Source organism: Ischnura elegans, chromosome 1 (genome assembly GCF_921293095.1).
Source record: "Ischnura elegans chromosome 1, ioIscEleg1.1, whole genome shotgun sequence".
Taxonomy (NCBI): domain Eukaryota; kingdom Metazoa; phylum Arthropoda; class Insecta; order Odonata; family Coenagrionidae; genus Ischnura; species Ischnura elegans.
In genome coordinates this window covers 15,040,300-15,184,478 of record NC_060246.1, presented here as the reverse complement: position 1 = coordinate 15,184,478, position 144,179 = coordinate 15,040,300, and the positions used below count along the sequence as shown (strand labels likewise).

Sequence of the window (144,179 nt, the reverse complement as noted above, 5' to 3'; positions counted from 1 at the left end):
GTGATTATTAAGACATGTTTCCCTGAGCTCTGTGCCTCATGCATGCAATGGTAACCTCAGACGATGTATAACTCCTATCCTCTCGTGTAGAAACTAGGTCCCTGTGACGTCATGTGGAGTGGAATCGCATGGGCGCCAATCTGGCCTTTTTCAAATGAGGATAAAATTTGACCCATGCCATTCGTCTAAACCGGTATTTCAAAAACCAAATAATTTGTGTATTATGAATACACTAATGGTGGGTAACGAATCGCAATCAATGTCTTTCGTTTTCTTTGATGAAGGAAGCTACCCTATTGTGCATCCTTGCATAAATGTGGAAGAAGTGTACTTGGTATTTTGTGACGCGTCCTAGATCAATGAATTTATATCAGTATCAAGAATTTCTTTTTCTTACAGATATCCTTATAGATTGCCTCCTATTCCCTTAGGCAGCAGAGATAAGAGGTCTTTAGCATTTTCACGCCTAATTTGGGGGAAAGGAACCCTACTCATGGGTATGATAACAAGGAAGTAAGTTTTAGCCATGATGAGAAATACGAGAACAGGCCGGGTCGAAGTGCGCAAATCAGTCGAAGTAAGCTAAAATCATGCATTGGGCAAGTAAAAATAAACGGCTCTCAAGACAGTTATTTGACTTTAATGCCTACCGACTGAGAAATTGAAAAGTTTATCACGAAGTGAAAGGAGCATGGACTGCCCAACAGTGAACCAAGCACTAGAGACCCACGCCGCTAAGTATTTCGCTGCAGCCCTTAGAAGGCGAAATTTCACAATAGGGTCGATTACTCAGACAATAAACCGCAATTCATTATGAGAATTCGGTTGATGAAGTGGGGAGATTACTTACGAGGAAAAATGATCTTCTTCATTCAGCCATTCTCTGTTTAAAATGAAAAGACACGAGAAGGTACCGCTCACATATCATGAGTTGGTGATGCCATTACATCTCTGATAAATCAGAACCGATCAGAGAGGGAAAGAATTTCTAACTAGAGAACCGTCTAGTTGCTCTCTTATAATAATAGCCTAACCTTCCTAGACTAATAATTGTTGTATTTATTTTGTAAGCAGTTGTTTTTTAACTGTACGCACAGTGGCAAATGAATGGCCCTTTAGGTGTCCAATTCACACTAGATAGAATAGTAATTTTTTCGGACCCCCACTACTGCTGTTCGGCTAACCCCCGCTTAGCCTCCCCCCTTTTCCCTATTCTGGATCCGCCACTGCTGATCCGCATCTTATTATATTTCTACTGTTTTCATTCTAGTAATAAAAGTGTTATCGTCGGAACAAATAAATAAAGTTAGCGGCAATCAACTTCGCTTGTTACGCGAGATATGCTTGGGAGTATCTAGGGGCGGTGACTCGCTCCGCATTACTGTGTGACGGTATTAAATTTTCTGCCAAAGTCTCGACATCTTCGATTTTTCACCGAGAATTGCTCGATAATTGGACGGCGGGTTGTAAACGGAAAAATGTGTCAGTGTCAAGCTAAGCTGAAACATGCGTTTTATTCGTTGATGATTGAAACATAATTCTAAAAAGGTTTCTTGAATGTTCTCATGATACATGATCCTACCTAATGCCACCTCATTGCATAAATTTTTTAGCATATTTTGGATATTTTTTCCTGGGAGTCTCCCTCACGGAGGAACAAAGCAGACAGAGAAATCTACGTCGAGAAAAAGTTTACAATGCCCGTGAATCACCAAATGAATGGTCACTACGTCATTAAATAGTTCTACTTTGCTAGTGCATTGAGACAATGTGAGGTAAAAACAAAATATAAATGAAGCAAAGGCTAAAGGAAGCGAATTAACCACCAAGGATATATAAAATTAAAATGAACGAAAATTTGACTGACTTACCATATCTTAATCAGCACACCTCTCCTATGTGATCTTGTAAGGATTTCCCGCAAAATCTGATTTCACTTCACGCAATCGACAGCGACAACGGATTTGCATTGCTGTAAAGAAAGAAAAATAACAAATTAAATTTCGCCTCGACTTAGTGCTCGATTAAAACGATTACTATCCTTGGTAAACCTCCAGTCACACTATAAATATTATCACTAGAAAGAGGATAAAATATGCGAGATTATCTGGGTGAGCCATATTGATAAATTTTTCAAATAGAAATTAACGGAATAAAAGAAAGTTATTGGAGTATGCTCCTATACGGAAGTGAGGCATGGACAATGACCGCAACGGAGAAAGCAAGGATAGAGGCCTATGAAATGTGGTGCTACAGAAGAATGATGAAAATCAAATGGATCGACCGAGTTAGTAACGAGGAAGTCCTAAGAAGAGTAGGAGAGAAGAGAAGCCTCATGAAAACCTTATAGAACAACACGCGGAACAACCTTATAGACCGCATCTTGAGACATGATGGCCTGATGAAGACAATCGTCGAGGGACAAGTTGAAGGCAAGAACGGAAAAGGTAGACCTCGAACAAAATATATGGAATATAAGTAAAGAAGGATGTGAAAGAGAATATATACGTAGGTGTGAAAAGATTATCTTATAGGAGAACTGAGTGGAGAGCTGCGTCAAACCAAACCTAGGATTGTTGACCAGTGATGATGATGAAACACCTAGGCTGACAATTCGATCAAAATCTGGGAGTATATGGCTTCATTGAAGACATGAGTTCAAGACCCATATAATAATCAAAATTGAAGTTTCGGGAAATCGGAGGAACAAATAAATGCTCTTGGGCGCAGACAGTAGGACATGAGTTTTTGCATTGTTTGCTGAAGTTATTTGGAACTTACAGTGGAAAAAACAATATCTGCTGGTAAATTGCATGAGCAAAAATTTCCGTTTGAATAACGTTGGAAAACAATAAAATGACTTTTATAGGTGTCCTCAAGGGTAAAATAAAAAAAACAGCTGGATGGATTATTTAAGATCGATAGATTTTCAATAAAGTTCTACGAGACAAGACTGTTAAAATTACCTTATAATGTTAAAATACTGTCGAATGGCGGCACGAGAATCAATAATGATACTTAAGAGCTATACAGGTTCGATGTTGCAAAGGAAACAATGTACTGCCCCAAAAAATAACAGCAGCGAAAGGAATAAGTTCAACCATTCGCCAAAGCCATATACACTGAAGATCACTCGTCAAGCTTATTCAGGAGACACAAATATTCCTCACGAATATTCAAGTGCAGCGTAAGATTTTAGATGCCACTACGAGGTCTAATGGTAAATTTTGAAGTAAGTGAACTATTCAAGGGTATATAAATAAAAACATCTGTCTCCTCCGTCTCGCAATATGCATCAAGAAAAACCTGAATGCAAAATTTCCATGATCTTATCATATTCACATCTCATCTTCATCATATTCATTTTCTCTAGAATTCGATTTTTAAGAATTCACCGAGGAAATAAAACTGTTTCTTTGTACGCTAAAGTATAAAACCCCCCTTTATGTAAAAAAAATCCTTCTATTTGTGGTAAATATTAAAGATTAGCATACCAATGGCAAATTTTTGGCATGTAACATAATAAAATGTTGTATTATATGGAAAGACGTAATTTGCTTACCATTCTTTCCGCACGATCTCGTTCTGATGTAGAAGAATTCCAAGAAATATCACTCGTTAAATGGCACACAACTATTTCAAACGGACTTGATATGCTGGAAATAATTAGAAAAAGACACATATTAACATAATGCACAAGCCAAGAGTAGAAAATTGATCAAAGATGAATTATAAAATGTTACCGAGGCAACATTCGGCTGCTACGGCGAGCGAAAAGTTTTGATAAGAAATTAAATTCTTGAAAAATAATATTTAATCCTCTAATTTTATCAATCATCTTTCCTTATTCATTTTTAAGGCCATGTAAATCAACGGCCGAGATGAGAAAAATTGAAGAGGAAAAGTGAAAGGTCACGGTTGTTTGAATTCAGATGGAATTACCGAATAATAGGGATAAGTTCAAGTGGTTACAAGCATTTGTCGATTACACAAATGAGAGGCGTCTATTTCAACTCTCAAAGCGAAATATTAAGGAAGAATCCCGGAGGTTCTCTTCATTACTCAAGGCAACCTGCGGTCAAGTGGCACAGTCTTATAAAAAGTACATTATAATGGTGATAAGGCCCTGAAGTTTTTTTTCAAAATTTTCTTCGGCAAGAGCAGCAAAGAGGTGAACACTCGATCAGAATCGCTTTTAGCCAACGTTGGGATAGGAATTATCATGCTCACTTGTACTCAATTCAAGTAAAATTATTGAGAATCCGCCTATGTGACAATAGGATCACAATATTACCAAAGGGACAATTTACGATCATCCGATATGCATGCAACATTACCGAAACTAGAGCACAAGACATTGAAATCGATTAGGGACAATTCAGGGGTAACTAGTATCACCCAAGCAATCGGACCACTGAAAGAGAATAAGCGGTGACATCGGGGACGGATTGGAAATCTAAAACAAAATATCCTCACTATCGTCTTATCTTTGGCAGCAGCATTAAAATCACACATATCACTGGTGAAGATATCACAAGAACCCTACCTTCAAACCTTGAGGTACTTTGCAAAGGGTAAAACATAATTATAGGCGGAATAAAACCTAATGAAGTATAGAACTATTGAATAAATATCGGCATTACTCGTAGCAACTTTACTTAAAGGTACCTATCTTAAACACTCAAATATAAGGTAATTGCGAAGGTGTGAAATGGGAAAACGATAACATCTTCGTAAATGGCTTGTTTACTTACCTCTTAACTCGACGCCGGTCTCCAACAAAATGACGAGGATCGAAGCTGCGACACCGAACAGTGTCGTGATTGAAGGACGTCTATGACGTCACGATAAATAAGTCCGATATATTTTCGTAAAAACAATAAAAATAGAGTTTAAGATTTAAATGAATATATATGATTTCATTTAAATTAATTTTAAAATATAATATTATATATAAATTCGTTTAAAATAATTTAGTTTTCCAAAACAACTTTCTTCCGTTGTAGTTTCAGTGAATGGGCCCTTTTGACTTTCCGACGGTTTCAATGCTCTATTCGACCAACCGTCAACGGTACCATGTCATCTCTACCCCCACCCCAGCTTAACGGTCATGTTATCCGTCACCTGACTATGAGTCGTTCTCCTGCGTCATTTCAAATTACTTCCGCGCTGTTAGCGCAACAGTTGTACACCAACGGACACCACCATGAACTTCGTCAGCATCGATGTGACGTCCCAATTGATACATGGATGCAGAGACGTGACTCTTTTTCAGAGACCTGAAATTACTCGAAATTGGTTAGTTGTTAACGATTTGTTGTCATTTCTTTATTGAATCATTATATCCATCTATTCTCAGGATGTGATGCAGATGACGATAAAACTTAGCATTTACTCAAACCATTGTATTCATACGATGATTAACAGGTAAATCAATTTCCAAAAACCTTATTCATGTCGTTCTCTTTTGTGTTATTTCACAGTGACGCTGGACTAAGCGGTTTTCTGGGCATTGATCCTGGTTTTCATCGGGGCTGCTGTCACGGATTTGAGCATAAAAAAGAGAAGAAAATTTGCGGAAACCTTGTGGGAGTATGCCGGCGGAGCAGAAATTCACGGGACTAATCGAGATGACGTGAGTGAAAAAATTAATTTTCATGTTCATTCAAGTGAAATCGTAATTTATAAAGGGGTGCCAACCACTTCTACGACGGCTCATTCTCACAAACTAGACGACGAAATCCTTCAAAAACAGGTGCGACTCACTTTCCACCCCCATAACTTTTAATTTGTCTTTATTTAGGTCGACTATGTCTCACGGAATTCGCACTGCATCCATCGAAAGTGATATTTTTGGCAATATTTCACATTGTTTGGTGATTATCCTAAAATTAATCGGGGCGGGGCTAAATGGTTCAGTGGATGTGAGGACGGCGTAATAAGAGGTTAAATTTACAATAAAATGTGTGCGCAGGATTCCCTTTTGGGGAGGGCATTTCTATTTAAATAAATTCTATTTGTGGCTATTTCCCTCGCTAACTCTCGCCGTTTCCCACATTAATATTTAGGTTGGCCTCTTATTATGGTAATTGCGTGGCTCTTGTGTATAACGGAAGAAAAATATCGATATTTCAATTGTGTTAGTAAATACACATGTCCTCCACTGTTGCGGCATAGAAGTGAAAAGCGAGATTCTGACCGATTCTTCCCTTCCACGACCTTCAGTTCTCAGGACATTTATAAGGAACCGTTTGAGCCCCCACCTTCAAGCTCGTTTATTGAACATAGGTACCTTAACCGATGGCCTCTGCTTGGAAATAATGACCTTGCCTCCTACTACAAATCCCCAAACCCCTGTTTCCTTACAGCTGATTATGTTCGTTCGAAGCACGGAATAGCGTCACTTATCCTAATTGCGACGAGACCAAGTCCACATTATCAAATACTATTATGAATATAAGAATAGAACCGAAAGAGGTCGTTTGATACCTTAAGCATAAAAATATATAATATTGAAGTTCTATCTTTATGAAATTACAGCAGGTTATTGCAGCCATTTAATGTGAAATGGTTACGCAGTATGTCAATTAAATATTCCTATTTATGTTTGCATGTACTTTGTAGGCAATTTATATTATGTTCCGCGAGATAATTCACAGTATCAAGGGTCCTTTGTATTATTTCGGCATCCAGATTAATAATGCTCTACTGTAATTCATATCCCACAAATATTCCCATAAATTGGAAGTAAAGTTTAGTTACTAAATTATAACGTGAGAAATATCAATACATGTAATGCAGACTTTCAAGGTTGTAACATAAACGACAAGTTAATGTGAGTGATAGAAATCAACAGTATAAATTCTTATTTGGATGTTTACGGCTGCCAGATGCTCCTTACTAGGACTGCTCATAATATTCATCAAAATACATGAATTTATCACGTAGTGTTTGAATCAGAGATCAACTTATGATTGTGCATGTAAATTATACTCATGGATTCGGATTCTAGATGTTCGCAGTAATGACGCTCCGCTGTAATTCGAAGCTAAAGCCTTTTCCAAAAAAATTGAATCACGAGACTAATTATGGATCAGAGCAATCACATAAAAAAACCGCGCTTTAATTCAGAAATTGATTTTCGAGGACTTACCATTTCATTAATATTTTTTCATTAGGTAGATAGGTACACCTATCTCACTTCCTACCAGATGAAGTCAAGAGAAATTTTACCTCATATCAAGTAATGACTATGATAAGTAGAATTACCGAATTTTAAGTCAATGGGAACCGAATTACCCTCTTTATTCACTAATTATAATTCTAGGAAAAGTCTATTTTATTTTTTAAACGCCTTATAGACATTTTGTTGGTGTGGTGTTGATGTGGAGATGACCGCGTATAATGTGTGTTTTATAAAAAAGATTGCGGAAGATATGATTGACGGTAAGCTTAGAGTAAGGAGTGGTAGATGGCAGATGATGTCACCACTTTAGTCCAACATATCTCTAGCGTCAATACTAATGCGGTATTGCGTCACGTAAGTTGCCTACAATAAGCGGAATGGTGGATAATTGTTGTGCAAATGAGCATAACAGATTACAATGAATATATAATAATACTTGGGTATTGGAGATTGGATTTAGGTATAAGAGATTATAATGGATATATATAATAATAGTTGGGTATTGGAGATAAATGTAATAATTAAAATGTAATAAACAGAAGAAGATAATTATCGTTACTTGCCTGTTTCCTTGGATTTTAGGAAATTTACCTCTTGCCACGAGAATTAAGCCAAGTCCTAAGATCCATTATCGTTTGTAAGGCTATTTCTCTTCTGTAACTCTCGTGATAACACAATAAGCCACACATTGTAACACAGTCACCACAATATGCATCCACACAGATATCATCGAATACACTTATCACTATGCCATGCGCTGATGCAGTCAGTGAATTCCCAATTAGGATTTTTTTTATTCCACATAGACCAGTGCACTTCGTTCACAATGCGCGACGAACAATTTGCGTGTTTTAGTTTCAATCGCTTCCTTCGTGTTATTTGAAATTTGTAATAATCACTTCACAAGACGGTAAAGGGACACGACTCAGAAGTAAAATTCAGTGCACTCATCACGCGGTTATCCAACACTGAACTATATTCTGAGTGGCATGGCACCGATGCCAAACTTTATCCTCACTCAACTCTGAATTGCGTCATGTCTAAGGCATAAAGACCCGACCTTATCCATGTTGGGTTGGTATATGACCGCAGTTCACAATTTTTTTGTCCGAAAGAAATAAAGCAAATGCGACCAGTTGAGTGGGTGTGATGTGTCGTTTTCAATCACACGTGTTAAATGCTGGCGATTATTCACGAATGCTTCGTGCGGAATCAAAAGTAATTCTTCCCTTCGAGTGCATTGACAAATATAGTGTGAAGCGAGGGATAATAGACCAGCCCTCACCGCGGCATACGGTTAAGTCGACTCACAATTAGAAGCATGAGGTGATAGAAATACTTATGAATACGCACAATAGAAAAACGATCGCAAGCAGAAGCATAGTCGCCCATGAGACGTACCAAGTGGACTAGGCACAATTCTTGGAAAGTACCTCGGCCCATTTACTTTAAACGGGAAAGCTTTGGCAAATTCTAATGTAAGAGGCACGCATATCACAAAATGGAGTATTCTATACTCAGCTGCCACTCACCGCGCATTTAAACGGATTCTCAAAGGAAGAGCGATACGAATTTCTCGGGGAAGTAAAATGATATTAGGGATGTGAACAGAAATTCATATGCCACACTATATGGTCTATGAAGTTCATTTCCCTTCACGCCAGTGGCGGATACAGATGGGGGGCGCAGGGGGGCCGTCCCCCTTGCGGGGCCGCCCTCATTGCCGAACATTTTAGAACCACAATTGCAACTTTTTTCTATCGTGAGATATTGTCTTATATAAGTGCATAATGAGTTTAAATAAAAGTTTCTTCAACTTCGCAACGTGGCTTGATTAATTTTATATTGCTATAAAAGTAAAGGTAGCTCAAGATAGAGTTTTTTCTGTATCCGCTTCTGTTTCACGCTATTCCTCGCGATTGCTGATACTCTATTGCAGTGGCGTCTGGTGGTTCTATATCCAGGGTGTGCGTTAGAGAAAATATAAGTTTTTTTAAACAAATTCGCGGAGACGGAAGAAAAACAAAAATCGACAATTTGGACCGCTTCAGTAGAGAGGTAATATTTAATTGAAATAATTAGTTAGGAATAAAAAAGTAAGTAGTTTTTAATTAAATTTAATAATTTAAATAAAAAAATGTCATTATTTATTTATTTATTTATTTATTTATTTATTTAAGGAATCGCTCACATACAGCATTTCTGCCAATTTATAATGACGCAGTAACAAACATAAAATTTTAACATAAAAAAATTGAACAGAGAGCAGTGGCTTAAGATAGTAAAGAACAAAATAGATGGCACGAGGAAAGGGAGGTGGAGAGGGAGGTTTATTTACTTGCTGAGGAATGGGACATGGCGAGTTTGATAAATGAGTTTAAGGGCAGAAAAAACGAGTCAATATTGTCTGGTAATGAATTGAGCAAGGAGCAAAGGCGGTGTTGGAGGGATCGCTTAGCGAGGGATAGTCTAGGGATAGGCGTATGGAGCAAGGAATGTGTACGAGTGGGTCGGCAAGGCACTCTGAAATTAATGGATGAGAGCAAATCAGGACAATCAATGTGTGAATTTAGAATATTGTGAATAAGTTTTAAGTCTGTTTTATTCCTTTGTTGGGAGAGATCAGCCATTAATAGGGAAGATAAGAGTGAGCTGGTGGACATGTCACGTAAGTGGGGAACTCTGCGTCTTACGATTCTGGCGAAGAAGCTTGTTATACTGTCAAGAGAGGTGAGGTTAGAGGGGGCTGCGATGGACCATATGGGAGAGCAATATCCGGTGATTGGAAGGATAAATGCCGAGAAATATGATTTTAAAGCTGTGGGATCGGCTATTTCTGTGTAGCGGTAGAGGAGACCTAAAAGTGACATGGCTTTGCTCTTGATTGAATGAATGTGTTCCGAGAAGTTAAGTTTGGTGTCAGTAATGACGCCTAAATCCTTCACAGCCGAAACGCGTTGAACAGGCTCGGAATTGATTGAATATTGAAAAATAATAGGGGATTTTTTAAGAGAAATCGAAAGGGAGTTGCATTTACTGAAATTTAAATTTAGGTTCCAAGTATTGCACCATCTGACATCAAACAAATAATATTTTTATTTTTAGGTATATCAAATAGAACTATTTTTATATTAATGAAACACCCCATATCTATAGGGATTACCCTATTAATTCAAACAGTATTTATTTGTTTAATTACAAATAATATATCACAAAATGCATGATTTTCTTATATCCTATTCTTGGTATTTTTGGGAGGAATACTCGTTTTATTTATTTACATAACTAGAGTAGCCTCAAATGAAATATTTATAAAAAATAAAATATCATCGTTTATTGCTTTGCTGGTATTAAATATATTATTTTTTCTAGCATTTATATTAATTGATCCTATATTATTAAGTAATAACTCTGAAGAAAACATTATAATTTATAATAGAGGAAGCTATAATAGAACAAGATTAATAATAAGATTATTTAATTATCCAAATAATTTATTGACATTATTTATAGATAAATTTATCAGCCCACTAACAGTTTTCATCGTATTCCCAGCCGTCACTGTCCTCATCAGAAGTTGGCTCCTCCAATACAAGTAAGTTTCGTTTATCCTTTGAAACATTTCTTTTAGCATTTATACATACATAAATATTGTATATTAGAGGATCAGAAGTAAGGAGGAGCCTTCGGAAAAGATCTCCCATTTCAGTTAAGCGCGAAATTTTTCGCGTGTGATGCGCTCGGAATCTTCTGATATCTTTGAGGCGAGATTCCAAAGCTTCCTCCGAAAGTTGGCCAATTGGAAGCACTTGCAATTGGCCAACAGCTGCCTTGGCAATTGATCCTCCATGAAACAGCAATTTGTGCACCGTGGGCGGCGTGTAGTACCACGGATACAAATACACAAAAAGGGATGCAGTTTCTGAGCCGTAGTACCTACTCGCTGAAATAGACGTAATCTATCTCAAGTCCAGATGTCAGAGCTTTTAAAATTGAGGCAAACCTCCAGATGAGTTCCTCGTTAATGCCTATTTGAGAAGCAAAAAAGAGTTCTCACCAAATCCTTCTTCCAAAAAAATTCTAAATATTCATAACAATTTTGGAATTAATAAATAAAAATCTTTATAATATGAGTTTTTTATGGTAAAGATACCGGTAATGTTAGCTTAGGGTCAGAAAAAAACGTCGGGCAGTGTTTCCATCATTAGTCGTGCCTTGACCATGCTTGAACAAGGAGTCTCAAGAAGAGATTCATACATATCTCTAGGGAGCGGTATATCCTTCTCTAACCAGCTACGAAATTTTACTTCAAACCTGACACTGGTTCTCTTGCATTCTTCCCATTCCTGGATATACCTATTGAAAAAGTATTTATTCATCAGTTTCTTCAACAGTTCCTTTGTCTTCTCGTCTTTTCCCAAGTTTAACTCATCATGAAGATATTGAAGGGCTTACGTGTTGACGACAGCGAATTTCTACTTCCATTAACGTCATGCATTTCTTTGCGGATTACTTTCATGCGCTCCATTTTCTCTCATCCAAAATATCATTAATCTAAATTACGGGACAAGGAAAACGAAATTAGAGCATAATTCCCTGAATAATTCACACGATCACTGAGATATTTTACTTGGAAAACACCTTTTTATCGTTGCGAGATATCCTTCACTAGCGGTAGTTAGGCCTCAATGCTGAAATGTCAGGATATAGAAAAAATAAACCGTGGTTCTTCGCTTCCGTAGCACAAGCACTGAGATCCTCTCGCACTCAAGAATACAAAATGACTTATTTCCTCGGTAAAATCGTGAAAGAGAATATTTTTCAACCAATTGAAAAGAAGCATTTGTGGAAAACCCCGTGCGAGCTACTTCGTAGGCAACGTTTGCGCGGATGTCGAAGGGAAGCGATCCTCAACAGTGCAAGAACCCCTTCATACACCGAAGCAAGAAAGCAATTAGCGGCATTTCTACAAAAGGACAGTTATGAATCGAGTACAGAACTTCTATAACGCTAGATAAGAATCATAACGCGGTGGTTGGGTTTTCGGGTACAATAGGGATTAACGCGGTCGGCAGGGTAGTGCCCGCCGCCACGGCGCTCCGCCATACGTGTTTAAGCTGATGGGAGTTATGAAAGGCATAGGAGGCCGTGGAGAGCAAAATATGCGAGTGCATAGTGTTTAGAATTGGGTTTTCCAAGAATTAATATATAATGCTTTAAGTATAGCCGCCCGCTTCCCGAGACAAGAATCTGACTTCCCGGCGCAATAGTCAAATCCATTATATCTTATGAAGGAAATTGTAATGTGCCCTTGGAAAAACTGGAACAATAAGACTAATATGGCATGCTAAATGTATGCAGTGTATGTAAGTGTAGACAACTGTAATTTCGTCGCACTTTTAGCGAATCATCCTCGACTACAGCTAAGTCTGAACAAATGTTCGCATCTAACCACCGCGTCGGGCGGTTGGACATTCACGCACATAACTTGATAGGAGAGGCGGGGTGGCAAATTGGGGCAGGATTTTTCCATTGATAACTAAAGTTGACACTTTATTTTATAATGTGGTGCTAAACACTTCGTGAAGCAAAGTGAAAAACATAAAGTTTTTCTCTACATTATGTTAAAAATACGTGAAAAATAGGACATTTTAATTATTCGAATAAAAGTTATAAAAATTATCGCTAGAATAAAAAATTTCACTACGACGGATTCAAAAATGTTCATTTTTATTATGTAGTGATTTAAATGTAGGCATTTTAAAACATAACGCAGCAATAGCAAAAAACTTTAGTAATTTTTTTCAAAAAATGGGAAAAATATTTTGAGATCATTTTTCATTAAATTGACATACGTCTCCCGCTTTAAAAAAATGAGGTATAAATAAAATTATTTCGGTAATGTGGTCACTGATTATTCTATAATTTGTAAATATAATAGTTTTTTCCAAATTAAAAAGTAAAAAAAAAATCATTTTCGCCAGCTTTTTTCGATTTCAGCCCACTGTGCGACGTTTCGATGGACGCGTCTCACTAACAGTATGTCGAAAGTCCGAGAAAATTCATGGCATATTAATTGCCATTTCCGTGAATGCTGAGGGGCGAAAATATTTCTCTAGGGCATAAAATTAACTGCAGGGGAATGGTGTGGCCAATATTCTTCAATAAAAACCTTCGGTTTGCATAAATGTAACTTATTTCCTATTAACTTTCATCTGTTGAGGCGTTAGACCTATTTACCACTCACAATCAGTCTCCAGCTATTTTCCACGCGTTGATATGACCGGTTAGGCCCAACTTCGCATTACCTCTTTTTGGGGCGAGTCAGGGCCTGAAGACTCAACTGGATCTGAACCTCTCTGCTCGAGCAAAGTGCCCATATACCAATACATACCATTCTACCTCCTAACCTTTAAACTCCCACCTCTTGTCCTTGCTTCGGCCTGCTAGATAGCAATAGAGATATAAAATCGCCTTGGAGGAAAGTAAAGCCAATACGAATACGTTAAACAATAATAGGTTACAACCTGAGCAAGAAATCTCAAGGAGATTGTTATGCATGTCACTTGGGTATATCCTTCTCTAACCAACATCGACATTTTTTTCAGACCTGACGCTGGTTCTCTTTCATTCGTCCCATTTCTGGAAATACGTATTGAAAAAGTATTTGTTCATGACATTCTGCACTATTTCCCTCGTCTTTAACCCTTGCTCCAAGTTAAACTTATTGAGAAGATTTTGAACAGCAAATTTACGTTTTGAGGACAACGAATTTCCACTTCCATTAACAATAACGTAAAGTAATTCTTTTAGTGTTACTTTCATGTGCTCATTGTTTTCTTATCCGAAATATCAACAATCTGAATCAGCGAAGAAGAAAATCGAAATTATAATAAAATTCCCTGCATAATACAACAAGCAGAATCAGTGAGATATTTATCTTGGAAAATATAGGGACCTTTTTATCAATGCGAGATATCCAGTAGTGGTAGTTCGTCCTCAACGCTGAAATCTCACGCTCTAAGGAAAATAAACTTTGGTTCTTCGCTTCCGTAGCACAAGCACTGAGATCCTTTGGCACTCCATATTAAAAGCTGACTAATTTTCTCAGTAAATCGTGAAAGGAATGTTTTTCTATCAATTGGGAAGAAGCGTTCGTGGAAATCCCCGTGCAAGCCACCTCGTAGAAATCACCCGTATCGAAAAGAAGCGATCCTCAAAATGGCAAAAACCCTTCATATAACGAGGCAATAAAGCAATAAGCGGCATTTCTACAAATGGACAGCTATGCTTTGAGTACCAAACTTCATAATGGCTAGGTAAAAATCATAAGACTGAGGTAGGGTTTACGGGCATAATAGGGATTAACGCGGTAGGCAGGGTAGTGTCCGCCGCCCCTCTTGACCCCTTTCCAATGTTTGAGCTGATGGGAGCTATGAAAAACCTAGGAGAATGTGGTTAGCAAAATGCGGGTGCATTGCGGTAAGGTATGGGTTCCCCAAGAATAAGAAACTATTTCCTTCCAGGCGCGCGTATTCCGAGACAAGCTTCTTACTTGCCAGCGCAATCGTTGAATCCGTAATATACCTATATCTCATGAATGAAATCGTAATTTGCGCATTAAAAAAATAAAAAATAACACTCGTGTGGAATATAGAATGTATGCAAGTGTAGAAAACTGTGATTTCGTCTCATCTTTAGCGAAATACCCTCAACTATAACTAAGGCTGAACAAATTTCCGCATCTAATCACCGCGTCTGGTGGTTGGACACTCAGGCACATAACTTGATTGGAGAGGTGGGTTGGCAGGTTGGTGCAAGATTTCTCTTTTGAGAATTAAAATTGATAATTTGTTTTGTAATGCGGTGTAAAACCTTATGCGTAGCAATGAGTAAAACATGAAGTTTTCCTCTAACCTTGTTATCAATACTTGAAAAATAAAACATTTTAATTGTTTAATAAAAAATAATACAAACTATCAATAGAAAAGAAATTTTCACTATTACGCATTCTAAACATATTCATTCTTGTTATGGCATCCTTAAAAACTACTCATTTTGAAACAAAACGCAACTGTACACATATACTTCGGGCAATTTTCTCAAAAGATAGGAAAACATTTTTGAGATAATTTGATAGACGTCTCTGTTTGTTGCACGTCTTCTTTTTCTAAGGCTTCTATCCTTTTCGATGTCGTCATTTCCCTGGGGGCTTGCTCGACTCTTCCATCGCACCAACAAAAAAACGCAGAAAGAAAGAGACAATACGACCTCTAAATCAAGCAGCAAAGAAAACGAGTGACCGCCCACCCGGCGGTGTTGCTGTTGAGGGGAGGGCCTGCGCGCTGTGGAGGGGAGGCAAAGAAGTGAAGGATGACTCGCGGAAGAAGGAAAGGTGTTTAGGAAGACTCGAAACGACTGCGCGTTATCGAAAAACTGGCTGCAAGGTCTAAAAATTTCCCAAATTATAGCTTTGATTTACGCCTTTACTTGTAGTTGAAAGATTATATTTTGCTTTGGTCGGTAGAATTTTCTTTACATGATTTTAAGCGACAAGTGTTTCCTCGAGGAAACCTTGTAAAAGACCCCTCTTCGTTTCAAGACACAGATTTAACCTTTATTACTATTCTGAGTCAAGAAACTGCTATGTACCTATGACGTGCGAAGCACAAACTAGTTAATAGAAAGGGTCTGCATCACCTTCCGCGACCGTGCTAGGACGCCCCCTTAAAAACAAAAGCTTAACCTCCTATTTTAAATCAGAGGATGAAGACTTCTCATGTTCCTAAATATTTTCTTCTCTCATCAGAAGATTTTTCACGTTCTTTGGTAATTTTTTACTTTACGGTGAACCCTCGCAGAACAAGAAATAGAAGGATCTGATGGATACGTGTTATTTTATCGTGTTAACAGGCCTTACTACGATGATAACTTCCAAGTTCGATCATTTAGGAACCTAAGGCGCTGCTATTTTTCTATCGGCCGCCGTTTGCGCCTATTTTTTTTAACAAGACTATACTCTTCCTTAAATACGCTAACCTCAATGAACAGATCAAATCAATATCAAAACAAACTCCACTTAAGATGTCTATTCATGGGCGTATCCAGCGAGGGACAGTATAGGGGGGCAACCGCCCCCCCTAGAAGCAAAAATCGCAAATATCTTGAAGGAAAATAATATTTTTTCAAGCAAATAATTCAAAAAAAACTAATAAAAAGCTGTTGCAATTTCCTTAAAATGTTGATTGCATTCACCTTTTCCGTGCTTAAATATTAGAGGAGAAGGTCCAAATTCAGGCTAGGGTCTAAATACGGGCTAGTCTCTGTTGTGAAGCCGCAGGGTGTCGCACCCTGTCGGGAATGGCATGACCTAGGTCCCCTAGGTCCCACTGAACAGCAACGAAGAGTTGGCGGCCATTAGTCAACGTGCTCAGAAGCTGTGCGTAAAAAATCGTCGATTGTCGTGTTTTTCTACCATCAAACTTTTAGCAGGTACCTATGTACAATATATTTTTTACCATTAGCCAGTAAGCTTTAAATGATATTTGGCAGCAGGGTTGTGTTTACGTTGAGTTTGTGAACGGTTTCAATGCTTCGTTCATCCTTCTACGTCATACCGGTAATGGCCGCCGTGATTATTTTGTAAAATGTGGTTTGGTCTAAAAACGGGCTACCTCTCCGGAGTAGCCCATATTTGGACCAGACATCGTTTCAATTAACCTAAAAAATATGTGCCTAATTACAATGAAGCTACTATTTATTTAAGTAATTGTTATTATGCCATTTAATGAACTAAAGGAACAGCATTGCTAAAGTTTTATTGGCTTTATTCAATCATTAACTCAGCATTTATATACCTAGTTGAATGTTCTGGAAATAAATTTTTCCCCTTTCTGATGCACAAAGGTTAAGAAAAGACTTCGCTGTTTCACAAAATAAAACATATTTGCGACCGGTTTCGATACAACGTATCATCATCTGGCAATTACAAGTATCAGTACATAGAATTTATACCCTTGAAGGCGTTAGAGGGGCGGTAGAGTGGAGGTAGAGAAAGGGGGGAACTTCGGAGTACCTACTATTGGATGCAATTAGTTTGATTCTGTTTAGCTCCTTCATCCTGTTGTAATTCTACAATGGAATCAATCATAGTCTGTGAAGATTACAATGTATTGCTGATAGTTTGTGAGAGAAGTGGCGACACCACAGTGGCTCTCACAAACTATCAGCAATACATTGTAATCTTCACAGACTATGATTGATTCCATTGTAGAATTACAACAGGATGAAGGAGCTAAACACAATCAAACTAATTGCATCCAATAGTAGGTACTCCGAAGTTCCCCCCTTTCTCCACCTCCACTCTACCGCCCTTCTAACGGCTTCAAGGGTATAAATTCTATGTACTGATACTTGTAATTGCCAGATGATGATACGCTGTATCGAAACCGGTCGCAAATATGTTTTATTTTGTGAAGCAGCGAAGTCTTTTCTTAACCTTTGTGCATCATGAAGGAGTTTCACCAAGTTACGCCAACCACCATCGCATTTTTCCCCTTTCCTTTTTGTAGCATGCCAAGAAAGAAACCCAAGTATGTGCCCAAAGGTATAAGGAAGTCATGGGACAAGGATAAAATGGAACAGGCTATTGTGGCAGTGCGAGAGAAGAAGATGGGAACCCTCAAAGCTGATAAAGTATTCGGTGTACCACGAACAACTTTGCAATCCTTGAGTAAAAGAACTGACTTGACTCCCGTAAGTGCCTGTAACATTAAACTAGGTCGACCCAGTTATTTAGGGCCTGAGTTAGAAGAAGAGCTCGTTTCATACCTGCTAGTGATGGAAAAGTCATTTTTTGGTTGTACTCTGAAAGATTTAAAGCGCATTGCGTTTTCCTTGGCTGAGCGGAATGGAATTGAAAGTCCGTTCAAAAACGAGGAAGTAGGAAGGAGCTGGGTGGATCTTTTTCTTAACCGTCACAGTGATAGACTATCTCTTCGTAAACCATGCGGTACATCTTATGCTCGCGCTTTGGGATTCAATAAGGAGAATGTTGACCATTTTTTCAACTTGCTAGATGAGGCTTATGAAAAATATGGTTTCACAGGCGACCGCGTTTTCAATGTGGATGAAACCGGTCTTTCTATTGTCCAAAGCAAGAATCCCTATGTAATTTCAAGAAAAGGGAAAAAACAGATTGCTGCTCTAACATCTGCTGAAAGGGGAGCGACAATTACGATCATAAGCTGCATGAGCGCATCAGGAAATATTTTTCCCTCCCATGGTTATATTCCCCAGGACCAACATGACACAAACTCTAATGAAGAATGCCCCAATTGGAACAATAGGTCGAGCCCATCCTTCAGGATGGGTCCAAAGTAACCTTTTTGAAGAATGGATGAATCATTTCATTGACAGCGTAAAGCCAACTTCTACTTCCCCGGTTCTCCTTATTTTAGATGGCCACTACAGCCATGTTCGCAATCCGGGTGCCATTGATCTTGCCAAAGCAAATAATGTCGTAATGATCTCACTCCCTCCTCACTCGACACACAAGCTCCAACCCCTCGACAAAACGTTCATGGGGCCCCTTAAAACATATTACAGTGAAGAAGCGAGACTTTACATGAAACGTACAGGACTTCCTGTCTCCCCGTACGAAGTTATGGAGCTTTTTAAAAATGCCTATCTTCGTGTTCAGACTGGTGCCATTGCTGCTAGTGGTTTCCGAGAATCCGGCATCTTTCCTATGAACAAAAGTATTTTCACCGATGCAGATTATCTTGAGGCTCAGCAAGATGCAGAAAAATCTTGCAGTTCAGAGCCATCAGCTCTACCACAGAGGTTTACTCTCCATATTCGAGATGCAGAACAATCGAATATATCAACAGCTGTAAATACTGAAGTAGCTGTAGTTCCCTCCTCTCCTAATGCAGACAAGGAAGGAGTTCCATCCTCCTCTGATGGAAACCAGGCAGTTGCATCATCCACTCCTCATAGAGACCAGATAGCTCTCCCATCAACCTCTCACAAGAACCAAACATTCTCAACTACTTCGAAGCGTGTTTCCCCATTTGATATTGCTCCTATCAGCACTCTTAAAATGAAAAAATCAAACCGAGGTCGAAAGTCAGCTAAAGCATCACTGGTTACTGGAACACCTTACCGTGAGGAGCTACAACGGTGCTTGGACACTCCAAAGTGACGAAAATAAAGCTTGTGTTTACTGCTGATGGGGTGGGAAAAAGGAAGAAAGAGCAAAAAAGTCAAATTTCAAAGAGCAAGAAGAAAAAAAAATGTCCTCCTTCACCGAGTTCCTCCGACTCAGAGGATAAGAAACAGCCACCCCTGGATGACTCCGATTCGGAATTGGAGATACCACAACCCACCAGAACAACTCAACCAGATGATGCTTCCTGTCTGTTTTGCCAAGGATTGTTTTCCGAAGACAAAAATGGTGAAGAATGGGTACAATGTGTTACATGCCATGGGTGGGCTCACAATGAATGTGCTGGTTGCGAGAGAGATGTGTATAAATGTGATTTTTGTAAGTGAATTTACATTTTATGCTCATATTGTACTGTTTTTATGTGAATTTTACTGTCATTACTGTTTCTTATTAATATTTTCGAAAAAATTAGGGGTAGCCCATATTTAGACCTCATTTTCAAAATGCAAGTTTTTGCAATTTTTTTTAAATATAGCATTTTTTTGTGAAACTGTGATTTTTTATTTCTGAAACTTTCCAGAATTGATGGATACGAGTCAAAGCTACGCCTCAATGTTTAAATTCCCCATATGTCCAAAAATGTGCCCACTATATTAAAAAATCAAAAGCTAGCCCATATTTGGACCTTCTCCTCTACCTACAACTTGAACAAACATGGCTTGCCCCGCCCCCCCTACTTTTGATCCTAGGTGCGCCCTTATGTCTATTGAAATATCACACGTAATCCATGACGCACAGTGGGCGTAAATCGAAAAAAGCTGGCTAAACCCAATTTTTCACCATTATGTTTTGATCTAAAAGTTGCATAGTCTTGTTCTAAAATGCCTAGATACCCAAATACGTTAACTCGATTTTCTTTATTTATGTTCGTTATAAGCATATTAACCTACAAAAAGTTAAATTAATCTCCGCGGGGATATATTCATCAGAAGTTAGGGTGGTGTTTTTCTATGTAGCGGAACAATAAAACGCAAACTTGCAACTTTCCGATTTTTTCGTGATAAAGCAAATTGATACCGCGCGGTTCTCGCGCTCAGTGACCCACAATACGCGAGGTGGGCACTCGGGAACTTTTCATGATATGCGTAGCTGTCAGTTTAAGCATAGGCGGATCTGGGGAGGGGGGGGGCACGTGCGGCAGTACCTACTTATCATTTGCGGTGTCTTTATGGTGTGGACTATTTGACTTTCGGGTCTTTGCGCGGAAGCCACGTTCGGACGGCAATAAACCTAACGGTTCGCCCGCTACCAAGGCCCTTTTCCCTCGGCGGCTATCCCTGTATGTACCCAAATTTGTTCTTTAACTTTGAGCATGTAATTTTTTTTCTATTCCACAAATTAGGTTTTCTCACAATATGTCGTCTAAGCTATTGGCTTACTCATTTCTAGACGAGTGCTCTATATAAGTCTCCCTTAAGTATTACTTGTCGAAGTTGGGCAGCTATTTTCGATTTCCACCCACTGTGCGTCATGGATTAGTGTGATATTTCAATAGACACAAGGGCGCATCTAGGATCAAAACTAAGGGGGGGGGGGGCAAGCCATGGTTGTTTAAGTTGTAGGATAAGATTTAAGTATGGAAAAGGTGAATGAAATCAACATTTTATGGAAATTTTAACAGCTCTTTATTAGTTTTTAAAATTTTTTGCTTGAAAAAATATGATTTTCCTTCAAGACATTTGCGACTTTTGCTTCTAGGGGGGGTATAGATGCCTCTTCCTGCCCCTCGCTGGGTACGCCCATGAATAGACATCTTAAATGCAGTTTGATCTGATATTGATTTGATCTGTGCAGTGAGTTTAGCGTATTTAAGGAAGAGTTTATTCTTGATAAAAAAAAATAGGCACAAACGGCGGCCGATAGAAAAATAGCAGCGCCTTAGGTTCCCTAAAGTATCGAAATTGGAAGCTATTATCGTAGTAAGGCCATGGGATAAGGCCTGTTAACACCATACAATAACACGTACGAGTTAATGCCTGCTTGCATGAATGATTTTTGTCGTCCGGAATGGAGTACCTATCAGTGGCGGCTGGTAGTAATGTATCCAGGGTGTGCATTGGAACTGATACAGGATGATTAATTTATATTATGTTAATTATAATCCATGAGCATCATATTTCGTCGTAATAGAATACATACCCTGCAAGACATACCACTGGTACATTTTATCTTTAAAACTGCATGAACATAAATAATATAAGCAATTATTCTAACCACAGCTTTACATGTGACGGTAGGTGAAAGTTATTCTCCTTTCCTTCTTCCGACCGAACCTCTCTATCACCTTGTCATTGAAACCTTCGATACCATCCTGGAACTTTTTTTCAATTGACAAAATTACCAAAGCAGTGAGCCTGTCCTCATCCATCTGGCTACGTAAGAATGTTTTAACAAATCCTTTCTGCTTCACTAGTTGTCATCGTAATTGTCGCAAGAATTTTCTGTAGATAATTTGTTTCAATCAATGTGCTTTGAATGTTATTCTCAATGATGAATACTAATAGGGCAACGACACTGGAGACTTTCCGGAAGTCCTCGTGCATGTAAATTATTTCAAGCTCAGTTTTCAAGCTCAATTTTGAATTAACCCATTGGTTTCAAAGTTAGGAGAGATTTGAGTTGTCTAAAACAAATCCGCCAATTTTCGTGGTATAAACAATTTGTTTTCTAAAAAATGTTAATAGTAGATCTGGCTTTCATGTATCAAAATTCCAAGTTATTGGAACGAAAACTACGAGAATACCAAGCGCTCAAAGCTGGGCAACTTGATTTTACGCGCAGAAAACGGGTATTTTTTTTAGAAAAAATGAAGTACAGTTAATACTATAGTGCGAAAATTTTGTTAAGGCAAATGGGCCAACGCAGAAATAAATTCTCTTTGATATGCTTTTTGTTGCATTGAAATTAATTGCCTCGTTTGGACGATAGAGCTCCTCAAACTCAGGTGTCTTGCTTTTTTTTTACAGACAGCAGGATTCTAGGCGCAGGTAGTGTAGGCGGCAGCTACACTCTGCCGTTTCGAGTCTGCTCCCAGCTCCCATTTGAACAGCACATTCCCCCGCTTACCTCTTCCCACCCGAGCACCAGCGATCGGCTATTCGAGCGATCGCATAGACGGAATTTGCGCCCGGTCATGGCCAACTTTAATACCATGGCCCGGCGCGATGCCACGGGATCGCACACTTGCGGAGCGGTGAATTCGAAAAGGAGATAGCTGTGGCATTCGGAGCTTCATATCGCATCCAATAGTAGACTGGATTTTTATCCTTCTAGTTGTATCGGAATAGTCATCTTTCATTATTCATTCATCTTTGGGTGTGCACTTGCTAACATGCGTATATGCACGCACCGCCACTGGTACCTATACGAATGCGTGAACCAAATTGGAACAGGCTCAATGTTCTACTCAAGGGGGGCGCAAAGGATATCTTGAGCTACCTTCGCTTTTATCGTAATAAAAATATAATCAAGTCACATGCAAAGCTAAAAAAAATACATTTTTTAACTAATTATACACATATACAAGACAGGGCGATCTATTTATATAAAAAGTTACAATAACGCGGATCTGCAATGTTCGGAATTTGCGGGCGGCCCCGAAAGGGAAGGGCGCGCGCCCCAGCTCATATGTGTATACGCTGGTAAACCGTGAAAGATCCATTTTAAAATTAAATTCACCGTCAGTTATTGAATTGAAATGTATTAAATAATCTTTAATGAAATAATAAGTGGAAAAAATTGCCTATTAATCTGAGTCAAGGAGGGGGGTGAGTATTTTGTTTTTTTTGCCGATACATACTCTGGCAGAATTTTATTTTTATGATATTCTCCGACGAGTTTTGAGCAGCGTTTCGTGCGATAAAAACTGAAATTAATTGCTGTCCATAGACCATGGTCCGTATATAAGGACCATGCCATAGACTTACGGATGTGTCTGGTGCTGTCCGTTCGTTGCGCCAGTTGCGTGAGTTGCGTCCTAACGTCACGTGCGTTGCATCCGTTTTCCGCATTCTGGAGCTGACGATCGAAATTCGCATCGAATAATTTGTGGTGTTTTGTCTTGCTTTTGTGGGTGGGAATTGTTGTCATGGATGGAGATGTTGTTGGTCGATATATTATAAGATTTGGTGTGGCTTTTCAGTACCAGACCTTAGTTGGTCTAATTTTATAGGTTAGTCATAAATGAGTCATCTCTAATCGTCATGTTCTCAGCGTCTGTCAGATCGCCTTGTTGATATTTTTCGGTGGATAAATGTTTATATGGACGAGGGACATGAGTGGAGAATTTAAGTATCATCTCCCATTATTTGGCCCTTACACATAATCTTCAAGGAGAAATCGCGGCTGTAATTTGACGTTATTTTTATATTTACGGCGTTATAATGGACGACCTCAAGCATAAGATTTTATTGTTGATTAACAAACAGGTGGGCATTTCTCTTTTGCTTTTTATATTGAATCGCATTGAAAACTTAAGGTTAACTGTAATGCTGATTATACTTTAGAATCCTCATCAGAAGTTCGATGAAGGAGAAAAACCCCCTGATTGGATGTATCGTCGAAAATCAAGTCGAACAGAAGATGAATCCCTTAAAGTTGCTGAAGATCTGGAAATTCTGGATAGCATTGATGAAGGATATTTCGTTGAAGAGAGTGAATTTGATTCGTGTCGTTTTGAAATAAAGGTCGGATATGTGAATTTTTGGTTGATTTTGACTACCAACTGTACTTCTCTTACTCTGCAATGATGTTATCTCGTGGTCTTAATTCTTTCATTTGCTCTCACAGAAGTTTCCTGAAAAGTTAGAATGTGAGAAAATTCAAAAAGAGCGCTTGAAGCTCTGTCAACAACAAAAAGTTGTTTCCAAAAAAGTCCTTCAACTTATATTGCAGAAGCAGTCAGCTTGCAGTGATGAGTTTAAAAGGTAATCTCTAATCGATTTTTGTTTGCGTAACTCACATGTATAATGCATACCTTATTCAAAATCGCATGTTGGTACATTCAATAACTAATATTACGTATGATTAACTTACCCGTGCACAAAATGCTGAAGCATCATCTTATGTTTCAGAGTCCTGCTAGTACAAGATGATGTGGGTGTAGCTCTTCAGAAGGCCGCCGATGGTAGGCGATGGCTTGGAATGGCACGCCACAACCTTACGTCTGCGAGTCTTGGTATTTTAGCTAATTACAAAAAGAGACTTGCTTTAACTTCACTCCTTTCGGCTCTTCATGCTATTAAGACACTGGTAGGTTCATTTTCCCTCTAAGCTCAATTTTTTTCTTTTAGCTTCCTAAAGCAGCGCAAAGAAATCGCTACACGCAATTCAGTATTTACCCTTGATTACAACTGAAATTTGAATCCTTTTATTCTGAGTGTTGAATGTCGCGAGTTATGGAAATTAGGATAGTTCAGCCGGAATGTCAAAACGACTTGTTCACTTATGATGTTTTCTTTTCTTTAACTGCTTTTCTATATTTGATTCCTTTACGACTTATCTTTATTCCAAGTTTATGGGAAGAGTAATGGTTTCCTGGGTGGAATGATACCAACAGAAAAGGCCTCAATTTTGATGTTTCATACAATTTGGGACGCCTCCTACCCAATTTACACTACCAGCATTCTACTCTAGTAATTCTGTTCCTGAAAAATATTATATAGCTATCAAAGCCTGAGGAACTTTGAGTGAAACTTGTTAAGTCATCAACCACAGTCACTTGAGTGAGTTACTTGAGTGACCCGGGTTTATTTGAAAGCGATGTAGGAGAAAAATGCAAAGGTTTCTTGGTTTGGAATGATAGTAAAGGAAACCTGATTGTTTCTCTTGGGATTCCTTTTTTCAAAATATCCCACTGTGGCTTGGGTTGATGTGATGGCTTGAGTGTCAGCACTCCTGCACTCCCTGTTCCAGGTTTCATATCCCAGTGGTGGCAGAATTTTTGATTACGTTGTCCCTGCTTGACTGCTGTGTGAAGGGCACTTCAAGTACTCTTGTCTGTCGAATGAGAAAGTTGGCCATGGTCCCCTCGGTGCATTTTGTTAGGAGCAGGCTAACGCTAATGCCATGTTTCTCACCACCCTTCCCTCATTCTGCTGATGACCTTAAGTGTTGGTCACCACCTTTATGTACCATACCATGTCAAAAGCTAGTGACTAAATTGTAGCAGAGAAAAGAGGAATCAGATCCATACGTAATATATATATTTGTGTCTGATCTTTGTTCAGCATCAGTCAGAGGAGAAGGTGCAAGAGCTGTTGCAAGGTGCTGGTGGTGTGACGGAGACGTCGGAGGGTGGAACGAGGGGAGATTATGTTGGTGCGATCCGGCTGCTGCTGGAGTGTCAGGCTGCGGCCGCCACCTTTGCTCACTTCTCATGTGTGGATGCGCTGAGCACCAAGCTGCAAGACACGCTTGAAATGGCCGAGGAGCAGCTGGATGTTGCCCTTGCCAAGGTCAGTCTCTGCCTGCAATCGGAACGGAAATTGATGAAGTTGAGCTTCCATTAATTGGCCTATGGGGACCCTTGGCCGATTAACACCAATTTCTCTCCCTGTAGATAAATTGCCAAGTCATTGAAAAACTGCCCAGGAATTATAATTTATTTTTTCCCTCCTAAAGTAGCATTTGGATTTTCTTGTGTTTGGACATATCAATTAGGATTTATGGATCATGGTTGTGATATTATTTTCTTGTATGGATGTTATTATTTCTTCTATAAACAGATTAATTATTCTATTTACTGCCCACGAATCAGGACTGGAACGGTCTCTGCTGCTCATTTCCATGTGCCTACCACACCACTAAAAAATGAATGCATATCAATGCAGACTGACATAGATCAACATATCTACATTAGACATACCCTAATGAAGCATCAAGCCATCCAATTTCCTTGTTAAATCGTTTCAACTCAGCAATAAATACATTCGAAATGATGGTGAACTTCTGTAAGTTATGATTTTGTGGTGTTTTCATCACAAGTTTTAATATATTCATTGGTGTGCTTTTGTAATCCCGGTGAAGGCAACTGAATTCTCCCCTATAGAATATTTAGACCTCAACAGAATGATATTTATTCTTTTCATATTTTACTCTGTCATTTTTCTTTTCAATTTTTTCCTGCTTGTCAATTTGCATTCATTTTTTTGCTACTTATGTTGGAAAGTAATTTTTTTATTCCTAGCCTGTCAATTAAGGAGTATGCATCTTGGCTTCACAGATCCAGAATTCATTATGAAAAAGGTTTTTATTTAAGTATAAATATGGGCAAGTTTGAAGAGAATAAAAGAAAAGAGTTCAGGTAAAACTTAAATTCCATTCCTGGGCAATATTACGGAAGTTTATGCGTGGAGAAATGAACACATGTCAAAATTGGAAGGAGGGGTAGTTCTTGATTTATTTTTCCTTCTCAGGTGTGTGTGAACTTTGATGAAGCCGAGTACAGCCGTGTGCAGGAAGCGTGGCAGTTGGTTGGGAAGACACAGACAGCGGTTGATCAGATGCAGATGCACGTCTCGACGGCACTGCATGCCACAGCAGCCTCTGCCTTATCGTCGCATCTCTCCAAGGGGTCTGTGGCAGCCACAGAGGATGCTGCAAGGGCTGCTTGCTCCAAGGGGGGAGGGGATGGGTCGCAGCAGGTGGGAGACGTGCAGCACATGCAGTACAAGGAACTGTGCAAGGTGAGCTTACCGTGTGAGTGCAAGTATGGAATGAAGAGTGCATTTTTATAAGGCCACATTCACAGCCTAACTTCATAATCTTTACACTCTATGCATATTCTTTCTTGGGGATGGATATTATGTGACCTTCTGATCTAGCCATTGTGTATTCCATATCACACGGCATGAAGAGTTGTATTAGAAATTTTATCAATTGAAGAATATTATGTGCTGCTTTTTTCGGTCTGAAAGGAATGAGGTTTTGACGGCTAAATTAATGTCCACAAGGAAATTCTGTCCTTAATAATGGATAAAAAATCAGAATTCCTGGTCAGTGATCATTTGCCTTGATTGCCTTTTCGGGATAAATAGAAGAGCAAGAGGAAATATAACAAATCAACAAGAATGTCTTGGGACCTTGGTACTCCACGTAGTAATTTCCTATATGTCGTCCACTCTTTTGAAGAAAATAAGGCTGATTGAGAAGGGGGTAGTAAAAATTTAATAGATTTTAATATTTACATTAAATTAAAGTTTTTATTTCACCAGCTTAACAAGCAATTCCTAAAAATTATTGTTTAATTAATCTAAAAATCACTTGTCTTTGCATGCCAGGCCTCAGATGCATTATCGCTGACATGTATTGCATACCATTCAGGTGGCGTAGAATTATTCTTGAAGCAGAGCTGTTAGCATCCATTCCACCCTTCACTCCATTATTACTTCCTGCTCATTAAATCGATATCAATGGAAAAAATTAACTGTAACTGCAAAGATACTTCATTTTTTAGCAAAAATTCACTATAGAGGTGCACTTTTCCTGGTTCATTGAGGGAAGTATTGTTACGTGAGCTGTTCGATTAGGAGGAGGGTTTCCCAAAAATTTCACTGTATGGGGGTGATAGAGGTTTTAATTTATTCCCATGGTGAGTCAATTAGTCATCGCTCTCATGTATTTGAATCAGCTTCATCCTCCTTGGCTTGGTCAATTTCCAGATGGCTAGTTAAAAATTCAAAGGTATTCGTTCATGTATTGACATTCTATGTGTATTTATCACTGCAAGAAGAACATCATCATGGTGTGTTCAGGAATTTTGTCCAATGTTACTGAAAAGCTGGCTATAAAAAGTGCGTGTTGTAAGATTTACGACCGCTACTGGTCCGTCAGAGGAAGTACAGGGAACAGAATTGAAAGATTTTGTGAGATAAAGACCATTCTTTTATTGATCCCCAAGTTGATGTTGCTCTCTCTACATCTCGCGGTTGACTCCCTGCTGCCAAGCTGCTTAGACTCCCAAGTCCACCTTAGGCGTCCCCACGTGATCGGTATTCACCTCTCCGATTCGTTGCCATCGCCGTGGCATGTGAGGCTCGTAGGTCGCTGATGTTGCAGTACCTATTGGTGGGAAAGGAGCGACCGGAAACCAGAGGGATGTGCAGGTAAGGTGCAAGCAGAGGAAAAGAACAGAGAGAGCGTGGGATGCTTAGGTAGGTGCTTTCAATATGAAGAGCCAGCATCCGGTCTCCTACAGTGTGATGGTATTTTTGAGGATTGTCATACACTTGCCTTGTGACAGACGCACGCAAGCCGATTGGCGATGTTCGTTTTTCAAATCCCCTAATTTACAAAGTAAAGAAATTCAAGTCCCTTTGTAAACTAGAGCTTCTATTCCACATAGGAGTATGTATGAAAAGTGGCACTAAATATTTGTTAATCATTATAACTCACTGGTAGAAAGGGTTTGGAAATATTTTACACTCTCTGTAGGCATTCTTTGTAGTCTGCATTTCCATTATGAAAATATATTTCATTTTAATGTATTCCTGATTGTACCCCTTGAACATAAAGAAAAATCTGTGCCTCTATGAATGACTTGAGCATTTTTTTGTTCATTATATTTACTCTCTGTGCCTGAGTTTGTAGTTAAAACGCTTCAAAGAAAGTTATCTAATGCAATGAGCGAGTGTGCTTCTCCTGGGTGTTTGACATTATCTCTGTGTATAAATTTATTGACATTGGATGTTTTTAGAACCGTGTACTCTTCCATTCCAGAATGTGCCTCACAATGAGTTTCTCCCGTGTTTGAGTGACTTGTGCAAGTCCTTGTGGGGAATAGTGAGGAGCTATCACCACATAGTGAATTGGCATCGCAGAAGAATCAAACCTCATCTTGACGAGAGCTCTACAGAGAAATCGGATAAAGAAGGTATTTACATGTATATTGTGTTCAGGTAGACTTACAGACAAGTTAGGCTCCTTAGAAAGTCGATTTGTCAGTATTGTACATTACTCAGATTCCAATAAATGGCACAGAAAGTCAATTATAGCATAAGCTGTACATTTTAAAAAATCTCTTACTTATCATTTAAGCTATCAGGATTAAACTTTAGAATCCAATGGGCATTGGTGGCAGCTCTGTCATTGGTTAAGAGCTGATTGTATGCTTTTGGCAGTATGTATGACGTGTTGGCAACTGGTCTTTATGTATTGAAATTTAGTGATGGGCTTGGTAATTGAAGTCTTTGAGCTTGTATAATGTTGAATATCAGCCATTCAGTGAAGGCAGGAAATTGTTAATTGCCAGTCATGTAATTGATTTCATGTGGGGTGTGTTGCTAGATTGTCTATCATTGGAAAGTGCTCGAGAAGGCTAATTTAGTGGAAAACTACATGAGGTTAACGATTCAATTTTGTGTGTGTAGAATGCCATCTTCATTGTTATATCTGGTTCAAGGAAGTGTAAACATTTTGTTAAAGTGTTGCCATGGAATCTTTTATTATACTAGAAGTGTAAATGCCAATATTTTTAAACTATGTAATTAACTGTTTTGATTTAAATTTGCTGAACTTGATTTTGACCTAATTTTATGTCCATGTAGAATGAGAAGTTTACTGCCATTTTCTTCTTAGAGGCATTCAAAAACAGGTGATTGTTCAGAGTTGTATGTTGACTAGCGTAACTTCGAGGTGTCAGATACATGATGTAAGGGCTAAGATTGTTTGGATGTTCCCTTGCATCTATGTGATGAGATTCGCACACCTGGTGGTTTCTTGATAGGCTGTGAGGGTGTCCCGGTGGATGGTGAGGGGGAAGCAGGGGAGGCGAGGGTGGCTGCCGATGACGGATTGTTCAGCAATGACTACGTGATGCAGAAGCTGACTGCAGGGCTGACAAGGATTTGGAACGAGGTGCAGTCCAAGATTTGCGTGTTCCTCCTGGCATCAGACCTCTCTTGGTACAAGTTTGATGACTTCCTCCATGTCCTTGACATAATTCACAGGTATTACGATTATTTCTATTTTGGTAGACTTTAGGGCTTATTGTTATTTTATAGTAGAGCCTGTAATTTAAAAAGTTAAAAAAACCAAAAGTTTTTAACTTTGCAGCTGAGAGTGTTAGTAAAAAGGAGGTTGTATTCATTTGTTGCGGTTTCTTTGCTAGTTCCACCAGGCCGACTCTAGAATATCACACCAATCACTTGCTATGGCCATAGAATAGTACAGTAAACTCTTGATTTTACGAAGTCAGTGGGACCGGAAAATCAGCACTTCGTAAAATCAAATTCAAACCTTTTTCATAAGTCACGAAAAAAATGTTAGCTTTTGTTTCTTCCGCCGTTTTTTGTCTTTAGTGGTCTTATTTAAATGTTTTCGGTGGTTATTTTCGGTATAATTCATAGAAAAGGCTTTTTGTTATCGATTTATGATGTGAAAAATCGTTAAATAATTATACCACCATAAAATTCCTATTTCTTGTTCATACTTCAACATCAACGATCGCTTAAGAAATTCCCGACCAGTTTAGAAAATGCAATCAAATAATGAATTGCAAAGTTTATTATAAGAATTTAATGTTATAAATTTGTGGTTAGGAGCGAATAACAACTATTAAGTTCGCGTAAGATAGATATTTGTTTCCAGCACCCACGGAATGTTAGCGGCAGCCGGCCTAACCGCCATTTATGTCGCCCTCTATCGCTCAGTGACGAGAAAAAAAAAGAAAAACGAGGGCCTCCACCCGTTTCCTAAATAACCTTCGTAAGTTAATATTTCGAGTTACTCTGTATATTCAGTTGAATGTGCTATCTTTTCCATAGGTTATTTTTGTTGAGATTCAGTTACGATTCTAAATTTCGTAGGATATGATTATCTTCTGGCGAATATTTGAAGTAAATTCTGTTTGAGCTCTCCGTCCAGATACTGTGCTCCATCATCTTCGCAGACGTTGCTACGAAAGACTTCATTCTTCATTCGGACCATATTCTTCATACCGGGTGTGAAGTGCTATGTTCATATAGTATTTCTCTCTCTTCTTTTATGCCGACAGGAGCAAGGTTCCAACCGGAAAACGACAGGAGAAACATCTTCCATTATCGGAGAAATAAAGAGGGAAACGTTATTATCCGCATTGATTGTTTTTCTACAAGAGATGTTTCATCATTTCTCAACGTGTGTGAAGTATTGGTTCACTTGCGTGAATTCCCAAAAATGACAAGCAAAAACCTGTACATTCACCTCATTTACATTTCGTGTCCCTTTCTCCTCCGTATTGAAAGTTATGCAAAGAATCATTGACGTAGAGAAAAGATTTTCTTAGCTTTAGCACTAAAAATAGTCGTGCAATAATCGTAAATAAATATAGTGAGGAAAGAGCAAAGAAAATAATTTAAATTGAAACGTCAGCAGAGAAGAAGAGAGAGAATTATAAGCACGGCACCATTTCCCTGATAGTGGAAGATACTTCTTCAGCCTCTCTCCGGTTAATAACTTCCCCCCGTAGCAGGTAAAGATGAACCATGCCCTTCTCCACAATCGGGGAACGTTCCCAGTGGGTGGGGTGAATAAGAGTGGGATGGGGATTGCCTGAGGAAAGAAGTGTGGTCAGCACAAAGGAGTGGTGAATAGTGGTGAAGGGGGCAGAAGAAAGAAGGGTGGGGAAATGGCCTTCAGCTCTGCCTCAGTCTACGTTTGGGGGCCGTATTTTTTGCGACGCACTCGACCTCTGTCACCTTAGGGGGAGGGAGTGAATGGGAAATGCTGGGGAAGGAGGGGTTTGGGATGCGTAAGATGGGTGTCAGCAAGATCAGCAGAAGGCCGCGGGAGGAAGTAAACAAAGACTTTGGAAAGAAAGATCTCTCGGCATGGGAAAACGGGGAGATGCGCGAGAAGAAAGTTCACGGTTAGAAGTGCGTCTTCATTACGAGTAGACCGAAAAATAAGTTGGTGGTTAATAGAGCCCAATACTTAAGATATTTAAGTTGTTTATTCAGGAAGGCTATTACATACACGAGAAGATACTACTAAAATATCAATTATTTTTTTCCTTTTTGCCCTTCTCCATCTCCGCTTCCACCATGGTTTCTCACTTGCATAAATGGGAATGAAATTGGGGAACTAACTCGTTAGCCAGATCAATATATCTTAATGTTTGGAGGGCAGCGGGTACTTCATTTTTATTTGGTGAAATTACTTCACTTTCATCTTCGTCGTCACTGCTATTATGACTAGTCCCGGCCGCTGCTTCATCCGACGCATGTACCGGCGTCCGATTATCGCAAGCCCGGAGATCATCGTCAAGGGCAATATAATCGTTTGATGTTGTGCGCTGTGCTCTTCCTGCTTTTTCCAAGAATTTTTCAAAATCATCTTTTAAGCCTCTAATCTCCTCCGCGATTTTATCCGCTGCTGCTTCCTGAATGTATAACGTAACGAATCAACCATTGCCGTGATATTATAGCAGTAGAATTACTAGTAGGCTAGTTGTATCAATTACCAACCTCGAGAACATCCTCATGATGCGCTATCAAAGGGAATCCGGCCGATTTCCAGCAATTTGCGATTGTAGTGGAGGAAATAAAGTACGTCTTTGAACCGTGTTTCTGCGATGAAAAATGACAATTTTATTAACTTGGCCATTTTAGCAAAGTTAACAAAGTTGTTATTCCTCATCGCAGAAACACGGTTCAGAGACGTACTTGAATGCGTGATAGGCAGGAGTGCGATGCAAACAATTATTTTTGATGATGGCATTGATTGATAGATTTTCAAAATGCAGTCAGAGCGGTCACTTTTGGGGAGAAAGGCCCCATGCTCGGAGGGTCAAAGAGAGGGGCCAGCGGGGGAGAGCTTGTCGAGGAAAGGGTCCCGGATTAGGGACCCTTCGTAGTGCTTCGGCAAAAAGTAGTCAAGTAGTCTTCGAAGTACGTTCACAGCAGCCTGCCTTGCGAACATACCAGGTACGTTCACAGCAGTGCAAAGGGTTAATTAGGAGTGTACGAAATACCCCGCTCAACCTTCCTGACATGTTAAACTACGAATTATTGTCGATGCGATGTTTACGAATAGGCACGTAAACAGGGGCATTATATCAGTTGCGATATTTTAATTAAGTCCTACTTCCCCTAAATTCCCACCGTGAGGTTTTAGGCGAACCCTTTCTCTCCAAAGTTGCCCTATCATTTACGATTTCACACTTTTGATGAACCACAGTTAGAAGCGCTGATTTTTTTAGCTACTTACGCCGGCGTAACTAGTTTTGTTGACAAATATTTCGCCATAGTTCGTATAAACGAATGCCTTTTGCTCCTGGGGACCGATCAGAGGTTCGTAAATTCGAAACATTTCGTATAATCGAATAGCACCATGTATTTACCATAGGCTTTTCGCCGGGACCGCACTGTCACTTCGTATAATCGAAAACTTCGTAAAATCCTGCTTCGTAAAATCAAGAGTTTACTGTAAATATGGAAAATATTTTGATGTCATCATTAGGTCATCAGTCATATATCATCACTTTGTAAATCAAATTTTGACTGATTACCTTATGTGGTACCTCACATTTAAGGTTATAACTGTTCTATGATGGAATCATTAACTATCCATCTGAGGTATAGACAGATGGAGCGGATTTGAATACAGCAAAGGGATCTGACATTTCGTGAACTGACCATGGGACTATCAACAATAAATAGGTCATCCAGTGAGAAAACCAGTCCTCCTCCCTTGCCACCTCTCTACAATCCTCTATCCCCACGCTGTCACTGAGGCAAACAGGCTATCTGTCCTGCTACAGGAGAGCTTCATTTTGCTGACATGTAAGTTGTTACTTGGTAGGTAACTTAATTGTGCCTCTGAAGAAGTTTTGAGGCTCTTGCCATGCTATTCTCCTTCTCATTGACCCTTTTTTGAAGACTTTCATGTCATCTTGAAATTTTCACCGTGTGCAAATTCTAAACAAGTGACGCATTATGGAAAAAGTTAAAATAATGAGTGGCAGTGATGCATCTTCATAAAGACACTCCCACACCTCTGTTATTCATTGTATAAGTTTCTCCCAGGGAATATTATCATCATCATCCATTGAAAATTTCAAACTCTTCCTGAAAGAGGGAATGAGTGAAAGTATCTTTGGCATCTCTGTGGAAATTGGGGTGGAGGATAGAGGCATTGGCTTTTTCACTTTGAGAAACAAAAAAAAATTCTCAGGAGCCCCATATCATCATGGAGGAGAGCTGCCCCAAGGCTGTTATTTCCTTGCTTCTTTAGAAACTAGGTTGGCCATTTGCCTTAAGTAGTAGTGGACAGAGATCAGGATAAGTAAATGGGTGAGAGTGCTCAAGGTTGTTGTACCCCCCAAGTTGAGGGTTTGGTGTCTTGAATCATCACCCACATTTGAATGGGGGATTAAGAACTACTGTTGGGCAGCTGTGAGACCACTAACTACCTTTGAAAAGAATCCTACTAACCATTAGTAGTACTCGAACTTTTAAATGCGAGACAAAATATTCCAATTACCCGAGGCCTAATTTCCCTGGAATGTGAAACTATTAGGCCACAAACTTAGAGTAATCATGATTGTGCATCAAGAAGTTGAAATTTGTTGAAGTGGATATGTAGCACTCATGAAAATTTCTATGCTTGGCTGCTTTATAATGCTGTTGACTAAGGGTCAGAACCAAAATTGTTTTTCTGTGTGTTATGAAGAGAATGAGGAAATTCAGTTCCAAGTTTATGCAGTCTAGTTGAATGTATTATCGCACTGTTTTCGTTTTCCCAAATGGGACCTCCCTCTGTTGCCAGGAACAGTTAATAAACTAATGAATGTACTTAATTAAATGGAGGTGGTTTCCCAGGATGCACTAGGTCTAAATCTTGTGAAATCCTTTGGTAGCCTCAGACTTACGGGAGACTAGTAGTGTGTGACTGTCTCTACATTTGGCTGCTTGAGCATCAGATGCAACTGTACAAGTGAGGGAATGGTATTTGGAGTGAGTGCACGAAGATAAAGTTAAAAATGAATTAATGCCACAGTGTTATTTAAGCCTGAAATGGCTTTTTACAGTAGCCTCTCGTTAATACGAACAACACTATTACAAAGTTCTCGTTATTATGACGCAAATCGTTGGTCCCGACGAAGAGGCCTATCCACTCGATAGTAAAAGAAATGTTATGGCAAAATTTTCTTTATTACGAAATTTTAAATTTTACGAAATTACAAACCTCAGTCCCAGTCCCGACGGTTACAAAATGAACTTTATTACCAAGTGCCATGAATAACTAGGTATATATAAAATAAACTAAATATAGGTGGATATACACTACACGACGTTTTAATAATGGTGCCACGTTTAAGTTTTCCTCATGTACTGTGCCCAAGAGCATCAATTATGGTTCTTTCTTCAGTGTACACGCAACATCATATAATAAGCTTCATTCCTGTGGAGTCATGGTGACCCACTCATAACTGCTCTTAAATTGGACGTACAGTTAGTCCTCTCAATTTTGGCACCTTTCGAGTAGGCTGATGCGACGCGATGTGGCATAGAGGAACTCGCACCATGGGCATAATCTGAAAAAAGTATCATTGAATCCATTGTGAAGTTATGAACTGTTCTGCATTTTGCCCATTCTTCGTTACATCAGAGAGTGATTTTTTTGGCTCCAGCTGCGTCACACGCCCAGCTAAATCAGTTCATCACAATTTCGAGTTAACGCACAATTGTGATGCAGTGTTGCATTCAGCAGGATAACCGCACTCCTCGTTGCCTTGCATATAGTCCGGCCGGCGAGAGTTGTACGATGACAGCACAAAGGAGGAACAGAAAACCCTGCGCCAGCACGGTTTGCAACCTATCGCTGTCTCGCATATGGACCTCACACCCTCGCCTAGCCATACAATGTTGTCACATGTATATGGAGCACCGAAACAAGCTTGATCCACCAAAACAAACCCTTTCTTCAAATCACCAAAACAACGGTTTCTCCCTTCAAAGGTCCTTCACGCTCGTCCTTCCTTCCAGCTCCTTTCTTCATGGAATACTCTTGTGTACAAGTGACGTGGGCGTTTCCCTTTCTTACCTGGCAACCTTACGCCCAACCCTGAACTAGACCCTTCAGCCTGTCATCGGACAACTCTCGGCAGCCAGACTAGGTTTATCAACTTGTGAACAAAATCTTCTAGTTCAGTAAGATATTCAGTGAGATATTCAGTAAGATATCAACCCTCGATTGAATCATGCCGCATTCTTCTACAGAGGAACTGAAATGAATTTTTTTGTTTTAATGTATTTGTGCGTAGTTTAATCGTGAGTATTATGCACGGTTTTTTTTAAGATCCATAAAAGAAACGTTCGTATGAATTTCGCGATTAAGAACCTCCAGTTTTTCGGTCCCGTGAACTTCGTAATAACGAGAGTCTACTGTATTCAGCAATATTTGTGCTGTCTATGAGCTTACTTATTTCATTCTGTTGTTTACTTTTAATCATTCTAGACTTATTGAAATTGGAGAGGAGTTCTGTGAAAGCAAGTCACCTGAGCTGCAGGATTCTGTTCGTGCCAAGAGCTTGGAGTATGTGTCCAACCATCATCGTGCTACATTGGACGAGTTGCGCATTTTCTTGGAGAATGAAGGCTGGGAGATTTGTCCAGTTCGGCCATCATTTTCCATACTTCAATTGAGGGTATGTTAAGTGGTACCATTATCATCTCTCTGGTGTCTTCTGAATGTATGATATGAAATTAGAGATTTGTTATATTGAGAGTTTGGAGTAAATGCCTAATTTAGTCCTGAGTTCTTGTGTGGGCCCAATGTTCTTACAGGGATGCAATTTGTCTTTTGGCATGTCTGTTCCAAAGGCATTCACTTTGAAGACTATGTAGACAGTTCAGAGTGGGCAGTTGGGTGCCTCGTTTTGCTACTTATTCTTGAGACTAATTGCTATACAACACAGAAGTAGTTTTTCTAAAATTATTAATATGTATATTCTCTCACAATTTTTTCCTTTGAGGTTGGAAATTACAAAAAAAAATCATTCATTTTGTGGCAATTATGTCAATAAAATGCTGGCTTTGAGTGGAAAACATAGAGATTATGTATACATGTTACGATTGAGATCTGGTGTATTCCACAGAAATTGAGGCAACATACGACAAAATTAAAATGCCAATGTACCACCAAAGTGATGATTTTCCATTTCATTAACCCTTGGGTGGCATTTCCCTGTGAATTGATGCAAGTTGTTCTTGTAACTGATGCGACTGTGAAATTTGAATTTAGATTTTAGGAAACTTATTTTTAAGTCTGGATTGTGGAGATTTAATGATGACCAGTTCACACAATTACACCCATGTCTCGCTTAGTGCAATTTCGATATACTGAAAATTCGTTCCTCGGGGAAACATACCTATGCTGCTTAACCCAATTAAATATCCTTAAAACACTCTCTTGAATTAAAATGAACTTGCACTAAGGACACACGAAGTTGCTCTCATTGTACGCATATTATTAGCATTGCTTGCCTCAATTTTACTTCTTTGTTTATGTATTCGTCAAAATTCATTGCTTCGCAATGGCCAAAAGCATTAACTGTCATGTGGTCCAGATAACCAACCTACCGAAGTAATTTATCTCAGCTCCTTAACAGAATAACATTGGTTAATTTAGATCATTAATTATGTTTGTAGCTAATGGAAATGAGTTTTTCAAAAGCTATACGGTTTTCCACTGCACAGTTGCCACAGTATTTTCTGATGAACTCCAAGCTGTGACTGAAAGTGGCTCCTTTCCCCCTCAACTAGTTTATCATTTCCCCTCGACTGATTTATTCACTCCGCAAGCAAAAAATGGCATTCAAAGGAGCATTTGACTGTCATTTGGATGAGCAACAATAGGGCCTGGTTGACACAATAATTGTTTTTCGACTGGTTTCTAAATTCGTCTATTGCCAGCAATGCATCACGAATCCCTGAGATAGCATTTTTTCCTAAATGTTAGCCCACCCTTAGAAAGGAGGGAATTTCCAAAGCACGTACAAATTTTTTTTATCGAGAAAAACATCTTTGAATGCATTCCTACTATCTATAAAGATATTTTAAACTATAAATGTTTGTATAAATAAGGTTTTCTAAGGCTATTAATAGGAATATTTATAGTTTATATTGAATTCGATTTTGAAAATGGTCTCGAATAATGCAAATTCGATTAGAGCAAAGACCCCAAGGAATGCATCCCTTGCACTAAGCAAGGCATGAGTGTATGACATAACCAAAAAATACTTGCTACTGTACGTTTTTGTTGGGCCTGCCACAAGGACTGCACTAAAACCCATAATGATATGTATGAAACAGTGTAAACATGTTAATTATGGTGAAAAGTCTTGTGTGGGAAAAATATTTATGGCATGTGCTTCTTGTGTGGAAAAATGCAGAATGCATATGCAGTAAGTAAAGATTAATTTTACATAGTTTTAATTAGAAATGGATTGTTAAAGAAATGTTTAATGTGTTAAAAAATTAAGTACAAAGATATTAAATCGGTATCCCACAGTGTGAAGTGTCCACAGTCATCATCACATGATGACATAAAATGATTTTTCATTTGTGGAATTTTCTCTAACTAGTTTTACTTAAGTTCAGATTACCTAAATTTTGGTCAGAATATTGAAGTTTTCTTTGAAAATAATCTTAAAAAATGCAATTCAAGGAAGAAATAAAGGTGTAAATATTCTAAATATATTTCAATTTTTTGTGAGAATTTTTAGTGTGGTAATATGGGGTTGAAAGTAAAAAAGTTTGGAACAAATAAGAGATAAACGTGGTAAAACCACAATTTGGAGTGATCTTTATGAACTGGAGATTAATTGATTAATCATCCTTTTTTTTCTTCAATTCATGTGTCACAGTCTTAAGGAGGTCCTTATGGAAGGGCAGCCCAAGTTATGGCGTTCCATTTTTATGGACTGGCTCTCTGGGCTCCTATGAAAGATATTTAAAATAATATGTACATATTTAAGACATAGTTTTCTAAAATATATGGCAGTGCTTTTACCCCCTGCTATTATCCCCTCATGGCTTGTGTATATTGTTCATATAATTTGAATAGGCTTAAAGACTCCCTGGTTCAAAAAATTATCTTTCAGTCAGTTCAGTACTCACGTAGTTTTACAGAAACTTGGAGTGCCATGATCGTGTGGGGCTCTCTGAAATGTCCATCAAGTTTTGAGTCACCTTTTCAAGCAATGGGCACTTCTCTTCCACTTCTATAGCAAGAAAGAGGGAGTTTGAGAAATGAGCGTGAAGGCTACAAGCTGCCACTGAGTCATTATGAGGTACAGTGCAACCTCGATAAAACGACACCCCACGGTGCACCAATAAACCCTCGTTATAGCGAATTGTCGCTTTACCGGAGGTGGAGCAAATAATAGCCAATATGTATACCTGTTGCGAAAAGTTATACAGGAACAGAGTGGTGCGGTGACAGATAAATTTCTATCTGACAAACGTAAGCATAAATCCAAACGTAAGGTGATGTTTATTTGCATCACTAAATTTCCTTAAACAACGACTAATTGTTTGGTGTTTTCTTGGCCATGGTGTCTGCCATCAAATGCTTTCTAATCATGCAGCTCATGGCCGTGCGGGTATGCTGACGACTGCTTTCTGCCGCCCGAGGAACAAAAGAAGATCAAGCATTCGCGAAAGCCAATGCCACAATATTTTCACCAAAATTAACTACTTATTTATCAAACGACAGTTTACCACATAAATTTGAGACTGAGCACTTCATTAACTTCATTTCTAACAGACGCTAGCAATTACAGAGATTAAGTAGTCTTGATGTAAGTTTTTCCGGCGATGAAACCCTCGCTAAGGCGAGAGCCAACACCAAAAGGGCCTCGTAAAAACGAATTTTTTAACACGCTTATTATAGGGTCAATTGACGGTGCATCGGCAATCTCTCGTAATAGCGGGGGTCTCGCTATAGCTCGTACTCGCTTTAACGAGGATCCACTGTACTTAACTTTATTGTAACCGCGAGATTACCCATCCTTCCAATTTGTTTTTTTGCAGGAGTTCCGCTGTTTGCGTTCCCACTTTCACTCGCAGTCGTCCCTTGGAGCTCCAGAGGAGATTGGGGGGGAGACATTGAGCTCACCGACGTCGAGGAATGAGGTGGAGGGGAGTTACTTCTCCAGATATGCCTCTGCCACACAAGGAACTCCCTTTGATGACGACTCATTCACTGATGAGGCTCAGGATGAGGACATTTTGCTAGACAAGGTTCTCATACATTTATTGGCTTATTATTGCTCATGCTTTGTCTATTATCCATTCATTTTATTGATCATATTTGTTCATTTTATTTGCAAAATTGCATAATTAAATTTTCATTTGTGTAAAATTTCTTGTGGTGTACAAAAAAAAAACGCATGACCAAGGGTCAAAAATTTAAGGCCGCATATAGAATACGCAGTAGCATTACTTCTTAATTTGACATTGTGTAACTAATCATTTTTTGCTTTTGTGAAGCAATGGAAAAATGAACTAAGGAATCTGGGAATTATGCTGTTGAATTAAATTTGTACAAGTATTGATTGAAATATGACAGTATATAAATCTTTAAGAGAAAATTAGGCTGTATTGTGTGGTTATTCTTCTGATATTGGCAATGAAAGCATTGGTAACTTAAGATGTGGTGCTTTCCTGGTGCAAGCAGTGGTTAAAAGTTTCTCTAGTTCTTCTCTATTGTGAACCTGGTACCTTCAATCAACAACTAAGCACTGTATCCAAGAGGTTGTGACACTCTCCCCATAGTTTAAACTATCCTCAAGTGAAGCTTTCTTGCTGTCACCATGCCATTAGCAACTTCTCTGGCTGTATGCTTCACCGGTCACTCTTCTCCATTGCAATACAATTTGTAACACTCTTGAGCATTTTGGCATCTCTCCCTGTCTTCTGCTTATTGCAATTACAAATATTCTCATTCTTCTGTGCCACCTTGACTCATACTTAATATAGTGGTTGAAATTGCTTTGATTTTCTCTTTCCCTATAGGGGGAGTCATCTGTTTACTGGAGTGACGAGAGCGAAGAGGAAGAAGACATTCCTGAGGACATGAAGAGGGACTTGGTGGACGAGAATGCAGGCGAGACGAACGTCAGCGGAAAGTAAGACATCTCATTGTCTCAGTAAATTTTTACTTGATTTTTTTAAACCATATCTGACCCAGTCCAGGGGAATTCTTTGCCATGGTAATTTATGTGGATTTTGCTGCCATTCAGGGGGCATCATTGAAAAATGGACAGTTCTTGCCATATGTCATTAATTGGTCTGTTTTTTCCTAACTCAAGTTGCATGTGCAAGTTAATTGGGCTTTAGTGCCATATGACCCTCCATTTGTTCCCCTTCGTGGGTACACCTTCATATTTGTCCCTTGTTCCGCAGGCAGGTTGGTGGCTGCTCGAAGAAGCGTCTGAACAGGGGGAGCTCTTTCCGAGCGAGTGGGAGTAGCCACAAGCCACCCCTGCCCTTCCTCACCAACACAGCCCTCACCGTGCTGCGCCTCGTCGGGCGATACATCCGCATGGCATGTCTCTTGCGTCCCATTGCACCTGGCGTCATCATCCGAGCCACACACCTCTACGAGTACTACCTCTACACTGTGTTCCATTTCTTCGCCTCTGAAGTGGTTAGTAACTTTTTAGCCTTTCAAATGCCTCTAATACTCAAATAATATTTGGCTGACTTTGACTGTTGTTTTTAGATTTTATAATCTTAAGCAAATATGTGGTATGGATGAAAGCTTCTCGGGTTTCCAACCGGGTCAGGGTCTGCATTGTGTAGGCCGACGTTTCGTTGGGAGACTTTCCCAACATCCTCAGGGCTGATGATGCTGATGTCATCAATAGAGATCGAGGACTGCAGCTAAGTAGCGCTTGGAACCTGGCAATAAATAGGACGAGAAAGGAGGAAAAATCCTGGACGAATCAGAGACCACCTAGGTGAAGGAGGAGGGTATATATATGAAAACACAGCGACATCGGCATCATCAGCCCTGAGGATGTTGGGAAAGTCTCCCAACGAAGCGTCGGCCTACACAATGCAGACCCTGACCCGGTTGGAAACCCGAGAAGCTTTCAGGAGCTTAGGTAACCCTCGGGCGGCGAAGCCGCTCCGACGTCAAAGCGGCACAGCCGCTGTGGGCTCCCTCCGCCCCTGGGCGGCGAAGCCGTCCCTTAAACGAATAACGGTGAAACAGTTCCGAAATGCCCTTGCCCTCTGGGCGGCTATGCCGACCCCCGACGAGGATCGGCGAAGCTGTTCCAAGGAATGAGTGGGGTGCTTCCCTACCCCCTGGCCGGCGAAGCCGGCCCCTAGCGTATTCGGGTGAGATTATTCGAACTAAAATTCTTCGAACAACCACAAGTGTAGACGGCGAAGCCGGACCCGGTGATTTTAAGGGGTAGAGCCCCGTAACGAGCGCGCGGAGCGCAGCGAGTCTTGTTCTCTAGGTTGGTCTGGGATCAAGCCTTGACATTGTTTTCCTTCGGAAAGGTGGTAGAAAATTGAGTTGGATTTTCGAGTGTTCACTAAATGAGTATAACCGTAGAAGCTTTTTCCCTTCATCTTTTAATAATAACATCCAGCTGCATATGAAATCCTTGAATGCACGTGGTAGAATTTGCAAGACATTACTTACTAAAGTCAGGTAAGTAAGTGTATTTTTATTCTTGGCTTTCAAGGCATTATTGAGCCTGAACCATACATTTTTCAATCCCACTCTGTGAGTTAACACATCCTCTCTTTTAATCCAGCAAAATTCCAGAAACTTTGTTGCATGCATATTTGGAACAGCTGGTTTTTGTATAGCGCCTTGAAATGCAACTTCAATGCTTTCCATGCTTATTGCATGTATCCATGATTTTCTCATAAACTGTGCCGGGCAGCATACTTAAAATTATAGATGATGCATTACTATTCACCTTGCGGAATAGATCACTGACCATCTTGTGCTCTTAGGTTGCCCTCTCCGTAACAGTCGGCGACAGAAGCTCAAGTGTCACCAATTTTCAATCATTATAATCTGACAAGGTGCACAGTGTCTGCTTCCAAACATGCCAGTCTGCCTCTCCAACTAGGGGTTAGATGCGTTTCACGTGATTCATTCAAAAATGCTTGGATTGCAAAACTGCACAGTCTACTTAGCCTACTTAACCTCAACATGATTCTTACAATCTATGTATTCACTTAAAAGCAACTCACATAAGTTGAGTGGCCTTGGCCCATAACCAATGGAATTTTTTTTTCTATAATTTCTTTATTAGCTATGTATTTGAGGTTCAACTGCTGTCTTTAGGTCCTTTTTATTGCTGGCTTAGTTACACTACAACTCAATAAACAACTAACTTTCAATATCTGCATTGTAGCACCATCTCTGGATCAAACCATCAACTACAAAATTCAATTTGATTTTAACATTTTTTTACTCTTCACCTACTTTGTTTCCTATTTATGTTTTTGCATGTATATCCTCTTTTAAGTATTCTCCTGTATGAATGTATTTCCCTATTGATTCTTCATTATTCATGTTAATTGTGAATAAGTTCAACCGATTCAGGCTTCTATTGGTGGAAATTTAACATATTTAAATAAATAAAAGATCGTAGCACTTTTCCATAAGAATTTTCAATGAATTTTTAAAAATTCTTGTGGAGAAGTGCTACGATCTATCATTTATTTCAATTAATTGTGAATGGTGATGTTTTAATAATTTCAGCCGGTGTCAACTGAGCGGGTATACAGCTACAAGTTGGAAACACTTTTGGAAAGGATTCATGACAAGCTGATACTAACCAATGAGAATGGCACAAAATCACCATCTCAAGACGTTGACAAGGTGAGTTTTTATACATGGGAATATGCTTACTCAAATTTTCACTCCCCGCCTCCATTCCCTCTGGAAATTTTGGGTACAGATGGTCTATGACTTTTGTACAATTTGAACTCTGGTCATTGCTTGAACTATTGCTCAGTCAGTAAGTCTAAGCGCAGCTTCACACTGTCAAATTCAATTCAAGACTCGTAGAACAAGCTTTTGCGAATGGACATGATGTCATGTCAATCTTCATGACTGCGGACATTTCATTTTGAATGCTCTTGAATCCCTTTGTTTCCTTCAAATTTGTCTTGTCTTGAACGGTTCTAATTTCTATTGAATCTCGAATGGTGTTGCAGCATTTCGACCAATCAATGAAGGCTTTTTAGCCTTTCCAGCACTCCCTTGGAGATGGGATAGTAATAAGTATTGACATCATGGCTGCCCTCATTAAATTTTACGAGGGGCAAAGGTGTTTATATTAAGGGAACTACCACACGAAGCAGAAGAGAAGTTTGGCAAGAAGTTAATGAAAATTGGTTGCCGGAGCGTAAAATTATGATTTCAATTCTCTCTTAGTCTCCTTTTCATTATGCCATTTTCAATCATGTTTGCTATTTATATTCAAGTGAATTCAAGCTTTTTACAACAGTGTGAAAGGCCTTTCAATTCTTTTCAAGATATGTTGAACAGTCATTATTGAAAGACCGTCTCGATAGATCTTGAATATCATTTTAGCGTTCAAGGCAACCTGTTCCACGTTTCTTGTTCAAGAAATCTTGAGTAGTGTGAAAGATGCTTAATGAATTTCTCTCTATGATCATTTCAGCATTCATCCGCTTTATCCTGCTTTCTTGTATGTGTACGAAAATGGCATTTTTAATATATATGAGGGCATTGCTGCACTCAAGATACAGCCACAGTAACTATGTACTTCCTGCTCATTGAGTCAATGCAAGAATCTTCTATTAAAATGGCTGCTCAATGGAATGTTTAATTCTGTGAAACGTGTAATGCAACTCTTATCCTTAAATATCTAAGCAAACAATCAAAAACAAACAATTATATTTTTCACCTCAGGAGACTTGTTGTCTATTCCTGACCAAACCTCAAATTTTACTCACAAAAATACTAAACATTTCTGACTTGATTGTGTATGCTTTCCCCTTATTTTGTGTGAATTTGAAGTATAAACTATGGCATCATAACCACAATGCAATGCATATGGCATCCTCCTTATTTGGTATTTTCTTTGTTTGCAATTTTATCATGACTAAAATTTTCAGATTTTTTGGGATATTTGTTATTCAGCAATCTTATTCTATGCCTTAATGGTTTTCATACTTTTTTGGTCCTAGGTGCAATGTGCTCACCTTTCTCCCGTGGTGGATTTGAGCAAGCCGGAGAACTTGTATGGCCTGGCCGAGAGGATTGCAGCGGCAGAGTCTGTGTCCTTCCTGTCGTCTCAGTTCCTGCTGCTGCAGCCGTACCTCGAGAGCCTTCTCCTCTCTCCCCCTCGTCAAACGCAGCGGGGAGCGCAGAGCTACCACCACGCCACACCCTCGCATACAGCACGCCATTTTCTCACGCAGTTTTACTCTCAGGTTTGCTGGAATTTGCTCCTTGGTCCTACTCTACACACACAGTACCCATAGTAATAATATACCGTTTATGTCTGGATAGAGTCCCCCCTTTTTTTTCAAAAATGCCCAAGGTAAAAGTAAAGGGGGGACAATATTCAAACACATTTTTTTAACTTTTCCCGAAACTGAAGCCTCAAAGGAAGGGGGGGGGGAGTATATTCGGAGAAATACGGTATATAACAGGGTTCACATCGTCCAGTCAAAGTTGGGGAAATGAAAATTGGAGCTAGAAATCAGGGAAATTAGATGATGGTGAGGGAAAAATTCCAGAGGAGCAACGAAGTAGTGATAATTGTGGTTAAATGTGCTGAGCATTGCTGTGTTCGAGTGGCATTTTGTTGCCACCCTGGGTGGGCAGCAGAGTTTGGTGCTCACTCTCGCTTGGTGCTAATGGACTTCATTACTAGTACAGTAGACTCTCATTAATACAAACAACTTTATTACGAAGTTCTTGTTATTATGAAATAAATCATTGGTTAAGACTAAAATTTCTATTCAATCTATAGCAAAAGAAATTTTATTACGAAATTTTCATTATTACAAAATTACAAGCCTCAGTCCCGGTCCCGCCCGTTAGAAAATGAACTTTATTACGAAGTTCCCCGAATAAGTAACAGCATTTAGGTGGATATACACTATGCTACATTATAATCAATGTGCTACGTTTAACTTCTTGTCGTGTACTGTGCCCAAGAGCATCAATTATGGTTCTTTCTTCAGTAGGAGATACTTCAGTATACACACAACATCATATATGTATAAGCTTCTTTCCTGTGGAATCATGGTGACGCACTCATTACCACTTGTAAATTGGACATATTTACAGTTAGTCCTCTGCCTATGCACATGAAATTTACGAACCTTCAGAGGTACGAACATTCGAAAAATTCAAGCGTGCCAGAAATTTCAAATTTTGAGCCTTTGGAGTTGGCTGATGTGACCCAGTGTGGCATAGAGGAACTTGTGCTTTGGGCATAATCTGAACAGAGTATCATTGAATCCGGTGTGAAATCAGGAACTGTTCAGTGTTTTGCCCGGTGTTCCATCCCAAAGACAGTATTTTTTTCAGCTTTTGGTGTGTCGCATGCCCAGCTAGAACAGTTCGTTACAATAGTGAGTTAACGCACAATTGTAATGCAGTGTTGCATTCTGCAGATAACCACACACTCTAATGCCTTGCGCATAGGTTTATGAGCTTACGAACAAAATCACAAGGAATGCATCTTGGTTGTTTATTAAGGGATTACTGTAGCCGGGTAGATATCAACCCTAGATTGAATCATGCCGCATTTTTCTTTTGAGAAAATGAAACAAATGTGCTTGTTTTTATACATATTTTTATGTACGAGTAATTTAATCGCATATATTCTACACATGACTATGAAACTATTTTGCAGTGTGACTATAAGTACGGGAGATTGAAGGGACAAGAAAGTTTGACTAGCCATGTTTTTTTTCGGCGACACCTAAGAGAAATGTGCATATGAACTTTGTCGTTACAAACCTCTGGTTTATCGCTCCCATGAACTTCGCAATAATGAGAGTCTACTGTATTTGACCGTATTTCACAGTATGCCCTGCTGCATGTTTCCATAAAATCCCAATGTATGACTGCTTTGCCATTGATATGAAATCAAGGATAATATAAAAATTCAACTGGAAATCAGGAGAAAATCATAGAAGTTGGTATAAACCCTGTGCTAACAAAGCATGATGGAAATGTCATAGTTGTGTATGGTCTGCACCAATCCACAGCATCAAGTTACCTACTTCCTTGTGCTCCTTAGATCTCAGTAAACCCCTGTACGAGGTTGATAAGCGGTACAATCCGCTCCTGTTCTACTCTACTACTTTTTACATCAATACCAATGAAAAAAATTACTTGTGAATGCAAAATACATAGTTTTTCTGCTAAAATTCCTTTCTTAAGGGCACTTTCCATATTTTATGGGCCAAGAACGGATTTCATTGTGTTCAGTTTTTGTATTTAAAGAGATTTGTTATGGGAGGTTTTTTTGTACATGTACTGTCCATTGGATGGGTACGTCACACAACAATTGGATGGGTAGGTCACTCCAAAATCTGGATGTTTCCTTAAAATTTTGTTACGTGGGGGTTCACTGTATAGAATATTTACAGCATTTTACATTATGTAGTTACACATATGTAGTTTACATTATGTAGTTGTACATAGGCAGTTTCATTAACTGAACTTGGGGACATTTTGGAAGCATTAAACTCAGAGAAACACATGGTCATAATATCCTAAAAATAATTTATTGAAAATATCTAGGTTTTAAGACTTAGCTTTTATGCAGATAGTATTATTTTTTGTTATAAAGCCTTTTAGGCTACCATTGCCCCATTCTACTCAGCAAAATCAAGGGAATAAATTACGTTATTCATTTATTAGAGATGCTAGAGCTTGCATGATGCTTGTTCATATTCATTCAACATGTAAAGATATTGTGTTTTTAAAAAATAACTTGAATGCTTATAAAAATGATTTTTTTATCTCTAAAAATATTAAATTGTGTATGAAAATCTAAATAGTATTCCTTTGAATGTGTGTACCCAGAAGAGACTTGAATAATAACTTTGTTGTATAGCAGGCAATTTAAAATACAATTGGATCCGAAAGTATCCGAAGATCCGACACCTGATTTCAAAGTATCCGATCTGGATCTGGGTCTGAAAAAAATCCTCGACCCGTCCATCCCTAGTTTTTGTAATAAACCTTTTCTTAATTCTAATATTCTTAATGAAAGGTGTGGTGGTTGCTGGTTTTACGAAAGTAAGTTCAAATTAAGCGAGAAAGTGGACTTCATGACCACAGAAACTTTTCAGGAAGTTCTGAGTCTGCTGGAGAGGATAAGTTTCACAGTATGCTTGCTGTACATTCATTTACTTTCACGTTATCACACCGAAAGTAAGGCTCCATGATGTGGAATAGGATTATCGTATCAAAATACAACATCTGTGGATTAACTTAAGCCTAATCAGAATAGATTTTTGGTAAAATTTATTCTTGCCATGTCTCTATGCACTAAATTCCATTGCTCATAATCTGGGGGCACTAACTACCCCAGCTAGCAGCATGGGAGGTGAACTGTCTTCGGGACCACACACAGAAATTCCCATAAGAGTTTGCTGTTTCATTGGTGAAATATTATAATTTCAATCAATTGTAAAAAATGGCAAACATAAAATTAAAGTCAAACCGTAACAAATGATGAAATAAGGGTTTTCCAGGCATTATAAAATTCCGTATCAGACCAGAAAAACAAAATTGGAAACTACCCAATTATTACGTTCCCAATTTCTTTTTGGCTTCCGTTCTGATTCCGTTTCTAAGTTCAAGAATGAAGAACTGAACCAGTTCATCCCTGCTTAAACACAGTATTCATTCAGCATTTTGTGAGAGTTTTATTTAAGATTCACATTGAGAAAATTATAATAAAAAGAAAATGCTTCACTTTTTCCCATTTCTGCCATCAAAATGATGTTTATGGGTGCCGTTATAGGGTTTATATAATTGGTGATTGCGTACGTGGTGTCTCAAGTGTTCCTCCTTCTCTGCCTCAGACTGTCAACGTAGCAGATGAGTTGAGGCGTCCAATCTACCTGTGCGTGTCCAAGGGTGCAGTGAATTTGCGCCAACTCTTAACGCAGATGGCCCAAGTGAACTGGGAAGTGCCGGATGTCATGAGTCAGCATTCATCATACATTGACATTCTTCTTCGGGTAAGTGTCTCACAGTATCATATGGCATTGAATGTGTTCAATTAGCCAGTGATCAAGAGAACTTAATTCTAGATTCTATGTGTTGGTTGTTTGTTCATTTGCTACTCACCTATGTTTAAGTTTTCTGTGACAATATTACATGTTTGGTTTGACAGTGGTTTTTACCCAATTACCAGTTAGGTAGGCTACCAATCGTTGGTGGTGCAACTGGTCATGTATGTGATTGGAAGAACTGGATTTGAATCAAAAGTGCATATTCCATTATGATAGTATTTCTTTTTCATATTTGTAGTGGAACATGATGCAGAAACAAATTTTCATATTGTAATCCTCTGTAGATACATGTATATTTTTTAAGGGGCATATACTAATTGATTGCCTTTCTCAAGTGAATACCTTTTCTGCTGAACTCTTATTAGCTTATAACTTTAAAAATAACTTAATCAACATTATTTTTGGTGGAAATTTTTTGGCACAATTGTTTCAAAAAAAAACAACAATTCATCGGTGCCTGTTGCATAAGCAATTTGCATTGTGGACTCCAGTCTTTGATTGCCACCATGATTGTTAAGCTCATTCTACACAAGGCATGTAAATGCACAGTGTAATGCATGAAAGAATGTGAATTCCAAAAATTTATCATACAAATCCGTTTACTGCTTGAATTGTACACATGCACAAGTACAAAGTGGCAGAATGGCATCAGCTCTTCTAAAGTGATTGCAAACCAGGACAAGAAATAGATGCAGCTTCAATAAATGCAAATTCATGCCCCATGTAAAACTGGTGTTAGAGTCACTGGCAGTGATATGTACTTGTCAATATTCATGGTCTTCTCTGTCTCCCCTTTTCTCCCTAAAGGAGCTCCAGATATTCGCCATGCGCCTTGAAGAGGTAGCTTCCCGTGTACCTTTTCCGTCTTCCGTCCACCTCATCTTGTGGCAGCAAGTTGTCGGGCTTGTCTGCGACACCTTTGTTGAAGGGTGAGAAGTATTCTTCCCCTCTTTTCCATTGAGGTCATGGTACAACAGTCAATTGTAATTTCAATACATAACCCCACGTACTTTTTCCATCTCAGTGTGCAAAGCAACCACCTCATTGGTTGGATACTTAACACGTTGCGTACGGATGGCGAGAATTCTCGTCATTTTTTTTCCCAAACATTCCGGACAGATGACGAAGATTCTCGTCATTTAGGTGTGTCAACCTAAACAATTTTAAAGCGTACAATACGTATTTGTTAGTACGTTTTCAGTTGTTGATCGTTATTCATAATGAATTGATGCATCATAAGGTTTGATTGGGTAAAGTTATATTCTAAACATTAGCTTTTTAACCATGTTTAAACCAAAGGCATTACGCCCTAATAGGCACATATTTCCAATCTCAACACCTCCACCCAGAATTCCTAGGAATTTAAATACCCTGGTACGCAACGTGTTAACTTTGTGTTGCAAGAAAATCAGTCATCAAGCAACTGAATTACATGCTGGAAATGCTTGTAATAGAATTTCGCCCTCCCCTAGTTGTGCACTGTCATCGTTGGTCACCAGCACACTTGCGTTGAGTCTAAGCTGGTGGAAACGGCAGAGTTGGGTACTGCAACAGACAAGATACACAGAGGGGGGAGTCAGTGGTGCTTGCAGCAGTGTGAAACTACGTGAATCCTGTTACAATGAGGACTCATTGGTGGTCAGCTGAATTTCATTCAAACATGTTTGGATGTCATCCCAACATGGCAGAGGTCAACAATGCATAGGAGGGAACATGGAATAAAGAAATAAAACATACAATAGAATAGATTTCTCCAGCATCTAGCGCAAGATATCGTCAGGTCATTCATGGCTGGACAAAGTTTGTGATCCTATTTTTTCTTACAAACCCAAAAAAATGCTTTTCCCTCCTCTTGAAAATAATTACTATGTGGCAAAAACCTTAATAATTTTCATATCTTAAACCTTGAAAAAAAACTTAATTTTCATTTCAAACTTTGTAACAACTGTTTATGTACCTCTTTCACCACTAATAGAACATTTTAATCATGAGCAGCTGATATCTCGCCTATTATTAAATCATAATTCATAAGTTGATTGGAAGAATGCACTCATCAGAAAATGTGGTGATAAGTAACAGAAAGATCCTTTGCTTTCTTGGCAAATTGAATGGCTAGATGGGTTAGAGAATCCATATTTTCCGATGTGTTGAGGTGAATCATTCCCAGATGATAACAGACCAGTCAGGAATGTGAATTGTTGAACTGAATGGATCTGTCCGACCAGCTGGAAACCAGAGAGAACTTAATTCTTAAAATTTATAGCTTCATAATAACAAATTTCAAAATAAAAATCACTTCTTTTTGGGCCCCTGGTACTTCATTATTTTCTGGTTGAACTGAATATGTATATTTGTTGGAGCTTTCATTCCTTCACTTCAGACTCACCCTGTACTTTCCCCACATAGCTTTGCAAGCTCTGGTCGCCACTGTTCCAATGGAGGCAGGGGTTTAATGCAGTTGGACTTCACCCAGTTCCTGACCAAGGTGGAGAGCATTCTAGGAGGGGGGAGTGGAGGGTGTCGGAGCAGGGGGGTATCGCAGGGAGGGGGGGCGACGTGGAAGTCTCAAGTCTTTGGTGCTAGCAAGGAGCATGTGGAGGCTTACGTCAAGGCATTCTACCAGCCTGAGGCTGGGCTGGAGCTGTGGATCAAGGAACATGGGACGGTAAGATTCCTAATAGATCATTCCTTAGCTAGTTGTCATAGGTGGTTGCTCACCCATTTAGCTACCATGTGTACAATCCTAGAGCGAAACTCCTCCAAGATTGTCTTCAGAGTTCATAATAGTATCAACCGTTTTGAGGTGTACTGCTATGTTGTGAACTTAAACTGCTCAGTGTTCCGTTCCTCATGATAGTGACTTTGTCAGTAGACTAGTGTTTTCATAACATGATTAGTATCATTATGACTAAAGGTGATGGCTGAAGCCTAAATCAAGTGCTCATTTTTCTCAGCTCCCATAAGATGAAACTCAAATAATCGCTAAGAAAATATCAAATCCTGAATTTCATGGACAAGTTCAGAGATAGCCTCAATTATATGGATCACTCTCTTTTTTTCCATCATTTAAATGACCAATGTGGCCTTTGCATTTTTGTTGATGACACCAGTGTGAATTCCCTGTAGGGCAACAGTGAGCATTTGTAGATATGCTGTGTTGCTGCCTGTAAATAGGAATAATAAAGACTTTAAATCGTTGGTTGAGAAATGAACACAATTACTACACAAATGAACATGTGACATGGTAAATGATGGCCTCACCCCTATGTTCCCAATCATTGAAAAGCATTTTATTCTCCTTTCAAAAGTCACTGACTGTTATGAATTAATCCTTGGCGGTAGCTGCTATCACATGTGCGAGCATACTTTTCGTTAAGTAGGGTTTGAAGATCACAATTATCCGCTGGTGCATCAGCTGTCGGAAAGAAATGGTATTGGAAAGAAGGGAGATGACAATATCTGCTGGGTGGGCATCAATGAACTTATGTGGGTGGCTGGGATGGTATGTAAACTAGAATAAGGAGGATCTTCAATGCAATCCCTTAACTCTTGCAATACTTTTCTGTTGTTGGAATGAATGATTGGAGAACCAATCTTAAAAAATCACTATTGTGACCCTAGCTTTTAAATTGGCTTTCCAATACAATGGGAGACTTTCTTCAACATGTGTTTAGAGCTAGGGGGTTGTGGGTGTGATAGACCATAATGGCTTTAACTAAAAATCTCCCGCACAGATACACCCTAACATTTAGTTCAAGTATTCTTGGAAGACTTTATATCCGGGAATTGTTTTCTCATCCTTCGATACGAACGAATGATTTGGCAATTTTTTCCAATGGAAAGCAGTTTCATTGGCATTGAATATTGGTTCTTGCAGAAACTAATTCTCTTCAATTTAAGAGGCTGCATAAAATCAACATTATTTGGCTCTCATGGGCTATACAGCCATCCCTATAACTTAGCACCCAGAGATTTTGTGTGAATTTATTCAAAGGAATTAGGAAATTGGATAATTTTATGAAATCCTAATTTCTATGTACATATGTGCAGTCCTTTATAGCCACCATTGGCTTGATTTGTGTTTAGAGAAAGTTATTGAGTGTTTTGTTCAATGCAACTTGAATCTTGAGTTGTCCTTATACCCTCAACATTAAGTATTGCTTGGAAATCCAGTCTGCATTCATCGTTTGCTTCCTCGGGTGCATTCAGCAATGCTGACACTTTTGAGGTGATTCAGCGTGATTGTGTTCTGTATGCTTCCCTCTCCATTTTGTCAAGTAGCAAAAGTTCCAAAGCCATCCCTTTCTGGTGTTTGGGTCTTCTGTCACAGAAAGTGAGCCACTGAAAAATCAAACTTGCTAATTATGGATGAGTCCTACTCCATTGAATCTTCTCTTTTGCTGAGTTTTGTGTGCCTCATGTTTATAGTCCTTCCATTTTGTGCAGTGATTAATTTTCTGTAATCTGATATTTTCATGTGAAGGAGTACTCCCAGAAGCAGTTAGTTTCGTTGGTGAGTTGTGTCTGCCAAAACAGCAAGAAGAGTAGACAGAGGTTGATTGGCTTAATTGAAGACATGGATCGCGTCGCTCGATGAAAGCCGAGTGTAATCATTTTGTTGTGATCTCCAAGTGTAATGAGTGAATGTGCCTGGGAGATGGCTTCCAAATCTCTGACTGCTCACTACAAGTGGACGAGTCCAGCCATAATCATGTGTGTTACCAACAAGTAAGGAACTGTCTTGTTCAACTGTATAGAAATGTTGTTTATTTATGTGCAACAATTTATGAAAATGTTGTGGTGTCTATTATTATTATTATTTACGTTTTTTGTAAATACATATATGAATTATACATGTTACTATTTATACTATTGTGTTGTTAATCTTAAGCAGTGTAAAAATTATCACGAGGTACATTCAGCCCCTTTTTATCATTACTTGCCATGATTTCTACTTATTATGATTTTATTGAAGAATTTCCAATTTTTAGTGTCCAAACACATCTGGTTAACTGTTAGGTGGATAGGTACATGTGGGAGACTTTACTGAGGAAGGGGAAAATCTTAGGAAGATCTGACTTTTGGAAGGGTTTCTTATTTCATGTTGAATGAGTACTAATAGGGGAATTTGTTTAAGGATTTGGTCAAATGACAGATCTGTAGGGACCCTAAAAAGTGGTAAATAACATACTAGAGGGAAAGCATTGTAAAAATCATTGACCCAGCTGTGAAAATATTGTAAATTTTATGCTGCAGCGGTGAAAAACTTTTACATGCTTCTCAGCTAGAAAAACAGAGAATTGTATAGAGACATACACCTATTTGATACGTGAAACGATATTTATGACTTATTCCCTCTAATCTTCATTGATAGCTAACAAAATACGTGGAGCTATATGAAAAATATAGGGCATTACAAAGGTGACTCAATAGCCACCCAGTCTGTGCGCATGGTGTTGTGTGGGTTGCCTATGTAAAATTCCCTTGGTACTGCCTCACTGTTTATGTGAAGCGAAATATGGAGGAACTGTAAAAAATGGAAAAAATAGTTGAAGTAAAGCTGTAAACAAATAATAATGACAGAAGATTGTATTTTGATAGTAACTTGAATTTAATGAGACGGGTAAAAAGAAGAAGTTATTTAATTATCAACTGTAGCAAACAATGAGCCTAACAGCCCCAGGATAAATAAGGCAGTTTTTGTCATTTTAAATTACAGAGATGTTTATTATGATCATCAACATCACTGCTCCATGTATAGACATATGGTGCCTCCAGTTCATCCAAAGAAACTGAGAATCAGAAATATCTGTGTGCCAAGAGTTGTCTTGTATTCGTGCTTTGTTGGCAATGCCACTGCCAATCCAAAATGACAGTTCTAAACTAGACTGACATCTTTTTTCTATTTAGGGCAAATTACATTCTGCATCATGTGGAAATATGCGTTTCGTTGTTGCAACATTATTCTCAATTGCATCCAAGTTCTTCTTATACATATATCCTGCTGCTAAAGGAGAGAGGGTGAGAAGAACAGGAGTCAAGGTTTTCCTTAAGGTCTTGGACCCACTCTGGTCTTTCCATCCACACTTTTGTTTCTATAGTCTTCTTCTGATGTGCCCTAGCCACCTTAACCTTCTGATTTTTACTGCACATATAATATCTGGGAGTGTCATCACCTTGTAATAAAAAAATTTGAGTGTCGGGGGTAAAATAGTTTCTATGGATTGAAGGCAATTGGATGGTAGATGGTGGGCAACATCGAAAGAGAGTCTGCAGAAAACAACTTGTCTCTGTGCCTTTCTCCCCCCATATCCCTTCTTTGGACAAATTCCATTTGTGTAGAGATGTGCGAATAGTATCCGCGAATACTCGAATACCTCGAATATTATAAAGTATTCGATATTCGAGGTTTCGAATAGTTATGCAAAAGTACTGCCTCGAATACCTCGAATACTTTGAATTTCGCGTCATACACTGTCGCACGCACGTCGTTGGTAGTTGACTCGGAAAAATGTAGAGAACTGTAGTCATTTAGTGCTCGCAGCGTCGATTTACGCAAGTTGACGAATTACATCAAATTCGTGGATTTTAGCCGTGAAAAGAGTTCGACGAGGGGAACCGAAAATGGTCGGGTGAAAAAATCCGAAAATCCCCGATACCCCCCCGATAGGAGAACCTCAGTGCCGTGGGATAGCAACCTTAGGGCATTTCCCACGATCCGCTATCCCCCTCCATTCAGCACTCGCCTCAACCACTCTGAGGCTTTCCTCTTCTCCGAAATCAAACAATATGTCCCAGCTCGCGCAGGGATCGCATTACGAAGACCACTGCTTCGAAAAAAATATCGAGTTACGAGAACAATAAAAACGTGTTTCACGCCCTCCCCCCTTTTCTCACCCACTGACCTTTTTCTGGCTACCTGCTTCGAAGTTCCCCATTTCTGGAGGTCAACTGCTGTGTGAGTACCGTGGGATACTTACATTAGCGCATTTCCCAAGATCCGGTATCCCTCTCCACTCAGCACTAGCCCCCCCCCCTCTGAGGCTTTCCTCTTCTTCGAAATAAAAAAAAAGGTCACAGCTTGCGCAGGGATCATATTACGAAGACCTTAGCTTCGAAAAAATACCAAGTTACACGAGAACAATAGAAACGTGTTTCGGGCCCTCCCTTTTCTCCCCCACTGACCTTTTTTTTCCTACCAGCTTCGAAGTTCCCCATTTCTGTGGAGGTCAACCGCTGCATGAGTCATCTATTAGCACAAAAGGTGTCTAAGAATGACTTTCGTCAATTGATGTTACACCTTTATTGAATTGAAATATTAGTAATGTGCGCGTAATTTCAAAAAGAATAAGACCAAACACGACGTATTTCTGAGTTTATTTAAGCATTTTACGCAAAGAAATAAATGTCAAAATACGACGGAGACTTAGCATTCTGGCGAAACTCGATATGAGCAGCAGAGCTTCTCGGAAGTTGATGCGGTATTTTTTTCCGAAAACATATATCAAGTTACAATTTATGAGTGGTGCTATAAATCTTTAGTGTTACAGTCCCAGACAAAGGGATATTTTCTCAGAATAGTTGGTTTCTCCCTGATAGCAATTCCAATTCATCTTCTTATCTCGTGAGAACTCCCAAAGATGGACTGAAAATAATTGAAGAAAATCCGGTGGAAAAGAGCTTGTATTTTGCAAAATGCCTCAGATTGTCAGCTAGCACTTGGCAGCAGGAGTGGGGGTAAAGCGATGTTAGTTGAAGTAATTATATGCCCAATTGTTTCCATAAAATTAAAATATTCATTAATCAGCTAAATTCCTGTTCGAATCCTTTGAAGGAAATCAAAATTACTCCCCAAAATCTTGTGTTGCCTGCTGCATAGGCAACCGAGTCAAACATTCCAGCATTCATCATTTAGTATTCGAAATTCGAGGTATTCGAATATTCGAGCAATGACTTAATATTCGAATTCGAGAAATCTGCTATTCGACCCATCTCTACATTTGTGCAAGGACACCCATTATGGTGACTAATTGTGACTTTGAGATGGATAGTTCCCCTCTTACTTTCCTTCCTTTTGTATCCTGACACATATTCACTCTATTCGGCCCTCTCTGTTGCTTACACACTCCACTGATTAGCAGATAAACCTAAGGTCGAGGACCTTTTGGAGTTGCACCACTCTGAATGAAATATTCTTATCCTTGCCATCACTGGTGGGTATGACCAGTGGCAGATCCAGAGAGGGGATTGGAAGGGCTATAGCCCCTAAATTATCCAATTTTCACTAGATAAAATGTTAATTTTGTTCAGACCCCCTCGACCCGATTTTGGGAGGTTACCCCCCAGGTTCCCCGCCTAGCCCCCCTCCCTTGTCCCTATCCTGGATCCAGTGCTGGCTATGACATATGAGGGGGTGAGAAGCCTAGGGGTACAAGTGATTTTTTTTCAGAGTTAGGTACAGAAATTGATAAAATAAATATATAAAAACTTGGTGGCCAAATGATACTATGGTGACTCTCCATTCTGTGCTGACATCAAGTGGACAATCAAATGCACTACTTAGTGTAAAGTTGATCTCGTTTGTTTTCTTTAGTAAATCTCTAAACCCAAAATAAATCTAAAACAAAAAAATCACTTTTACCCCCTGGCCTCTCATCCCCTCACGTAATGAGAGGAGGAAAGTGACATCTTATTTCACTGAGTTATTGTTTAAGTATTGAGCTTGGCATTGTACTGAGATCATCAATGTGTACTGCCGCAGTCAACGTCAGTGCCATCTGGGTCCACGAAGAGAGATCTGCAACAGGGTGCAGAACCCCCTTTCCCCTCGCTTCAGCCCTATGCTTGCATTACCTTGTGCCCAGGATCATGTGGACGTGTTCCCATTCATTAAATGTTTGCCTTCTAAAGCCTAGCACTGGGCTCAACGTTTCACCTAACCTCCAACCCTAATGAATGAAGGCAGCAAGCAGTGGTAAATGCTTATGAAACGTTTTTAATTTACATTATCCAGAACTAAATCCTATAATAATGAATAAGTTACTCCAGTTCAGGAGGCAGATAGGTTAATATTTTTTGTAGTGGAAAAATATTATTCGACGCTTTTAGCTCGATTTCCCATTGTAATCATTCTAATGATGATTATTATCATTTATTTTCTAGCTTCTTGAATTTTAAATATCATTTTTGACTTTCAGCTGTCATCACTCCGATTCCGTGAGATATCTTACTTTTTGGGAACATCGAGTTCTTTTCTTCTACTCGTGGTAGGTCATGACCCTTGCTCAGAGTCGTAAAGGGGACGACTAAAGTCGACACACAACTCTTAGATGGACGTGACTGCCCCTGCTTCCTAGACTTCAAGGGAAATGTAAGGAAGTGAGGCATGCACTTAAGGTTTACCCCTTGCAATCACTAAAGGTACTCAGCGGAGCATGAAATGTAGCCAAATGCAGTTGTCTTCCCATACCTGTTGAGCAACCACTTACAGTGTAACTGCCTGTAGTTGACACTTGGCCTCTAGAGCGGCAGCGAAATGATCATTTGTCACCCAGCTGTCTCACCTTTAGGCAAAAGGTAATCTTGCCAGTCGAAATACTTAGAAAATATCCCTTATATACAGCAATGTGTGCTCAATTTTTCCTTGTTCTCTATTTCTTGCTGGAACCAAGTCAAAGTTTCTCCAGTTACAGGCCCTCTAAGCTCAGTAATTCCAATTATGAGTAATTTGAATCTCCGCAAACCCCAGCCAAGAAGCCTGACTATTTTTCATTCATGTGCATGTACCCATTGGCTGCTTACTACCTTGACTAATTTCTTCTGGGTGGTGTTTCATCTAAGTGAGATAGTCTTGGACCCTCTCATGTCAAAGATAAGACACATTTTGTCCTGCTTCTTTCTGCAAGGGCCAACTGTAAATCTAACTAAACTCGTATGCCTTATCCTCAAAATATAACAACAGCCTAACGAGACCACTGGAGGGGGCTTGAGGCAATGTTATTTCTGGCATTATTTCTCCAACCTCTATCCCCATCATATGAGGACTCCGAGATGGTTTTTGGGGGGGCCTAAAACTGGAGATAAGAGAAATAATGTCCCATCTGGATGACCCTCAGCATTACTTCAGTCGTACATTTCAAGCGTTGAAATTGGAAGATCAGTTAAGCTATGCAAGGTTGAGCTAAAGCGATGTGCACAAATACTTTAAATACAATGGCTTTAGAAAAAGATGAAATTTAAGTGATCGCGTCTCATTTCATTCTTTTATGACTACACGACACAATGACACACCACAAGGAACGCAGCATAACCAGAGATACTAATGGAACCGATTTCGAAGAGCAGAAAAACAACGATATCTTAATTCTTTAACCAAGAACCCTATGAGGCTCTAGTAATTAGCTATATGTTCATATCCTGGGACGTAGTCAACCGACATTTCAGGGGGTTGCTCTTTAGTCGAATTAATCTTCGGTAGTGAGGCCAATTACGTCTTTGTAGTGCACATTTACCTTGAAGTTGTTATATAATGAAGCTTTAACTAACCGATGGATCAATCGTGCGAGAATTCTCAATAATATTCGTTTCGCTGTGCAGTGCGTGTGTCAACTTACTTAATCGCCGTACATTTGGCAATGCTGCATTCGTCTATCAACTTGTGTTTTCACACGTGGGAACATATGTTAAGTAGTGTCTGCTCTATATCGTTGATCCAATTTATTTGTAATGAAGCCATTTTCGTCACTGAACGTTCATGAGTTGTGAATTCATTGCCGCTTAGACCATAATTCTTCGCCGAGTATGTTTTTATAGGAAAGGGCTTGTTGAAGCTGTGCTAAGTTTTGATCTTGGGTGAAACTTAACTGCTGTGCTCGTTTGGTACAGCGGTTGCTTTTATTAATGAATTTTGGTGGTTCGATTGAAACTGCCAACAATGGAAAATCAAGACCCAGCCACCCCATCAGTAAGCACGTCCCTGTACACAACTGCAAATGCATCAACTCTGGACTCGAACACTACACTAGGAAGTAGTCTTGGCGATTCAATATTAATATTAGGTAGTACACGAAATGATGACGAATCCGTGGACAGAGACGGCAGTACCATTGGAACGATATGTTTAGATTCGACCGGTGACACGAACAATACCAGTGTGGTGGAAATTTCTAAAACTTCAACTCCAATTGTTCCATACGGTACCAACAAGAAGTCGACAAAGACCGCTGGTGACGGAAGTTTTGCCGTGGTCATCGATGTCGATTCTGAAGGTTTGTGCTCAAGTGTTTTCTACTGCAATGGAAGAAACCACCCTCACTTCCTTGTCATCATGTAAGGCTTCCCTGACCTTAATCCTGATACAATTCAGTTGAGTGTGCCCTCAAGGGAACTCGAGATGTTTTCAATATCTGCTGGAAATAAAACAACCACCCGAAAAGGTATTTTGAAAATGAGGTGACCTCCAATTATCTTTGATTTTTCAGTCACATAAAATTTAAAGCTCGTTACCGTGTGTTGAGCCCTTAATGAAGTAATTAAAATTTCTTATTGATAGGATCATGTACTGTGTTGATTTCGCACAGTTTAAATTAAATTTTACACATCTATGTTTTACAAGGTTATTTAGAGCGCTGATTATTCTTAAGTAAAAAATTATTCATTTTAGGGGTAGCATTTGTTCAGTTCTCATTCTATTTGGAAAATAATTTGAAATTTTAATACGTTCTGAGGAATGCCTTTGGATCGTATATTAACTCCCTTAATACTCTTTTGTGCACCTATAGAATTGTCTAAATAAAAGGCATAAAGTGGGTTCCGTATATTATTTTATGGAGTGTCGCTTTCTTTTTCAAAATTGGTTTTGAGTAATTGGATCAATTACCAGAATACGAAAGTGATGTAATATCACCCATTCCTATACCCCGTTTGCTCATTATTATGTGACTTGTGAATTTGAGAGGAATATTTGACAATTAATGGTGGTCTTTTGTTAGATAACCTGCTTTAAGTGGTGTTTTCGTCCCATCAACTGATATTGGATCTGAAAATTTGTTGTATAGGTAACTGTTCATGCCATCCCCTTAGTGCTCTTAAAGTGCATTGATAGATATGATGGGCAGATTAAACATAGGTCACTATGAGGGAATTTCCTGGCATACTGTCAAAGCTATTTTGACAAAAGATATGATATTATGTTGCTTGTTTCCCCTGTTTTCAGTGCATATTAATGAAAGTCGTGTCGTTGCATCAAGTTACTGTTAGGTGGTAAGTTTGTACTGGTATATCTTCTAGGCCTGTGGAAAGACTAAGGGTATTTATTTCATTGAGGCCTTCATTGCTATGATATAAGTAAAATTATACCACATGTAGGTTTTTGTGTGGTCAGGACATTGGAATTCTTGGGCCAGACACCTTTTGAAACATTGGAAGGCACTCTAAATTACAGACAGCCCACACTTGCAAACAAAATGAGTCCATAAAGGACACTGATGAAGTGAAAAAAGCATCCCAATACGTTGGATCCAGTTATTAAATTGGAATATTCTCCCAAAATTTGGATTCCTCCCCATCCTTGCATGTTCTCATCAAAATTATCTCTATAAAAATGGTAACACTTCTGATAATAACCGTACTAATTTGTGTGCTACCTTCTTAAACTAAAGCTAAGACCCTCCTGAGTTCTGGTGCTTGTTAACAGTGACGTCATGGCAAAATTAGCAGTGCTGGAACGCACTTTCCTTAACTTTTTTTAGAAGTGTGTGTTTTTTTATCTCTCGTTATTATTTACGTTTTATCACAATTATTTTTTATTTTGGTTACAAATGTATGTATTAGAAATTTTTAGGCACCAAAATTGATAAAAGTGTTATATGAGTTTTATGTCTTTTGTTAACCAGTGTCGGAACGGCGTTCCGGCACTATGACACCACTGCTTGTTAACTATTTTTATAGTTCAGCTAAAAAAACTCCGGCTTTCTCCAAGGCTATTTGTCACCTAATGTTCGGTCGAAAGATTTTACAAGCTGTTTATGCTTCTTGTTTTTTTCTTTCAAGTTCACCGCTGTCGCATAATTTATTCATCAGTAGCTACAGCCAAATTAATTAAACTCCAATTTTAGTTAATTATGCTCTTGATGAAGTGAAAACCATGGCTCTTGATCGCGTAAAATTACGGAAACTTATGTTCTTCGAATTTATTCATAATTCTAAGATTGGTTTATCGCAGTCCGCCATTTTCCGAGCCAGTTCCTCGTTTTCTTCTTCCTCATATCCTTCTTTATCTGCCCCAAGGAGATGTACCTCTTGACCCTCCTCGAGAGATGTAATCTTTGAGGAGGAAAGGGTGTACCCTTGAGCTGTGTCCTCCTTGCAAGCATGTCGACCTTGGTTCTGGTAGACTCATTGGGAGAGGAGGGGAAGGATATCTTGTGGCGAAGAATGTAGAGATTTGGTGGAGAGGGTAGTTTAAAGATGTGTGATGCAAAGGTATTAGATTGAAGAACATTTGTTGAAGCACAAAGCACATCAGAGGTGAGGATGTGGAAGGGCGTTTGAGGGGTGAGGGAAGGAGAAGGAATCCTTGAAGCACGAGGATAACACAACTGCCACTTTGATTTGATTTCACCAATATCTTTAGGAAAGTGCTCCTGTGTTTGTTTGAGGTGATGAAAAAAGAAGAGATTTATGTTTTGGAGGAGCTGAAAATACTCAGTCATGGTGTGTTTACATTTGAATTACTGAAACCATCAGTGTGTTCTTGGAGAGGAAGTTGGTGCTGTTTCAAAATATTTCAAACATGTGCGAATGAAACACTGAATCAGTGACATAGCATCTTCATTTGTAGCACATTTAAAGTTTTAGAGAAGAAGAATGTTTATAGAGAATGCCTGTCGTTGTGATACTTTGACTAGGTTTTTCAAATTTTCATCTTTTAATAGTGTACTTGCTGATATGTCCAACGTTTTAGTATGCAATCACAGGTAACAACTAGTAAATACTGAAAGAAAGGCATTAGGGAAAGAGCTGAAATTGTGAAAGTGGAGTGGTCAATGAACTAAAGGAAGCAGTTGGATTTCACTATATCAGTGACAGAGGATGAGGGCTTAAAAGGTAATCAGGTCAAAGAAGATTTTTACTGGTAACAAAGGATGATTAAGATGAGCATCAATGCTAGTAATTGTCATTTGTGTAATAGTTTTGATGTATCAATGAAATCAACATTCTGCTTTAATTGAAGATTGAGCTTTTATTATGCAAAACTTTTTTTTGTTCTGTTGCATATCAACCCAAAGAGCATTTCAAATCCTGAAAAGTGATCCCTTTCCGAGCCCTATTGCTCAATTAGGACACCTCCTAGAGCAATTAAAAAAAATCTGTTCATACTTTTTTTTCGATTTTACATAAGCCACAGCTCAGAAATGGCTGGAGATTAAAAAAAATTGGTTCTTTTCTTTTTCTCAAGATATTCTAAAGGTGGACCATATTTTTGCAAAATCTAAATTAGTGAGGTAGCATTTTTATTTAAATTGCGTTGATTTGACATGGAATGACTCCTACTACGCTAGGAAAGAGGAATAATGCATACATGTCAACTGTTAAAAAGTGGGCAGCTTCATTTAAAGATGGACTCACATCCCTTGAAGATGACACTAGTGAGGGGTGGCCAAAAACTGCAACCACATCGGAAACCATTAAAAAAGTGCATGATATCGTGTTGAACGATAGGCAAGTGAAGGTGAATGAAAAAGTGGAAGCTATTGGGATTTTGGAAGAAAGAGTGCAGACAATCTTGCACAAAGAATTAGGGATGCAAAATCTTTGTGCAAGATGGGCGCTGTATTCTGATCAAAAGCTTGTGTGCTAATAATTTTCACTGCAATTTTTGAAATGATTTACTTGGGATCTGATCAATTTTTTGTGGTGATTTGTCACCATGGATGAGTCATGGACCCACTACAACACGACAGGAATGAAACAGTAGTCCATGCAGTGAATGGTAGCCGGTGGTTCAGGTAGCAAAGTCTATTGCATCAGCTGAAAAGGTCATGACCAGCATTTATGGGTTACAAAAGGGATCCTGTTAATTGATTACCTTGGAAAAGGCAGAACAATTATGGGCAAATATAATTCCAACCTTTGTGGGATGTCAAAATTCATGAGGCTTGAAGAAGTAAAAAAGCTATCTTTTGCCATGCCAAAGTGCCTGCGCATAAGAGTGGGTTGGTAATGGAAAAACTGCGGGATATGGGGTACAATTTGTTCAGTCCTCTTCATTCTCCTGATTGAGCACCCTCAGACTTCCATCTGTTCCCAAAGTTGAAGAAATTTGTTGAAAAAACTCTATCCTGGCTGAGAACTCTTCACCGTACCCTTTTCTCTTAACGTACTTCTATGTTCTTCCACTCAGCTATTGGAGAAGCACCGTCAAGGAACTCATGTCACAACTTTGAAAAAAGGAAAATCTAATATTCAATTCTGTCTGTGGTTTCTTTGACAAGTACTCAAAGTCAATGTAATATTATGGCCATGGTGAGAAACGATACTTACTTTTAACATGGATGAGTTTTAAAACAATGAATAAGAAAGTTATAGGGAAACATGTTTATCTACAATTGCATGGCTGTAACTCTGTTTATAGTAATGGAATAATATAACTGTCACTGAATTTGTAATTTTGGTGCATGATATGAAATATAACCATTTATGTAATATTTTTACATCATTTAAACATGCATTTCTGAGAAAAGGATACATAAACCCTTAAATTGATGTGCAACGTGGCTGATGAAAATTCACTATCTACCCACAACTTACATCACTGTTTTATCCCTTTTCAAAAATGTTTGTGTGTATCTATTTTTCAAATTGAGTCATAGCTGTTTATTTATTGATAGACATGTTCAAATTTAGCAAAATTACCTTGCTTGTAATGTTCAAGCTGCTTTTAAAACTATGCAAACTGCAATTTTTTTCTGTTTTCAAGGGTGCCAAAATTGAAAGGAGTGAGTCAGGTTGAGTGGCATGTCGAATTTGCATTTCGAGTAAGGTTCCTATCGGTTGGTTTGCTTTGGTGTTCTCACTGATCCTTTTGTGCTCTGGCCGTTAGGTTTCAACCCAAGCTCCGAGGAGGAATCCGAGCTTGACCTGGAGGATGAGGAGGGGGAAGACGATGAGGTAGCGGAGGCAACCCGTGGGGCCACCGCGGTGGGGCAAAGCAGCATCGCCAAACTTCCCGAGACTGTCACCTTGCTCACGACGCCAGATGGTGGCTCCGTGTACTTGGTTGGAACGGCTCACTTCAGTAAGGAGAGTCAGGAGGATGTGGCTGAGGTATGATAAATGCCACTTTGTTTCATAAATACTAGAGCTGTACCAACGCCAAACTTTCAACTTGAGTGGGGTTGGGAAGGAATTTTCCAGTGCCTAACTCACGGAGGTTGTAAATATCTGGAGGGGGCACCACTGTTTTCGAGCTTGGAGCCGAGTGTGGCCGGAATGGGGGTGCGTGGGTAGGACAAGCCACGCCCACTTTGACCAAAACATTGACAATCCCATATAGGGTCAATGCCTACTATTTGGTGAAATTTTTGGTCATAACTCATTAATGCATTAAAATAACCTATGGAACACACATCGTAAACCTTTTTTCTTACTTCATTGGTAGGCTTCATGAAGTTATCACTCAAACATCTTTTCCAAGGGAAAAATTATTATCAATCACCATGGTTACGTTCACTACCAGCTCAGCTGAAAATAAAATTTCACGAGAGTAAACTAGTCGTTTACCTGCACTTAAATTGGTATTTAATTTTATTAACAGCCAACGGAAATAAAGTATATTTTCAAGGATATCCCCACCAGTAAGGTGGCTAACAGACTCAAAGTTTATACATTAGTAGAAGCATCGCGAATGATGGGAAAAATCCGATGACAATCACCGGCAATCTACAAATGATTGTGGCAGCTTTTTTCACTTAATTTAGTTAATTTTTGGAACAAAACTTAACCTTCTTAAAATATCAGTCGGATACTGAGTCCAAGTGCTTGTTCAAGTCCAAGTTGAAAGTTCAAGTACTTGATTGGTTGAATAGAGTCATTTGGATTGGTGTGTAGAGAATGGTTTGCAATGTTTATGTTAGTGGGTTTTGAGTGTATAGCAAATTCATGTTTTCTGTCATTATTGATGATATAAAAGGACAAGGAAATTTTTATTATGGTTCTCCTCTGTTTCTACTGAATTTTATGGCTTGGTGTATAGAATGGAAAGAAGATGTGAAGGAATTTTTCTGTCGTTCTGTGCCTAAGGTTGGACATTGTGAGATAAATGAAGAATGCCATGGTAAGGCTGATACGGATAGTCAGATGAGTCAAACTGGCCCTTTGAAGCCATAGAGGGCATAGGCTATACTTAGAGTTTCAACTCCGTGGAAAACATAATTGCTAATGCTTGCTGTCAAGAGTAACTGAGTGACAGTGCATAATTAAGTTACATATATTTATGATTTTTATGCTTTTGTAATCTTTCTAATGTTTAATTTGGGTTTTCTCTCAATATTTCTTCAGGTTATTCGAGCAGTCCAACCACATGTGGTTTTGGTGGAACTTTGTAAAGCTCGTGTGAATATTCTTCAGTTAGACGAACAGACCATTTTGGAGGAAGCTAAGAATATTAACTTTGGTAAGGCATTTAAAATTCAGTTTCAGTCAAATTTCTTTTTACACTATTTTTAATCATCTCTGTGGAATTGTCATAGACTGAGACAGAACCTCAAATCCAGAAAGTTTGGGAGCTAAATGATTCCCAAGTTCTGGAGTTTACTTGTTTAAGCGAATTTGTGTTGATGGCTTGGTTGATAATATGCTATCAGTCACGACACTGTAATTCCAGGGGAAAGCATTACATATATGCAGTTATTTATCAGAACTTTTTAATTAAATTAATGACAATAAACTTATGTAAAATCTGAAGTCTTATGTGTAAGACCTTTATTACTGTGAGCCTAAAGCAACACCACCTGCTGTACCTTAAGTCATTCTATTGGTAACATGTAGTGGGCAATTAGTGGTTCAGCCACTCTCACACATTCTTCAGACATACCGAGGTTTGGTTTTCCCACCGCTGTTGTATTTGGACAAATTGTGAGATTCAGCATGTCTAGTTGATGCAGATAGTCAGTGTGCAATGGGTAAGTGAATGGGTGACACTTCATGCAAATTTAAATATCAAATTATGTAATAAATTGATGTCGACAGACCATAGTTTGTGTTAAAAAGTGCAAAACAATCCCTCAGGTAGCCCCTTCATAACAGCATAGGGTGTGCATGGATTATTCTATCCCTCCACTTTCTCCTTTTTTTATTGAATGAAATGGGAGGAGCTTGTGTTTACATATTGTCTGACATGTTATTTCATCTTCAACAGTCAGTGGACTGACCATATTATTGTAAAATCAAGTTGTTGCTGGACTGGCTGTGTTGTCACAGCAGCTAGTTTGTTATGCTATCGGCTGTATCAATATATATATTAGGCTCCATATCAATCAATGCCCTATGATGATCAGTGTCACAAGTGTTGCAGGTGCCTCCTTTCCTGGCAGCCTGGTGTAATAAAAACAATCAGTTTCTCTATCCACATGTTTCTCTTTGTTTAATAAATGTTTTGTCTTTCAATATTTGCAGAGAAGATTAAATCAACAATCCAGCAAAATGGTCTTTTCCATGGAATAATGAACATACTGCTGCTCAGCATGTCTGCTCACTTGACGAAGGAACTGGGAATGGCACCGGGAGGCGAATTCAGGCGAGCTTTCTCTGAGGTGAGTGATGTTACTCATCAGCATTCTGTTTGAGATCACACCGACAAGTATATTTTCAACTTAGATGATGGATGCTGGAGGGTGATGGATGGATAGAAGCTTTGATGGAGGATGGCTGCTTTTGCGGTATGCCTTTCTTCCTCTTCCCAATTTTGTTAGGTGACCTCATGCCCATTAACCCTTTCGCGTTGGTCGTCGGGTGGTGCCGACGGGCATTTTCATACCCAGAACACCTGACGTTGGGTATAGCTGTCGCGCTATTTTCAATGCAGACGACCGGACGTCGGCTCAGGCCGACGCAAGGGAAGGGAAGTGACCGCTGATATGGCAATTGTCCAATGCATTCAGGCCCGGCCTGAGACCCAGCTTAGCGAGTCCTCAGGGCCACTCCTAGGCAACAAAGCCCGACCCTCCCACTCATTTATGACCATCCTCACCGCAGAAATCCTTTCCATAGTAGTTACGTTTTCAATAGTTTTTTTCAGAGATATGTGTTATTGCATACTACTATGTTTTTATACTTTGAAATGAATTCCTTGTTTTGTTCTGTGACCAATCAATTTTTAAACAGAATTTTAGTGTTAAAAATAAAGGACTTCTAGACTTATTAAGACTTATAGTCATATTACCTTATATTTACTAACTTTGTTATTATTAACGCTAGAAACCCATTTAAAATTCCAATGCTTTAAAAAACATTAGTAATTCTTTTAGAAGAGTAAATAATTTAAAATCAACTGCAATGTTTGGTTGAAAAAAACAATGGTAACGCAATAAGTTGACTGTCGATTCGTGCTATGCTAGGGTTAGAGGGTGAAGTCCAGTGGCCGGGGTAAGGAGCGGGCGCGCGATATGGGATACGGGCGTTGAGCTGGGTGCCAAATCTGAGGGACGAAAATACCCAGACAACTCACCCACAAAAAAGAGCTCCATATAACAGAAAGGTATAAAATATTCTTATGCTACTTGTAGCATGAAAACGTTTTTCTATTGTAGGCACCGGCAGGAAAGGGTTAATTCAGTTCTTTTGGGTCATCCAAAAATGGAGTTTTACCTCTCATATCAGTACCTTGCTTTCTTGCAGGATATTTTCTTTGTCGAGATTTTTAATGCATGATATTGAAACGATCGGGCAGGCTCCTGGTTTTAATAAAACTTCTAAAAGCCTTTTTCTCACATAGACACGAGTATTGAATTATAGAAATACAATCAAACTTAAGCGGCATACAGGTGCCCGTACAAAAGAGAGTAATAGACAAAAGATGGCCACTCCTCCGTGGCCCCTTCCTCAGAACTCCTGCCCGACTCTCTCTCTCCCGCCGACCAGCCGATCCGGTCCGGTCTCTCTCCTCCCTCACGTCAATGGCACATGTGCTGTGACTGCCATTGGTGCCCTCTCCACTCCCGCAGTGAACTACATCCCAAAACTGCACAATATTATGGACTTGAAGATTGTGAATGTATTTGGAAAATATACTTTGCCTGTATTCTGCTTAAATTTTATGTAGTTGAAGATCATTGTAGTTTAGACTGGATTAACTTATTTGTGGAATGAGTGTACAAATCTTATAGCTCCAAGGTTTTATTGGGTCAATTTTTGGATAGTAGTAGAAACAGCTGTAAAACAGGTGAAATCTCTATGGCAAGTTTTTATTTGGGATTGTTAGGAAACCTCTAAATGTTATCAGGAGTTGACATTCAAGTTTTCTCCATTGGTTTTATTTCCCTCTTAAATTATGGCTTTGGTTGGACAGTGAAAAGGTGAGGATATGATAATTGAAGAAATCTTCTAAAATTAAGCAAGAGTTTTTTTCCACCACTTATCATCTTCCACATTACTGCAGCGGACATCCTAAAAGAAATAATTACGTTTTATGAAGTGAATTATAATGGAAAGAATAAGCCTCGTGTATCCCTGCATTAAGATGCGATAATCCCGGGGTAATTACATGTTGTAGGTCTCAAGACCCTCTCGTCGTCGTCGCCCAGGGATTGATCGGGAAAATCGCTCAGAAAAAGGAAAGAACTCATGTCGGCAACAATCACACTTTCTTCTTGCTTCATTCGTGTACGCACGCCAACTGCCCAGCCTACTCTCTCCTCTGGTCAGCGCTTCCGTTATTCTCTCGGGTGCATAGCAGGATCACGTTCTTAAGCAAGATGTCATACCTTCTGTGGCCATGCAAGCACATCCTGTCGCCGAAGAGGCTGGGTGGTGGGGGATCGTGTGAACCGAAAGGAAAGTAGTTATCGCTGACTTTGGATGGGAAAGGAAATAAGGCAAGGAAGGCAACAGTCGCCCCTTACAATATGGCTTTTATTTTTTGTAAAGATCATAGAAAAAATCAAGGGTGGGTGAAAAGCATGCAGGGATAATCTGTTCCACAAATAATCCATGCATGGATAATCTGTAGCAGAGATAAGCCCAGCATGGATTATCCGGAGTTGACTGTAGTGGGAGGAGTCGACTGTAGTAGCTCCCAGTTGTTGTGAGTGAAACTTGAGTTAAAATTGCTATGGTTCTTGCTGTCTGTTTCTAGATTGGAATGCCACGAGTTTGAAAGAGGTTTCACCTGTTTTACAGACAGACTGAGTTGACGGCTATTTCCTCCCTTTTCAGGCAAAGCAGGTTCCGCATTGCGTGGTGCACTTGGGTGATCGTCCTATCAAGCTGACTCTGCAGCGTGCCCTGGCCTCCCTCTCCTGGTGGCAAACGCTGAAGCTCACCTGGCACATCATGTCCAAAGAATCCATCAGGTCAGTTGAAAGCTTTTTGACTGGTTCTGGAGTCGAAGGTTCACTCACTCAATCCGAGGGTAGGGCTCACCCTGGACTGATCCACTGACGTATGAATGTCTCACATTTTGGGTTGAATGGCCGGTTTCTTTCTGTGGGCCATCTCAAATTTCTTAGAGCTATGGAATTCATTGAGTTCCTCCCTGGAATTCTTTGCAAATTCTCCCCTTCCCAAAGTTGGAGAGATAGGTAGAGATGTAGCGACTGCTGATGGGTATTCATGCACAGTTTGCACTCCTTCCTTGAGGACAGGTGATTCAAAAGCAGCGTGAGGGAAGCAGAAATAAGTGATGATAGAAGGAGCTGAAAGAAAGATGCCAGGCAAAGCTCTTCAACAATTTGTGGAAATCAGTTATCATAGGACCCAAGCAAAGAGTGATACAATAAGACGGATAGCTAGTGAGTTACACACATGTGAACTTAGGGAAAATAGTCAACAATGTCTCTTCAGCTGGGATACTGGACAGAGAATAAGTTTCGGTTGAAAACATTGGCATTCTCCTAGCAAAGTTTTATCTCAGGGATACTACCTCTATGACCATGTTCCCTATCAATTTGTACCCTGTTTGCGGTCGCTGTCCACAGGTATGGTTTGAGTCTTACAGTTATCAATTGTTGTCTGATATAAGGAAGCTGCAAATAATTAAACCCATGTTACTAATGTGTGGAGTGCAAACGTGCTTAGGATGCAAGCCTTTCCATATACATGTATATTAACGATGGTAGATTCCCCTGTCTAACTGCATTGTCTATGTCTTCTTTTTGCCATGGGGTTGTCAAATGCCGATGTTGTTTGGGCTGTGGAGCAAAGAGGAAGTCGAGCGATGCAAGCAGCGGGACCTGCTCGAAGAGATGCTGGCCGAGCTGACGGGAGAGTTCCCAGCCTTCAGCCGCGTCTTTGTGGCCGAGAGGGACCTCTACTTGGCCAACTCCCTACAGATGGCAGCTCTGCCCATCCCTTGCCCATCCTCCCCTCTAGGTCAGTTGGCTCGTCCATTAGAAATTGTCACCTCTGGCAGGGAAGCCTCTGCAATATGTATGCATCTCATGCTACAAAAAAATTGGATGCTTCAAATAAATGTATGGACTTGTTTGATTGAATGTATTTTCCTTAACTGATGGAGCTGTGTGAAAGGCTTGATCATCAAATGATTTTTCCTTTTCAAAAAGTTAGCCCTAGTGATTAATATGAATGTACATGTGTGTCCATTATTTTCAAAAGCAGCCTAGAAAATGCTTTTAAATTATAGCTGAGGTTGGTGATCGTTATTTGGGTTCCTTCCGTGTTGACTCATATTTTGCGGACGACAGTTTTGGGCACTAAAAAAGAAGATGGGAGCTGGAACGCGCTCAAAACTGTCGTCCGCACAATATGAGTCAACACGGAAGGAACCCGAAAAACAATCACCCATTAAGTCACTGCAGAAGCCTCCGCAATAATTATAGTTGGGGTTGTCAGTTAAGCACAGTCTCAAGTTTTAAGTTAAAAGATTTTGTTTTACATCAACATACTTCCCAGCAACTACATCTCAATAGGGGTATGGTACAGGCATGTCCTTTAATCTTTATCTTTCCTTTAACCAACCTCTCTGGCATGAGAAAGGTACTTTTCCACCTTGTGTTTTGGTCCTGTACCTATTTACGATGTGGCAAATTTCTATAATTTTTTTGTTGATTGGTAAAATGCAACTCGTAGCCACTGTTAGGATGTACTACCTACCTTCTTCAGTTCATTACAAAATTGTAAAGTTATGGGCTATTTTCCTCTTATGCCACAACTTCGCTCCAAAGCTCCCTACCTGATGAATGAGTCTCCATAGATAGCTCAGCTACATGGTTTTTTGTTAAGTATTTAATATAATTTGTCAATTAATGTTTCTATAATCCAGACTTAAGTTTGTCAGTATTTTCCAGGACTTGAGATTCTTAATCTTTTCAGTGCCTGCCGTTCTGGGTCATTCCCTTGGAGTTGCCTTTCTGTTCCTAAAACTCGTGATTTATTTGATATTTCATCTTGAAATTAGGACCCTTGTCATGAGTCATTGTGTTCTATTTTGCAGGATACATCCCAGCCAAGGTGGTTGGTGTGGTAGGGATTGGCCATGTCCCTGGGATAGTGCAGCATTGGGGAAAGGTGGATCAAGATGCCATTCCTGCCATCATGGAGTGAGTAGTCAATTCTCTCAGACTCAAAACCCCATTTCATGAAAGTAATTCATTAGATAGAAGCAAAAGATATATGACGAGGAGAAGTAAGTCCTCCATATTCAGCCAACATCTCGTAAGTTTAAAATAACTGGGCACGAAAGATTCCATCTACTTTTCATTCAGTTGATCATGAGTCATCAGAGTTCCGGTGCATTCAGTTTGGGAGAAGACTTCATTAAAAGAATATCTTGCTCGCCAGAATGTAAACACCAACAAACCACATAAGGCCTGGGAGTAGCTGAGAAGTGGTAACACGCTTGGAATGAGGCTGGCATGTCATCAACTTATCTGCGATAGGGTTAAGGAGGTCAATTTAACATCACAAATAAGTTAAGGAGGTGACGATTGAAAAAACAAAAATATCTCTTTATTTAAAAAAATTACTAAGAACAACGAATTATAATAGGTAAATCAGCCCAGTGTTTAGTTTATGTATGAATGTGAATGTTATAGACCCTTGAAATCCTGGAGTCATGCATCAATGTTGAGGACGTGGAAGTGTCCGTGAGTGAATGCTTAGATTTAGGAATCAGTAAAATTATTATTTGGAGGTGGGATTGTGTTTTCCTTTGTGTTGACCGAATGAATTGGCTGTTAAACAGTCTGCCAATTAGTGAAAGCCTGATACGAGTAGGATTAGCAGCTTGAAGTATTATGCCCAGCAAAGACAAGAGATTGAAGACGCCTTTGTTTATGTTGGCTGAAGCCTCAATACTGCGTAGTTTTTCCCAAGAAAACAAGATCATATTTTCAACAATTAAAAATTCGGGGCTAAGGGTAAGTAATCTGAAGATGCTGTGGCATGGTCATTGAAGAAATTTTCTTAGTTAAAGCAAAGAAATTCCCAGAAACCTCACCATTGCTGATGAAAGTCATACAATCTTGAAGTTACCTGGATAGACCCTTCAGGCCTCTGGTAGACATTGTCTGGTGCTAACCTTTGATGAGAATACTTAAAAAAAAACCTTTATAACGAACCTTGATGTAGCAAAATTTTACTAAACATTCTGCACATTTTTTAGAAACAGTTCAGTTATTCATTCCCCCGATGATTGTTCAATCTCTTGGGAAGAGTCACACTATGTGCCTATCTTATTTTGCCTTAAAATTTTCCACGGCTGAAATTCTGTTGCATAACCCCTAATAGAGATTTTAAACAAAATGATTCATGAGTAGGACAAGCATCGTAGTGAGGCAACACATGCAAAGAGAGGATCAGAACTCTTTCCACTTTCTCCTATGGGACGCTGCATTCACTGAAGCATTAATTGTAAATTTAGGATCCAGATGCGATGTCTTCAGGGAATTTGGATCCGATGTATCCGGTGAAGGGCAATATCTGCTGATATTTGAATCGAAGGTATCCAATCAGACCATCCTTATTTGTAATGCAATTTCTCTAAATTCCACATTATCCTAAGGGTTTCTCTTTATTGTGACATATTAACCTGCCTACACACATCTGAATGACCGTTGCAATCCGGCTCTCCAACCAGGAATGAGTGAAATTCACTCGCTTATGACTCAGTCTGGGGGACCTCCATTCTTACCAATCCCAACCGACCTTTGGGTTAAATTATTGACTTAGTCGTATTTTCCTGTTTTCCAAATGATCTCAGGAAAGTTTATATTCTTACTCTGAAATTTGGTTTTATTTATTTAGTTTAAATTTGCTTTAATCCTTTTCATTTCCAAGAGTTCCTGCTCCATCGCTTACAAGTCGAGTGCTGAAGATCACGGTGAAGGCTTCTCTGCTGGGTCTCCTTGTTTGGGGTTGCGTGCGCATCCTGCCCATTCCTCCTTTCTCCAGGGACATCGCACGTGGCGCAGAAAATTCATTGCGCACCATCAAGGCTACTGTGCAAGGCTTCTTTCAGGTATTCCAGTCTTCTGTCTTTTCATTATTGCATGGAATAACCCCCAAGTGTGTTCATATCAAGGGCAGTTGAGCTAGGGAAGTAGAAATGGTTTGGATTGGTGCGCTGGCTAGACTGTAAGCCTCCCAGGGCCCAGGTTCAAATTCCAGTATGATTTTTCAGAGGTCTGATCCATAGCTAGCATGCTGAGTAGTAGGCACCGTCAGTACAGCACTAGGGTGCCTCGATTTGTTCTTAATAAAAGGCACTCAAGGGGACACAATAAAAGGCAATTTCCTAAAGGAATTTAGGTGACATATTTGGTGTAAATTATCAATTTATTTCCTAAGTTATACCTCATTGCCAAAAAAGAGTGCTTGCTCAAACCAATTTTAAATTATGTACAACTTTAACACTTTTCATTAAAAAATTTGAAGTTTTTAGGCAAAAATGAGAACAGAATATATAAACCGATTTGGAAAAAAATAATCATATTCGTAATACACGTTCTTTTATGCAATTTTTTCTGGGTACTACGATTTACTCCTAGAAAAAAGTGGCAAAACAAGGCACTCTAGTGCAGCACTCCAATTGTTGGATGAGACAGTAAGCCGTGGTCCATTTGCATGTCTTTTGTCAGAAGTAGACTTTTGCTGAGGCTGAGTTTCTCTCCACTCTCGCTTCCCTAGCCATCTCTAACTTTTTTCTTAATATTCTGATGATTTGATTGTATGCCTCTACGTTTTAACCTAATTGAACCTCCACTTCACATTTAGACTCATTTTGGTTTGACTGTTCAGAAATCATCAATTTGGATGTTATAATTTGTCCTTTAACTTTTGCTTCCATGGTCTGAACAAATATATTTACTATTTTACCTAATAGTTTATCGGTTTTCACTAAAACTCATTTCAAATATCTTTGTGACTGAGAGGCAGGAATAGGTTTTTCAGGAAGTGGGGAGGGAAGGCCTGTGACTTCCTGAAAATCAACCAAAATACGTTAGGCAGAGTCTAACCTCTGGGAAATTCAGATGCTTTCAGACCTCCATGGTGTACGCTATGTGAGTAAGTTAGCTGTGTTGCCAAGTCAGGAGGTTTTTTTAGACAGTCTTTTGTTTCTATTCTATTACAAAGTCTTTTGTGAAAACATGGTGACGCCCACCTCTACCTGTCTCTCCCTGCCATATCCCTGGTGTTGCAGGCCCCACCTCCTGCCTCAACGCCACTCGAAACATTCAGAGCTTGCATGACTGGGTTAGTCGCAAAGATATTTGTAAATGGTCATAGTGATTGCTTTTTCAACACAAATTCTTGTCTACCTTGACCTTTATGAATTAAACCACTTGAGTAGTGTTCATTTGATTTCACTTATTTCTCGTCAATGATTTTCATTTTGCTCGTACTTGTTTTGACTGGCATGCCCATATCTTTTCCCATGAACTGCTGAGCCCCCCCTCCTTTCCCAACCTCTCATCCCTCCCTGCCTACCAAAGAAACACTGCTGCAACCAATTAGTCTTCTGGATTATGATGTTAGAAAAGTAATTTATGGGTTGATTATTGCATATTGTGTGGGAAGAATGTGCTTAACTTTAAAAAAGTAGTTTAACTAGCTGAAAATTGGTGGAAATGGCATTTGGGTATCCTAGATTAAAATCCAAAATGGTACAAAAAATTCCACTTTTTGCACATTTTTTTTGGGTTGGAGAAAAATTAATTGCACACATCTATGCATTTTTTGCATCTATGCATTGAAAAGGTTAAAAGTTGGCTTTTGGTGACCTCTGACATTTCCCTAATTAAGCACTTCTTAGTCATGTTGAAAGTATTTATACCATTGTAATTCTATTCTTATGTATTTTAATTGTTGTCCATACTCTTGCAAACAGGTGTAAGAAAATCTGGTATTTCTAATACTGCTACATATGAAGATATTGCATTTAAATAATGCGTAGTAGGCAATCCATGATAGGATTATTTGCAACTTAATGAGGTTTTTATCTAGGACACTCAAAGACCGTATCCACCAGTTTTCAGCTTGTTGAACTGCTTTTAAAAGTTCAGCAAAATTTGGCCTACACTAATTGAAATAACATAGAGATATGTAGTTGTATTTGTCTTAATGTGTAGTTTTGTGTAATTTCAGTGAGAGGTGTGAATGTGCTGTGGAGTGCTTTGGTTCAGTGCTTCGCGACTATTCTCCTCTCTGGAACACTGCTCCTTGTCTTCATCATGGTTATTGGTATCTCTTTGGTTTATTGGTTTTTACGTGGACTATTTTTATGGCAAGTGATTGCAACACACAAGGAGCTGAGCAAAAGACGTGGGCCATGTGGTGCTGATCGACCTGCTACCATGTCAGCAAATGTAGGCCAGTTGACCTGTGTGTCCGAGCGGCCGTCCTGTCTGTTGACCTCTTACGGTCACTCTCGATGCTCCTCAGAAAACACAAGAGGAATTTCAGTTCAACAGCTGTTGTACATTTTAGAACATAATGTCTATGTTGTTTTTAGTCTATGTAATAGGAAATATTATTCAGATTGTAATGAACATGGTTTTTTAATTCGTGCAGGGAGTTTCATTGACTCGAAAATTGGTAAGGAAACTCTAAGAATTAATTTGAATTTTGATGGTTGGACGAAAGAGAGAGCCTTATGTATCCCTACAAACCATATGAACTTCTCTGTAACGTATTTCAGAGCAGCTTGTATTTGACTTATGAATTTTATCATAAATTGTTGCTTTATCACTCTTTTCTCATTTTTAATTGTTATGAATATTCTAAATCATTAAAAATGGCCATTCCTTGTTTTCATTCAATTTTACCCGGCAATGTGACCTGCTATGTTGAAAGCTTTCCTACAAGTAGAAATATAGGAGATGATGTTTTTAAATCAGTCAACTGTTATTATTCCTTTATCACCAGTCAGTTTTTTAACTTGAGAAGAACTCTCAGAAGCTTAACTTCAATATTTTGGGGACTGGAGGGTGGTGATACGAGGCCACCTGTGGATTGCGAAGTGTGGGTGGGGGTTGTTTCGGAGGTGCATGGGGGTGGGGCGGTGGGAGACAGAACGCCTGCTGCTGGCAGTGAAACACGGCTAGGGGGAGAAAAGGAGGGGAACGTGAAACGGGAGAATAGGGGGCTCGGAGATGGCGAAGAATGTTGCTCCCAAGAAGCGGGCGGAGCCACTGGGGAAGTCAGCCAGTCCCTTCCGAACGAAGATGAATGCAGTGGTCTCCTTGTCGATGAGTATGAGCATCCATCTCCAGATCTTTTCTATGTGCCCACAAATGTCTATGGCCCAGGCGTTCTTCCTGAAGTGTTTGACTCGTCCTATGTGGGTTGTAGTTGCTCTGTCGGTAGTTTAGTGTGCAGCGAAAATGGTCTCAAGTGTGCTTGTGTGGCTCGAAGCCTCGGCCTCAACTACATGCGGGAGGGGTTGCTGACGGAGGAGAAGATGAGTGGGCCGTGGCATTTGCCTGTGGTGGAGTGCGGGGAGACGTGTGGGTGCAGTGCGGGTTGCGGAAATCGTCGAGTTCAGTTTGGGCCTTTGACCACGCTGCAGGTGTTTGAGACTGCTGCGGAAGGAGAGGAAGCGAGGGAGGGGCGTGTTATGGAGGAAAGTGTGAGGCCAGAAGAAAAACCATCTTCTCAGAGTGAGCCTTCTTCCAAGATGAATAAAGGCTTGGGTCTGCGGACGTTGGCCTTTGTTCCCCGCGGATCTTTCGTGTGCGAGTACGCTGGTGAAGTGATTGGGAGGGATGAAGCGATGAGGCGGTGGAGGAGAGACTCATCTGAAGGGAAAGGCAACTACATCCTCGCATTGGTGGAATCCAATGGAAAAATCTCAAGCACCTCAATGGCTCCTACGGTAAGTGGTGAGAAATTTGCTACTGAAGGAAAAGTTGAAGGGAGGGTGCGAGGAGATAAAAATTATCAGGTGGCAACGTACATTGATCCGACTCGAATTGGAAACATTGGAAGATATGCTAACCACTCTTGTAATCCCAATTGCATGACCATCAGTGTAAGGTTTCAGGGCACTGTGCCACATCTCTGCTTGTTTGCTGCGAGGGATATTTTGCCAGGGGAAGAGGTCACTTTTGACTATGCAGGAGTTTTTAAGGGCGAATCTGTGGGATGCGTGTGTAATGAGGAAAAAATTAAAAGCCCCAGTTTTGGCCAGAAAAGAAAGTCATTTAAGCTAGATGGTGTGTGCGCAAAGGATATGGCGGAGAAGAGATGCAATGTCTCCAATAAGTCTCAAGTGTTGGAGCAAGTGTATGAAAAACACGATGGTGGGAGAGAGGTTACATCTGAGAGTCACAATTGTGATAAACTTGCGGAGTACTGTTCTTCTGAATCTCAGGTGTGCTTGAAGGTATCAGGATTATCTCAGTGCAAAGATGAGCAACCTGGAACATCCCAGATTCACCATAAGAGTTTATCAGACTCTGAAAAAGCTTCCAAGCATGGTGAAATGATGCTGGTTGGGTCCAGACATGAAGATGAAATGATAAGAACTCCATGTTTGTGCCAAGATAAAAACTGCCGTAAGTTTCTTCCATTTACTGAACTTTGGATTTAATTTTAATGAAGTCAATGGTGATTTTAGAATAGTAGTCAATATTAAGAGGCTGGAATGAAGTGAAAATTGACGGATGTATTGTGTTACTCAGAGTGTAGCCCTCCTTTAGCTTCCTCTTTTTGTTAACTAAAACTTGTGGTGAAATTTACATTCATCCATAATTCAATCCTCATAAGCTAAGGGGAAGTACATGGAGAATTGTGGCATAATTACCGTATTTACCCATAGAAGACGCTCACCTTTTATTTGGAAATGCCAGTGAAAAAAAGGGGTTGCACGGCTTACACAAATCCTCCAAATTTTAATGTAAGCTGCATACCATTTTCCCTCAAATTCTTTTCGTTTATTTCTTCAGAGTTTAGCATTGAACTAGGAAACCTTAGCAGGAATTACATTTCTAACATTATTTAACCTTGTAAATTTATCAATTTAGCAACGAACCACGAGTACCTATATCACACCACACCCAAAAGTTTTTTTCCTCACGATCTGGCCCAAAAATGGGGGTGCGTGGCGTGCCTTGGCTTACATGAGTAAATATGGTATGAAGCATGGTTATTGATTTAATATTCTAATTTAGCTATGGTAGCAGATTAATGAATTGACCCTTCTCATTGAAAATTATTTATAAATTTAAATCATGAAATAAACCAGTTACAACACGTTCTAATTATTTGCAAGAAGGCTTTAGTTATACATAGAAAGCCTGAGCGAAATAGATATTTAGTAAATGGGGGTTTATTTCCTTTGGTCCTATACTTATGAATAATCATTACCATTATTGTTTAACTTTATTCAAAACCTAGACCTTATAAAAGCTTTTCCTTCTTTGGAAGTTTGCCTAGAATCTAGGGCAATAAATTCAAAATAGGCTCTCTGTCACTGCCAAAATTTGTGGTTGTGCTCTAGCCTCAATCCAAATGGCTTTCGCAGTCTTCACCATACTTCCTCATCATTTTCGATTATTTCATGTTAGCCATGTCTAATTTGCCCTGAATCTGTTAATGTTTTCTGCATTCCCAAATGTGATTGTTATTTTTTAATTCCCTCTTAGAACAGTTTTGAGGCTCGGTGACTTTATTCCTGTCTTTCATTTTCTTTGGTGGAATTCCTTGTGATCTCAAGATTTTCGTTTACCATCTGCTACTTGTACTCTAGATCCTGGTCTTGCTTGAAATGTATTCCTTATTTTTCCTCCTCTCTCAAATCAACACCATCTTTCTTCCAATTGGCTCAACGATTTCATCTTTCATGAGCTAATGTGTTTTAGTTGAATTAACTTCTTGGGCCCCTCTTAACTTTCAAATCTCTCAGGAAACTCCCTTTTACCTACTTTGGTATGGATATTGTAGTTTCATTTCTGTCCCTCCATCTTTGACTCGGCTACTTAATGCTTGTCATTCACCTAGCTGATGGCTAGCTAGTGTCTTCCTGTACCTCCAGGTAAAATTCTTGCTGATTATTTCGAGACCCTTGGGATCCTGGAATTATTTTCGTGAATCTATTTGCCGATTGCTATTGGAATTGCCATTGCCATTATTATGTCAAGACATCCTCATTTTATCATTGAAATCAATCATGAAGGCATGCATGAAATTACGTTACGAACTAGAAACATATTTTTTTACTACTCGGATTGCGGGATTGGTTTAACTATCACAAGTAAATAAGGAAGTACAGCCTTGGCTGTCTTCTCATCCCTTTGAAAATGGGCTGTCAGGGAAAGGGTTAGTTATTTTACAATTACATATTTCTTTTTCTCTTATTATGTATTGTGCTTTTATAGATCTAGTAAGGTAAATGCTTAAACCTACATAATTATTGTTAAACATCGCATTGTTTCACTTTTAATCTGGAAATTTTCAAACTTTTAGCCTTTGAGTTTTTAATTTAGTAAATCATGCCTTGTGTTGACTGCTCATATTGTTTTGACGATAGCATAAATTTATTGCTCATAAATATGAAAGCCATTTTAATTATCTACATTGTCCACCCTTAACAAGTGTGTATGGTTATGGTATGATTGTTTTTGTCAATCACAGGCATAATCCTGCTTAACTGAGGAAGGATTATTGTCTTAAATGGGAGCAGAGGTGAGGAGTATCTCTATTGCTTTATATCGCCATCAAATTTCCTCAAAAATTGTTGGATGCCTGATGCCTTACCATCTTGACAAAATTTGGCCTGCCAATGTTAGCCTTTATAATGTGTGTTACCTTTCTAATGTGTGTTGTGTTTTCTCTCTTTTGCTGATCTAACGAAGATCCCACCACTGATAGCATTTTTTGAATTCCCTTAAATGGTGGATGGACTTGGAAATGACTTTAGGAAACTGTCTATGTTTTGCTGTAAGTGTTAACTCCTATGCTAAAGTAAGATATAACCGTTAGAGTCCCTTCCATGCAAATGAGTATCCTTCCATTTATATCCCATAATAAAACTCTTGAGGCTGATGAGCTGACTTAGATGGGTAATTACTTTGTCATATTTGTGTGGCTGTTCTTAAAATCACTCACATGAACTTTTTTATTCCTTTGATAATACCAGTATTATTTGGTGACAACCTAATGATTGGAATGTAATTTTGATCCCATAATCAACTAGTTGAGTTATGTTCTAAATCATGCCTTGAATACAATTTGTTGATTTGTTTGAATACAATGAGTTGAAAAATGTAATATGTTGCGTTCATGGAAGTAAATAGTTTCTCTAGTTGTAACAAGGATTATATTTAGTGTGTTAAGTTGTTTTGAATCATCATATGTAATGTAATTTAGAACATTTTTTAAATTTGTTTTTTCAAACAAACAATAAATTATGAAAAAGTCTGAAATTAACTGTTCATACTCAGTTGTGAATTTGAGTAGTTTATGCCAATGTGACCATTCACTCTCAAAATTTCCATGTACAGATAGTGAATGAGTTGCTCCAGGATCTTCTCAAAACCTAAAGAAAATGTATGTCTCAAGATAATTGGTAGAATTGTACATGTCTCTTTCTCCAACCATCATGTAAATATGCTATCATATTTCTAAGTGATAATCATAATGATATTGAGTTCCTGCCAACAGTGAGAACAAGAATTCATCATCAAATGAGCTGATGCTTTCTCACAAATGGCTAGTGTTGATATTTGGAGACTCCAGTTTGTTGAATAGTGTAAATATATCATGTTTATAAATATTTTTACATAAGTTCAGAGTGTTAGGGATCATATTTTGTGCAGTCTGTTGTTGAGAGTAATTAGGTGCCTAATACTTTGGAAAACCTTTCTCAATAAATGCCTGAATTTACTGATTTTTGTTCTTAATTGACCTCTCCCTTAGGCTACTAAATTGTTCTGGTAGATAGGTAATGCATTCTAATGGCTCTTAGGGTTATCACATGAAGGGCATTCATGCAGATAGACCGAACAGTAGGAGCCAAACCAAAGTTTGTTGATGTAGTGGGTTTATGAGAGAAGCACTGTTGAGATACACATGAGAAACTTTAGCGATCATCTACTCCCTGAAAACTTGAAGCAGAATCATATTTGCCTCAGAAAAGCTAATCCAACTGAACCTGGCCCTGTAGTGTGGATATCTTTTGAATAAAGTTTCTTCTCCTGACCTTCCTTATTATAACAACAATGTAATGTTTATGCTCTTGGAGTATAGGTCATGTACATGACCTATACTCCAAGAGCATAAACATTACATTGTTGATATCTTTTGAGGCAGCAAGGGAGGGCAAGTCCCTCTCAAGGTCTTGTGTATGTGGATGCATCGTGTTGACGCATCAGCTGCTTCCAAGGGTTAAGAAATGACTGAAAAGGTGGAGGAGGAGAAAGCAGCAAGAATGTCCGACCATGGAATGGTATGAGGGAGGGGAATATAAAAAATATCAAACAGGAATGGAGAGTATGTAATGTGAAGGTGAGATGTAAGGAGAGTATGGTCTAATGTAGAGTGGTGAGAGTAGGCTGATTGATAGTTAACAGAGTTGCTTTGAACTGTAAGAAAGTGAGTTAGAGGATGGTGGACATGTATCAGATGGTGGAAAAGTGCTAACGGTGGAAATGTGAGCCCTTTAATGTCTGTTTGCATGAATGGTGACCCTTTATTGTCTGTTTGCATGAATGATTTTTGTGGACTGGAACATGTACGAATGCATGAACCAAATTAGAACAGGTTCTATTTTCTGTGCATGCATTTGCACAAGTTGGGTGGTTACACGGTGCATTTTGGCGTTCATTCTCGCATTCATACTTTTAGACATGAACACGTATGTGTTAATGTACCGTGTAAACAGGCCTTTAGGAAGACAGTTATGCCGGGAATTCCACCAGCATAGTCAGATCAGACAAGTTTGAATTACCTCCATCCCCTTGGCAGAAGCGGACTTTCAAAAGGAAGTGACCTTTATTGAACAGATTACCACTTACAATGGATGCCACGTTTTTCTCATAGATAAACTAATTGACCGGAAAAAGAAGAACGTAGCCTTTTCGACCATATCTCTAATTTACAGATGCCTAGTGACCAAGTCAGATGGAGGAAGTTCATACAAGTTTTATCGCATAAACTGTCCCGTACCTTAACCAGGAACAATTTTAAAGTGTTTTTATTCTTATATGACTCTCGGTAGAGCGATTTTCAATTCCAAAGAGCAAGTGAAGAATATACAGAAAAGTGGTGTCTACCTTCTTCGATGTAACACTCCTGGATGTGACTGTTTGTATATTGGTCAGACTGACCGCTAAGTAAAGATAGGGCCCGTGACATTTTAATTAGTTTTTAAACCGTGACAAAAAATCTGTTTTTGCTAAACATCTATGCGACTGGTTACACGAGGCTAATTTTGATCTTTGTATTTCACACAACTGTGACAAGGGAAAAAATTGGACTATTTAAAAAATTTCGAAATTGTGTCACAATCAAAACTATGTGGTAATAAGTTGCGCAATGACATTGTGCCAACCCACTTGTCACCCCTCCTCCGTGTTCACCTCCCCCCCATCATTACCTCCCAATTCCACACTCGGATCCCAACAGTACGTAACTTTCACCACTCACCGACCTTCACCCGAGACCCTTTCGACATTACCTGCTTCCCTCCTCCCCCACCTTGCAGTATAAAAATGAACTTTGACTTGTTTGGAGATGGCAGTCTAACTTGAAAATGATGTAGAACACGTCGAAACAGGCCACAAAACATTAACAATTGTGTGGAAGGTACAAAGTGATTTTATTTTATTATTTAGTATGTACGTAAAAGTATTGAGCGACAGCTTCTGTTGTAGTTAATTCACCCCCACTCATCCCTTGACCATTGTGTGGAGGATATTTATTTCAGAAAATCCAATCAAACAATTTTTCATCATGAACATGAGTATATGAACAATCTTTTGAATAAAGTTCTGAAGATCGATGTCAATACTAGAAACTTTGATTTTTCAAGAAAGGAAGGGCCACTTTTGACTTGAAGATGCTGACTGCAATGTTAGCGAAACTGTTGTCGCCAAAAGCCAACGGATGCGGTGAAAACCCGGAGAAAATGATCATCTGATCAACGCAGCGTAAATCTTCGAACCTACACCTTTTTCTAGTGTTACAATGGTAAAACTTACTTTATGCTTCAAATAGTTTTATAAAATAACCACAAATGCAGAATAAACTAAATTATGTACATGACACAGTAATAGTGTTTCAGCTATGTAACACGTCATCTTGAAAAAGCCAATATGATAAATTGTTTCTGTGTAATTTTCTGGCCATTTTGTATTATAATATTTACATTTAAAAATCAAAAATTGTAACCTTCAGTGTACACAAACAACCTAGTTTTTGATGATGAAGAGAAAATAATCATGAGGGCATTTGAGTTGTTTTAATAAAAAACAATAACAAAGTACAAATGTTAAACTTGATAAAACCAAGTACACAATTAAGTTCTTACACGATGATGAATGCTTGTTTCACATCTTTACCCCATCATTCCACCGATGGCCCTGATGGGTTTCCCGCAGAACTTGGGCAAAGAGGAACACCGTAAACACAGAGTGAACTCCACTAATGTCCCATCATGCACCTCACACAATCACGCTCACTCAGAGCTACCTCCGTCGTCATGACTTCTGTCCACTCACGCCAAGCAGTGACTTGGCTTCCCCTTCTTGCCGCATCAGATCATCGCTTGCGTACCGCTCGAGGAGTTCCTGCTTGCGCCGCTGCAACAATGCCGCTTCCACCTCCTTCTGTGATGGCACTGGCACATGAGCCATGAAGCGAGCTCGGTGCTGCTGCTGGCAGACAGACGCTCCATCTCCATCGTCCATCATATCATCACCACTTTCCCCATCCTCCGACTGCAAAGAGAAGGAACAATTTGATAACAGCCCCCCAAAACTGGCTCACAACATAATCTTACAAATGCATTCTTTTTTCTAAATGAATCTCTCTTGAGAAAAATTTCTGTGATCCCACAGGTCTCCCTATACACCTGAGGCAATGCAACTTTCTGTATCTTAACCATGCGGTAAAACTAAAAAAAAAAGCCAATTATTCCTATTAGACATTTTCTTGATATTAAATTCATTACTACCCACAATTAAAAGGTAAAGGTCATGTTGAAGTCATAGTTTCATCCAAGGAATAAATATTACAACCTCATAAAAATATTATCCTAATATTGTAAACCATGGTACAACTAATACAAGGTAGGTAGTTCCAAAGACCAAAATGAGACAAGTTCTGCGCATAAAGTCCCTGGAGCGATTCGTGCATAGGGTAAACAATAAAGTAAAAAAGTTAACAAAGGTCTCTGGTTGACTCGAGCATTGGCACTGAATTTGCAGATAAGAGCTCAGATAACTTTGTTTACTACGATGTCAGAATGCCATCAGGCCACACACAAAGGAAGGTACGCAGGCGAAAGGAAGGCAGGCATTTGCCAAAACGCAACTAACTCTATTTCTAAGAGCATAGTAGGAATGTGGCTTTTAAAAATATTTTTGGTAAATTGCATGTACATCAAAACTTTGAGCATCTTCGACTGAAATACAAAAAAATCCCCTGTTCTTGGTTCAGCTTCATAAACTCTCAATATACTCACCTCTCTATCTGGTTCCACAGCATATATGTTCTCTTCCTCTTCCCCCATCATGTCGTCCACTTCCTCAGCTCCACTCCCTGGCCTGTCTGCGAGCAACGCCTCCTTCTTAGCCTTCCACACAGCGATAGCCTCGGCTATTGCTAGGAGGAGAAAGGAAACAAGGCAAATTAAAATGACCCTTATGATATTTGATGAAATGATTATGTGAAAACTGGAAAAAATGTGAGGACAAGGGTGCATTGCTGTGGCAAATCACGAGAAATTCTGGTCAACTTCTACCCCACAAAATTGGTACCACTATCTTCTGTGATGCAGAGGATGCCTGTAACATATTGCTGAAGAGTAACTCTAGTCAACTGAGTCTAGCTGGAGGATTAGAGACAATGAATGCTTCAGCCCTTTTCAGGTTAAATTCAGCACTGAACACTGCTGCCACAGAGAATTTCTGTGGTGTTAATTTGACATAATGGCGAAGTGCAAAAATTTCAGAGGCAAAATCACCTGCGTTGATGGGAATTTGCAACTTTCCCCCAATTTAAATCATGCTCATTACCACTAAGGCTACCAGGAAGGTCTTTCCGAAGGCATTGTTCACAGCACAGAGCTGATTGGTCAGCTAAGATACCAATATAAGAATGGATACCTCCTTAATCTGGTCTACTTTGAGCACAAACTCAGATGCTATGGGTTGTGCACAAGGAGAGTTCCAAGATGGCTTCTGGTAAGTAAGAGTTTTGAATGGAAAACAGACTTTTAATCTTGAGGTAAGGCCTTATTATCCCCAGACAGAACTTTGAACAAATACACAGTGTACTTCAAAACTTTAGAGAAACTTTATTTTTGAGCTAACCTAATCAGGTGAAATTTCTGGGAAAAGAAAATGAAAAAGATGTCTCTATTCTGCCATTAGAATGATGTATAATAAGGGAAAAAAAGTATAAAATATAATTATTTATTCTGCATGTCAAGTAAACCTCAATTATGTTTTCAAAGACCCATCAAGCAATGTTTGCAGTACAAAATTATCGAAAATTGGGGTATACATATTTTCTAGGTTGGCTTTAATAGAGACTTTCCCACAACAAGAAGTAGTCGAACAAACAAACCTTTTCTTTCAGCCTCTTGCTCTAATGGGATTAAAATTCCATCGTCATCGTCTCTGTAACCATAGTAATCAGCATCTATGTCCTTCATTAGTTCTGCTCTTGTTTTCCTTGGAGGCAAGGGAGGCTCCTGCTCAAACAGTTCCCTCACACCTGCAAAACAGAACATTTTTGGTGAGTTTAAAGTTTCCTGGGTGATAACTATCAAATAATTCACACCTCTTGCATCCACTCCCAACTGAGGGAGCAGTTACATCAGGAAAACTGATAAATTTGCTGCACAAGAGAGCCGACATCTCAAAAACAACTTTTTCATCAATCTTTAATAACTATGGTTTAATACCACCTAGAGTTAATTCAGGTTAAAATTAAGTAAGTGTCCTTCATGATAAAAAATATAAGTACATAACTTCGTCTCCCAAAAGGATCATATTTTGGCATCTCACAACAAAATGTATGAGAAAAGTCTACGTCTTAATTAAATTTATCAACACAATTCATAGATATTTGAAACAATCAAATGAAAGAACACGGTGTCTTTAGCACATGCAACCCTTCACACAAGATAACCATTGCAACAGTTATAATTGTGTGGTCTCACTTTTAGTAACTTATTTGGCATGTGTAATTATGAAGCATGGTACAGCTAATGCATGGTTGCATTCCTGAGGCCAATATGAGCCAAGATTGAAAGTAAGTTCTGCAATTGATTTCACATGAGGAGGAACTGGTTAACAGACAATTTAAACAAAGGTACAATGGACTAAGCAATAGCATGGAAAGAACTGTGCAGGATGAAGATTTTTTCTGATGTTCTTCGACAGTGCATTTAAATCAAAACACGTTACTGAAACCTTAAATCATCTCACCTGGTAGATCCTTGGCAGCACCAAAATACTTATAACCACGATTGCCAGGAACTTCCTTTCCCTCATGATCTAACATTCGTGGTCCAATCTTAGCATAATCTGGGCCTCCTAATTCACGTATCTGTGCTTCCCAGTGACCCTTCTCCCGCAAAAGTTTGTTGATTTCGTCATTCAAATCTCTTATTCGAAATTCACCAAGGCCAGCTGTAAAAAAAATCCAAAAGGGTTAATGATGGGATCCTATTGACGGAGGGAAAAGGATTTTTTTATCGATGAAAATCCCAGTGATAAAATAAGGAGGCTCATCTCAAAGACAGACACATACAAAGCATGAAAATCCCAAATAACAAGCCAGATGAGGAATCCTCAGCAGTCGTGCATATTCACCATCAATTTAAATAACCATCATTCTTACCATTCTGTATTTGAGCAACCTTCTTGGCAATTTCCCTGATGATCTGCATACGCCATTTTTCTGCTTTTGGCAGGTCAAGGCATTCAGATGCAAGATAAGGTCTTCGTTCCTTGTCTTTCCCTTGATCCTGAATTTGAGCCGCCCTCCATCTGGCCAATGTTGTCCTACACAAAAAGGATAAAAATCACAAACATTGAACGACTTTGATGCAGGAAAATCATTACTAATGACGAAGGGCATATGTGAACATTCGTGTACCATCAGATGAATATAAATATAACGAAAATTTTGTTAGCGAAAACATATATGAAGCCCACACGAACTACTCTAAGTTTGAATTTCGACTTACATGGCTTTCTCAGCATTTCGAGCCTATAAAAAGGAAAAAAGTACATATTAGAGATCAACAGCAAACAATAACACGATGGCAACTACCATTTAATAACAGGAGACCATAAGATAACCCACATACCATTTCTCTTGATTATAGAAACTAGGAAAATGATTTTTACGCCTTAAATAGCCACAAATAGTTAAGGCAAACAGAAATTACGGAATTTCCCAAAGTTAATCCATCAAAAACACCGCACCGCACTGGACCATGGGCTTCTGCAAGGCGACTCGACTATATACAGGAGGCTCGATTCCATTCCAAACCCAGTTGATATCTGTTGCCACTTCGGTGGCTTTTTAATCGGTTTCCAAAAATGACCGCAGGGTAGCGATAAGATCACAGCGATCCATTTTTCCCATTATTTTGAATATTAGTGAATTAAATTTCAATAAACTATGTTGAAAGGTTATTTATAAAATAGATCAAACAATTGAGAATAGAAATTTTGGCTAACAGTCCTAACAGCTTATATCTCCTTGAGATGTAGATCGCTTTGTGTGTTAGCGACACTAGTGGCGTCTATTTGAAACCTTTTAAACGAGCGGTGGATTACCACAAGTAAAGGTCCATTGAAAATCCTCTATTCCATTCGTGCATTCAAGGTCCAACATCCATTCCGCCAGTTCGATATTCGTTCGCCAGTTCATTTTCCGTTCCTAATTTCTTTACCCGAATATTTGTGATATTTTATAGTTTAAGCGTCAAAATGGTATTATTTAGTGTCATTAAGTGAAGAATTTTGACTCATTTATTCTCACTAATTAGCTATTGCAGTGAAAGTGAGTATTTATTATTAAAAAACGAGCCTATATGACGAAAATATCGTAAGTATCGATATATATCGACCAAGTCTTCTGCCACTGATGTGTACGTTCCTATTTCTACCAGCGTCACCAGCATTAATTTTCTAATTTTCATTATTTTGTTGTGATTTGTTTTTCTCCGCCTCTGCAGTGACGACGATGCTGATCATTAAGTTTTCGTGCATTTTCAATAACCTGGTGACCGCGATGTGCTTCGTATTAGTGTAACATATTGTTTATTGTTATGTCTTGTTAAATAGCCTTCATAGTGATGGCATATGCCAGCATGGCTGAGAAGAAACACACCAAAGAAGTGTTGACAGTGTTATCTTTTTGTATACTGTGGTATATCATAAGCTCTAGCAACAATGTTATCGGGAAAATGTTACTTAGCGATTTCCCGTACCCCGTCACTGTCACTATGGTACAGCTTTCATCTATCACATTGTATTCGGGTCCTTTCTTTAATTTATGGGGTATTAGGAAGTTTGTAGATATCAGTTGGAAATATTACCTCAAAATGATTGTTCCTCTAGCTCTGGGGAAATTTTTAGCCTCAGTATTCTCGCATGTCAGTATATGGAAAGTACCAGTTTCCTACGCGCACACCGGTAGGTATTCGAGTGCTCTTGTGCTTCTGCTTGTATAATAAATTTTTGGATTTTTTAAACGTAGATTTCATTCTTTATTTTTCATAGTTAAGGCTACGATGCCTCTCTTTACCGTGGTGCTGTCAAGAATCATCCTTAAAGAGAGACAGACTTGTAAAGTGTATCTATCACTTGCACCAATTATAATTGGTGTAGCAATTGCGACAGTGACTGAACTTTCTTTCGATATGGTTGGCCTTGTTAGTGCACTTATTGCAACTATGGGTTTTTCTTTACAAAATATATTTTCCAAGAAGGTAAGGCACGATTTAGTTATGTCCTCTTTGACATTTTTGCTCTGATTAATCCCTGATTTTCCGTATGCTCCGCTCACTTTTGCTCGTTGAAGTAAGGTAATTTAATTTCTTTTAGGTTCTAAGAGATACTGGTGTTCATCATTTGCGTCTTTTGCATATTCTTGGACGTCTTGCACTTGTGCTATTCATTCCAGTCTGGGCTGTATTGGACTTGCAGTCGTTGGTACAGGAGCAAGTATTGGTGAGTTTTGGCGCATTGACGTGTAGCTCTCGGTAATATTTTTTCATTAGCTTTCATATTCGGCCGATAAACTATAGGCTGCAGAATTCTGCCTAAATTTGTCCCATGCCAATCTAGTAACTCTGAAAGTAATTCCCATAGCTCATGCTGACATACTCAAGGAAATGTATAGTCCAAGAATGCACATGAAATGCCACTGTACAGTCCCTTTTACAGTACAAGTTATATTTTATTGTTAGTTCGGTGAAATTCAATTTGACGCATTTCTTACTTGTGAAATTCATTCGATTTTTAAAAATATATCTCGCGCATATCTTATCCCTTTATGTTTTTCCTGTTTTGGTCCAGTTTCAGAAGAATGGGTATCGAGTTGTATTGCTGCTATTTCTTGATGGAGTGCTTAACTGGTTCCAGAATATTGTGGCCTTCAGTGTTCTCTCACTCGTTACACCATTGACTTACGCTGTTGCCTCTGCATCTAAGCGGCTCTTTGTCATTGCGGCATCCCTCATTCTGCTCCAGAATCCTGTCACCTTCACCAATATTGCTGGAATGGCTTTGGCTATTTTTGGAGTGCTATGCTACAACAAGGTAATATACTGGCATGTTCACAGTGGATGGCACTGGTGTTGTGGATTTTTTTGAATGGGCGATATTGAGACCCTTTCTTATTGGTGATCATAAGACCCTCATGCTCTCTTTGGTTGCCAACTTTATGAAGCTAGATTTGAGTGTTGTTCATAAGTGCCAAGGGAAGAAGGGACTGTAGTGTACGTTTTAAAATGCACTGGATTATGAATAGGAATGTTTTATTCCTGGGGGATTGCCAGCTCTGGTGTGATTAGAATAAATTCAGAAGCCCACTTTTAGGATTTCCCCATCCCATGTCAGTCTTCTCCAATGGATTTACACTAATGCATGAGGCTTTGAGCTCCAGGGGACTCATAAAAAAGCATCTCATTTTGAAATCTGTCTTCTGTAAATGATACTGCCTGATATACACCTCTCTCTTAAAATGAATTTTGCTTCTGTAATGCTGAGTATTCTGAATCTTTTTTTCCATTTGCAGGCAAAATATGATGCTAATGAGGCCAAGAAAAAGCAACTACTTCTGCCTGTTTCGAAGGAAGTCACTGGGTTCATTTCTTCTTCCCAAATGATGAATGGCATTCGGAATGGGCATACTGGTGGTATTGGTAATGGCAAGAGCCCTTACTTTGTGTAATGAGGCACTGGGAGTACATATTTGCTCATGTAGTGTAGTTCCAGGATTTTTTAAACTGATTGGATTGCTATGAAATGATAGGATGTGTCGTAAGTTCTGCTGCTCTATTTCTCAAATTTAAAGAATGTTCCATCTACCTGACAGTCTCCAAATGGCATGCCAATCAGTTATGGTGACCTCCGTGTGGGAACTGGCCGGTTTTTGTGGCTGCTAGTGAATATGGTTCCCATTTGTAATCCCACCTATAGTGTATTTGTATCAATTACTGAATGACATCCAAGTCTTCACTCACGATCGGCCATTCAATATAAATATACCCTAAAGCACTGTTGACTATGTACTTAAAAAATATTTGTACTCTTTCACCATTTTAATGCTTGGATTCACTGAGCATTGAATTGTTTTCTGCATTGAGCAATTGAGATATAGTTGAGTTTTATTAATGATGGTGTGCCCTGGTGTGTTTTGTTTCTCATGAGCACCATTCAATAAATATAATATGCATGTTTGGAAATCTCTAAAATCACTGCAAATAATTTTATAGTTCATCAAAATTTTTATCGATATAGTAATTTTGACGGAAGCAATGGGTCTGGTACCAGATTCAATTTTTTTGTTCAATGTAGCTAACATATCAAAATCTATGTTTATGACATAGCCAAGGACTCCTTGAGATCTGATTACCTATTTGGCTTCTTATGTCTGGGTTAATTGTTCTATTTTGGGAAAGGTTATTTAGAAAAACTGAAATTTTAAAAGTATGAGGATACTGGTGGCTGAGAAAGAACTTAAAATGAAGTATTTTTTTTTCAAAGAAGTTCACAATCTTTTGTTTGTTGAAAGATGAAATTAATCTCATGAATTCGGCTGTTTGTTTGTATAATGTTTTTCCTTATGTCATGTCTTCTTAATACTGTGATGCATATGTTACTTCACTTTTTCTTCCTTTTCCTGCATAATTTGTGGCTCAGATTACTGCCTTTACGGTGTTAACAATGAATTGACGGAAACCTTGAAAGTCTTCTTAAATTCTCAGAACTGAGGATATTCCATGTATTATTCCTGGATTTTCTGCTCAAAGTCATGAGTTATTATAATTTTCATTTTAAGGCATCCTTATTTTAATTAAAAATTATTTGTGAAGGCTATAATGCTTAAAAACAAAAAATGACCATCATTGGTGGGAAAGACATTTTTCTTTTTTATCAGGCAAATTTCTAATCTTAAAGGTTAAAGTTGTATTCATTTGACTCTATTTCTGCGAATAAACTATAATCAAGGTATGAAAATTCATAATCCGAATAAAACTTGTTAAATGTCACATTGGTACTTGTAAAAAAATGCACCGATAAAATATGGAAAATGTTAGCATTTTAGTCTTTGAGAGTTATGATTATGCTTGAATGTCATCTTTGGACAATGTGTGCTTCTCTTCCAATGATATGGTGTGGGCACCAATGATATTGGTGCTGTGATTGTATTGCTGTGACAGGAAGCATTTTCATTGACTGTTGTCTCGTGGAACATTGTCACAGTCTTAATACCTTGTAATTTTGAAATTGGCTGACAGCAAAGGTTTTATGTATAGTTATTTTCAGTTAATTTTCATTTTTTCTTGAATAATTTTCCAATGCCTGGTCATGGTTTACTAAGCAATTTTATCATCTCATTCTTTTTGTCCTGGAATGTAGTATCACTAACTCTCCTAATGGGTCATGTTGTATTTATAAGGTTTTATAATCCAAGGCGAATTGAAAAATGGTTACTATGCAATTTTTAATCTGTGGCCCATCACTGAAGCCACTAGCACTCAATCTGTGGTGATGGAGGACAGTGCTCCATTTTTCCTTATGTTACTCCTGTTTCTTGAATTTCCTCAGCTCTAAAAAACTGGATAGGTTCTTCTTATTTTTGTGATTCCATTATTCTCGATCCTAAGAGCTGTTGCATTCAAATACTTTGTTCACATTGGATCCATACAGTTTAGTTTTTTTTTTATAATTATTATGATTTTCTTATTCAATTTTCAATAGTATGTACTGTGAATCTCTCCCTAAAAACATTATCAACATGTACAACCACTTAAAATGTTTTTTTCTCTGAAGAATTCTGATAATTTTGGTTCTATCGTAATTATCAAGCCTTTGTTTAGCTATGCATCATTTGCCCTATGCATTACATATGGAAGACATTAAGTATCTTTTGGAATCTCATTTAGAAAGTAAATGAACCCTGTCGTATGCTGTGCATCCAAAGCGAAAGCTTAATTGCAATGTATAGAATTGTGTTATACTTGACGTTGGTGATGGTTAGGTACTTAGCAGGTAGTGGGGTTATAAACACTTGGTCTATGGGTCATTTAGGTCATATATTATTTCAACTGCTGGCATGGTTTCATGTGGCTCTGCAATGCTGACCACCATCTTCATACATATATTGTTCTGAAAAAATTCATCCAAAAACTAAATCGCCATCATATGTTTTCTTAAGTTCTGAGTGCATGTATATATTTATTATTTATTGTGGTATTCAGGAATGAATTAGATTTTTGTTGAACTTTTTTTATGTACATATACATATCTCTGATTATGACTCCTAAGTATTTTTAAATATGCATGTAATGTATATTTTTAAATGAAATTATGCGACGAGCAAAGGTATTTGATGGCTTTAATTTATAGGCTTTGGGAATGGCTGCTGCATATGGTATTGTTAGTTGGCATTTATTGAGTTATTTTTTTGAAGCTGGTCTGAAAGCCATTATATATATATATATAGGTATTTTTAGTCTTTGTTTGTTGGCATACTTTTGAATGAACACAATCTCATATTTTTTTATGATTAAAATGCCCATTCTCTCAGAAAATTTTCATGTTGCCATTAACCGTGGCAGGGAGTGCATTCTACTAGTATTGCCTGTGAGGATGACTTACTGTCTAATGTAATGCAATCGTTAAGTCTCTCAGCTAAGACTTAATTTGTTTATTCAAGTATAATTCTTCTCATCAGTAATATTGTGACTTAGTAATTTCATTATGGTTGAGGTGATCCATCACCATTGGGATTATGTTTGTATTCTATTTTTCCTCGCCATTGAAGAAGCTAAAACTTAGAAATGTGGCTATAATACATTTCTTATTTATTTTTGGGCTTCAGGGAACTGGGAACTATTTGCACTATATTATGAGTAAATGAATGCAAGTTATGGGTTAATTTGGTTTTATTGATCCTCAGTTCCACCAAATCTTGAGCTTAGAACCGTAATCAATTTTGTCTGAAAGCAAGTTTTTTTAATGTCACACTCTTAAAATGGAAACTTCGGATAAAAGCCTGGTAAAATTAATTACTTACCTGGTATTAATGAACCAATGAGAGTCAAATGTAATGAGAACTACATGGTACTACCTTAAAATTGAACTCGATCATTTAAATTATCAGTAGCCCGAATAATGCATATTTCAGCAAATTCAATAATTTAAGTATGAGCGAGCAATTGCTCTTTCTAAATTCATAATGCTTGGGCCCAAAGTCACACCTTTCGATTTTGACAGAGGTCTTTGATAAGCCATAGACAATTATGTGGCGAGATAATCAAGTCCCAGCTAAGAAATGATTGATTAAAGGAATTAAATGCTTGTATCTGACTGTGCCTTGCTTTTCCTAGTTTGCTCTTTTGAATATAATTATAAACCTGAAATCCTCAAGATTTAGCTTAATTTTTATATCTGTGTTTTGCAAATTTTGTGGTGATATATATTCAGGCACTTGTGAGAGGACATGCTTTAACATTTAATGTAATTTTCGTGGTAAACAATTTTCGTGGTGCAGATTGCAAAGGGAACTACCGTCCGGTTAAAACTTGGTGTCCCCTGAATACGTAGAACTCCAGCGAGAAGGGGTTAAGTGCTTCTGGTGAGAGAACTTTCAGATAAGGAGGCAAAGCACTTTGGACTGAGCCAATGCCCAAGCAGAAGTGGCAACCTACTCCCCCGTGTAATGGTACTAATTCAAAATAGACTCGCCCAATACTGACATCCACCACCAAAGGCTATAAACAGCTACTGAATTATTTATTCATATTTACCTTTTCAACAATAAAAAAACAAGTTCGTGCTACGACAATTTTATATGCTCTTGAATCCCTGAATTTCATTGCTTGAATTGTTTCTGCAGTCTCTCGCGTGCTTTCAACATTAAAAAGTGTCTCATAGCATTAGAACAATAAGGATTTAGAGTGAAGGCCTTATGCTCCCAGGGGCAGACTGGCCAGGGTGGGTTGGCAGGAACAGGCATACCTGGCCCCTGGTTCTTAAAAATTAAATTTAGGAAATGTTTACTCTCACACTTCAGAAGAACTGAACAAACAGACAAGTTTAAGTTGTACATTGAATCATTTTGTTTGAATTATAAAAACTCACCAACCAAAATGTGTCCTCTCAGTTATTTCTTTGTGTGGGTTTTGCTTGTTAGGGCTGTATGGACACATAACTACCAAGGGTCTGCTCCTCCGTCAGTACCAGTCTGCTCCAGTATGTAGTCTTCATGAAGTAAGAAGCGTGAAATTTTTTTTATTCTTTCTGTGAAAGAGGTTCTACCACGAATATGTAATGATTGTAAATATACACTTCATTCCAAATTTTGTACATATTCTTGGAAACATTTGGCTGTCATGAATTAAGTCCTTTGGCACTAATGTAAGGTACACATAATGCAATTGATGTATTGTGTTTTTTTTGCATTAATGCTTCCCAGTTTTATCCTAACTTTTTTACCAGTTTCATGCAAGTATTTCATGTATTTGAACTTCAATTTCAGTATTCATGTGCTTATTTATCAATATTTTTTTTTGCTGAAGTACCAAAATTTTATTATTATTATTATGAGATTTATCGATGGTACATTTTCATTTAACTTTTGTTGAAATTAAATTTATTTTTTCACATGACCCACATTTTTCTTAGCATTTGGATTTTGCCATTAGAGGAAAGAATTTTTTGGATTCTTAATCTTCAATTTCTTTTCATTTTTCAAATAAAAGTTTTTTTAACTTGTGTACTTGTTTTCAGTAGAAATTGAGGGAGAATTTAAATTCATAAAAGGAGTTGCAAATGTTTCGAGTGAACTGCTTACATACCTGAATGCTTCTATTCAGCCCTATGCACTTTCAAAATTTCGTATTTCAATAATTGAATAGGGTAACTTCTGGCAAAGTATCTTAGGATGGGCTTGAAATTCTTCCTTAGTTTTAATACGTTTGAGATTTTTAAACTTTGGTTATCCATACCAAAAGACCATCTGCTATGTGAATACTGTTGTAGAGTATACAGATATTATTACGGGACAGTTCAGATGTTCCTTGATTAGGTATACGTATGTATTCATACATGCTGTGTGTTTCCATTTTGACGATCAATTAAAAAGAGTGCACAAATGTTAAGTATTCTTTGGTATTTTTTCTTGACCGAGTACACTTTAAAGATGTGTATTAGAATACTCACCAGTTGGAGATGACGACATGCCTTCCTTACATCATAATTCGCTTGCAATTGTGTTGCCCTGCCTCATTTTATTGTTTTCCTGAAGTTCACTTTTCAAACAAATTTTGATCTGTGATAATATGGCGTGGATATGTGAAGGATATTTTAAAAAGTTTGTACATATGTATGTACCTATATGTGTATGTATTGCTGCTTTGTAGTCTGCATGTATTCCCTGCATTAATTTTTTAGGTATTTTTCCCATTGAGCTGAACTAAAATGCGGATATTGGGTTGGAGTGCAATGTTGTCGTTGAGTGGTATCCATTGCCATTGGCTCTGGAGAAGATTACTGATTAGGAATGTCTATATTTATTCACACCAATGATGATTTTGTGCTGAGAGTATTTATTGGAGAATATTTTTATAAACTATGATGCTTCTGTTCTTGAAAATTGTTAATATCATTGTTTTAATCCACCATATTTGAAATAAATTTATAAATACTGTATGATTGATTCCTTTTTTTTTTGGAAATTTTCAGCAGATATTTTAGTGGAAAATGAAAACATGATATTCTCTCTTTTATCATTTGACTAAATTCAATAATAAGGGACTTAGGCACAGTGTGGTTGAATAGTACCCCAGGCCATAAAGAAGAAATTTATTAAATAAAAGCGTTAATGTAAATGAATAATCATATGTACTGGAGTGAAACCCAACCAGGGCCAGGTACTGCGAGCAAGTGAGTACAAATGTACTACTCTACAGAAAGTGTGGAGTGACTCATGAGTCACGTTTAAGGAGTCACGATTTTCCCTCCACATGTGACTCCCTCTTCAAGTGCAATTCGCACTTTGTGCAGTGTGCCTCAATTCAACTCTCCTTTGTGTAGCGCGATGTATGTGATGTTGCAGGGAGTTCAGTTCTGATAGAATATCTTTTTTTCAAAGCTTGAGAAATTATCGAGGACAGGTGAAATAATCTTTCAGGAAATAAAGTATTTCAGGTTCTGGAATGCATAGTAATTTGGAAGAGGATCAATAAATTGTATTTAAACCGAAAAACTAGTCGAATATTCCATGTCAATATTTAGCTCAGAGGTCTCTCGTGTGCCTTACATTCCCACTGCCTCGTGTCCTTTATCTACTCCTCCCCTTCCACCTACTCTCACCTTCCCCTCCTCTCCTTCACTCCCCAGGCCCACCCTCCCATTGGCGGGAGGCCACCTACTGTGGCGTCACCTCTAGGCAGAGAAGAAGATGAAAATAGGCAGGACCCATCAGTGGGTACATTGCACAGAATGAAGTACACGTATAACTCACTGATGGGATCCACAGCAGTTAGAATCCGGGAATGGAGATACAGCCCAACAGCAAACGTCCATTGACTATCACTCGCTACTACAAGGAAACGGCCAGATGCATAGGCAGATCTAGGGGGGGGCACAGGGGCACGTGCCCTCCCCCCAGGCCCTTAAAAAAAATGCAAGATTTTCAATACGGTCCCATTATCATTGCATACGTTTTTTTATTACGAGGTATCCTTGCACCCCCCCAGAACAAAATCCTGGATACCGCCTTGAAACGGACTTCGTCCGAAACACGGCCATCAGCACCTTGCTACTGTCATTGGAAGAGATGCTTGGGAAACAAGCTCTCTTGGTGACACGAGGGAGTGGGAATGTAAGGTGGAAGACCTCTGAGCTAAATGTTGACGTGGAATACTTCACTAGTTTTTTGGTTTCATTACAATTTATTGATCCTAGAGGGGAGGGGGGACACAGGGGCACTTGCCCCCCAGATCCTTAAAAAAATATGCAAAATTTTCAATACGGTCCCATTATCATTGCGTTAATTTTGTATTACGAGGTAACCTTGTGCTCCCCCCCCCTGAACTAAATCCTGTGTACGGCCTTGCTTGTGCTCCCCCCCCCCCCAGAAAGAAATCCTGGATCCGCCCCTGGCCAGATGCAAAAGTGAAGAGAATAACTGCTGAAGCCCATTAACCCTTTCCCGCTGGTGCCAAGATGAGGACATGTAGCATAAGAATTTTTTAAACCTCTCTGTATGGATCTCTTTTTTTGGGGTGAAGTTACCCTGGTATTCTCATCTCTCTTGATTTGGGACACAACGGCGCACTTAGCTGTTACTCCAGCCTCTGTACTAGAACCCCTTAACCTTATCTTAGTATGAGTCTCCGGTCAACTTATTTCATTACCAGTTTTTTTATCCAAATATTTGTGAGCGTGGCTTTCATTAAGTTTATTAATAGCTGCAAGATGATGGAGAGCCGCCTCGAAACGGGCTTTGCCCGAAGCACAGCCATCAGCACGTTGCTCTTGTCATCGGAAGAGATGCTTGGGAAACAAGCTCTCCTGGCGACTCAACGGACGTGGGCTTACAGCGCATTGGGGAGGCAGTCATAGTTGGGTAGTGGAATAGGAGGGTACGACTTGGTTGGAATAAAGTTGAGTTGGTTTTGTGTGAGCATTTGGACTTGTTCCTTGCTTTGTTTCCCCCGAATAGAAGAATTTATGTAAGAATTTTTTAAGCAGTGTGGAACTTTAAATGGAATTCTAGCGTTGATAGCAACTAAGTTAGTGAACACAAGGTACTCAGACTAATCCCAGAAGTTCCTTATTTGTAACATGCAAATTATATATTTTTCTTACGTGCAGAATTAAATGAATAATTCATATCAAACGATGGGAAAACTGTGGTATCCAACAAAATGTATCATTGCAGAAACCATTGACAATATAAGCACTTCAAAACGGATTCCTGCAGTGAGGGTGATAATAAATGAGTGGGAGGGTTAACCCTCCCACTCACTGCAGAAATGGATCATCGCTTAATCCCAACATTGGGCTTAATTGCAGAGGAGTGGCTCTTATAAAGTCTCCCTAAGCTGGGTGTAAGGCCGAGCCTGAATGCATCCGACAATTGCCACCTCACTGGTCATTTCCCTTCCCTGCATCAGCTATAGCCGACGTCCAGTCGTTTGTGTTGAAAAATCAATGACTTATATCCGATGTTAGGTCTTCTGCGAATGAAAATACTTAAGATAATAATGAAAAAACACTTGAAGCAGCTATATCTGACGTTCGGCACAAAAGTGTTAAAAAATCTTATTGAAATAAGAAGACATTTTTACTATGGCCATGATATGTATATACCTTAGAATAAGTTATGTTTTTAAAACATCTTTCAGATAATTTGAACGCTGTCTGAGTGCCAAAACTTTATCTATGAAATTAAAATAAATTGTATACATATGGAATTTAGAAAACCACTCCATTAATTTTCTGTAAAATTATGTTTTGTCCATATTAACTACGAAACATAAAACAAATACACTCGAAGTGGATTTTATGACGTATTTATCCACGTTAATTCGAGGTTAGGCCCGCCTGCATGGCCCACCCATGTGACACTTGCCAGAGCCACTAGCTAGAAAGAAGGCAGAAAATTGATGCGAAGGTACAATACAAAACTAAAATACAATGGCTGGTGAAGCAGCTATAGCGAAAATTTGAATTTTTGTGAAGTGAGGAGTGATAGCTTTTTCACTCACAGTGACAGTGTGCAGGCAGATAAGAATCTAATCTATATTATAGGTTAAATGGCTAAGGGGCAGGATTTGAATAACCAGCCATGAATACGGACAATAAATATCCGAGAGTGCAAAATTGTCAAAACGAGGTGAATTTTATTTTAAATGGAGAAATGGATTTGTTCGGAGTGCGCGGCATGAGAGAGAGAGGACATGTTTAAAATGTATACAACAGCGTCACAAAATGTTTCGGTACCGCTATGATTCTCCCATTTTCAGTTAATCTTCCTATTCGCCTCTTTCCCCATCGAACGATTTAAATACCTCTGAAGCAGCCTTAGAAATGTGAATGGGAGAAATCGGAATGCATAATCAATGTGGTGGATAGCATTCCATTTCATTTTTCCCGCGGAAATATTTGCGGTTCGCATTACGGAGTTCAATCTTCTACCGGAAGTTTGCGCGGCGCAGCGGAAGTGCGATTGTCCTGCCGTCTGCCGGGTTTAGCGCTTCTCGGCCACAAGGCAAGTTCATCGAAAATGGTGAGTACCGTAAATGTGAATTGGAATCTTTACAGAATTGCTTTCATCTATATGTTGAGCAGTTTAATTCTTTCACTATTATTTAGGTCATAGAATTTCATTAAAATAAATCCAGATCTTTATGCCAACCTATTAATTATTTTGAATTTTGACCCATGTGTATCCTCCTCCCAAGTATGTTCCGGGAATTGTTTCTCGCTGGTAAGAACATTCTCCTGTACTTGGTTTACTAATCATTGTCACATTATTTTACAGACGAAAGGAACATCAAGTTTTGGTAAACGCCGTAATAAGACACACACCCTTTGCCGGCGGTGTGGAAGGTCGTCTTACCATATTCAGAAGTCAAAGTGTGCGCAATGTGGATATCCCAGTAGGAAACTAAGGCACTGTGAGTATTTTTGGAAATCATCATTTTTTACGTTAAAAGCGATGCATCGCAAATGAAGTGAACAATCTGTCGTCCTGCTTTTAGCCATCTGAAATTGTCATGTGCTGGTTGCATTCGTAGTAAGCAATTGCAGTATGCAGTTGCATCGCAAAGGAAATCGCGCGTTCTATTACATAAGGGAATAAACAAATACATTCCACTATTTCGTAAATGGTTATTGTGGTTTCCATGATCTTTTATTCATTTTTCAACTGAAATTGGGTGTTTTAGAAATTAATGATAATTTCTGTTTAATGGTATCGGTGATTCATAACGTGTCATTATTTGTGTTGGTTAGTTGGCGGTCGATAACGTTGCAAATTAAGGATTTACTTAGGGCTGAATTCGCTACCGTTAGCATCTCTGTAAGTGGGGAATTGTATTTCATTGACATCTCATGGGACCACATGTTTATATACTTTCTCACAGCAATGTAAACTGCCTCTCAAGCAGTTAAGGAAATAGTATTGGAATATAGAAGTTCGTAATGAAATTTAAATATTCCAGTATGAATACTAACACTGATATTGCTGTTCAATAACTGTTGTATTGAATGTACCTACCTTGTATTACGAATGTATGGTATTAGTATTAATTCATGGTGCACATGTCATTGAAAAACCTCAGGACTTGGATCCATTTTCAAATTTCTAACTGTGGAAAATACTCTATGGGTGCCTGGGGCATTCTCAGTGAATGAAATTCGTTTTAAATGTTGCGCTTTATTTTTAATTTTGAAATACTTTTTTTGGTGGCTTCAGTATTATCGAACGGCCAATTTTGTTATATTTTCACCAAACTTCAGTCTCATTACAGTTTCCCTTTATTATCAACCAGAAGATGAAGTCATTGTATAGTTTTACTTAACTTTCAATGTTTCGTATACCTATATACAGAAGTAAATAATGCGGTAGTCTGTTTCTATGTATCTCAGGTAACATGGCAATTGGTAATTGTTTTGAATGGGTTGTTGATCTTATTGTTATGCCAAGGAGTTGTGAGTTATAATTAATGTTTATATATAGTTGGAATAAATAAATATGAAGTTGTCTCCACTGCAGTAATTTAAGTATTCCTTGATTTACAACACATATGTTACTAGGGGCGCTACTTGTGTGTAAAGGTATTGGAATTAGTTATCACGAGGTGGTGGGTAGTGTTAGTGCAGGGGAGGGGGGGGGGGGGGGGTGAGGTGTTAGTTAAGAGGGGATACTCTTTTGACTCACATTGAAATGTGAAAACCCTCATTTATTCTCATTTTCGAGTACAGAATATTTTGAACGTGATAGTATCTCATGTGTTTGCACTCTGCGAACTAAAGTTATCTCTGGCAATTCATGGTACATACATGCCACGGAATGTGTGTTTTCAAGAAGTGTATTTTGATCTGACAATCCCCAAAAGTATAAATTAACTGCAATGTAAAGTGGTATTTTGATTTAAGTTTTATTGTGAAAATCTGGAATGCTATCTTAGTACTCACTGTTGTGTATCTCTCTGCAGACAACTGGAGCATCAAGGCACAGAGGAGGAAGACCACTGGCACTGGCAGGATGCGCTACCTGAAGATTGTGAGGAGGCGCTTCAGGTATGTCCATGACATCATTACTCGTAGCAGCAAAATGTTTCCTCCCTCTGTAAAGTTAGAATGATAAACTTCCTCTGAGTGCATCCTTTGGTATTTATGTACTTTCCGGGCACTCGTCTTTTTGCGATTTTTTTCGTCCAATACATTCATAACAGTGTCCTGATTACGAAAATGATAATTTTTTGTGGCGGAAAAACCGGCAAATTACCTAAAAAGGGAAAAAATCGGGGACCAAAAAATTCCATTAAAAGTGGTCATTTGGGTACTACTCAAAATGTTTGTAATATTATGGCAAACACAGTCATGCAAATATTTTTTAAATCGAATGTAAAATAGCTTATTATCACGCATTACAAACTGGAACTTCTTTCTAGTAATGCACCGCGCGTAGCGATTCTTGGCTAAATCACAGTGTGCGGTCGACGGACCAAGGGGGTGGGTTGGGTAGCGCACGGCGGAAGCCACGCCGTAGGCGCGGCTTCTTTCTTATTTATGTGTAGACTGACTCCGACAGACGGGTTTATGGTGGCATTTGCAAAATTAGGTGGGCGGGTCGAAATGTCAAGGAATCGCTGCGCGTGGTGCAGTACCAGAAAGTAGTTCCAGCTTGTAATACGTCATAATGAGCTTATTTTACATTCGATTTAAAACATATTTGCATAACTGTGTTTTCCATAATATTACAAACATTTTGAGTACCCAAATGACTACTTTTTATGGAATTTTTTCCCCCTGATTTTTTTGCTTTTTAGGTAATTTGCCGGCTATTCCGCCACAAAAAAATATCATTTTCGTAATCAGGACACTGTTATGATTGTATTGGATGAAAAAAAATCACAAAAAGACGCGTGCCCGGAAAGAACATAATTACCCATCCTTTTTATGGTAGCGCTAAGCAATTAGATCATTTGGCCATTTAAAAGTCATTCAGTCGGGAAAGACCAAGTGGGGTGAGGGTACGGAAGAGCCCTGTATGAAACATGTGGTGGCCTGTGTTTGCTTTGGTTTCATGGTGTGGAAAATTAATTTAAATTGATCGAAGTATCGCAATTGTCGAAAGGAACTGTCCACCTCGACTCAGAAAATGTGGAATTCATGTGCACTGGCTTGGTCTGTAGAGCTGTGGTCTCAACTATTCGAACTAGTCTTAGGGACGAAGCACTGAGAGATTGAATTAATTCAATTTTTCACAGCAAGCAAGTGTTGTTGAAGCTCACATTAAAACCAGCTCCAAAGTCAACTTCTTTTGTATAATCAAAGTGCTTTTCAGAGGCCTATATGTACTCCTATTACAATCTTCTGTGACTGTTGGCAAAATCTGGTTGGTTTTTAACTAATGATTGCATTGTAAACATTGTGGAATGACTAATATGCCAAGACACTAATGCTGCATTGTGGATTGAAGTAGCCTTCACGTAGTGATTTTTAATAAAGCATTGCGCCTCGCCCAAAGAATGGCAGAACTAGCAACATGTTAATTTTGTTTACAATTTTAATACAGGGGAGTTATACAGCACACTTTCCATAATTCAGAAGATTGTCACGTAGTTGAAATTGTTTTTAAACATGATGGGCTAGTTCAGATAAATTTCTAAATTTTTTTCGGCTCTCCAAAAATAAAATTTTCTTGGAGTAATGGCCATTAAGAATACACATTGTTCGGCAATACCTAGCCATGCATACTTTGACCAAAACATTCATAATCCCATAAGAGTCAATGCTAACTATTTGGTGAAATATTCGGTCATGATCATTGTTACGTTAACATAAAATATCGCAAACAAACACAATAAGCCTTTATTCTATCATTATGAGAAGGCATAGTGAAAATATGCCTTGAATATATTTTCCCAAGGAAAAATTGTCAATCACCACGGCTATACATAAGTTGTGCAACTAGCTTAGCCGAAAATAACATTTTACAAGTATAAAATATCCATTTCCCTTCTACTGGTAATTAATAAGATTATAGCCAATGGAAATCTTACGATAGCAGACCGGTTGCAATAATAGTACAAAAGTATTTTCACATCGATATATTATCACCATGATATGACTATGTGGACAGTTTAATATACACAGTAGTATGATGAACGATCGTAAAACTCTGTCGGCAATCAAGAAGTAATCGTTGCATTTTCATTTGATAAATCTGAGGCGATATAAGCCGAGCTTTCTTGAGTTTTCAAGAATTTTGTTAAACTCTGAATTGACTGAACATCATGCTATTAAACCCGTTAACTGCCAGCCCATTTCAAGTGGGATGTGGGAAGACTGCCAAGGCTATTTTTCGGAATTCGCTACATTTCAGATTTCTAATTTTTTCAGCTACTTAATTTTATTTAATACATGTAGATTTTTTCCCAATACTTAAGATATATTTATATCTTATAACTGTAGATAATGGGGGTTTACTTAAATTACAGCCATTGAAAAGGCCACAATCACGAAAAAAAAAGTCGGGCTGATAAATCGACCCTTGGCAGTTTTTACTCAACTAGCCAGGGCCGATATATCAGCCTAGTGGCAGTATAAGGGTTATAGGGAGTCTGTGCTGCTGAAATCAAAGGAGATGGCTGCATGGGCACAATTTTTTATGGGTATCAATGTGTAAGATTTAAATTTATGTAAATGTACTCCTGTGATGTGTGTTAAAACTGGCTGTTTTATCTTTCAGGAATGGATTCAGGGAGGGTGGAAAGCCTGTACCAAGGAAATCTGTTGCTTCTTCATAAACATATGATTTCAATTTAAGTGAATAAATAATTTAAAAGCTATACATTTTGTTTTTCACTGTAAAGTGTTATTGTCACTATGTATGATTGGTGGGATTTATTTTTGCCAATACATTCCCATTAGGTGTCATTGAATTCATTTCATTTTTTTACCTTATGGCTTCATATTTTTAACATTTGGTGATGTTTATGGGTCAGTGGATTTGGGGGTCCCAGGGTGGGCCCCGCGAGGATACAACTCTAGAGCCGGGAACCAAGTCTGAGACTTATACGCCTGTGCCTCTCAGAGGGGGAGGACAGAAAGGAAAAAGGAAATCTGTTGCTTCTGATATATGATGATGATGAGGCGACGAATGATTTTTTTTACATTTGATTTGTTTTCGACTTTATTATTATTGGTGGGGTAACTGAGTTTCCTTCCCTTGGGCTACAACCTGGTCGTGTTGTAAAGGCTTGCGCGTTCCTATGACCCTAGAGCTTCACTGGCGGGATTAATTCTAAATTATTCCCGGTAGGACCGCCCATGCCAAAAAATGGAAAAGTTTCAGAAGGTTGGAGAGGTAGGCGCGTTTTATGGCAAAGTTAAGTCGTTATCGGGCGGACAAAGGAAGGCAAACCATGACTAAAATTAAGTTTTAAAACAACTTCTTTGGTTTTTATACTCGAGCGATGGCGGACTTCAACATTTTTCCACGTGTCGAACGATGCCAACTGCATGACGTCAGCAATCGTCCGTTCTCCCTAGCTGCCGTTCCATTATATTATCATCATTATAATTACATAAGATTATTCTTCCCCTAACTGACAAGGGGAGACCACGTACCTTGCTCAGCCTTTTTCAATCCCATATTTTTTACAGCATTTGGAATGGCGAACACATCTCTGAGCTGATAGTGGTTCCATTGAATGGGCCTTAGTTTAGCTGTAATTAATTAATTTCCCAGTGGTATTTTTAACAATCGTTATATAATCCCAAAATAGTGCATCCTGGACATCAGGATCAGTTGGTGTAGTAGTCAGTGTGTTTGGCTATGAAATGGGGAGCACAAGCTCAATGCCATGTCTCGGCATTTTTTTTGTAGTTTTCATTTTGATCATACGGCGACAATATTTTTACTAATGTTAATTGCATTAAGCATAGGCATGAGAATTTTTTTTGTAGATATAGATAAGTATAAAACAGATAAGTAGATATCTAATAGCAATCTACAGTAGATATCTGATAGACATCTAGAGTAGATATCTAATAGACATCTACCGTAGATATCTATTAGAACTGCTGCTATTTTGACAATAATATATCTATAATAGATGTCTATTAGATAACTATTTATCTATCTGTAGATATCTTATAGATGTTTATTTTCTGTGTGGGGTAGCTCATTTTGTGTCACCTTGATAATCTATACTGACCAAGCTTTAGTTCATACATGAAAAAAACTACCATAGTAGTATTTATAATTCATTTACATCAATATCTTATAACAATATTTGTTCTACACTTTCTTAAGTTAGGAGCCAAGAATGTGCATTTTGCAAAAACTTTTTCAAAGACTTTGAAATTAAGCACGACTGGGGTAACAGATTAAAAACCTTTGGTCCTACGTGCAAAAAACATCTTTTAAACAAAGTCAAATTTGGTTGTGTTAAGGGCACACTTATTTTACGCAGGGTAAAGGGAGAAGGCAGGGACTGAAATATTTTAGAGTTGCCACTTCCAGCATCAAAACATCGCAGGACCTAATAAATATATAGATGCCTCGACGGAAGCAAACGCAAGGGAAGAAAAAGTGGGAAGGATCTTTCAAATCTGTCCTTTTTCAAAACAATACGTACAATTCTTTTTTCTAAAAAAACGGCGGGTTTCAAGGAGTTTAAATATGCGCCATCCCGACAAAAAAAGGCCATAGCTCAGTCTGGTATTTACTAAGGCGTTATAAAGAGATCTTTAGAAAGCTTTCAGGACATTTATTTCTGATGAAATAAAAATTTGCCAGTGTGTGACGCATAACATTTGTGAGGCTGTTGTATGTTGATTCCAATTTAAGAAATCGTCAATTGTTACTGCCGAGTACTTAATACTGGAAACCCGTTCAATGGGTATAAACAGCTACAGGGCCGGAAGAAGGATTCAATTCAGTGTCTTTTCAAAATTCTGGAGATTTTGCCGGAAACCCTGGACGCGTATGGTTTTCCGGCTCTTGCCACCGGTTCCTGGAGTTCTTCATCCTTACGTGCGCCTTCTCGATCGCTGAAGGCCCTTTTTAAGGACCGAAGACATCTCCCCCTTGTTGTATAGCCATGCATTCAGGCGGAAAGTCCATCCCAAAGAAGATCGGTTTTGTCCACGCGATACCACCGACCCTCACAGCAGAGGATATTCCAGGAATATCCCATTTTGATCCCCATATATTCCTATTTCGTCCCAGTGACATTGCGAACCATTGTGGGATATTCGAGGAATATTTTTTGACGACAGGCTTTTGTGTATGTAATAACTGAGTCACAGGTGTTGCTAAATGATATTACAAAATAATAAGAATAACTGCTTAACCCTTACTAGACGGAGGAGTGTTCGTCTTAGTATGACTGCTGTTCGTACTGAGCCCCAAGAGACTCTTCTTTCTTGTCGTACGGAACAGGGGCGCAACTAGGAATTAAGGCTGGGGGGGAGGGGTTACGGTGCAACTAATACCGGGGTGTGTGGAGGTATGGTATACCCACCAGGATAAGCGGTAGGTGCGAGATTAATAAATTGAGGAATTTTAAAATACAAGAGCGTGCTGCGCCCGCTCCCAGCGGTCTTCCCCCGCTCTTTTCACTGCAGGTCCACAGAGGGATAGGAGCGTTTTTAATTTTAAAATGTAGAAATAAAAAGGCAGGGTCTTGTGTACAAATTTAATTGGAATGTTCATGTACTAATTGAGGTCAGAGGACCCCTTTAAACACAACATTGGAAGTAATTACACTATCCTCTTTTAAACGCACCTGATGACTCATACTTATGTATCAACAGGAGACTTGAATGTGGAATCAGCCGCATTTTCATAAAAGTTATTTGAAGAATGCGAGATATTGTTGCACATGAACAAATGTATCAGTTTGTGTGCCGTTAACGTCAGGAATATTTACTGGTTTTTGTTTTTTTTGTTTTTTTTTATTATTTAAAAACCAATTTAAGGAAACAATAGCAATATTTAGGAAGTAAGATATGCCGTCGCATTTTCTCTGATAAATTCTGTGCATTTTGGTACCTCATTTGTAGAGTTTGGTTGCGTATAAGTTGAGAAAAAGGTATATATACAGTAGAAATAATAAAGAAGATGGTTCAAAATGGCGAGTTTTACGGATTTCCGAGGGATATTTTCGAGCGAGGGCCGTATCAGACTCTGATAACCTAGCACAGGAGATTAATTAATAAGATTTTTCTGCAGAAATCAAAAACGGAAAGTATTGCAAAAAGGCCAAGGGAAGTCAGCGCTGAAGCCATTTGCTGAGTTATCTGTCTGTCTCTCCGCAGTGCACTCTTGGCGGGAGATTCAATCGAGGCAGTGTACTTATTACCCCTTCCAATGCGATTTGTTTTCCGAATATCGCACCCCTATTCTCTATTGATTTTTTTCTGTGGTTCTCTTTTAAATGCTAGGCTATGAAATGACACTTTGTAATTTGTAATTCACGCAGAACCGTGAAATAAAATGTGATCATTAAACATGAAGAACTCAGCTATCGCTAGTGGAATAAAATCATTTAAACCCAATCGAATGCATCATTTTTCATGATTTACTAATTATTTATGCATACGATGTATGTTTTAAAATTTTTAAGCTTAAAAATAATTATATTGCTCCTCTAAATAGTGCTAAAATTATGAAAATTCTATGACGAGCTAAACTCTTCATTACAGCGCAAGAGGTTAATTAGATTGCTATAGTAACCTCAAACTAACAACTTACGGTCAGAAATGACTTGAGCGTGTGGTATGGAGGACGCGCAGTTGTCCTATCTGCGCAGTACCCGCATGTCGCTTGTATTCAGTGGCGCCAACTCCACGGGGCCTGATGGGGCCCGAGGCCCCCCAAAAATTCGTTACAGATGTGAGGAAAAAATGTGCCAGGCTTGTCGATTTTCCCCGGAGTGTCCAGATATCGAGATTCGAGTGATCAGGGTTCTAATGTTGATCACATGACTCTTCTAAAATGCTTAAAAAACTTAAAATTCACTACTTATAAAATTTACCGGGGAAAGGTCCCCGGTTTGGGCCCCCCAATATTTTTTGCAAGTCGGCACCTCTGCTTGTATTAAATTTTTGCTGAGCTATCGGAGTTTGAAAAAAGAAACGGCCCTCGCATTTTGATTTAAGAATTCCTTTGCTTCGATATTTGGAGGAAAGTTTGAAGAGAAATATGCGAAGCGTTCACAGAAATTAAAAGAAGTTTTTATGTTAGATACGGCGATACTTCATAGAAGAAAGGAAACAATCAGATGATACATATGGAGCATGTTTTTCTATGGAAGCGAGGCTTGGGTGTTGGCAGCATCAGAAAAGTCAAGTTACTATATCACCCTAATATACGTATATACGAAATACAATTATAATTTTTGGCCAAAATGCTATTTTTTACCCTACTTCATGCCACTCTACTCCTCTACGGCTAACAGTGGTGACGGAAATCAAAAAAACATTCACAATACCCTAAATTTTCAATATAATTTTGTAAAGTAAAAATTGAGCAGTATGATAATACAATGTCTAAGGATTGAGGAACTATGGCTATTTAAATATTGGGTTCATCCATAAAGTCACCAGAAGCCGTTAAAAATGAGAAAAAATTCCAATCGGAATTTACGCAAAAATCGAGTCTTTACTTTCTCTCGTGAGTCGATAAGCTTGTTTTTTTATTGATTTGTAAGCATAATTTCTGAAGGAATTAACGTTTCCTAAGAATAATACGTAAGAATATATTAATTTTAATAACTTTTTCATATAATAAATAATTGAACATCGAAAGGTTTACTATTTTTTTCACGAAGTGGAAAAAAATCTTTATGAGGGTGACGAGACGCGATCGAAAAATACGTGTATGGAAAGAAAGGTCTGATCTTTACTGATCTATGGATCTTTACTGTATGTTTCACAATAAAAATCTTTCGCGAACTTACACCTTTTTCTTTATGGATGGGAAATATATATTGGCAGCCGCGCGACCCGATAATAAGCCACGAAAGTTTCCCAATGTGGTTCTTGCTTCAATTGAAAGCAAATAAACTTTCCACCGATTTGATTTTCATTCCCATTATTAGGAAAGGTGCTGAATTTAAAAGTAAAGGCTAATATTTGGCCACCAATGCAATAACACTCAACAAAATTCATTAACTCTTGATTAACTTTGTGCTATTCCATTATAAGTTTTCCTGGATATTAAACAATTTCTTTATTACAGAGCATTTACTCGATATTACGACCCGGGTTTCAATGAGTTATCATATCATCTTCAGGCGCAAATTATGATTTGTTTATCTTATTCTTGTTACCTAGTTACGTGATGAATTTTATAACGGACGCCAGATTGGGGAAAAGGATGGGAAATTATATTCATTTATAAGAGTAATGTCCTGAATTTCAATAATTTTTAATATTTCTAACTGCTCCCAAGAGTCCAGTTCACGGCGGTCATTGCAAAATTTTAAAATATTCATATTGAAATCGTTCCTATGGCAGTTTCAAATTAAATGTTTAGCAAAATTACTTTTTTCATCCTTGTTATTTTTGTAAGCACTTAAATGTTCTTTCTTCCTGATTTCAAAACTTATTCCCGTCTGCAACACGTATAAACCCTTACAAGCGCTGTTTTTCAATGAATACACTCCACAATATCTATCCAATTGGTCCATATGTTCCTTACATTTAACATTAAATCAGTCCCGGTTCGCGCTCTTTAAAAAAGAAGTGTTATTAGTAATTGCGTGATATCCAAGAGAACCAATAACACTTTTTATGGCAATTTTGAAAGTGGAAAGTTCGCCGTGGCGTAGCTAATAGTTAACTTTTACGGAGGCTTTCGCGGTGATTAAATTGATGAAGGTTTTTTTATGGTTTATATACTTAATAATTAAAAATTTTTTTTCCTCCAAAAATGAGTCGACTCGGAATTATCGCGAAAAAAAATCGTCAATGAGTTTACGATTGAAATGGAGGCTATTGATGTTCGCAGGTGAAAATTTATTATTTCGGGATTTCTTTCGCAGAGTTTTTATTTTCTTACCATTCTTATTGTTTTTTTTTACGAAAGCCTGAATGAAACTATCATTTTTTCCATCCTATTCGAGGGACAGGCTAAAATGATCGCTCTAATGATCGCAAAAGTGATAGTGGAAAAATGACCATTTTGCTTATATCACCATTTTCCGCCTATGCTCCATAGGGATGGCAATTCCATCCCTATTCCCTTCATTGGGCACGCCCCTTTTCCCATCGCTGGCACGGTCCTTCAGCCAATCAGAAAGCACGGCTGCTCACATCGATCGTAACGCCACGCTCGTATTTAAATTGAATGACAGGGCTAAATTCAGAAACAGACGGAATAAGCGCGATTTGAAAAAAACTGCAGTCAATGTGAATGACCGAATGATGATACAGAAAGTGATAGGTCAATGAGCAATTACATTCAATGTCCCTGAAAACCTATCACAGGAGATATCAGTCAATACCGCTACATACTACCACGGAATTAGCCGCCACAAAATGGCGTGTGGAAGGGGGTGTTAAGACAAAAGCCGATTACAGATGAAAAAGGGCAACACTCCAATGAAATTACGACTGGCATTAATGATAAATAACATTAAGTTATAGCATCATTAATTTTACTATACGCTTTGTTTATAGTTTTCTTTTAGTTCTGTTTGGTCAATTGAAACGCAGTTGCCATTGCGCAATGTTTTTGTATGTCAATTGCACGGTCTTAGAATATGAGAAGGTCTGGACACTCTCCGTTCAGGCATGGTCATTTAATGAAGCCGTTTCCCGTTGAGGCCGGTAGGGGCGCCACCTATCCTGAAGGGCAAGTTTCCTACGTATCTATATACAATACTTCAGTAATTATGAACTAATTTATGGCAAAAATGAATATAAACACATCGACAGTGGTTACTAGTTAACAAGTTCATATGCACTTAACATCTTATAGCGAAAAATACGTAGAAATCGTTCTCATGCGTGACTATTAATAAAATGGAAGGCGTTGGATTTCAGCTTCGTCTGCTTCCATACCTTTGTAAAATCAGTTACAGCCATAACGAAAGATTGTCAGCAGTTAAAACCTTATGTAGTGAGGAAAGGTATTTTTAAGGAAATAATTATTTATAGCTATCTTGTGGTAAACGTTAATATAAGTTGTCATAGAAGCTACGTACGCACCATTGCCTCTGAGCTCATCGGCATGTTTCCACGGCCTTATAAGAATGCAGATGTTATTCCTTGCTTTCAAACAGTAATAACTAATATAATATCAGAAACGCAAACGGCTTCTTACCAAGGCCGAAGTGAAATACTTCTTATGAAGTGACGTATGTTAATGTTTTTAATCTCCTGAGTCTCGATCAAGTGATAATAATAATGGCAGGGCAGAGCAAACCTAAAAAAATGATTCTATCCTAGGGACGTTTTGCGGGTATAGAATAGGCATATTTAATCGTTGAACAGGGTGAATAATTTCCGGAAGTACCATTATTACCGTTAAAGGCAATTTTATAACGATGCTTGCCTACTCACCAAAGGAATAATTTGAGATTTAAGGAAGTAAAATACCATATGAAAGATAAGAACGAAAGGGATTTTGCAAATAATTTCCGAATAAACTTCCACGAAAACAGTGCAATGGATATAATCCGAGGGATTTGCGGATGTCTGATCACTTTCAGGTGCTGGCAAATCTGAAATATTATCCCTCGCCCAAAAATAAGATGATTAGTACGACAAAACCACAGGCTAATACTGCTAATACGCGGTAAATGTACTTTTCATGAGAGTTGCACGCACCATCGATAACAGCTGCATTAAAAGAAATCATCGAAAGAGGTATTAAGAATGAAAACGATTCACATTTTTCCAACTTATATACTGTACACACACATCAAATCTACATATCCAGAATGATTACACAATGCTATTGAAACTGAGATTATTTATACAATCAATGCAAGGTAATGTCATGAAAAATAAATTTTGAGTACTCACAATTTAACATTTCTATTAATTCTTTCTATTACTAATTTCTATTTCTAATTACTAATCATTCTAAGTGATTCAATTTAGTCGGAGAGAATGATGAATAGTTGATGAAAGCCGTCGCACATCTTGCATTTTCTCAGTGTTACTTCATTCCTCCACTGTGAATGACATTGACCACTGGAACAGCAGAACCTGTAATTTAAAATATGTATAAATTTTGGAGCTTTAGCACACCAAGAAAAGGAATCGTACAGCTATTTCATCGCTTCTCAGGGTCCTTGGGGACTCTAAAAAGCGAAATCCCCGAAGTCTTGTGGCCATAACCAGTGGTGCAACGCGGTACCACACACGTCCACGGCATTTTCCTTTTTTCAGTAAATCCGCGATATATATCCACGAAATATTAATGTAGAACAATAAGGAAATAATGCAGAAGACTAAAATTCGAAAATAAATGAAAACTAAATCTTAATTAATTACAAAAATGACTATTTCCACTCACCTGTAGTATGCGCTCAACAATACGGAAATTAACTTACCCGCTAATTCTTGCCCTCCAGAATACGTGGCGCCGCCCCGGCAAACGTGCGGCAGGTTGAGGAAACGACTTCAATAAAAGACCATGGTTTCCCAATGGAGTGGGATAGGAAGTGTCATGGGGCTGGTCAATTGATAGCACTTATTGTCAACACACGAATCACCCGTTGCTATGCTTAGTTGAGGAAAAACAAATTCCCATATATATCCGTTCAGCTAAATATCTTTCTTATATTATCGTTTCTTTCGGACCTGTAAATATCATACGGTTCTTTATGTCGCAATGAAAGATATCCATTCTCAATTGTTCAGGGAATCCAAGCATTTAATTATATAAAAAGGAAATGCTCGAGAAAAATAATTTACGACCAGCATTCATTAAAGTCTTTTATGGTTCGGGGTAATTGCGAATTTCCACAATTATCTATGACGAAATCTGTCAAAAAAATCTTGTTACTGTAAGATCCGCGGTGATTAAATTGATGAAGATATTTATGGTTAACGAATCGACCGATTGATAAATAATCATTCTCCCATGGGGAGGTCTAACTCATGCAATCCCCTTTTTAAAAAAACTATTTGGCAGTGCGTTCAATGGGAAATATTTCTCTGGGTTCCGTACACGAAGACATCGTGAATAATCGCTAGCATTCACACGAGCGGTTACAACACGATGCATCACTGCAGTTCAACTCGCTACGTCCTCGCAGAAAAATCTTATCTTGTTGGATTTTCTCTGCGTGAAAGCGGCAGAACGCCTGGGATTTCGAATTTGTGTTTGTTTATGGGAAGCTTATAGGTGTGCAAATATGCCGGAGTGGTTCTAATGGGAGTGTCGAATGCTATTTATTCCATTATTTACTATTATTTCGAAGTTTTAAGCACGGATATTTCGAATCTTCACCAAACATGAGATAAATGTTAACCCTATTTGCTATACCACAATCACTGAGGTGCGTAGATTAGCATTACACATACCCAAAGAATCACTGTAGATCCCGTACGAAGTCATCGTGAATGATCGCTAATGTTTTCACTCGCGCGGTTAACATGGCGAATAACTGCCGTTCGGCTGGCCGCATTTTCTTCAATGTTTGCTTAAAATGCAGTGAACTGTGGTCACGTACGAACCGTAGGAATGGATCGTTCGTCTTTAGGCCTTCGGCATGACGCAATTCAGAGTTGAGGGTGGAGAAAAAATATCGCATCGACTATGCGAAGCGACTCTGAATATCGTTCAGTTGCTCGGTAACCGTGTGACGAGAGTGTTGAGTTCTATTCCTGAGTGTGCCTTTTCTGTCTAGTGAAGAAATTATTATATAAAGTGTTCTGATAGCATGAAGGAAGTGTTTTACAGTTTTATAAGGTGTTAATCTTTCGTGGTGAATAGTGAATGTGGATTAATAAAACAATCCGTATTTGGAAATCTCTGGATTAGCGCATGGTGCATATAGTGTCAAGTGAGTTCGATGGTGTACCTGTGGAAGCACCTTGTGGTGATTGCGAAAGTATCAAACGATTATCGGAACTTACGAGATGGCTTCTTTCTTGTGGAAAGCGTCTTAAGCGTCTAACAATAATTGTCAAAGCTGGCGGAGTGACCGGAAAAGATCAGAGGACTTTTTCGGAGGGGAGAAGAGGGTCTGGGGGGAGCAGACCCCCTACAACGAGAGAAAGCTATTACAGATAAACGAATGATTTTAAAAATAACGTATTTTTCTGACAAGGAGCTGCGTAAGTAATGACGAGAAAGAAGATGAAAACTTTTTTTTTTGAAAGAAGACGCTTAGATAAGGATACAGTTGAAGGGTTTTGTCCATGTACACTAGGGCGGATCGGAAAAATCGATTTGTTTCAAATCCATCTGGCCCAATGAAAAAAAGTTGTGGGACCGATCAAAAATAAGGCCTGAAAAATTTGAGACCTCTAGGTGAACCCCTGACCCTCGCTCAAATGCAATTTAGGGGGGGATGGTCGAAATTCGAAAAATATGGTATTTTATGGTCATTTCCTATAGATTTTGCCGAGTTACTGACCTCTTGGGCTAAAATTTCGTGCATTTTGATGTATCTGCCACCGTTTAGCCACAAAATGCCTAATTTGAGTCCGCGTCCGCGAAGAAAATATTCCAACGCCCACGCAGCGTCGCGGATACAAGAGCCGCAGGCCGATCCCCTCCCCTCTCCGCTCGCTTCTACCCCTCCCACTGATGAAATATTTTTAGATCCGAGAACGCAGGAAAGGAGCCTACGGTCCATGGAAAGGCCTCTCGAGTGGCTGGGTGGCGGTGTGCGAACTTCGGATATGCGCTCCAATTTCGGCATTGTCCGACAGATGTGATTAAATGGATTTTGTGCGAAAGCCGCTCGCGTGCCCTCCCCACAAGCCTCTCCCACGCGCCAAATGCACCAAAATTTACACCAAGTGTGTCTTTATTCGTTAGTCTAACTAATATTTAATGTTTCAGCATCGTCTGTGGAGGAACAATCACGAATGAATTACTCAATTACCTTCTTTCAAATCTGTATTTCTCATTCCTCGTCTTTCGCTGTTGTCAACAAAGTTTTGGTGAAGTTCTTCACGAATCTCTCGTCCGTAAGTATGTATAATAAAACGAAATATTTAACTTCAAATTTGAACGTTCATCAAGAAATTTTTGAAAATCCACAGCACTAAGGTCAGATATAGCCGGATGGTTGGAATTATTACTGTGGTCTCTCTCCAATATGTCATCAGCGAGTAGTCCTTAAAGTTGATATTAAAATCCAGCCGTTTAAAAAATCTCGGATCGGCCGCCAAACGCATCCTTGCAACAACGCAAATTCGGTCCTTATATTGCCCTCCCAATGTTTATGTCGCAAATGTAAGTCAACTTAGTGCAATTAGCAAATAGACCTCTGTAAGGGATGAAATATGATTTGATGCTTTCCCGGCGAATGATGTGGGTAAACTCTTCTCGGGATTCATCGAAATTAATCCCTGATGATGAGCCCCGAGTCGGAGCTTGAAACGTTTGCCATTATGGAAAAATTAACCCGGTGGGAATCCCGAGAAGAGTTTACTCACATAGCAAGGGATGTTGGAATTATGCTTGTAGCATAGGGATGATACCTCCTTTTTGGGCGGTATTCACTTGGTACCATCGCATTCAAATCCTTTTTAATTTTGTGTATCTAATTTTCACTTGGAAAGGAATCGAGAATCGCAGATTTTATAACTTTTGCTAATCCTCCGACGGGGGAGGCAAACCCCCAAAAGTGGGACCCTGTTTCTTCAACTAACATCACACATTCCCCTCTAAACTTGGATTGATAAGTCCTTTTGCCTTTTTTCATCAGACAAAAGTATAGTCTTTCACTCCATCAAACTGTAGCCCTTTGATGACACCCTTTGATACCTCTCTTTTCGTATTCACAATAATTAGCATCTTTTTCTGTATACATAAGTAATTCTTGCACACTACCTTGGATGTATCTTACGAAGTTATGATTTTTGCGTCAACTAAAGTTGCGGGGACGATCATTGCTGTTTCTTGGTCCTTGCATATACCTCTATCACATTTGACAGACGCATTTTCCACGCAGAAGTTCCAGTTTGAGTTTAGCCCTGAATTTTTATTTGATGAGGAACGTAGGGATAAAAATCGGATGATTTCTCTACAGTTTAATTTTCTTCGGATGAATTGATGAAGAAAATTTTTGATACTATTTTCCCATACAAGAATTGACGATGTCGACTCAACACTCTCCGACGATTCTCTTTTTTTCCTCAATTGTCGAGTTTCTTTAGGACTCAATCCAGCAGCCATCATCTTTAGTTTCGTCCGCTGGTCTCTCAACATACTTCTTCATTGGGGGGAACATTATGCTCCTTCTTGTACTTACACGCAAAAATATCGCATAATTTCAAATGTTCTTAAAAAAGGCTTCAGGTTTGTACTTAAGCAAAAACCCTACTTTTGGCCTATTCGCATTTTCCGTAAGTTTTAGTACTTCCTGTTGTACCGCTAAATCCATTTAGTCACACACATAATGGAAGGGAAGCGTCACCATAGTTCGCACACCTTTATAGCCACTCGAGAGGCCTTTTCATGGACCGTAGGCTCCTTTCCTGCGTTCTCGGATCTAAAAATATTTCATCACTTCTCTAAAAGTTGGTAACATCGATTTGTTTAACCCCGACGAGGCGCCTAATAAGGGACAAGTCGTCTCACTAAGCTTCCTTTATTACCTTCTACCATCCTCCGATTTATATTATCCAAGATAAACGACCTCCTAGCAGCATACGCAGGATGAATTTTGCTGTATTGGAGGCGTGGGAGGGGTAGAAGCGAGCGGGGAGGGGAGGGGATCGGCCTGCGGCTCTTGTATCCGCGACGCTGCGTGGGCGTTGGAATATTTTCTTCGCGGACGCGGACTCAAATTAGGCATTTTGTGGCTAAACGGTGGCAGATACATCAAAATGCACGAAATTTTAGCCCAAGAGGGCAGTAACTCGGCAAAATCTATAGGAAATGACCATAAAATACCATATTTTTCGAATTTCGACCATCCCCCCCTAAATTGCATTTGAGCGAGGGTCAGGGGTTCACCTAGAGGTCTCAAATTTTTCAGGCCTTATTTTTGATCGGTCCCACAACTTTTTTTCATTGGGCCAGATGGATTTGAAACAAATCGATTTTTCCGATCCGCCCTAATGTACACCCGGGTTTGAGAGAAAAAAGTATTTAAAATTTTAATAATTAGGCTTTAATTGGATTTTGGCAGCAGCCCAGACGAACACTAATATCACATATGTGCAAATAGTAGGCCTATTGAAACACGAATTAAAAACTACGGAGGCGATTCGCATCTGTTTTATTGTTGTGGCATTAGTCGTGAGGTTTGGGAGGGCGATCAGTCGTCTTGGAGACAGGGAGGGGATGGAACCCGTATAAAAATTGCAGTTTCACTTTTAACTACACGGAATCTAATTCTTTCACTTACATAATCACGAATATTCCTGTTAATTTCAGCAAATAGTGAAACATGCGAATGAAAAGAATTAACATGGAAGTGAAATATAAAAATTTCTGCTCCGCGGGCATTCACGTATAAGCACGCTTTTAATTTTAATAATGTGCAAAGAATGCTGTTAGAAATAATAATAATATTCAGAAGCATGTATTAAGGAGTACAATACGTTAGTAGTCTACAATATAAGTTAATTAAACCTATTTCTAAGTAAGTCCTAACGCTGCCTTTATAGTCTCGTCTTATCTATCGTGGAAAAACCGACATTCTGAATCAATGTGTCCTACGCAGTCTATAACTCTTATTTTATTTTTATTATCTGATCTACCGTAGTATGTTGGCGTTCGTAATATAGCCAAGTAACTCCCTCTATACTCTCATTACTTCTTTACAAGGATACAAAAATTGTGGGACCAATAAAAATAAATTGTTTTAGATAAATTTTGGGGGGTTATGACCCCTGTTACCGACACCCGTGGTTGGTCGCATCTGTTTTCGGAGGATTGCGTCGTCAGAGAGGGTGAGTTGTAGTACTGCTATGGGGTTGGGGGGGTTGGCACCCCTGTGTAGATTGCAATTTCAGATGAAAATATCATTTTTTTACTCACGTGTTTACAATTATTTCCCGCGAATTTCTGCTCCGATGGCATACTCGTACCAAATGTGAACACCATGTTTTCTCCTTGCTTATTTCTCATATCCGTGATAGCAGCTCAGACGAACACCAGGATCAATGCCCAGGAAAAACGAATGGTACAGCATCACTGTAAAATTACACCAAAGAATAAATACAGCATTAGAAACGTTTTTGGAAGTAGATATAAGTATTAGACCTTGCACGAAACCGATAGCTGGATTAAATTTTATAGAATTATCGTTATCTACATCAATTGCTAGAAATATATTCATAAGATGATTAAACAAAGTAATGGTAATCTAAAATGTCAATAAGTGACCACATTTTTTACGTGGTCACTTGCGTTTTTTACGTTTACAGGTAGTATATCCGAGAATTGATTTAATTGAGAGAAAAAAGCATTTAAAAATTTAAATCATTTAAAAGCGTTGATATGCACACGTACTTGTAATATATTATGGGACTGAATTGTGAAAAACAATATCGATAATCTATCCAATGCAACTCGATAAGTTTATGAAATATTTACGAGGGATGACCATTGACATAGCAGCTCACAGTGCGGCATTGAATTGTTGCGGAGGGGCATAGAACTGTATTTGAGGGGATTTACGCGAATATAATTATAATGTCATCGATCTCTCAATGGCTGCCTCCATAGGCGGATCCAGGGGGGGGGGCACGGGGGCACGTACCCCCCCTCCCCCAGACCCTTAAAAATATGCTAGATTTTTAATACGGTCCCATTATCATTTCGTTCGTTTTGTATGACGAGGTATCCTTGTGCCCCCCCCTGACCAAAATCCTCCCAGAAAGAAATCCTGGATCCGCCCCTGGCTGCCTCAAAGGGAAGGTTGCTATGGATAGACGTAAACATGGAGAGGATAAACCACTTCAACAGCTCATTCCATACCCCCAATTCTCTGCAAGCAGTAAAGCAGATGAACCTTAGGATCATTTCCCGGAAAAACAGCGGTGAAGAATTTATGCCTGTAAAAATACACACAAGAGACCGACAATTACATCCTGTTTTCACGGAACATCAACCACTACGACTAAACGTCTTAATGTTTTTTAACGCCTGAATGAACACGAAAATGCACCGTGTAAAATACTTAAGCGAATGCAACTACAGAAAATAGAACCTGTCATAATTACTTTCACTCATTCGTAAATGTTCCGTTCATATCGACCAAATTCGTCCAAGCATTCACGCATTAACTCGTACGTGTTAATGTACCGTTTAAATATGCGTTAAAAAAGACAAACCGTTTGAACGGAAACCGATTTTCCCGCTGATAAAACGCAGGGCGGCCAGATATTTGTGATGTGTTGTCAAGTCAAAAAGTTCAGCAAATTGAATCATAAGATCCCAACAGTTGACCATATTATTGTATTTTGATGGATATTAGCCAAACAACGACGAATCAAGCAATGAAATGCATATTATACAATGGCAATTATAATGATCATACACATTAATAATAATATTTTACTCACGTTCCCAAATACTGAAAATCACGTTAATGTCGTCCCAGCAAGCCGCTGTTTGCACCAGGTTTTCTTCCAACTCTGACCTCTCATGCACACGTTATTTCACTGTTTTTAAATTTCTCCAGCAAACTCTGTGTGTAAGTGAAATAATCACGTTTCTGCATGCGTGTAGCCATTGGGTCGTCATACAGACGTCAATGGAGTTAGAAACAGTTGTCCGTTGATGTAGAAAATATTACGCCATAGCAGTGTGCAAGCAGTTTGAAATGACACGTAAGATAACGAGTCATATGGTGTGATGACGGTTAAGAAGATTGTTGAGTTGTGGGTGGGGGAGGAAACTCAGGAGGTGGGGAGGATTCGAAAATGGGATGAGGAGACGCTTACAGTTGAATAGAGCATTTACAAACCGTCGGAGAGTCGAAAGGGCCCAGACACTGAGACAGCCGAACTTGTTCCGCATAACAAGGAAAGCAGACGTTACGTCAGGAAAACAAAAGCCAATTGGTGTTTGGTGGCGTTGATAAAAAAGTGGCGTAATAGTTTTTCAACTTATACTAAATAAATTTATTAAAAAATATTACATTTAAAAATTAATTTAAAATTTTTAGTACTTATTATCTAAACACTGATACTCTATTTTTATTTTTTTACGAAATAAATGAGACTCAAATTTTCGTGACGTCATAAACGTCCTTCACTCCTGTGACGAATCGCATCCACGGAGTTCCTATCCTTCTCAGTTACCTGCTAACCGCCGTGTAGTTAAGACGTAAGTAAGCAAGCCATTCATAAGTTTTTAGTTTCCCCGTGTTTTGCATATGTCATTGCTATATCATTTTAGTGTTTAATATATCGGTGAATCTGCTTTTATAAGTGCTTATAATAATTCGCGAATTTCTCTGCTTTATTGTGGTTTATCCCGCCTTTGATTGTTTTTATTACCCCATGCAAAGAACCTCAAAGGTTTGAAGGTAGCCTAATTGTGATATATTAGCCAGTGATTACTGTGTTTCCATTGTTCCTGCCAAACTATAGGACTTTACTGGGGATATATTTTCTTTTTTCGATTTCCAATTTTTCCCTTACATTCACCGTTTATTCGCTTTCATATGTTCGATTGCTATTTCGAAAGGAGATGCGTCTAAATTGTTCATCAATTGAGTGCGATGTCTAGTGATCTAGTTTCAGTAATGTCGTCAGAATGTCTCGCATATCAGATGTTCGTAAATTGTCCGTTGCAGCGATCCATTGGTCATATTGCGATCTTATTTTCTCTAAGGCGGATTCTGATTGATTAGACATGATTGCGATAATATGTGAATTCCTTAGGAAGTGCTTTCCCCTAAGGTCATACGAACTAACTCCTCCGGTGATTTCTTAAGAGGTTTTGAGAATAGCTTACATGAAGGAATTCGTCCCCCATCGTTTGGTGGAAGCAATTGTTATGATCTAGCATTCTCGTCTTCGTAGCCATTGCCGCAAGAATATTCCGAGTTTTATGGGGCTTGTCACCGAGGTGATGGAATTCTCGCAAGGCTACCCCATTTGACCGCCGACTGCTACACTTAGATGCTTTCAATCGCGAGAGATTATGAGGAGATCTCACTTGACTCATTACAAAATATATTTCGCGTTGATATTTAAAGTAGACGTCTCTCTCCTTTTTGTCTTCGGTAAGCAGTAGTGATTGATTAAATTTATCGTAGTTATTCGAATATTTCGTCTGAATGCAACCGACAAAAGACTTTTCATTTTTCTTCGCTAATTTTCTCTTCTTTACCGTTGAATCACACGACTGCTGCAATTAATAAGAATTGAATAATTAAGTGGATTAACTATCATTCTCACTAATTTTTAATTTCCAACATAAACTTTTCCGTCTTCACAATAGCCTGTCGTTACTTCGATAATAGATAATTATTCAGATCTTGTGCATACTGTACTCTTTTTTCGTGCGTTATGATAGCATTATGTTAATATGTGTCTATTTGTTATTATTTCCAGTAAATTGTTTCCGCGTGAAAATAGTGCTGGTCAGTTATACGAGTGGGATTTCTGGGAATTATATTACGTCGGAGAGAGATCCTGAGGGGAGAAATGGTAAGTACATTTCATTTTTTCTACAATTACACAATGTTTCATTATGTTATGTGCCAAAAAGTTGCCATTGGTATGTTAATATTTACTTGAAATTGAAGCAATTGTTTTTTTACATGGACGGGATTATATGCTTTAGTCTACGAACTGTAGATTTTATTTTTCTTTGTCTTGTTCGTCCGTGAATGGAATTATTAGAAACAATTACAGGGAAAATTACTAAATGAGATCGATAGAACTGTGTGCGTTTAGGTTTTTTCTGTAGATCTCAAGATGGAGGTGGCGGAGTTTTTAAACTTCCCTAACTTATTTAACTAGTTTCAAAATAAATCATTTTAGACCATAGTGGCTTCTAAAACTTGATCTATACTTGAGTATTCGTCATGGATATTAGCGTCTTAAGAATGGGCTTTTTGAGCGATATTCTGGGTGTGTTTACACTTGGTGAAGGATTGACCATATTCATTTCGCTGTTGTTATTATTTGGGGACAGTGGATTGTTTCCTTGCTGACAATTAACACGTTTATGCCTCAATGCTACTTATTGATTCGCCTGCTGTTATTAGATGAAATGTTAACGTGATAAAGTAATTTAAATAGTCTTGTCTAGTTGGCATTTACTGAAAACCTACTCATTAGCCTTTAATGAACTCCCTTCTTCGCAACGGATATACATTTTCATAAGATCTTGCGTCTATCTCTACTGAATGTCTGAAAGTATGGCGAAGGCTCCTAACATAACTTTTACTTCTTCCGAATGCATTTTGTTATCGAATAAGTTAAAGATTCTTTGTCATTGGGAGATCCTTGCTATAGATGTACAAGCTTAACTCCCAAACAACCTATTCATCTGTTTTCATTAACACTGCAAGACACCTACCGTCACTTTATATTTTTACAAAGTCATTCTAACGGGCATTCTTCCGTCGCAAATTCCAGATTTGGAGTTCATTGCCTCCGCAATAAAAAAGTCAACATAATGTTCAGCAAAATAGATGGTTGAGAGTACGATGGAATGAAGATACCTTGTCTGCTTATTCCTATACGAAAGAGAGACGTTGACCTTCAAATTTATTGACGTGAATTTTAGTCTTTCGCAAAGCTTCGCCGATTGAAAACACTGCTTGGTTTAGGTTCTTCTTCTCTTGAAGGTCGACCTTGTTGCTGTAGACATGACTCCAAACTTAACTGTATTTTCAAATATTTCTTTCGTTTTTTGAATCATTGTTAGATTTGATTCTCATTTCTATCGCAAACACTTTTACGTATGGAATTCTCAATCGTCATTTTTTTATTTTTCTACGAATTATTTCTTCTTTAGTACTCTAAATGAAGAGATGGGGCCTGAGTAAGTGACAGGTGAATTTTGCTTTCTCTTGAACTATTATTTTCTCTGTTTTTATGCTAAAAATGGACTATTACTCTTTCTTTTGTTATGAGAAACGCGTGTGGCAGGGGGTGTTAGGACACCAAACTTTTACACAAACAAAGAAAATGCTGTAGCGAAATTAAGACTAGCCTTAATTAAAATCCTTAATGGTTCGTGAGAAAAACGAATTCCCATATCTATCCGTTCGGCAAAACATCTCTCTTAATTTATCGATTCTATCGGAGCTGGAAATATAGTGTGGCTCTAATATTATGTTCTCCGTGTCGCTCTTAAAGATATCCATTCTCAATTGTTCAAGCAATCTAAGCCTAGTGCGCAGCCTCCGAGTCTCCAGCTGTTCCCAGCCTAATTCGCTTAACATCTGAATAACGCAGTCTGTACGCTCGTTGCAGTTTTTGACGAAACGCGCAGCCTTCCTTTGTATTTTATTCAGTTCGCGGATTAAGACTTTCTACACCGGATCCCATATTATATCGCTGCATATTCAAGGTGCGGTCGGACGAGTGCGAAATAGCACCTTTCTTTTACTTTCTCATCCGAAAATATTCCCACAATACGCTTTACGAATCCTAATTTCTTCAGAGCTCTGCTTCAAGTATTCCTTGAGTTCAAGTAATTCCACACGACTTGCCCCTCTGATTGTCTGCGTAGTAAGAAAAGAAAACACAATGTTCTGCAAAATATGGTTGAAAATATGATTCAAATGATTCTAACTTGGTTGCTTACACCTCTGTGATAGAGAAACGCTGACCTTTACAGTTAATCGACTGGATTTTAGTCTTTCGCGAAGCGTTGCTGGTTCCAAAGACTTGTGACTGTAGGTCTTTCTGTGTTCTTTTAAAGGTTGTTTTGGTGTAGATGCCATGACTACAAACATAATTTCATTTTCAAACATTTCTTCATTTTTCCTTCTATAGTTCGTAGTGCAAATAAGTCAGACCGCAAAAACTTTTACGTATGAAGTTCACAATCGTCATTTGTTTTTTTAATAGTTTATTTCTTCTTTAATACTCTTTGTCATTATACATATTGCCTTGTGAGTGACAGATGAATTGTGCTTTCAGTTGGGATATGCGTATATACTCCCGTATATATCGTACATCAATGCTCTTTATTAATTTGATTAGATATTTTTTTGTGGCCCATGGACACCTTTGCTTTGGTTACTATCGTAATGAAAACGGTTCTGTCATTTTTAGCTTCCTCCACTTTTTTAGGCGGTGATTGCGTTAAATCAAATACATTCTTATTTTCATATTTTTTTTATAAATTATTTTACAAATTGGACGTCATTTGGTATTTGCTCCGTTAGTTTTCTTTAGGTCCACCTTGTTGTTGTACTTATACTCCAAAATTAAATTCCTGCAAGTTTAAATTTGGTTACTTATGTCATCCATATCGTTCTTAGTGTCCACAATTACATCCATGCATCATCACACAACACACAAAACTATTCAGGAATTTCTTCATAGAAACAGGACTAATCATAGTAATATGTTTTATTTGCGAGGAGATAAGTATTATATGTGCATATATTATACGTGGCACGTCAAAAATTATATAATTATAATGATGGAGGCAACGTTACTTAGAAATCTGGTTAATATTTTACCGTGAGCGTTTTCTATTTTTTTTAAATCCATACTTTATTATTGAAATTTATTTTATATTCTCGACTTATTTCATGCGCGGAAATTTTGTATCAATAATGAGGTCATAGAATAATGATGCTAAGTTGCTTGTAAATTTATTACATTTACTTTTGTGATGTACATTTTGTGCCGTTTTAAGTTCGATAGACTTAGTTACGAACCAATATTTTACGCAATAAAAATGAGTAACGCTTTACATATATCCATATTTTGTGTCTTTTTGTGTGAATTTTGTGTCCTTTTAATTTCAAAAGACGTAGTTACGAATCAACATCTGGCGAATAAGAAATGAGTGACGTAATACATAGTATATCTATCGGAGAATAGAATTTGTTATATTGTTTTGATGCGATGAATGATCTTCCGTGGCGGGTATTTATCTATTTTTTTAGTTTGAGTTTATAGTGATCCCAATCCAATGAAGAAGTTTGCTTTAATTTCTTAATTATCCCGTGAGTAGTGTTTATTGGAGTCTTTCCTATGCCTTTGCAGAAGAAAATCTATCCAGCAAGCCGCCGAATATATATACAACTAACAAAGGTCGTCATATTTAAGAGAATACTTGTCATACTATCCCTTCCAAGGCATTGCGTGCTATCGCACTTGCTGCTATTACTATATAAGTACTAATTTGGTCACCTGGCTTGAGTCTCGTTTACTTGGTACTTTAGTGGGCCTTTTGGAGGCCCACTAAAGTACCAAGCATCGCAGCGGCGAACATATCCTCGCCCCAAAGTCACCTCACAATGCGACATCGGGAACCAGAAATACGTCAACAGGAGCTTTACCCATCATTCATACTTAGCCGTCGCGTTTTTTCGCGCGCTTGAAATTTTTCACTTTTCATTTAATCACGAAAAATAGATGTCGTCATAAAAAAACCTTAAATGCGTGAAATGCGTATTCCAGGAGTAATAATCTTTCGATTTAGGCAGTGTAAAAAAATAATAGGAAATCACCCTATTCCAATGAATTTCGTGAACGTTGAGACGGCGAGCATTAAATTTCCTGCACCGCTCCCGAACATTTTTCAAGCGTATGCACTTTGGGCGGTAAACTTCTTTCAAATTGATGATGAATGTCAATCAAAGGTAGCATTTTCGCTTGCAGAAACATAATGATAGACAGCTGTTCACGCGACAATCTGGACCCGCATCGCCAATGGATACCGTGCCGATTATGATCTTGCCAATTAGTAACTTAACCCATTAGTGCACAGCGTCCGACATATTGGATGCGCGAATTTAATTTTTTTTCTGGGCTCTAATTGACATGCGCTACATTTTGATGCTATATTAAGTTCAAATGGATGTCTTTCTTCACCGTTCCGCTAATATTTTAGTTGACTCGTTGAATTTATCGACTTGAGAAGCATTTATGTATAGACATGGAATTGAAAGACTTTTCAGTCACCCGCACGGGGGTAAGTAAATTATTTTTTATTGCAGTATTTTGCTTAGTATGTTGATAACTTTCATCTCCTTTTTCTTCCATAGGTTGATCTTTTTATATTTTCCATATTATCAAGTTTTTCCGTACTATTTTGAATCTGTAATCAACACTGAAAACTGACAGTCCGATACAATGGCGCAGCGAGGGGGGGGGGTTTGGTGGATAAACCACCCCCCCCCCAGAGCTCACAGAAATTTTTAAGTCAAATCTATTTTACTTAATTGGATTAATATTGCTTATAGAATAGGGTGATGATCAATAAAATATCCCTCAGAAGACCGTAAAAATCACCATTTTAAACCATTTATCTTAATTTTTTTCCGGCGGAAGGCCTCCGCACCTCCCGCTTACCCTGGCGGGTATGCAATACCCCCAAGCCCCCCAGTATTAGTTGCGCCTTAAACCCCCCCCCCCCCCCCCCCTAGCCTTAACTCTTAGCTGCGCCCCTGGTCCGATATATCGGAGAGGCTGTATAATTTAAACTATTGATTTTAAAAATTGCAGAAATAAGTTAAAATGAACCTTATTAACCGGAATAATTACTTTTGAAATGAATATTTGGCAAAAATAACTTTATGCTCCAATGGGTTAATGATACGCCGAGGGGCAAGGAACTGCGAAAATCGAAACACGATAGGGAAGCTAGTGTTAGCGTAGTGCTATATTCGAGGACTGCAACGCTTTCGCTATAAAAATAGCTGTACCCAAAACTACTGGTATATGCACACATAGGATTCATCATGCTTTTAAATCGAAACGATTTCATTTCCCCACTATGTTGGTAAACCTCTGTAATCAATGCTGGTGGTATAAATAAGACGAGCGTGCTGCGCCCGCTCCCAGCGGGCTTCCCCCGCTCTTTTCAATGCAGGTCCACAGAGGGATAGGCGCGTTTCTAATTTTAAAATGTAGAAAAAAAGACAGGGTCTTGTGTACAAATTTAATTGGAATGTTCATGTACAAGTTGAGGTGTGAGGACCTCTTTATGCAAAACATTGGAAGTAATTACACTATCCTCTGTTAAACGCACATGATGACTCATACTTACGTATTAATAGGAGACTTGAATGTGGAATCAGCCACATTTTGATAAAATTTATTTAAAGAATGCGAGATATTTTTGCAAATGAACAAATGTATCAGTTTGTGTGCCGTTAACGTCAGGAATATTTACCGGTTTTTGTTTTTTTTTATTATTTAAAAACCAGTATAAGGAAACAATAGCAATATTTAGGAAGTAAGATATGCCGTCGCATTTTCTCTGATAAATTCTGTGCATTTTGGTACCTCATTTGTAGAGTTTGGTTGCGTACAAGTTGAGAAAAGGTATCTATACAGTAGACATAATATAGAAGATGGACTCATCAAAATTTTCCGTATTTATTTATCTGATAAGTATCATGGTTAAGCGCAATGTAAAAAATATTTTTACTTGATCGAGTCGCAGGTCGAAATAATAGTTCATGTCGCTGCGAGAGTTCAACCTACGAATTAGCAATGGGCATGCACGCGTTGGCTATGACGGAGAGCGTGAAATCACGCTCAACTGCTATTGATTGATTGATATATTTAATCAGCAACAGTAGATTCGCCCTTTTGCTATATACCGGTGCTATTGGTTTAAAAAAATCGATTTTTTAGAAAGCGATGCGAGGAAGTTTGATCGATTACGTAATCGGGTACAGTTTCCTTCAGCAAAGAAAACGAAAGCATTGATTGCGATTCCTTACCCACCATTAGTGTATCAATAATATACAATTTATTTGGTTTTAGAAATAACGGTTTTGACGAATGTTAATGGTCAATTTTATACTCATTTGAAAAAGGCCAGATTGGCGCCCATGCGATGCCACTCCACGTGACGTCTCATGGACCTACATGCTTTACGTGTAGATAGGAGTTTGTCATCGTCTGAGATTACCAATGCATGCATGAGGCACAGAGCTCAGGGAAACATCTCTTAATAATCACCTAGGTATTAAAACTGCGTCAGGTTTGAAAGTTTCCTTCGTTTGATAAGGTATTAATAATCCTTTTTTAAGCCAAGCGCTACATGGTAGCTGGGTACTCTGCTACCTGCTATCGCATCCTTTGTCGTACCAGCGCTCAGAGCCTCGACCCAAAGTCACCTCACAATGCGGCATCGGGAACCAGAACGACGTCACACGGGTTTTTCCCATCATTCATACTTAGCCGTCGCGTTTTCGCGCGCTTGAAAATTTTCACTTTTCATTTAATCACGAAAAATAGATATCGTCATCAAAAAATCTAAAAGCGTGAAATACGTTCTCCAGGAGTAATAATCTTTCGATTTAGGTATTAAAAAAATAATGAGAAACCACCCTATTATATGCTAAGATATTTTGTCTCGTATTACGGACTTCAGAAATCAGATCGAAGTGGAGTATACTGACCGAAGATGTGTGGTATCTTATCTTGAAATCTCTTTATTTCACTCCTCTTTATTGCACTCCAAGGCCGTAGCCAGACAAACTTTTCGGGGGGAAGGGGGGAATTGGAATAGTAGGCAAACATGAAATTATTTTTATGAGATAAATAAAATAGCGTATACGGTTATATATACATATTTATTATAAACCCTTAAAAGGAAAACAAAAATATTATTATAAAATTGAACTTAACCTTCTAGCTTTTTTTTGCAGCGACCAAATGAATTAACTCCTCGGTGTCGATGTCAATTCTACGGTCCCTCAGGAGGCTTATAGGTCACTCACCTCTCTACTAATCCACAGCACTATCATTTCACACACTGCACTACAACTACGCACACTGCACCTACAAATTCGCTTAGATAATTATTGACTTGAGTCGCATTGGACTATTAGATGTCCCTGCGCCGCTATATAATATCGTCGTGTGAGCACCAAGCGAGCATAAAGTATCTATTTATTTTTTTCATTTCGGGGGGAGTTAGATCCCCTTTGATCCCCCCCCCCTGGCTATGACCATGTTGTAATCCTTAATCGTGTGGAGTTTGGTAGACATTCTAAATAGAAAAAATACGCTAAATTTGAAATTCTCCTCGTGTTTAGATATCGCATCGTACGTAAAACGATGTTTTAACGCTATTTTTCCGTATTCCCCTCGTATGCAACAAATATCCGCCGCAACATAACTGCAAATGATGCCACTGTGTGTTTAAAATAGTTTTCTTAATAAACAAGAGAGAACTGGTTCGTTCCCTTGCATGACTTAGGAAAGCTCGTAATGCGACACTATATGAATCAGTTAGTATGCTGGCTTGGCGGTTAAGTAGATGATGTAGCAATATGAATTCGGATGATTCCAACCTCTCCGAAGAATTTTTTTCTGAGGCTTAAGATGGCAGGAACATATTTTTCTTACCCTTTTCAACGAATATTGAGCACTGCTGTCCAGGGCAGCTTCATCAATTAGGCACAGTAGGCACTGTGCCTATAGGGCCCACAAAAGCCAGAACATAAAGTGAAAACAAGTTCAGAATGCCAGTAAAATTTAATAATGTTTGTATCAAAGTAACTATATATATATAAAGTCAAGCAGCAGTGCTGAAGATCTGTAAATTACAGTATGTTTTAGCTTTTCGGCTCTTTGTCTTAGTAAAGTCACATATGGCGTCCTCCAATGTCATTTCCCTCATCAAATCCTTTTCCATTGAAAGTAATGCGAAGGAGGATAGTCGTGTTTGTCCCATCGTTGACCGAGGATGCGTTTTTATCAATTTGAGTTTAGAAAAGGAAACTTACTTTAAAGTTTTTAAGAAAAAGAAACACACGATTAACAATAAACAACGAATGCGAAGCGCATTATGTATCACCGGAATCACTACATCATAACTGCATAGAGTCTGCATAGAATAATTAACAATGCGGAAAGTTTATTTAGATTTCAAATCGCAAAAGAAGTGTGGGTGCATTTTTGAAAAATATTAAAAATGAAGTCGGGGAGGGCATTGAAAGTGCCTACGATGACCTTAAAACGGCCCTGCTGCTCTCGTTACAAAATTTTTCATGACGAAAATTCATTTTGCATTCCACGGATATCGTCATTCGAAACAAAATCTCATTTCAAAAAGAATTAGGGAAATATTCGATACAGTTAATCATGTCCATCATGTTCTTTTTCGTATTACCCGAGTGCTCAATTGTTTTCAGTAATATGTAGACACCGACGAGACTTACTTAACTGATGGGGCCGGGTCGGTGAAAAATTGGAAGTATGGCACATGAAGCAACCAGCATCCTTAGCCTTCACGGCACAAAGACACTTTGGAAAGTTCGTAATGAAACACTATTGAAAGCAGTGAGTGAGTTGGCTTAGTGGCAAGGAAGATGATTTTTCACGGCAGCAATTTGAAGTTTGAGATCCAAGTTTCTCCGGAAAAAAGTTTTCTCCGAAGTATATGATGGCAGTACCATATTTTTCTTACCCACTCTAACGCATATTAATCACTGCTGTGGTTTATAAAATTTTGAATGGCGTAAATTCATTATATTTTCCGCTGATATCGTCATTCGAAACAAAATCTCATTTCAAGAAGAATTTGGAAAAATATTCCGGACTGTTATTCATGTCCACCACGTTCTTTTTCGTATTACTCGAGTGTTCTTTTGTCTTCAATAATATGTAGACAGCAATGACTCCCACTTAACTGATGTAGTCGGGTCGGTGAAAACGTGGGAGGTTGGCACATGAAGCAACCTGCATCCTTAGCAACGCAACGCGGAATTTTCTTATATACTCTTGATCGAAGCTCCCAGCCAATGAGCTGTCTTCTCCGGGTTTCTGCGGCGGTGGTGGTTTCTACTGCATCCTTAGCCTTCGCGGCACCAAGAGCCGACGAGGACGGACGCGACAGAGCTACCGAAGCAGGAGTCTAACTCCAAGATCGAATGCCCAATCGAAATTAATATTATCGGATGGAATGCACTGAAGAAACTCACGCCCCTGCAGCCATTTGGGCCGTCGCACAGTGGTCTGAAATCGGAAAAAGCTGGACAAAAGTCCAAAATTGCGTTTTTTGAGGTAGTGACTTGAAACTTGGCGTATATACTCAAAAATAGTTGGTGATCACGGTATAATAAGTTATTTCTCCTATATCTAATCCGTTACTGAGATACAGGGGATCAAACATGACCAAATTTCCAAAAACACGCCCGATCTCGTTTTTCTCCGAAAAACTTCGGAGTTAAACTGCTGGTAGAGTTTTGAAGGATTTTAATGCAGTAAAAAACGTTATATTCCAAAAATATGGTACTTTATCTACACTTTCCATTATTTTTTAACTTTTTGGTTAGTATTGGTGCAGTATAATGTCGCAAAATGGCGGACCCTTTTTTCTGGCCAAATTTGACATAAAGTAGACAATATCTTTAGTTTAAGAAAAAACATATCTCCAATTTTTCCTCAGAGTATTTAATAGACATCATTTAAGAGAATGGAGCAAAAATCTTTGAAAAAAGTTTGCCCCTTCATTAATGAACGCGATTTTTCGATCGCGCTGCACGTCCCGGCTCCGCGACACGGGGGCCTAGAGACTCGGGGACACCGTTGGATATTTCACTTTGTTTGGAACTTAATTATTTAAAATCGTACGCGTCCGAGTGTTTTCCGACGCGTCGGAGTGTTTTCTTTCGGGCTCCGTGGCGAGGATATTTTCCTATCGTTAGATTCACATTACGTCTTGCTGTTTATGTCTCAATGATACTTAGTTCCGTAGCCGATTGGGTCTATGCTATGAGTAGTAGTTGCGGAAGTGTTCTGGGAGTGGTGGAGTCCGAAGTAATTACACGTTTTCAAATTTTTAAAAGAGGCATTTTTAAAAATGAACTCATTATATATGCACATTGCTCAAGAGGATGTAAATGGCGAATGCATTTAAACGACGAAAGTTATTAAAGTAATGATTCCATGTAGTACAGTTGGTGGATTGGGTTAATCAACATGCTATGAAAGAAAGGTTTAAGGGTTCATGTCACGACCATTATACCATGCAAATAAACATTCTAGTAAGTAATAGGAAAACGAAATATTAGCGTAGTGAGAGATTCATGCAAGAGTTATAACATGCCAAGAGAAGCATGCAAATATATCTAGCTTTAGCTAAGCATAAGCTACTAGTTGATAATAATAGCTATAGTTAGTATTGACAAATGTAGTAAGTTATTAAGTGTAAATGTAGAGCCTATTGTACTTAGTTCGTGTAAACTTATTCTAGAGCTAAACTATTAAGCCGTGTGAGGTGCGGGGGATGTGGAATGACTACCGAATTCCCAAGCTCTTAATTATTTATTGAAATGTTAAACTCCTACATTGCATAACATCTTGGACAGTTGACTCTGTAGTGAATTTTGGCCACCTTTTCTGTATCTTCAGGCCCTATTACGGTCTCACTAACGGTTCATATGCGATGCATCACGGCCTCTGCTTCCTCCACCATTTGAAGGACAATTTCTTCGAAGTTCGGCGGAAAACAGAGGATCAGGATGACATAAAACCTTATTTTTCAATTTTAAAATACCAGGGTGTGCATGGCTCATTGCATATATTAGGGTGGTTTACTATTATTTTTATTTGCCTAAGTCGGAAGTTTATTACTCCTGGAGTACGTGTTTCACGCTTTTAGATTTTTAAATGACGATGTCTATATTTTGCGATTCAATGAAAATTTTCAAGCGCGCGAAAACGCGACGGCTAAGTATGAATGCTGGGAAAAGCCCGTGTGACGCATTTCTGGTTCCCGCTGTCACCGTGTGAGGTGACCTTGGGGCGAGGATATGTGCGCCGCTACGATGTGGGCTGCTAGCAAGTAGCAGAGTACCCTGCTAGCAGGTAGCGCTTGGCTTAAATAAGTGTTATTAATACCCTATCAAACAAAGGAAAATTTCCGACCATAGGCAGTTTTAATAGGTGATTATTAAGAGATGTTTCCCTGAGCTCTGTGCCTCATGCATGCTTTGGTATTCTCAGACGATGTAAAACTCCTATCTACTCGTATAGAAACTAGGTCCATGTGACGTCACGTGGAGTGGCATCGCATGGGTGCCAATCTGGCCTTTTTCAAATTAGGTTAAAATTGACAATTAACATTCGTCTAAACTAGGATTTCTAAAACCAAATAATTTTTATATTGTGAATACACTAATGATGGGTAACGAATCGCAATCAATGCCTTTCGTTTTCTTTGATGAAGGAAACTACCCTATGATTCCGTTGAGCTGAAGAAATGATACTTTTCGAATGAGTTGCTATGAGACGGGCACTTCCCGAGATGAAAAAAAATAAAATCAAGAGGGAAATTATCAGCGATCGTTTAAGAAACAGGAAGCGGATCAAGGTGGTTTGGTTCAAGGACGAATGGTGTGAAATGGACACGCAGAATTCGCTATAGCTTTTTTGAGCACTTCAACTCACAATTCACATTTTCCTTTCCCTTATTTCGGTTCCAGTAAAACTATTATTAGTTTCACGTGCAATGCATCACGGTTTAATCCTCCTCATCCATTTCAAGAGCAAATTTCTCTAATTTTGGCGAAAATTAAAAGAAAGAGCATCGTAAACCCTCGGTTTCGATTTTGAAACTTCGGGCGTCCGTATAATATATGCATTTCATCCGAAAAATTGATCAAATGATTTGGTGAAAAGAAATGAAATCTGAAAAAAAATGTGCATTGCACTTAAATAATAGGGTGGTTTCCTTCATCAAAAAAAACGAAAGGCATTGATTGCGATTCCTTACCCACCATTAGTGTATTCATAATATACAAATTATTTGGTTTTAGAAATCCCAGTTCAGACGAATGGCAATGGTCCATTTTTATCCACATTTGAAAAGGGCCAGATTGGCGCCCATGCGATGCCACTCCACGTGACGTCACAGGGACCTAGTTTCTATACGAGAAGATAGGAGTTATACGTCGTCTGAGGTTACCATTGCATGCATGAGGCGCAGAGCTCAGGGAAACATGTCTTAACAATCACTTATTAAAACTGGCTAAGGTCGGAAAGTTTTCCTCGTTTGATAAGTTATTAATAATCCTTATTTAAGCCAAGCGCTACCAGTCAGCAGGGTACTAGGCTAGCCGCTAGCACCCTGCGTCGTATCACCGCTAAGCCTCGCCTCAAGGTCACCTCGCAGGGCGGGAGGGGGAACCAGAAATACGTCACGCGGAGAGACTTCCCGACATTCATACTTAAGCGTCGCTTTTTCGCGCGCTTGAAATTTTTCACTTTTCATTTGATCGCGAAAAATAGATATCGTAATTTAAAAATCTAAAAGCGTGAAATACGTACTCCAGGAGTAATAATCTTTCGATTTAGGCAATAAAAAAATAATAGGAAACCACCCTATTACTAACATTACGTACATTAAATTAGTTTTTAAATATTTTATCAACACGAAGAAAGTTTCGTAATTTCGAAGTCTTAGAAGTACTTAAACCTAGGCGTTTTCTGCTGTTTATTTAAACTAGATTATACAGACTGTCCCAAGGGTCGTGTGTCATTTTTGACCTGTAATTTTAGTAACTTTCCATAGAGCAATGTTCATGAAAATTGGCACACTTATGGGAAAAGGTCCTAAGTTTTGTTGAGTGTAAGCAAAATTTTACAATTTTGACCTTTTGACCTCAAAATTTGGGTCCAAAGCAAAATTTTGAATTTGCCTTATGGGGTTTCAATGTTAAAAAAATCGAGATATAAAAATGTCTGAATTTCATTGACCAAGATGTCAATTCTCAGGGTTTCGGACCCGAGAAACCCGAAAATAACACTTTTATTGACGAAAATTCTACCGTTGACCCAGTAAGGTCACCGTCAAGGTCATAAGGGTGGCAAACGGAATAGTATACCAACAAAGGTGTCGATCCATGGGTTTTATAGGGTGCCCAAGTCATTGGTATTGTCCAAATACCCGTATTATTCACAAATTGACCTCCAAGGGTCACAATGGGGGTCAAAGGTCATAGAGTTAAACGTCAGGCCATCATGGCAACCAACATGTCAAACCATAGGTTTTGAAGTGTGCCAAAGTCGGTTAGGCAGTTCATAGGTCCGTATTGTTGGTTTTTTGACCTCCGAGGGTCCTCCTCTTACAAGGCAATGCACTGTTGCACACTTATGCTGTTTTATTTGCTAAAAAACTGCGGAACTAAAGTACCAATTATCACAAAATTATTCACCGTATTCACAAAAATTGGCCCTCAATAACTTTTTCCCATTTTGCAACTCTCGAAGAAATGGCTTAGCAGACAAAGGTTTATGTATCAGGAAGCAATTCTTCGCCCAAAATAATGCCTTTTTTGAGGAGATCCCGAAAATATACTTTTTGTGCGGTTAAAAATGTTTAGGAAAATGCTGATAAAATTTTAGAGAGCTGAAAAAAGACAAAGTTAAAAAATTGACCGCAAATAATTTGCTTTTATACCTTTTTCGAAAGACTTATTGAAACGCCCTCGAATCTATCCATGAAGAGAATTCATCGCTGTGATTCGATGGATGACCTTGCATTTCGGCTATTTCTCTATTTTCTATCTGATTATACAATGCTCCTCATCCAATGAAGTTAGAATATCTTCATAGTTTCTTAATTATTCCGTGAATTATGTTCGATAGAACCTTGCCAACCCAGGCGAAACGGAAGTGTTGAGGAAGTGTTGGGGAAGCGTCGGACGGAGTGTTCGGGAAGTGGCGGGCAAGTGTTGGGGTAGCGTTGAGGAGGTGTCGCGGAAGTGTTCGGGAAGCAGATTATGGCCCACTTGGAACGCTTCCGCGGAAGTGTTTCGGAAGCGTTCGGGGAGTGTCGACAACGGTCGCGGTCGAGTGTCGGGGAAACGTCCAGCGAGCGTCGAGGAAGTGTTTCCCACGCTTCGGAAGCGTTCCGGGAGTGTCGGGGAAACGTCCGGGAAGTGTTTCAACCACGAAGTGGCGAGGAAGTGTTCGGCAAGCGAAGGGTCGACAGTCAGGTAGTGTTGAGGAAGTGTTCGGGAAGCTGCCGGGAAGCGTTCACGTACCGTTAAACGCTTCCTGAACACTCCCGCAACACTACCCGGACACTTCCCCGAACGCTTCCTTTTCGACAGGGAATGTCTGTGCAAAAATACAATCTATTCAGCCAACCGCCGAATGTATATTACTAAAACTTGCGTCATACATTACAGAATATTTCTGATTCACGTCCTTTCGGGTATATGCCATAATTAAAATAATTAGGTCGCATTCAATTACATAGTATTCGTGAGAAGTGATGAGATTTGTGAAAATATAAAGGGAAGTGTGTCAGTAAATTTGAACCAAATCAATTTTATTGCCGCGAAATGCCTAAATCGAAGTAAATTAATTTTAAATCGAGATAAAAACAATTGAATGACTGGAATACATGATAAAAGCTTCCAGCAGTAAAAAGATATGTCACTTATCGTAAGGATAGAGACTAAAGCGATAGATACCGTAGCCGGACACGTTTACACAACAACGTTAGACTACAAAAATTAAGTAATTTAATACGCTCGCGAGGATATCGCAGTAAGAAATCAAATACGTAAGGGTGTAAAAATATCTTTAAGTATATATTACGTTGCATCTACATGCGTGACAGATGCTTGGTTGAAATGTGCATTGGAGGAGTTGACATAAAAATCGCGTCACGTTCGACGGAATATTTATCATTAACTTCCTTTTGATGCATTTACTTGCGTGATTGGTGTTTGCTATCGGCGAAAAAAGCTAGAAATGTGAAATTTAATCATTTGTATGAAATTCTGCCGAAACTCCATTGGGTCGTGTCATATATCGTTTTGCTCATTGTTTATTCGACCGCAACAATGGATCATCAAACAGTTTTCAAACATTTTAATGTATTATTATAGAGAGAACGACATATTGGCGTTGAAAATAGATTCTCAATATTAATTTTTCCCTTTTTTTTGATTTTTTTAATGGCCGAATGAAAGATACATGTCTAATCCTAGGTTCAGAAGAGTACATGAATATCGAAGTTACTTATGAATTAAGTATGCTGTACGGAAAAGCATCTAAGATCATTTTGATATTGTACCTCTTACTTAAAATAAACAAAAAAAGACGACAATCGCCCCGCGGCAAAATCACACCACCAAAATTTGAGTTAATGGTGAACTATTGGAGCAGAATACGAGGAAAGATAATAAAATCAAATTAATCGAATTGTGTATTATGAATAAAATTTAACATTTTTTGGTCATCCTGTTATGTAGAAATGCATGACGAGTTTATGTAACTATGGTTCTCGAGTCTAAACTTGGCTTTTGTGGATTTCAGTTTAAATATACTTTTTCAGGCTTTCACTCTGATCGATAGTAATATCTCCTGCCATGTACTTTTCCTTGGCCATAACTTACCTTACAAAGTTGGATATCGTGATTAATTTTCCGATGATATTTACTTTCTATTTTATTATATTCCAACGGATCTTTTCTGCATGGACTCCAATTGGAGCGTGTTTAATTGGATTTTTGTTCGTCCACCTTGTAATTGTACGAAAACACGTTTGTTTTTAGTTTAGTCATATCACTACTTTTCCTAATTGCGTCCATGTCTCACGTCAATGCTGTCAGTACAATTGATGAAAAAAAAAGGTTCAGGGATTTTTTTCTCAAGGCCTGTTCACACAATACTTTTACATGTTAGAGTTTATGTCTGAATGTATGAACTCGTGAATTAACACGAAAATGGAACGTTTAACTCGTGCGAACGCATGTACTGAAAATAGAACCTGTTCGGATTTGGTTCATACATTAGTATTTATGTTCCGCTCCGGTCCACGAAAGTCATTCACGCAAACAGCCATTAATGAACTCGTACGTGTTAATGTATCGTTTGAACAGACCTTTTGTCTGGACACCAACGCTGATTTTCACTTGGAGATTTCTCTTAAAATGGAAAGGATTTTCTTGGTTTACTCTATGCTTTATTTGATCTCAGGGGAATGTATTTTATTAATCTCCAGTGTAATAACAGAGTGGCAGAACGTCTTCCTATTTCATTCCGCCATTTAATAGATTTCTCACCAACGTGCTATGAACCCAAGTTGACCTTGCTGGGCTGCCGGTTGTTACCTTGTTCGTTGCCATGGCACAATCGCGAGAATCAGTGGCGTAACTATAGGAATTAGCTTTGGGGGGGAAGAGTGGGGTTATTCCTCAAATGTTGAATTTTCTTCGAACGTCGATTAGTAAAATTCTTGATGCTCACTTATTTTTACCTACAAAATTTGACTATGACGACTTGGTGCTCTCCGAAGATTTAGTTTAATTAGTTTATTCCACAATCGTCGAGTTTCTGTGGCATCCATATATCACGGAAGACGAGATCACGAGAAGAAAAGAAAATGTGAAAAACGCTGCGGTATCCATCGTCATACTTCATCTCCTTCCTTGCGCTCCGAGGAACTTATCGCTTTCATTTGTCTAGACACTGCTTTTTGTCTTCAAACTATCAGGGACGTAATGAAGGTGTGAGGAAGAAAGCGATGATAAGAAAGTTGAAAAGAACGTCAATTTGACAGCAAAAGAATATCGAATGCGCCACTGCCATTATAGAGACCACGCTACGCTGAAATTTCGCGGAATTTGATCGTAGCTAAAAGTTCCCAGCTGTTTTATCCGTCTGCTGGGAAGTTCTGCGCTTTTGGGGGTTTCAGCTGATTAATTTTCTCGGTATGATCATGGCATTGTGTCGTAGGCTATATAGACGTTGTGCTTAGCGTATGGTGATGGGGTATATAGTTCCAAAGAGTTGTTAAGAGTTCGTTTTGCTTAGCAGCGAATGATTTCTCGAACCGGGGAAGGTATGATTTCAAAATGGAAAGGAGAGGGGTTAGTTTTAGGTCTTTCTTGTTTGACATGAACTAGGGTGCTCTCATAAAATTAAAAAGGTAATTTTTTTACAAGTTTAGATAAGTAAGTTAAAGTTATTAACGTATGCCATATAAAACTTCATAATTCTCAATATTCTTGTTGCTAGGGAGCTTCAAAGTTCGAAAAAATTACTAAATTCTTTCGCGCTACAAAAACGCCCTGTTACGTCAGAATGCGAGTAGGCAGACTCGCTCCATGGCAATAACAAAACAGTAACGACCATAACAAACATCTACGACGATACTGATTCATAACGTGATGGGTGTGTGAAAAACAGATATGAATAGTTAAAAAGTTTTTACGGTACCTGTATTGCGCAATGGTTGACTCCGACTTCGTAAAGACGCATCCTGGGAACATTCTGAAGGTAGATTAATTCATGGCCGCTTATTTCTTCTCCCTTTCCCTTGGGCTACAACCTTGTCGCGGTGGAAAGGCTTGCGCGTTCCTATGGCCCCCAGAGCTGCACTGGCGGGATTAATTCTAAATTATTCCCGGTAGGGCCACCTATGCCAGATAGGTCGAAGGGTAGGAGCCAGACGAAAGGTAGTCCACGTGATGGTGTCACGTAAAAAACACTGTTGGAATGGAAGTGGGAAACCCTACCAACTATCTCTTCCCTGAACACATGGAGTACAACCAAATGAGCCTCGGAATTTCATCGCCCGGTACCCGTCCGCAAAGGGCGGGTGTCGGGCACGGCAGCGAGGTCGGCAAGGTCCTCGGGGTCGCCAACATGCGATATCCATGCAGAGACTTATCATCATCACCATCAGCGGCAGCAGCAATGAAGAAAGAAGAAAGGAAGACCAAGAAGATGGAGAAGAAGAAGTCGGCTATAAATGTGGGGGCGTGGAATGTGAGGACTATGATGAGGGCGGGAAAGTTAGAAAATATCAAAAGGGAAATGGATAAAGGGAGGATATAGTCAATTCTTTGGGTGGCCCCAACGTTTCCTGACAGATGCTGGTCGCTTTTTCAAGGGATTATGAAGAGATGAGAATTTAAAATCTTTTATATAGGTATCTGCGTCAGGTGGTGGGGGAAAGGGAGCGGGAAGTTGGGGGGGTGGGTTGCTACTTGTTTTTCTCACTACGGGTTGCCAACTACGGCTAATTTTAAAGCCGGTATTCCTGTTAAAATTATTCTTTTCTTCTTTGGATATTTCAATGGCTTCTCGGACGAGTCTCTGTTTAAAACCTTTAACTTTGGCGAGGATTTTGACTTCCTTGAGGTCGATGGTGTGGCCAAGCGCTGCGTGTTCGGCTACCGCGGACTTGGTTGTTTGTCCCAGTCGAATCGCTCTCGCGTGATCTACTAGGCGTTTTTTGACCGACCTGCCTCTTTCGCCGATATAGTTCTTCCCGCAGGTCTGGCAAGGAATTTGGTAAACCCCTTCCACTTGTAGTGGAGTTCTATCCTTAACGGTGTTCAGGAGATACTTTATCCGTATGTGAGGCGAGAAGA

The 144,179-nt window shown here is 38.8% G+C and overlaps 6 protein-coding genes across 8 annotated transcripts; 5 read left to right on the top strand and 1 right to left on the bottom strand.

Annotated features, from left to right (window-relative positions):
- The first annotated feature begins 23,442 nt into the window (after window positions 1–23,442).
- Window positions 23,443–54,876, top strand: LOC124156093 (syndetin). 2 transcript variants are annotated; one of them, XM_046530418.1, is made up of 18 exons: window positions 23,445–23,842; window positions 23,921–24,100; window positions 24,204–24,340; window positions 24,488–24,665; window positions 25,643–25,870; window positions 26,831–27,100; window positions 29,133–29,286; window positions 30,139–30,361; window positions 36,852–37,041; window positions 40,430–40,639; window positions 41,414–41,526; window positions 41,804–42,047; window positions 44,136–44,255; window positions 45,593–45,838; window positions 49,463–49,621; window positions 50,483–50,604; window positions 52,082–52,340; window positions 54,159–54,876. In XM_046530418.1, exons 1-18 carry the CDS (start codon window positions 23,798–23,800, stop codon window positions 54,270–54,272), a joined length of 3,192 nt encoding a protein of 1,063 aa, XP_046386374.1. In that variant the 5' UTR covers window positions 23,445–23,797; the 3' UTR covers window positions 54,273–54,876. The 2 variants fall into 2 exon arrangements, with proteins under 2 accessions (XP_046386382.1, XP_046386374.1); XM_046530426.1 differs by lacking the exons at window positions 50,483–50,604; window positions 54,159–54,876 and having other exon boundaries at window positions 23,443–23,842; window positions 52,082–52,339.
- Window positions 54,877–60,275: 5,399 nt separating this feature from the next.
- LOC124156082 (traB domain-containing protein) lies at window positions 60,276–78,242 on the top strand. Of its 2 annotated transcripts, none has more exons than XM_046530397.1 (9): window positions 60,276–60,942; window positions 65,778–66,001; window positions 67,235–67,349; window positions 68,351–68,487; window positions 71,108–71,244; window positions 72,090–72,262; window positions 73,344–73,449; window positions 75,188–75,368; window positions 77,495–78,242. In XM_046530397.1, exons 1-9 carry the CDS (start codon window positions 60,609–60,611, stop codon window positions 77,495–77,497), a joined length of 1,410 nt encoding a protein of 469 aa, XP_046386353.1. In that variant the 5' UTR covers window positions 60,276–60,608; the 3' UTR covers window positions 77,498–78,242. The 2 variants fall into 2 exon arrangements, with proteins under 2 accessions (XP_046386353.1, XP_046386361.1); XM_046530405.1 differs by lacking the exon at window positions 60,276–60,942 and adding an exon at window positions 61,016–61,110.
- On the top strand, window positions 78,003–80,193 carry LOC124156071. The gene has a single exon (XM_046530385.1). The coding sequence runs from the start codon at window positions 78,003–78,005 to the stop codon at window positions 79,938–79,940; it is 1,938 nt and encodes a 645-aa protein (XP_046386341.1). The 3' UTR covers window positions 79,941–80,193.
- Window positions 80,194–85,793: 5,600 nt separating this feature from the next.
- Window positions 85,794–90,248, bottom strand: LOC124156062 (pre-mRNA-splicing factor ISY1 homolog). Its single transcript, XM_046530373.1, has 7 exons — window positions 89,892–90,248; window positions 89,769–89,791; window positions 89,420–89,583; window positions 89,005–89,208; window positions 88,139–88,288; window positions 87,033–87,172; window positions 85,794–86,286 (listed from the first exon to the last, which is right to left on the bottom strand). The coding sequence occupies exons 1-7, from the start codon at window positions 89,892–89,894 to the stop codon at window positions 86,047–86,049; spliced, it is 924 nt and encodes a 307-aa protein (XP_046386329.1). The 5' UTR covers window positions 89,895–90,248; the 3' UTR covers window positions 85,794–86,046.
- A 222-nt stretch (window positions 90,249–90,470) lies between these two features.
- LOC124156057 (solute carrier family 35 member E1 homolog) lies at window positions 90,471–98,976 on the top strand. The gene is made up of 5 exons (XM_046530364.1): window positions 90,471–91,227; window positions 91,315–91,523; window positions 91,639–91,764; window positions 92,113–92,355; window positions 92,834–98,976. Exons 1-5 carry the CDS (start codon window positions 90,888–90,890, stop codon window positions 92,987–92,989), a joined length of 1,074 nt encoding a protein of 357 aa, XP_046386320.1. The 5' UTR covers window positions 90,471–90,887; the 3' UTR covers window positions 92,990–98,976.
- Window positions 98,977–102,482: 3,506 nt separating this feature from the next.
- Window positions 102,483–107,445, top strand: LOC124156049 (60S ribosomal protein L37). Its single transcript, XM_046530352.1, has 4 exons — window positions 102,483–102,562; window positions 102,818–102,953; window positions 104,496–104,580; window positions 107,258–107,445. The coding sequence occupies exons 1-4, from the start codon at window positions 102,560–102,562 to the stop codon at window positions 107,313–107,315; spliced, it is 282 nt and encodes a 93-aa protein (XP_046386308.1). The 5' UTR covers window positions 102,483–102,559; the 3' UTR covers window positions 107,316–107,445.
- Window positions 107,446–144,179: the final 36,734 nt, after the last annotated feature.

Bases quoted from the DNA above. Each gene is read 5' to 3' on its own strand.
- LOC124156049 (XM_046530352.1), top strand. The intron at 102,954-104,495 runs GTGAGTATTTTT...ATCTCTCTGCAG, and splicing joins CAGTAGGAAACTAAGGCACT to ACAACTGGAGCATCAAGGCA. The intron at 104,581-107,257 runs GTATGTCCATGA...TTTATCTTTCAG, and splicing joins ATTGTGAGGAGGCGCTTCAG to GAATGGATTCAGGGAGGGTG.
- LOC124156057 (XM_046530364.1), top strand. From the start codon at position 90,888: ATGGCATATGCCAGCATGGCTGAGAAGAAACACACCAAAGAAGTGTTG. The intron at 91,524-91,638 runs GTAAGGCACGAT...AATTTCTTTTAG, and splicing joins AAAATATATTTTCCAAGAAG to GTTCTAAGAGATACTGGTGT. The intron at 91,765-92,112 runs GTGAGTTTTGGC...GTTTTGGTCCAG, and splicing joins TGGTACAGGAGCAAGTATTG to TTTCAGAAGAATGGGTATCG.
- LOC124156071 (XM_046530385.1), top strand. From the start codon at position 78,003: ATGTATCCCTACAAACCATATGAACTTCTCTGTAACGTATTTCAGAGC.
- LOC124156082 (XM_046530397.1), top strand. From the start codon at position 60,609: ATGGAAAATCAAGACCCAGCCACCCCATCAGTAAGCACGTCCCTGTAC. The intron at 66,002-67,234 runs GTATGATAAATG...ATATTTCTTCAG, and splicing joins GTCAGGAGGATGTGGCTGAG to GTTATTCGAGCAGTCCAACC. The intron at 73,450-75,187 runs GTGAGTAGTCAA...TTCATTTCCAAG, and splicing joins GCCATTCCTGCCATCATGGA to AGTTCCTGCTCCATCGCTTA.
- LOC124156062 (XM_046530373.1), bottom strand. The intron at 89,209-89,419 runs GTAAGAATGATG...TTTTTTTTACAG, and splicing joins GGTTGCTCAAATACAGAATG to CTGGCCTTGGTGAATTTCGA. The intron at 88,289-89,004 runs GTGAGATGATTT...TCTGTTTTGCAG, and splicing joins TGCTGCCAAGGATCTACCAG to GTGTGAGGGAACTGTTTGAG.
- LOC124156093 (XM_046530418.1), top strand. From the start codon at position 23,798: ATGGACGACCTCAAGCATAAGATTTTATTGTTGATTAACAAACAG. The intron at 24,666-25,642 runs GTAGGTTCATTT...ATCTTTGTTCAG, and splicing joins TTCATGCTATTAAGACACTG to CATCAGTCAGAGGAGAAGGT. The intron at 37,042-40,429 runs GTATGTTAAGTG...GTTTTTTTGCAG, and splicing joins TTTCCATACTTCAATTGAGG to GAGTTCCGCTGTTTGCGTTC.